Here is a 144,179-nt window from a genome sequence, read left to right as displayed (position 1 = left end):
ACCTTGCCATAGGCCAAAGAAGTTTAATTTATCAACCAATGAGAGAAACAGATATTCACAGTGTACTGAAAGACCATCCCACAGAATTTCACCCTTTCTGTCTAATGAAAAAGGCAGTTTTTTATTTTGATATAGTAAAATTTAATATAACAAAACAGTTATCAAGTAAGAATTACAGTTATAATATCTAGTCTATTTGTACTTGGCAAAATAAAAGAAAATACTCTATTATCTATCCTATCTTTATGAGTCTAAAGTTTCATTCCTAATTTATCTTTTATCATAACTAAAGAACGATATAACTATCTAGTCTTCAACTCCATCAAAGACCTCAGAAAGATATAATATTACTTGAGTAAACAAGAAGGACAAGCAAACAACTTCCAAAACTCTAGAAATGAGAGACATCTGGCTGCCTGGGCAGTCACCCAAAGTTCTTCTGTAATGTTGGGGCATCCATCTTCAGCCTACAGGCCCATAGTATACAGCAGACATTTTAGTGAAGCAATAAATTTGAAACACTGTCCTGCCTATTTCATCAATCTCTTTTCTCTGTGTCCTGCGGAATATATGGCAGTATTTTTTCCATGAAGAAGGAACCCTGAAGAACTATCCCACCTTGCTTTGACAAAGTTCAGCATTGTCTGTGGGTCCTGTGTGTCCAAGTTATACAACATACTGTCAAGCACTCCAGGTAAGAAAGGATACTTGCCGAAATGGCTAGCCTTGCCACATTGAAGGTAAACTCTATAAGGAGTTTCTTTGGTGTCCATTATCCTCTTTTCCTCTTTAAAGTAATTGGTAATTGCTGCCAGGACATGTGTTTTAATTCTTATTTAAAAAATCTTAGGTTAAAAACATTTTAAATGCCATATTCTATAGGTCTTTGAACCATTTAAAGACCATATATCTAAAATAAATCTATTTCTATGTGATCTTGAAAGCATATTTAACATATCTATAAATTTTATTATTATAATTGACTATTAATATATGTTTTCTGATTATCTTAAATAATTTATAATAATAGTTTTTAAACCTTATATTTTAAATGAACTAAATAGTTACAATACCTTAATGAAGAGTAGAAACATATATACAATATGTTGTAACAAAATAACTTTAATTTCTATCAATATACAAAAATCCTTTAAATAAGAATAGAAACATATATACAGCATAACAAAATTAACTTTAAATTTGTATCACTATACCAAAATCACTGTCAATGCAAAATATCTGAGATTAATAGTTGTCTTTTTATCCTATATCCCTATATTTCCCAAATATAACAAACATCCATAGCCCATAAAATAACCAAAGACTATCCACACACCACGAACTCTTGGGAATGTGACATCATTTTCTCAAAACTGCTTCCTGTTGTTTGTTGGTTCCTAGTAATAATTAAGGAACCCTGAGAAAATTCAGAATTATGGTCAATTCCTAACTGGGGTATTTTGTGTGGTTGATCCATCTCAGTCAGCAGCCTTGAAGTTGTTGTGGATGTTGAATCACCTGGGCCATTGAACCCATTGGAGAGCTTTCATGGTGTCCTGCTTGCACAAACCATATTAGCCTGGAAGGAATCCATAACTTCTTGTCTTCTGTGGAAACAAAAGCAGAATCTCTTTTCCAAAGCAATATATATCCTTAGAGCCAAATCTTGAAGTCAGGATACCTTTAAAATATTTATGTTGGTTTAGTTTAGCAACCCCCACATTTAAATATCTCTCAGCAGTTAGCTCATTAACAGTCAAAATTACAAAGAATGCACAATAATACACATAATTAATACTCTATTTTCCATCTTTATATGACTTAATATAATTATTACTCTATTCCTTTTAATACTCAATTTTTATCATTAAATTGCTCTTTTAATCTATGATTGTCTCTACCTTTTTTTCTCTATCTCCCAAGCCTATGTACATTTATCAAACACACTATAACCCATTTAGAAGCCTTTTTGTCTGAATTTGTCTGTAATCCTTTTCTGACCACTGCTTTAAACTGATAAGCATGCATGATTAGGACCAAAGCCTCAGCTTTGGCTGCTGGCTCTGCCCCACTAGACTTTCCAACATGGTGGAAGTACCAATGAGAGTCACGTTTACCTCCCATAGACAGCAGCTTGGAGAAGATTCTTTACAGTGGCCTGTATAAGATGCTATGGGAACTCACCATGCAGCATGCAGCTGTGCTCTCAAGCCCACAGGTAGTGGCTGAGAGAAGCCTCTGTGTACTGTGGCTCTGAGAGACCATGGGAGTCTGCCATGCTACGGCCAAGGGATGCATTTCTATGCTGAAGCCCACATGAGAAACACAACTAGGAAGCTGTTTGTGGCTCTATTATTGTGTGTTTTGAAGCCCCTTTTTATGGAAATTTGAGAGCTCCACATTGGTATGCCATTTATAACCAGAGATTTCTTTCCTGTCTGCCAGTTCCTGAATAACTTAGAGGCTTAATATTATTTATAAATGCTTGACCAATAGCTCAGGCTTATTATTAGCTACCTCTTACACTTAAATCAACCCATATTTTTCATCTGTGTTTTGCCATGTTGTTTGTGGTTTGTTATCTCAATTTTTATATATCTTGCTTTCTCAGTGTCTATCTGGTGTCTTCCAAACTCTGCCCTTCTTTTCCTGTATCTCTGCTTGGATTTTCCACCTGGTTCTACCCTGCCTTGCCATAGACCAAAGAATATTTATTCATCAACCAATGAGCACAACCCATATTCACAGCATACAGGAAGACTATCCCACAGCAAGGGACTCTTCAATCATACTCAGATCTCGCAGCTACGGCTAGTCTTGCCAGAGAGCTTTCTCTGGGGAATCCCTTGTCCCTGCTTTCCAAACTTGCAATTAAAAAGACAGGTCATGCTGGGCGGTGGTGGCGCATGCCTTTAATCCCAGCACTTGGGAAGCAGAGGCAGGAGGATCTCTGTGAGTTCGAGACCAGCCTGGTCTAAAAGAGCTAGTTCCAGGACAGGCTCCAAAAAACCACAGAGAAACCCTGTCTCTAAAATAATAATAATAAATAAATAAATAAATAAATAAATGAATAAACTGGTCACAAGGCCCATCTGACATTTTTCTGGATTTCTGGAGGTCTGAACTCCAGTTCTCACATTTATTTGTGTAGCAAACACCTTAAATTCTCCCCCCAACTATTTGTTTCCAAATTTTCCAAAAGGAACATATAATCCTTTTAAATTATAATACAAAATATAAAAACAAAAAGAAAAACAACATGCATGTTTCTTTCAAAGATTTTTGTTTTCTTTATTAGAGTAGAAAAGAGTCACTTATTAGTCAAAATATACCTAACCAAGACTTCAGATTGTTCTTGGGCATTTAGTTCTTTTTCTGACTTATTTATCTTAAAACCTACCAATTTATTTATAGGAGGAGATTATTCTTAGATCAAAGGAGGGTATAATAGTAACCCATAGAAACATACCATAAATTTAGCAGCTTAACAAAAAATCTGGTTATTTTCTTGAATTAGTAGTAAAGGCATGTAGTAAGTGTGTTTTCTGACCATTATTTTTTAATCTAAAACCTAAGAGCTCACCAGGAGCGATATCTGTCTGGGGCATTGGATTTTCCTCCAAGATTAGATGGATGTAGCAGAATCAACTGCTTTGTAACTTTCAGATACATGGCAACCTTCAAAGGCCAGCAGGAATATGCCAGCCTCTACCTGGCTTCTCTTTAAAAGACTTTCCTGATTAAACCAGACTCACCCAAGATAATCTCCCCTCTCTATTTAATTTAAAAGTAACTGGTTGGAAGCTTAACTGCTTTTGCACAAGCCTTTTTGCCATCACGTCCACTGCAATAATTACAGGTGTTGATCCTCTAAGATTCTGTTTATGGACAATGGGAGAGTTTCCGTTTTCTTCATCGGTTTATTTTTTCAAATAGGTCCCTGTAACTGACCCCACATTCTTTTTCATCACATAATTCTTGGTGTGGAGAAACTGGCTGCTTGAATACAAGAGCCTAACTGTTTATTTATATATTCAGATTGAAAGCTAAATTGCCAGAAGAAAGGAATAAAACCAGGTCTATTTTATTAAGCTGATATTTCCTCACAGGAAAAGAGCAAAGCACTTACAGCTTATAAAATTAGATGAGCACTTAGGTTTTTTTTAACGACCCTGGACCACTTCCTGTCTGACCTCTCTCATAGTCTGATGTAATACTAAATAACAATGTCATCTGAGTAATACAAATGTACACACACTTGGCATATGCAAAAAACACCAAGAATGTTTTATGCTTTGTTTATTATAAGTTTATGCAGCTGGAAATGCACATAATATGCACTCACAAATAAAATTTAATATGCTATTATTTTTTTCAGAATTGATTTGGTTAGTCAAAAGTGACTACAATGTTTCCTAGCAACAATAACATGGTGCGATTTATGAACACCAGCATTAGCCAACAGAATTAAACAACGCAGTTCTGATGAAATGTAAGCTGACAGAACACCACATTGTTGAGCATCACATTATAAGGGCCAAGTAAACAAGACTCATCAAATCATCTCTTTTTCCTAGGTGCCTTTGTTTTTTCTTTCATTAGTAGCTGACAACCTAAAACCAAGAACTGAATTAAACTTGGACTCGGTCAGTTTTGAAGGAAGTCTAGCAATGCTTGGAAAACATGTATCTAGTTCTCAGCAGCAAATATTAAGATGTTTATATGTTTAGCTCTTCATTGTTCAAAGAAAGTAACTGAAGAAACCACGAATTATACTTATAAAGCTGGACTGTAGTCCTGTGGATAGAAATGTCTATGCGTATAAATCTGAAATCATGGCCACTTGCCTGAAACACACACACATACACATCAAACCACCATTACTGTTTGGGGAAGTTTGCAGTATACAGAGAAAGCAAGTGCTTATCAACTTAATTGTCCTACAGAGCATATAATACAGACAAACAAGATGCTTTAGAAAAGCAAAGGGATAATTATGATAAAACAAAGACACAGAGAGAATCAAATTTAGAAGAAGGAGGTCTGAGATGACTGTGGGGAAACAAAATTTACTAGCAGAAAACGACGGAAGGGGTGCTTCTCCAGAGGAAAGAAGTATAGCATAATGCATGGGCATCATCTTTTATGAAATAGAAAAAAAATGCAATTCTTTTTTCACTGGCACCCCTTGAGATAGTGATAAAAGTGATGAATTTGTTTTTACTTCAGCAGGTATATAAGTTGCTACTCTATTTCTCTGTGTGTGTGTGTGTGTCTCTCTCTGTCTCTACTTCTCACTGTGTCTCTGTATCTCTGTGTGTGTGATTCCTAAGTGATTTATATTCTTTGTTTAGTTTTGTTTTTCAGAAGTGGGTTATAACTTTGCAGTCCAAGTTGGCTTTAACCTATCAGGCAATCCTCTTACATAAACCTCCCAAATATTGATATTACAAACATGGGCCATTATCCTAATTAGCTTCAACCCTCAACTTGATAAACCTTGAGTCATCTGAGAAGGGAATTTCAATTGTAGGATTGTTCATATCAGATCAGCAGATAGATTGTTTCTGTGGTGGATTATCTTGATAGTTAATTAATGGAGAAGGGACAAGTATACTTCAGGAAGCATAATTCACTGGGCAGGTAGTGCTAGGCTATATAAGAAAGGTAGCTAAACACTAGCCTGAGTAAACCAACAAGTAATATTCCTCCATGGATTCTGTCTACTCAAGTTTCTGCTTGAATTCTTACTTTGACATCCTTCAGTGATCAACTATGATCCAAGAAATCTAGCCCAATAAATTCTTTGTCGACAAACTTATCTATAGATATAGCTGCAGGTATGTAAAGAGTTAAAACAGGAAAACTCAAACTTGTTTTATTCTAATTTCTATAAGCATAAAAATTCACAAATGTATATTTACTCAAATCTGCTTATCAAAACTTGCCAGTGCAATAGGAGGTAACAGCATGTTAAAATTACCAGGGATGAAAAGGTTTTGCTTTACCAATCTTGTACTTGGTCACTGGAAGCATATGAATAAAATAAAAAGCAGATCAGCAGGAGAAAATAGCTCCTCTTTACATTACAATATACATCTATGTAGGGCTATTTGGTAATGAGTAACTCAAAGGGGATACAGCCTATATGCCTCACTCAGTAAGAAAAGAGGAAGGGGAAGGGTTTCTATGGAAATAAAAAATGAGAGTAAGGGTTTGGTTTGGTTTGGTTTGGTTTTTTAACCCAAATGATTAAAGATGGAAAAAAAAATGAGAGATTGGATGATCTGTGACTTTTGTTTATTCAGGTGTAAGTAGTCTTTCTGCCTCCTGACCACAAAACTCCCTGAGAGAGCTGATTTCTGCTAGGTTTTGTCTCTGGAGAATGGAAATCTCCTCAAAGACATAGCTTATGGCAATCCTCATTTCTCAGAAAGGTCTGGTTTTAGCCAGATGACGGAAGCTCCAAGGAGATTTCTTTCTGCATCTGTTCAATCTCAAATAGCTGAGCACAAAGCAATCTTTAAGCAGCCCTCAGGTTCTACCTGGTAACCATTTTAGAATGGAGTGTGTTCAGGTCTCAAAAGTTCACGCATCATCAATTATATATCATTAAATATACAAAATTAGATTTTTGCAGTAATTAGGCAAACAGAGCAAGCTATAGAAACAACTGGGTGTAGCATACTTTTTAACAAAAACATAACAGCATAATTGCCTCTTCCTGCATTAAGCATTTCTGAGAACAAGTGTGTTTTTGAGATGGGGTCACATGTAGAAAAGGCTGACCTTAGCCTCAAATTCCTGATCCTCCTTTGTCTACACCCACGTGATAAGCTTACAGATGTATTTCACCACACCAGAAGAATAGTTATGCTTCCCTATCTCACTTGTAAATAATACTGATATTAAGCACAGCTTCTTTTTCTTAGCCATTCTAATTAATCCTTGCTCTTGAAGAACCAATCAACTAATCAAGCTTAATTTAATTCAAGATCATCATTGCTACCATGATTATCATCCCAAAACTATTATATCATATACCCTACCCAATCTTTATCAAGTCCCAGCCTAAAAATCGCCTATGTATGTTGACTGAGGTTTTTGTCCTATCCGGTCTTGCAGTCATTCAGTCCCAAAGAAACACACAGAGGTCTACATTAATTATAAAACTGATTGGCCCATTTGCTCAGGCTTCTTATTAACTCTTACAACTTATATTAGTCCATTATTCTTGTCTATGTTAGCCACATGGCTCGGTGCCTTATTTGGCAAGGCAGTCACATCTTGCTTCCTCTGGCATCTGGGTCATGAATGCAGAATGAAACTTCCCTCTTCCCAGAATTCTCATTGCTCTGCCTCTCCTTCCTTCCTGGTCGCCCCACCTATACTTCCTGCCTGGCTAATGGCCAATCAGAATTTAATTAAAAATAACACAGTGACAAGATAAAAGACCATTGTTCCACAGCATATGTAGACTCTAACTTTTCCCCAAATGCCCTATAAACACCATACCTCAAATTTCCCAGTTTGAGCTAATCCGGTACCCTCTTGTCAGAGAATATCTAATAAACTCAGCAGTATTATAATATCTCTATTAGATATTAACAGATTATTTTAATATCTGTACAAATTATGAAATACTGAAGAGTAGACCAAAGGATACTGGGATTTTTATAAGGCATGCTAGATGTTACTAAGTAGACCTTTCAGGATTCTCTGCTTTTATAAAGATCCATACTTGTCTCTGTCTGTGGGATTTCATGTTAGTTGTTAGTAAAATCTGATATATTGCAAAATATTGTATCCATCAATTCATAGCTTTTTTCTTGGCTAAGAATCCAGTCAATTTTCCTTTATCCCCAATCATTCCGTATCCCCAAGATCCATATCTTAGTTAAGGGAGCCACCTAAGGGTTGGCAAGAGACTTGAACCTGGAGTGGCTACCAGGTGCCCAGGGCAATGTCCCCAGTTAGTTCCTTGGGCAGCTGAGGATAGGGAACCTGAAATGACCCTATCCTATAGCCATACTGATGAATATCTTGCATATCACCATAGAACCTTCATCTGGCGATGGATGGAGATAGAGACAGAGGCCCACACTGGAGCACCAGACTGAGCTCCCAAGGTCCCATTGAGGAGCAGAAGGAGGGAGAACATGAGCAAGGAAGTCAGGACCACAAGGGGTGCACCCACCCACTGAGACAGTGGGGCTGATCTATTGGGAGCTCACCAAGGCCAGCTGGACTGTGACTGAAAAAGCATGGGATAAAACCGGACTCTCTGAACATGGCAGACAATGAGAGCTGATGAGAGGCCAAGGACAATGGCACGGGGTTTTGATCTTACTTCATGTTCTGACTTTGTGGGAGCCTAGCCAGTTTGGATGTTCACCTTCCTAGACCTGGATGGAGGGGAAGGACATTGGACTTTCCACAGGGCAGGGAACCCTGACTGCTCTTTGGACTGGAGAGGGAGGAGAAGAGGAGTGGGGGGAGGGGGAGAGGGGCGGGAGGAGGGGGAGGGAAATGGGAGGCGAGGAGGAGGCGGAAAATTTTTTTTTCAAAGAAAGAAAGAAAGAAAGAAAGAAAGAAAGAAAGAAAGAAAGAAAGAATCCAGTCAATTGAAGAAAAGGTAATTCCAACATTGCATTTTATTTCCTTACAGGTATCTATCTAACAATTGAGCATCTATGAGGAAGAGGAAATTTGTTTTCTGTGTGTGGAGGGAGTGTTAGCTCAGGCTCACCTATGACTTTCTATGTAGTGGAGGGATATGTGAGATCCTGTCTTTTAAAACAATTAACTGTCATACAAAGAAACAATAGATTTTTAAAGACATAGAGATTCTAATTATCTTTGGTTTTGTTTTTAAAACAGGGTCTCTCAAAGTCAATTTATAGTTGAAGATGATCTTGACTTTCTGATCCTTCTGCTGAGATTATAGGTGCATACCACCACGCCTGGATTTGAGATGTTAACTGTATTTATCTGATTATTACATATTATGTGAATGTTTTGAAAAACACATTATAGCATAAATACAAAATAAATTATAAAAATGAAATATCCCACAGCCCAGGTATTTTCATATACATATGATTGAAAAAAATTAGTAACATTCTTGCCAGTATGTATGAGACTTTGATTTGACCCCAAGTACCACAAAAGAAAAAAAAAAGAAATAAACAAAAAAGACAGAGTTTTTAGTCAGGCATAGTAGTGCATGCTGGTAATTCCAGCAGTAGGAAGGTATAAGATTAGACTTAGACTTAGATTTTGGTTAGCCTTGAGTTGGAGGACAGCCTGTGCTACACAGTAGGTTTAATATCAGCATGGAATTTATTTTGAGGCTTGAGGGTGAACATATCCTGTCACAATGATACCAATGATACTGGTACTTGGACCATGGTATTGCACAGCAAAGGCCTAAAACAAGCACTATTGAATGATTGCCTAAGTCACAAATATGAACGTCATGAATAATTTTAGATTTTCAGCAGCTACATTAAAACTGTGAAAATATGTACAATTTATTTTAATGTTATTGAACCCAAAATACAAAAATAGTTTCTGTACAATATTGTAACTAATATAAAGATATTTTAGATTCTTTTTCCTTATAACAAGTTTTCAGAAGTTGTTGCATATTTTATACATTGCATATTTTATACATCCATCTTATCCACCTTATTTTATACTACTCACACTTTATGTATTCAGTAGGTACATTTATCTAGTAACTTTCATATTAGACAGTGAAGGCCTAACCCTTTTACAAAGGAGCCATAAAGCAATATTTGCTCAAATATTTGAAATATTGTTTTTCTCAAGGATTTTTTACATTTCCTCATCTCTATCCATCCATCCATCCATCCATCCATCCACCCACCCACCCACCCACCTACCTACCTACTGAATACATAAAATATCTGTACATTGTCATTGGTCTATCTATCTGCCCCCACACATGTTTCATGGTGCCCTTGTGGACATCAGAAAACAAGGCTCAGGAGTTAATTCTCTCCTTCTACCATATGGTGTTCAGGGATTCAAATCGGGTCATGTTTGCCAGCAAAGATCCCTACCCATTAAGTCATTTCATCTGCCCTGGTGTCTTCTTAATTCTTTTCTTTTATGACCTTTATTTTGAGATTATAATATATTATACCATTTCTACCTTTCCTTTCCCTCCTTAAACTTACTTATATAACCCTTCTTACTTGCTTTCAAATTAATGGCCTTTTTTTCATTAATTGTTGTTATATGGCAGTTTGGGTAATTAATTTAGCATTTTAGGAATATTTTTTGATTTATATGATATTTATAAGTTTTCACGCTTGCAATAGCATTAAATTAAATACTTGAGAAAACTTAGTCATTTGCAAATCCTAAAAAATTATTTTGTCCTCGTTTTTGGAAATGCTCATGTGCAGAAGAAATTAGTATCAATGGGGAAGCAGGCTATAAAATAAGGATGTTTACATCATTCTGAGATTGGAGACTACTTAAAGATTAAAGATAAATTTCTTTTTCTCCTTCCTTCCTTCCTTCCTTCCTTCCTTCCTTCCTTCCTTCCTTCCTTCCTTCCTTCCTTCCTTTTTTCCTTTGAGACAAAGTTCCTCTATGTAACAGTCCTGATTGTCCTGGAACTCACTTTGTAGACCAGACTGGCCTTTTCAAAGTCACAGAGATTGGCCTGCCTCTTTTTCCTGAGTTTTGGGATTAAAGATGTGCGCCACCACACCCAGCTGTTATGCCAGTTTACCCAAATTGAGGTATGATTTAAAAAGATAAGACTGAGCTTAGTCACTAAAGAAAAAAATCCAGATCGTCCCTTCTTCCTTCCTTCTCCCCCTCTCCCTTTCCCCCAACCTCACCCCCACCCCTGCCCCCACCCCCATGCTCACAACTTTTGCCCTGCAATCTTGTTTGCTTCCAATTTCCAGGAGGATCTATAAATGTTTTTCTTTGGGTTCACCTTGTTATTTGGCTTCTCTAGGCTTGTGAACTATAGGCTTAATGACCTTGATTTATGGCTAGAGTCCACAAATGAGTGAGTACATACCATATTCATCTTTTTGGGTCTGGGTTATCTCACTCAGGATAGTGTTTTCTATTTCCATTCATTTGCATGCAAAATTCAAGATGTCATTGTTTTTTACCGCTGAGTAGTACTCTAATGTGTATATATTCCACACTTTCTTTATCCATTCTTCCATTGAGGGGCATCTAGGTTGCTTCCAGGTTCTGGCTATTACAAATAATGCTGCTATGAACATAGTTGAACAAATGAGAAGGGAAGGTCTGGCAACAGCTTGGGGGAGTGGGAGGGTGGAGATGGAGGAAGGGCAGATATAGGAGCAGGGAAGAAGATACCTACATTAAGGGATCCATTTTAGGGTTGGCAAGAGACTTGGCTCTAGAGGGGATCCCAGGTGTCCATGGGGATGTCCCCAGCTAGGTCATTGGACAGCAGAGGAGAGGGTACCTGAATGGTCCTTGCCCCACTATCATGCTGATGATTATCTCGAATATCACCGTAGAATCTTCGTCCAGCGAAGGATGGAGATAGAGACAGAGACCCTCATCAGAGGACTGAGCTTCCAAGGTCCAGTTGAAAGGCAGAAGGAGGAAGAAGACAAAGGAGGGAGGGGTTGGTTCACCAACTGAGGCAGTGTGCCTGTTCTAATGAGAGCTCACCAAATCCAGCTGGACCGAGTCTGAATGAGCATGTGATCAAACCAGACTCTCTGATTGTGGCTGACAATGGAGGCTGACGGAGAAGCCATTGATAAAGGCACTGGGACTTGTTTTTACAGCACGTTCTGGCTTTTTAGGACCCCAGTCTATATGGATGCACAGCTCCCTAGGCCTGGATGTAGGGGGGAGGACCTTGGACTTTCCACAGGGCAGGGTTCCCTGCCCTCTCTCAAGCAGGGTGGGAGAGGGAGGAGGGGGTGTGGGGGAGCGGGAGGGGATTGGGAGGAGGGAAGGAAGTGTAAATAATTGAATGGAAAATTAAAAAATTTAAAAAAAAAGAAGAAAGAAAAAAAGAAAAGAAAAAATCCAGTTATGGGCCAGGTACCTAATTTGAGTCAGGATCTAACTGTTCATGTAACCATTTTCTTAATGTTCAAAATTTATTGTGTATTAATTTCCAAGCCTTCACATTGACTAAACTGTTGTTTCTACAAAGCCTATATATATCTGCTCCCTGATTGCATTTTAATTATTAAAAAGATGCATGGATATCTCTATAGCTAGTGAAGAATCTGAAAGTATTTTTGAGGTTTCCTTATCAACACACTAGTCAGATATTATTACATTGTATTTTTGTTTATTCATGTAATATAAAGTTTGTAACTAAACCATAACATAAACTCTTAGAACTTGGACATTTTTTATAACTTTGTAAAGGATATATAAATGTGAATTGACTAACAAGCAAGTGAACAAGCCAGTGAATGTATACAAAAGAGAAGCTGAAAATTATTTCAATTCTTCCGAAGAACTTCCATGAAAACTTTGAAGAGTCAGTAAATCTCGACTTCACATAATAAAAACAAAAATACTTAGCAGGCAAGGCTGGAAATGGCTCAGCAGTTAAAAGCCCTTGCTACTATCCTAAAGTACCAGAGTTCAGTTTTCATAACCCACATTTGGTATCTCACAACTGCCTGACACCCTCTTCTTGCCTCTGTGGACATCCACACACGTGTGTCACACACACAGAAGTAAATAAAATACTTTCAATACAACAAATAAAAAGCCCAATGCAAGGAATAGGCTACTTCTTTTAGAGTTTTTGACCAGTAAGGTACTATAGACACCCCCAACAAGACATTTTAGGCCATTGTTAATGTTCTTGTTTACTCCACAGAGCTTGACTGTAAGGCCCTATTGCTGAAGATGCCACGTACCTGAGTTCATAGTACATAGAGAAATCAAACTGGTACTGAATCAAAAACTTCATTCCCCTTGAGTAGTTTACATAGCACTAGAAGGTGCTCTGAAACTACCAGAGGAGAACAAGTCATCAGTCTTACACAATTGTGAATTCTGTGAGCTACCAGCCTGGCAAGATATCCATAGGTACATTAGTGGCATGAGTGTCGTGGAAATAACAAACCACTTTCTGATTGGATTTAAGGCACACTTGACAAGATGAACCACATACATGGCTATTTCCATCCAGACAGGACATAGATATTAGCAGAAAAGCTACTACTCGGGGGCTGGAGAGATGGCTCAGTGGTTAAGAGCATTGCCTGCTCTTCCAAAGGTCCTGAGTTTAATTCTGGGCCACCACATGGTGGCTCACAACCATCTGTAATGAGGTCTGGTGCTCTCTTCTGGCCTACAGACTTGCACACAGACAGAATATTGTATACATAATAAATAAATAAATATTTTAAAAAAAAGAAAAGCTACTACTCTTATTCCGCTAAATGTACATAGTTTTAAATGAACTCTTAATGACCGGTCATTTTACCTGTAGATAAAGGTATCTGTCAACCCTCATCAGAGAAGCTTCTATTTATAATAGGTTATGATCCATACAGAGACCCACAAACTTGCCAATGTGCAGAGAATTAGAGACTACAGAATGTCCAGCTCTAAATGGAACACATATACTGCATCTCTTCCTCCAAAGGCTCACAGATCATTGCAGAAGAGGGAGATAAAAGGAATATAAAAGCCAGAAGTGGTAGGTAACTACAAGGAAACAGTATCTTCTGGACACAGGATATGCTCTGGACACAGGGCAGTTACACATGTGAACTCACAGAGCTTGTAACAACATGCATTAATCCTGTGCAAGCTCAAACAACTCCATATCTGACACTGAGGGGGGAGTTGGGGAGGCGGTCTACTCCTAGCCAAGCAGCTATTGGCAACAGTTTGCTGCTGGGAGAGGAAAAGTCAACTTTGTCTAAGAGTGTATCCTTTGATATGCTCTAGTGGAAAGCCACACATCAAAGAATATTTGGGTAGGATAAATTGGCCTTGATGGAGAAAAAAAAATTATACAACGCTGCGTGGAAAAGGAAGGTGGTGGAAGGAAAGATGAATATGATAAAAAATGTGTACAAAATTATCAAGGAACTAATTTAAAAGTCTAAACAACAAAAAGATTTAAAAAATATATCACATGATAAAAAGTTTAGTCTATGGCATACATAAACTTACAATGATTGCTTCTTTGAATAAGTAAAATTTGCAAAGTTTGCTTTTCGAAAAATTTTTTTAATTAAATAGCATCTTCCTCAAATGAGCTTACACTGTTGATGAAACAATGCAGCATTAGCATGCAAAATTTGTGGTCATGTTTTTCCATATTGCTAGGATTTATAAGAACTTTAGATATTAATAAAACATATCTTCTACAGGTTTTCAGCCAAACTACATAACTATATCTTAACTAATTTGGTAATTTCCAATATACAATTTGTGATAATGAGAAAATTCCAATATGAAAACAATATATGACTTGAGGCATGTCTCATTTATCACAGTGTTGGCCTAGCATACACAAAGTCCTAGGTTTGATCCTCAGTACTTCATAAACTGTTTATGAGTAGATGCCTGTAATCACAGCACTAAAGCAAATGCAGGTCGTCCTTAAGTCATATAGAGAGTTCAAGTCCAGACAGGAATATTTGAGGTCCTGTCTGAAAACCCTAGAAATAAAATATAGAAAATACTGTGATTGGAACAGAGACAAAGGAAAATTAGTAATAAATGCAGACAACTTTAAGGAGACTTGTACAATGCTTTATTGACTCTGAGCTGCACATTTTTTTTTGTTTAAGTTTTTCAAGACAAGTTTTGTGTGTGTGTGTGTGTGTGTGTGTGTGTGTAGCTCTGCCTTTTCTGGAACTTGCTTTATAGAGAAGTCTGACCTTGAATTCAAAACTCAGAGACATGTCTGTGTCTGCCTCTTGAATGCTGGGATTAAAGACATGTGCAGTCACTGCCCAGCAAGCTGTGCAAATTTAAAAGATGACAATTGCTAAAAAAAAAAAAAAATGTTTATAAGTAATTCTGGTATAGGGGCCAGCATAATTGTAAAGTCTGAATATTTATAGTAACTGTGTTTAGTTACTGTTCTAGTGCTGTGATAAGACACCATGAACAAGGCAACTTATAAAAGAATGCAATTAACTAGAGGCTTGCTTACAGTTTCAGGTGAATCTATGACCATCGTGGTGGGCCAGCAGGCATGGTGCTGGAGCAGTAGCTGAGAACATCTATCTTTATCTGCAAGTAGTAGGCAAGGAGCTAATTTGGAATGGCACAAGTTTTTCGAAGCATTGAAACATATCCCCAGTGACATACCTTATCCAACAAGGTCACAACTCCTAATCCTTCCTAAACAGGCCACCAACTGGGAAACAAACATTCAAATATATGAGCCTATATGGTCATTCACATTTAAACTACCACAGTAATCATTAGATAAATCATTAGATTGTGGCTTTGCTGGTCTTTAAGCCTCATTCAATTCCCTCAGTCAGAATTTAACTGGTTAAAATGATATTCTTGGTTAAGTAAATCCCCATTTGGGTTAATATGCATGACAGTAGAATAAAATTAAGGTAAAATGAAGTCTAAATTGTTGTGGAATATTATTCTAACTGGGCAAAGATGTTTCATATTTGTTTATGCGGCAGAATATAACCTTAACTGTGTAAAGGTGTGTTACTTTTGTTTATGTTGTGCTTGTTTAATTACGTAAAGATGTGTGGCACTTGTTTCACCTTAACTTCCTAGGGCATCTGTTTGGTCTACTTAAAAGGTGAATGGCTAATAGCTAGACAGGAAAAGGATATACAGGGCTGCCAGGCCGAGAGAATAAACAGGAAGGAAAATCTAGGCTCAGGAAGAAGATCGAGAGGAGTAGGAAAAGAGAAGAGAGAACTAGGGACACACCTGGGGCAAAAAGCCAGGCAGCCACCTGCCAGTGACATGAGAAGCAATGAAAGATACAGAGAGAGAGAGAGAGAGAGAGAGAGAGAGAGAGAGAGAGAGAGAGAGAGAGAGAGAGAGAGAGAGAGAGAGAGAGGAGAGAAAGAAAAAAAGAAAAGAGAAAGAAAGGAAGAAAGAAAGAGAGAGAGAGGGAAGGAAGGAAGGAAGGAAGGAAGGAAGGAAGGAAGGAAGGAAGGAAGGAAGGAAGGAAGGAAGGAAGGAAGGAAGGAAAGTGTGGGACCCTCACCCCTTATTCTCAAAGGGGCAAGAAGAAATTTCCTAGCAGAATGTTTTCCCAGGAAGATAGTGGCCTTCCCCTCCCCCACCCAGGAGATTCCAAGCACAAGATCACTTAGCTCAGCCCAACCAGCCACCTGGTACAGGCTGATAAAGATGGCCTAACTCCTTGCTCTAAAAACAAGGAAAAAGCTGACTTAACAGAATGGGAGCGAGCAAAAGTCCTTGCAGCCATGCCAAAGCATCTTCAAAAATTCTCTTTGTAGTTATGCCTTTAAAAGCTTACCCCACAGAGGAGATACAACTACTCTCTACTTTGTTGTAACCCGGATGGAGATGAGTTGCAAACATGTTTGTATTATGCTGATTAAGCCTTGCTTATTACAGTCTGGGCCTCTCTGGTGGTCTCTTTTTGGGGGTCGTAATCTGGGCACAACATATGGTGCGTTGGCCGGGAACCAGGATGATGGAAGTCCGGACGTTTATTAGCATCTACCCGTGAGAGAGCGCTCTTTGTCTTTTGTCTGTTGTCTCTTTGTCTCTGTCATTTTGTCTTGTCTGTCTGACTATGGCTGCTTTGGCTTTGTATCAGTCGACTGATTTGGGATTTTGGTATTGACAGGTGTTCTCTGAAGTGGATGTGCTTGTACAGAGACCCTGGAGAAGCAAGGGATGCCTTGTCTTCCATTTCCAGACAGGGGACTTTCTGGCTCTGGGTCATTTCCAGACAGGGATGGGAATTCTCCCACTTCTGGGTCATTTCTAGACAGGGATGAGAATTCTCCCATTCCCGGGTCATTTCCAGACAGGGGACTTGCTGGCCCCGGGTCATTTCTAGACAGGGGCCTTTCTGACTCCGGGTCATTTTCAGATGGGTCATTTTCAGACAGGGAATTTTGCTCCCGGGTCATTAGACAGGGGTTGGCCGGCATTCTACTGGCCCTGGGTCATTTGCAGCTACCTCCACCGTGGGAGAAAATGTTACTATGTGTCTTGTCCCAGAAATTTGTCAAAGTCCTTTTATGTTATGTTATGGTAATTGTTGCGTTCTTTTCTTTCTCTCTTGACTTTTATCCTTGAGACTCCTATGGAGCCCCAGCCCCCTCCCCCCAGCCGTTAGGGATGGAGAGGAGAGAGGCAAAATCTTGGAGAGCGCCCAAAAGGGGGACTGGGGGGGGGGCTCCGAGGCCAGGGAGCAAGGACACCTGAGATGGAGCGGATGGAGAAATCATCGTGCACCCGGCTGAGGGCAGAGGGATGCCTCTTCAGAAGGCTGAGGGCAGAGGGATGCCTCTTTAGAAGGCTGAGGGCAGAGGGATGCCTCTTCAGAAGACTGAGGGCAGAGGGATGCCTCTTCAGAAGGCGGGCTGTGGAGCTAGTGACTGAGAGAGGCCGGCTACAGCAGAGCAGGGCAGCCCCCTCTCCCTTGTTCTCTCTCGGTATCCTGAGGGTTTTTGCCTTAGGCAGGAGAGAGGGACCTGTGCACAGGTGGCAGGGAATTGACCACTTACAATTAAGAAACTGTGCAAATGTAAAACAAAAAAAATCTGAGATCATGGTCAAAAAAAGTTAACAAAAACTTTAAAAAAAAAAATTGATAACCAAGGACACTATCTGTGCCCACTGCTGCTGCCCCCTCTTTTCTGAGCCAAGTTCTTCAGTATGTTAATGCTCAAGGTCTCTTGTGCTGGCCAGCAGTTTCCTGTCTTAACCCTTTCCTGTCCTGATACTGCTTATAAGATTATAATTATACCAACCTGTAACTTTAAAAAATGTTAATTTTAAAGTAAATGTCAAAAGATACATTATGTTTAAAAATGCTTTTGTTTCCACAGAAAAAAATATATGGATTACAAATACCTATCACCTTTAATTAAGATACACATTTCTGCTTTTGTTATATGCAATGCTCTGCTAAATAAATTCACAAAAAAAACTTTGATAAAAATTTACATATTGTCTAAAAAGGTTTTTAATAGAGGTTTTTATATTGTCCAAAAAACAAAAAAAGACAAAAACTAAAATAATAATAAAAATATTTGTCTAAAAAAGTCTGACTAAACCAATAAAAAAATAGAAAAAAGAGCCAGACTTAAAATTATAAAAGGCCAAAAGATGTTTGATATAATTTCTTGAACCTAAATGTTTAACAGTTAATTCTAATTTTAAAAAGCTTTGTTTGTCTTGCTAAAGGGTCATGGTTATTTCTTTAAAAATTATATATGTCTATTTTGTTAAAAAAATTAGTCTTTGGTAATTATAAGTTTTGTACTTGTAATTTTTCTCTGAGCTCTGGTCATTAGATTTGGGGTCCACAAAAATTTGGATGTCTTTTTGATATAGATAATGTTAAAAATGTTTTATGCTATTCTTTATGCAAGAATGTCAGTTACCACCGGGAATAGCTCGAATTAGACTCCCAAAGGGGAAAAAACAGCTACAAAGAAAACCACCAATGACAGGTAATAGTCACCAAAAGTGTCAACTATAATAAAGTAAGTTATAAGACATATATGTTTATAAAATGTTTCATATTGTTAATATTTAGATTTTAGCCTCATTGTCTTTGCTAAAATCATTAAAGGTTCAATCTGACAAAAATATGGTATATAGTTCTGGACTGTTAAAAATACAAGTTAATAATCAGTCATCCTCAAAGTACTGATATAAATACAGGAATAAGCCTTATTTAGTCCCCTATATATGTTTTAAAGCTTAAAACAAGTTATTTTTAATAATAAAGACTGTCTAATCAGAGATACTTGGATTAAATACTTCAGAGATCTATAGAAAATGGCATTTAAAATAATGTTTAAAAAGCTTATATCAGACAGAGACTCTGAGATCCTAACAGTGACCCAAGGTCTCCAAAGAAGACTATGAGACACCACAATGTCTCCACCTGGATAACGACGACGCTGACCACTGGGCAAAATGCCCCGATGCTACGACCTGCTGCCAGGACACAGCCCAGACTGTGGACAAACGGTAGGACCTTGGAGAATTGATTTCACGACGTTTGTCTAGACAAAATAAGGTCAATCTTTTCCATGTCCCTCTTCCAAAGAAACCAATCACCTTATGGGTCTGGTAAAGCCTTCTGTTCTGATACTTCTGCCACCAATGCTATGGAGACCTGGGTATGACTGTATATGGGATGGTCTCTGTCATTTTTCTGTTTTGTCTGTATTTAAATATAATTTATTTATCCTTCTAAGATCTCTGATTGTATTAATGGCTAGGTCAGCTATAATATCAATTTAAGAGCAAAAAGGATATCCAAATCCTTACACAAAGCTATAGTCAGCTTGTTGGCTCATTATATATAAAAGTCTAAGGGTATAAAAGTTCATAAACATTAAGGGTTTAAAAAAATAATTTAAGGTAGTACTAATAAGCAATAAAGCAATGACTACATACTGTTTGGGTTACAAGTTCAGGATTTTCTGTTTTTGCTGAAACTCAAAAGTATAAGTCTATTTTTACTGTTTTATAAGTATCTGTTATTTGCTATTTCTATAATATAAATTTTAATATGGGCCTAAAAGTTTCAAATGTATTAATTTCTGTTCCTAGTTTAAATTTGTCTCAACAGGTTTCCCCTTGGTTGGCAGACACAAACAAACATTAATTGCTGATTATAACCTGCTCCAAATGACTGTGGATCGTGGACTTGCTAAAAAAAGTGATATGGACCAGTCTAGCCGATATAAACGCTCTTCAACAAAGTCTACAAACCAAATGTTCCTAAAATTTTCTCTTTTTGACTAGCATTTCACCTTTGTTAACCCTTGACAACGGCGCCCCAAAGTCAGCCGGAAGCAGTTAAAAGAATACATCGTCCAATAAGCCCTGGTTAAAATGCTAAGTCAAAAGAAACATGAAAAGACTCTTTAATTTTAAGAGACAATTTGGCCAAAGATAGCAAAACCAGCTCATGATTGAGCTGATTCTTAGGACCAAGAGGAGTGGGGAATGTGGGACCCTCACCCCTTATTCTCAAAGGGGCAAGAAGAAATTTCCTAGCAGAATGTTTTCCCAGGAAGATAGTGGCCTTCCCCTCCCCCACCCAGGAGATTCCAAGCACAAGGTCACTTAGCTCAGCCCAGCCAACCTCCTGGTACAGGCTGATAAAGATGGCCTAACTCAAGAACAGTAGCCTTGCTCTAAAAACAAGGAAAAAGCTGACTTAACAGAATGGGAGGGAGCAAAAGTCCTTGTACCCATGCCAAAGCATCTTCAAAGATTTTCTTTGTAGTTATGCCTTTAAAAGCTTACCCCACAGAGGAGATACAACTCCTCTCTACCTTGTTGTAACCAGGATGGAGATGAGTTGCAAACATGTTTGTATTATGCTGATTAAGCCTTGCTTATTACAGTCTGGGCCTCTCTGGTGGTCTCTCTCTGGGGGTCGTAATCTAGGCGCAACAAAAGAAAGGAAGAAAACGAGACAAAAGTAGGTAAAGAGAAAAGGTTAAGTTAACTTAAAAGAGCTAGCCAGAAACATGCCTAAGCTAGACCAAGCATTCAAAATTAATAATAAGTCTCTGTGACATGATTTGGAAGCTTGTCAGTGGCCCCCAAAAAGAAAAAATCCTGGTATACCAAATCAATAATGTTACTTTCTCCTCTCCAAGCATTTACTATCAAGTTGACATCCATTAAAAGTAGAGAATATATGTTACTGCCCTACAGTTTTGGCAACTACATAATATTATTTTCAGAACAGAGAATGACTTTTACACCACAGGTTTCCAAAACAGTCACATATACCCCAGGGTGTGAACAAAATGAGCCATGGGGTACAAGAGGAGAAATAGCTGAGTTGTTCCTTAATTTTTCACTTACTATGTCTTTACTACATTTTTAAAAGCTCTGTTGAAATATAAATTTCAGTCTATAAAATACATCCCTTTAAATTTTCAATATATTGCTATTTGTATCATCTTTGTTATAATCTAATTTTAGAATATTTGTATAGTGGGACTAGAAAGATGGCTTCACAGTTAAAAGCACATGCTGCTCTTACCGAGGACCAGAGTTCAGTTCCCAGCACTCACATAGGGTAGCTCATCTGCAACTCCAGACCCAGGGAATCCAATGCCCTCTTCTCACCCCTGTAGGCTCCTACACTCATGTGCACACATCCCTCCAACATATATACACATAATTCAAAATAGAATAAAATCCATTTTTAAAAGAGAAGTTTCAACTAAAGAGAAGACTCGGTGGTTAAAAGCCCTTGCAACTCCTGCAGAGGACCCAGGTTCAGTTCCTAGTTCTGTTACGGTGATTCAAAACCATCCATAACTTCAGTTTCAGGAGTCCGATGACCTCTTCTGGCCTCCCTGGACACTTGGTACACTTGTATGAATTGAAAACACTCAAAAACATAGAACAAGAATAAATAAATATTTGAGGGGGCTGGAAAGATGACTCAGCAGTTAAAAGAACTTGTAACTTTTGCAGAGAACCAGAATTAGAATCCCAGCACCCACATGGTGGTTTACAACCATGTATAACTGCTTCCAGGAGATCCAACACCCTCTTCTGACCTCCCTGGGTACCAGATATGCTAAGGGTGCATAAGCAAAAGATATTTTCATATAAAATAAATCTTTTTTATAAAAGAACATTTTTATGATTTTGTAAGCATACTCTGTTTCTAATAGCACCCTCATTCACTCTAATCCCAAGCAATCATGATTGTTTGTCTCTATAGATTTTTCTGCTCTGGATATTCCATATAAATGAAATCATGTAATAAGAATTTTAATAGATTCACATGTCATACACTAAAGATAGGGAAACAAAGAGGGAAATCAGAGAAACATCACCTTTCACGATAGCCACAAATAGCATAAAATATCTTGGGGTAACTCTGACCAAGGAAGTGAAAGATCTATTTAACAAGAACTTTAAGTCTTTGAAGAAAGAAATCAATGAGGACACCAGAAAATGGAAAGATCTCCCTTGCTCTTGGATTGGTGTCAGGAGCCATGTCCCCCCAAATTATTATAGGAATTACCACCGTGAGGAGTTTTGCAGAGAGCTCTACTTCTCAATTGTATTGAGAATAGTCTTATTGACAAAGCCTATCCCACACCCAAATTAACTGTTAATAGAGTTAACGGAACCCGCCTCACATTCCAAACTATCTAGAGAACTAGGTGTGTCAACTTGTGACTTCCTGACCAAGGAATCGTGACCTGACTGATCGTAACCTCTTGGCCTACGTGACGGGCGTGGACCACGTGGCAAGATCCCGTGCCCCAGCCCCCCAAGCTCCTCATCCAGGGGCTATATAAGCTGCATCCATGACTCTAATAAACGGAGGCTTTCACAAATACGCTTAGCCTCATTCCTCTTATCGGCCCATGTCTTTCAGGTGGTACCTCTCCGTGACCCTGGAATAACTGACCAGCCAGGCAAGTTACAGACCCTAGACAGAGTAACCCGTCAAGGCGGTCGACAGATTGGGAGGATCAACATAGTAAAAATGGCAATTCTACCAAAAGCAATCTATAGATTCAATGCAATCCCCATCAAAATCCCATCAAAATTCTTCACAGATCTGGAAAAGACAATAATCAACTTTATATGGAAAAACAAAAAACCCAGAATAGCCAAAACAATCTTATACAATAAAGGATCGTCTGGAGGCATTACCATCCCTGACTTCAAACTCTATTACAGAGCTACAGTATTGAAAACAGCTTGGTATTGGCATAGAAACAGAGAAGTCGACCAATGAAATCGAATAGAAGACCCTGGCCTTAATCCACAAACCTATGAACACCTGATTTTTGATAAAGGAGCTAAAAGTATACAATGGAAAAAAGAGAGCATCTTCAACAAATAGTGCTGGCAAAACTGGATGTCATTCTGTAGAAGAATGAAAATAGATCCATATCTATCACCATGCACAAAACTCAAGTCCAAATGCATTAAAGACCTCAATATCAGTCCAAACACACTGAACCTGATAGAAGAGAAAGTGGGAAATACTCTACAACACATGGGCATAGGAGAACACTTCCTACATATAACCCCAGCAGCACAGACATTAAGGGCATCATTGAATAAATGGGACCTCCTGAGACTGAGAAGCTTCTGTAAAGCAAAGGACACTGTCACTAAGACAAAAACGCAACCCACTGACTGGGAGAAGATCTTCACCAACCCCGCAACAGACAAAGGTCTGATCTCCAAAATATATAAAGAACTCAAGAAACAAGACCATAAAGGGCTAATCAACCCAATTAAAAAATGGGGCACTGAGCTGAACAGAGAATTCTCAACAGGAGAAGTTTGAATGGCCAAAAGACATTTAAGGTCATGCTCAACTTTCTTAGCGATCAGGGAAATACAAATCAAGACAACTTTAAGATACCATCTTACACCTGTCAGAATGGCTAAAATAAAAAACACCAATGATAGCCTTTGCTGGAGAGGTTGTGGAGAAAGGGGTACACTCATCCATTGCTGGTGGGAATGCAAACTTGTGCAACCACTTTGGAAAACAGTGTGGTGGTTTCTCAGGACATTCACGATCAACCTACCCCTGGACCCAGCAATACCACTCTTGGGAATATACCCAAGAGATGCCCTATCATACAACAAAAGTATATGCATTGTTTGTAATAGCCAGAACCTGGAAACAACCTAGATGCCCTTCAATGGAAGAATGGATGAAGAAAGTATGGAATATATACATATTAGATAGAGTACTACTCAGCAGTAAAAAAAAACAATGACTTCCTGAATTTTGCAGGCAAATGGACGGAAAGAGAAAACACTATCCTGAGTGAGGTGAGCCAGACCCAAAAAGAGGAACAGGGGATGTACTCACTCATATTTGGTTTCTAGCCATAAATAAAGGACATTGAGCCTATAATTCGTGATCCTAGAGAAGCTAAATAAGAAGGTGAACCCAAAGAGGAACAGGGGATGTACTCACATGTCATGCTGTTTTCAAGGATCTTCCATGTCATGATACATAATCAATACTTCATTGTTTTAATGCCAAAACATATTCCTTTGTATAGGAAAAGCACATTTTTTTTTACCCATTCACCAGTTTATGAATAGTTTGGCTCTTCCCAAGTCAGGGCTGGTATAAATAATTTTGTGATAAACATCCATGAAGAAATTTTATTTGAATAGATGTTGTTAATTTATAGGAAAAAATCTGAGTCAAATGGTAGTTTGAGGTAGATTGTAGAATTACTAGAATGTTTTCCATAATGGCTATACAATTCATATTTATATAAGGGTTTTCATTTCTCCATATTGCCATCAGCCCTGCTATTTTCCATCTAGTGAATTGCATTGGTATCATGGTTTGATTTAAATTTTTCATGTACATTTAACTATTTGTTTCCTTAAAGAGCATAGTGTGGTCAGAGAACAACCCTTGGGAGTCACTTCTCTCCTTCTACTATGTGAATCCAGGGGATTGAAGTCAGGTTACTAGGATTGTTGGCAATCACCTTTATCTGATGAACCATCCCAGTAGCCCCAAGATGTGATTTTGATTGTCACTGGCTTGATGAGTAATGATATTGAGAACCCCTTTATATATGCAGTGTACATTTTCATGACTTTTTAAAAAATTGTTTGCCCCAGTACTATCTAAATTACATTTAATTTACTTGTAACAGTGCCATTAAAAGTAAAAGAGAGGACCAGGTGATGGTGGCTTACACCTTTAATCCCAGCACTCAGGAGGCAGAGGCAGGCAGATCTCTGGAAGTTTGAGGCCAGCCTGGTGTACAAAGTGGCTTCCAAGACAACCAGGGCTATACAGAGAAATCCTGTCTTGAAATAAAATAAAGTAAAATAAAATAAAATAAAATAAAAAGAGCAGAAGCCTTGTTATGTAAAGATCCTTTAGGACAAAAACTTGAGGTTTTCATGAGCAGAGACTTTCTGGGTATGGGAAACCTCACTCAGGATAATTTGCTACAGTTCTATTTGACTGCTAATTTTATTATTTCATTCTTTTTAATGACTAAGTAATATACTCCATTGTATAAATGTACCACATTTTCTTTATCCTTTCTTTGGTTTAGTAACATCTAGATTGTTTCCAATTTCTGGTTATTTTGACTAGAGCAACACTGAACGTGTTTGAACAAACTTCTCTCTGGTAAGATGAAGTGTCCTTTGGGTATGTGCCTAAGAATGGGATAGCTGGATCTTGAGGTAGATAAATTCCCATCTTTCTGAGGAACTGCCACACTGATTTCCAAAGTGGCTGTACAAGTTTGTACTCACATCAGCAGTGAATGAGTGTTCCCCTTTCTCCACATCCTTGCCAGTATGACCTGTCACTTGTTTTATTAATGCTGAACATTATGACATATGTAAGATGAATTCTCAAGGTAGTTTTTATTTGCATTTCCCTGATAGCTAGGGGTGTTGAACACTTCTTTAAATGTTTCTAGGCCATTTGAGTTTCCTCTTCTGAGAATTCTCCTTACATTTGTACTTCATGTTTTAATAGGGCCATTTGTTTTATTGATAACTAGTTTTTTAGTTCTTTATGTATTTTGGACATTAACCCTCTATAGATGTGTAATTGGTATATATATATGTATGTATCTTTCCCAATCTATAGGCTGCTGCTTTGTCCTAAATGACAATGTCTTTTGACATACAGAAGTTTCTCAGTTTCATGAGGTCCCATTTATTAATTGCTGATCTTGGTGCCTGTACTATTGGTGTTCTGTTCATAAGGTCCTTTCCTGTGCCAATGAATTCAAGACTTTCCCCTACTTTCTTCTCTATCAGGTTCAGTGTATCTGGTTTTATGTTGAAACCTTCGATCCATTTGGAGTTGCTTTGTGCAAGGTGATATGTATGGATCTATTTGCACTCTTCTACATGCAGCCATCTAGTTTGAACAGCATCACTAGTTGAAGATGCTGTCTTTTGCCCAGTGTTGGGGAGGAAAAACCATGTCAGAATATATTGCATTATATATTATTTTCAATAAAAAAGAAATATGCTTGCTAAATGACCAAGTATTTTCAGGTTATCCTAGATAATCAACACATATAATTTTGGAAACCCATAATATGAAAGATGAAGAAGGCTAACTGAAATGTATGTGTTTATTCTGTAAAACACAGTGCCTACCAAACAGTGATGGCTTTATTAAATATCATCAAAGGGAAATATCATTATTTTTATTCTACAGATCAGGAAATGAAAAGACATGCTGAGTAATGTTAAAGAATACCCCTAAGGAATGATACAGTGAAATCAGATTTCAATTTGGTCTTCAAAGCATTTTCCCTGGGTGACCATGTCTATTAGCCATATTACAGTAGATTTATGAATTGAGTCAGAAGTATAACTAAATGATCTAGTTTCCAATTCTGAGATATTATAAGGACATCTAGATATGAAGAGCCATACCGATTTGTGTCAATGGTTATTTTCCTTCCTATAAGCATTGGAGACAAGAAGCAGTTTTCTTTATAACCTTTGAATAATATTTATAGCAGCAACATACATAAATTAAACAAATAACTTTATGAGATGATAGGTTAAATGTTGACTTAATACTATAAGATGACCAGAGATACATGAATAATTTTTACATTTTTACATTGTTTGTTATTTGTTTGATATTTTAAATTTTATTACATTTTATTTATATATTTAGATCATGATTTTGTATATATTATATAATTTGTACTTATTCTTATTAAAAATAGATTTCATAAAACAAACGTATCATATTCTCAGTTAATGTGAAAAATAATCACATGCCTTGTCTAAATGAATGAGATGAATTTATCAAGATCATTTCAGTCAACTGATTTTTACAAATCACATCAGAAACAATCAAGGTATTGTCATCAGTACAAATTAAACAACCTATTAATGTCAAGTTAAATAATAACATGCTAGTTTTGACAAGAGCCTAGGAACTACAGGTTATGTTGCCATCTAAATTATATCAGGGGCACTCAAATGTTTTCATATGGACATCAAACTATTGAGAAAAATAAAAATGTATTATTCTTCATAAAATAAAGTTCATTTAATTTGCCCAGTACAAAAAAAACAGATTTTTAAATATTTCAATATTGTGCAGCAAAATCAAGACTCTGAAATTAAATGCATCACTTATTATACTCAGTGCTTTTTACTTTCTTCCAGTGTATTTTATCTCTCCCTTAGCCACTATAATTTTAATGTCCTGACTGCTGCCTTTGGCAGAGGTATTGAGAAATTTATAATAACTATTGCTACAAGATAGAAAATTTCTATTGGGAGTTGCTTCTTTATAGATGGAGGGATCTTTTTCCATTGAGGGAATTATGCCATAATTAGAAAAATGATGACCTAAACCCTAGTGGAAAGATTTTACTTTAATTGGTATACATTTGTGACAGACAAGTCCACAGAGAAAAGTAGGAGCTGATTTTTATTGAAGTTAAATTACTAACTGAGGAATGAACGAAATTGCATTCTCACTTAAATATCAGGAATGATTTGCCCATTTAATTAAGGTTTTTTTTTTTAAAAAAAATGTCATCTGACAATAAGTGAACAATTCTTTAATACAAAAATTAAAACCACTCAGATGAAAATACAGGTTCGTAAAGTCATTATGAAGCCAATCATATTGCACAATAAGTATGTTAATTTAAAAAAATTGAAAAGGAAAAATATAGATGCAGGTAAATTTGAAAAGGCTAGAGAATAATTCATGAACAGTTCAGATTAATAAATACTCTTTGTCCTGAAGTCTATTTTATCTGAAATTACATTCTTATATAAAAATGTATACATGTAATAACCATAAAACCACAGCAAACTAAAAAAAATAGAAAGAGAGAAAGAAAAATATATTCACAGTAGCCTGAATTTTTGTATTTAGGTGTTTACTCTTGTGGTAGAGCAAAAACTACATTAATAGAAAATGAATCAGACAGTTCTATATCATATAGGAAATAATTTTCTACCTGTGATTATGACTAAAAAGATTAATTATGAGTTTTATGTTCATGTATATAAATCTAATATCCATATATAATAAAGAACATATTGTAAACAAACTTGGTATGTTATACATTTGTAAAATGCTTATAGAAATATTACCTCAGAAGCATCCTTAGAGAACATTCCAAGTTAAAAGGATACCAATTATTGTAGCATACCAATAATCAGTGGATAGTCTTTAACAGATAGACCACTCCTTTTAAAAAATATATTTAGTATTACCATGTATGTGTGTGTAAGTGGGGAGGTTGTGCACATGCCATTGTGACTGGATAATTTTGTACAGACCTGCTCTCTTTGTACCTTTATGCGGCACCTGGGCATCAAACTTGGGTTGTCACACTTGCATCTTTGGGTAGCAGGTGCCTTTACCTGCCCAGACATTTCACCAGCCCAAGTTACTAGAGTTTGTGAAGTGGGATGTGGAGAAAAAAAAATGTGAAGAGTGATTTCAAATTTATATCCACTTATTCCTTCTTGTTTCGTTGCTATGGAGCATCTATGTCCTTGGCCCCGTGAATGGGGATGGTTTTTGACACTTTAAGGTGTACATTGGGACTGGGAAGAGAGATTAGTGAGTAAAGGCAGAACCCTGCCTGCTTTCTCTCTCTTCTTCCTTTTCTTCTCTCTTTTGTTCTTTCTTCATTTCTCTTCCTGCAAGGCTGTGTCTTCACCTCCTCTCTTTCCCTTCCCTACCTCCTCTTCTCTTCCTCTGACTTTCCCTTTCCCCAGCGCCTACCAGTCTCTCTCTCTCTCTTTCCACAAGGCCACTCTGTGCTCCCTGTCTCCCTTCTCTTCCTTTTCCCCTAAAAAATTCTCCATGTGAGTACTGTCTCTCTCTCACCCTCCATGGGGCCCCTTGGCTCCAACCTGCCAAGGTCGCAACCTGCCGCTTTTTAAAATTATGACACTAATGTTGTAGTTCAGCTAGTAGAACGCTTGCTCAGTATGCACAGGTCACTAAGTTCCATCCCCAGTAGCACATAAACTAGGCATGCTGGGACACACCTGTAATCTCTGCACCTGAAGGATAAAGCAAGAGGGTCTGACGTTCAACATTATCCTTGACTACACAGAGAATTTGAAACCAGCCTGGAATATGTAAGTCCCTGTCTGGGGGAAAAATGTTTTATTTAAAGTCCCTATTACTATGATGAAATATCATGAACAAAAGCAACTTGGGAAATAAATGGTTTATTTCACTCATCATCAAAAACAGTGAGGGTAGGGACTCAAGTAGGGCAGGAACCAGGAGGCATGAACTGATGTGGAGACCATGGATGGGTGCTGCTTACTGGCTTGTTTGGCATGGCTTGCTCAACCTGCTTTCTTTTTTGTTGTTGTTGTTGTTTTGGTTTTTGGTTTTTGGTTTTTTGGCTTGTTTTTATTTGCAATACTGTTTGGCAAATAGCTTAAGCACATTTCTGGTTAACTCTTATATCCTAAACTAACCCATCTCCATTAATCTGTGTATCACCACATGGCTGTGGTTTACCAGGTAAAGTTCTGTCAGGCGTCTATCTCCAGCAGGACTACATGGCTTCTCCTTGACTCCACCTTCTTTCTCCCAGAATTCAGTTTAGTTTTTCCCACCTAGCTTTGTTCTGCCTGCTATAGGCCCAAAGCAGTTTCTTTATTATTCAATGGTAATCACAGCATACAGAGGGGAATTCCACATCATCTCCCCTTGTCTGTCCAAATGAAAAGGAAGGTTTTAGTTTTTTTTTTTTTTTTTTTGGTTTTTCGAGACAGGGTTTCTCTGTGGTTTTGGAGCCTGTCCTGGAACTAGCTCTTGTAGACCAGGCTGGTCTCGAACTCACAGAGATCCGCCTGCCTCTGCCTCCCAAGTGCTGGGATTAAAGGCGTGCGCCACCACCGCCCGGCTGGAAGGTTTTAGTTTTAACATAGAAAGATTGCATACAATAAAAAAGCTACATGCAAGAATTACAGTTACAATATTTACATCTCACTGCCTGCCAATTCAACCTGCTTTCTTTTTTTTTATTTTTATTTTTTTTTTTTTTGAGACAGGGTTTCTCTGTGGTTTTGAGCCTATCCTGGAACTAGCTCTTGTGACCAGGTTGGTCTCGAACTCAGAGATCCACCTGCCTCTGCCTCCCGAGTGCTGGGATTAAAGGCGTGCGCCACCACCGCCCAGCTCAACCTGCTTTCTTACAGAACTCAGGAAAATTAACCAAGGCATGGTCCCACCAACAATGGCCTGGGCCCTCCCACATCAATCACTAATTACAAAAGTGCCCTACAGTTTTGCCTACAACCCTATCTTATGTAGACATTTTCACAACTGAGGTTCCCTCTTCCCTCATGACTCTAGTTTGTTGGCATAAAATTAGCCAGTACAGAGCCAGGTCGTGGTGGCGCACGCCTTTAATCCCAGCACTCAGGAGACAGGGCAGGATAATCTCTGTGAGTTTGAGGCCAGCCTGGTCTACAAGAGCTAGTTCCAGGACTGGTTCCAAAGCAATGCCAAAAAACACTGTCTCAAAAAAAAAAAGAAAAGAAAAAAAGAAAGAAAGAAAGAAAGAAAGAAAGAAAGAAAGAGAAAAAAAGGAAAAAAAAGAAAAGCAAAAAGAAAGAAAGCTAGCTAAATAAGAAGGTGAACCCAAAGAAAAACATATAAGCATCCCCCTGAATATTAACCTTCATCAGGCGATGAAAGAAGACAGAGACAGAGACCAACATTGGAGCACTGGACTGAAGTCTCACGATCCAAAGGAGGAGCAGAAGGAGAGAGAGCACGAGCAAGGAACTCAGGACCGCGAGGGGTGCACCCACACACTGAGGCAATGGGGATGTTCTATCGGGAACTCACCAAGGCCAGCTGGCCGGGGACTGAAAAAGCATGGGACAAAACCGGTCTCGCTGAACATAATGGACAATGAGGACTACTGAGAACTGAAGAACAATGGCAATGGGTTCTTGATCCTATTGCACGTAATGGCTTTGTGGGAGCCCAGGTAGTTTGGATGCTCACCTTAACAGACCTGGATGGAGGTGGGTGGTCCTTGGACCTCCCACAGGGCAGAGAAACCTGCTTGCTCTTTGGGCTGAGGAGGAAGGAAGACTTGATTGGGGGAGGGGGAGGGAATGGGAGGTGGTGGCGGGGAAGAGGCAGAAATCTTTAATAATTAAATTAATTAATTAATAAAAAAAATCAGCAAGAAAAAAAAGAAAGAAAGCTAGCAGTAGAAAAATCATGTCATGTTGGTAAGATTAAACAGATATTTTTCTTACTTTTTTACTGAAAATATATTTTTAATACAATTTATTCTGATCACTGTCCCACCAACCCCCTCGCTCCTCCCAGATTCTCCTTATTTCTCCATCCACCCAAATCCACATCCTTTCTTTCTTTCTCTCATTAGAAAACAAACAGGCAGCCTGCAAGGTCATTCAGTCAACAAACAAATCAGAATAGACCAAAATGAACTAACAGGGAAAAAAGAGCCAAAGAAAAAGTACAAGAAACACATACAAACATGGAGACTTACAGACACATTTGCTCATACAGAAATCCCATAAAAACATAAAATTGGAAACTATAATGCATATTTAAAATCTCCAAAGATGCCATTGGGTTCATTTTGTGGTTGTGCATTGGCTGTCTACTGCTGGGCATGGACTGTCCTTAAGTGTGGTTTGTATAGCCTATGAGACTCCATTGGAGAGACCTAATTTTTCATTTGCGACTGGTTATCAATTGGAAATAGCTTCTGAGTTAGGAATAGGGAGATGGGCGTGTGTCCACTTCTCTCAGCACTGGGACCCCATCTGGCTTAGACCTGTGCAGGTGCTATTCATGCTGCCAGAGTTTCTGTGAGTTCATATGTGTGTGAGTCCTGTTGTGTCTAGGTCTTCTTGTTTCCTTGTATTTCATCCCCTCTGGTTCTTACAATTTTTCTGCCTCCTTTTCTACATAGCTTTTTGAGCCCCAAAGGGGAAGGGTTTAATGAAAACATCCCATTTAGGACTGAGTATTCCAAATTATCTCACTCTCTGAACATTGTCTGGCTGCGGGTCTCTATTTGTTAGGCATCTACTGCAGGAAGAATTTACATTGATGATGGCTGAGCAAGATATTGATCTGTGAGTAAAGCAGAATGGCATTAGGAGTCAATGTTATTGGTTTCTTCCTTTAGCAGAGTAACAGTCTTTGGTTTTCCCCTAGGTATCCATGGTCTAGTATCAGGTTCTTGACCACCTGAACAGTGTCAGACATGGGTTCCATTGGGTATTATTTTAAAATACTCATAATTCTATCTTAGACTCCTTTTACAAGTTGTTTCTTGATTGTTTGGTTTTTATTCTTTTTCGTTTGTTTTTACATCCCAATCAAAGTTTATCTTCCCTTCCCTCTTCCCAGTTCCCCCACTTCCCCCATGACCCCCACTCTCCCTCTTGTTTTTGTCAGATCTCAAACCCCTGGCAAATGGCTAATTGAGGTGCCAATAACATATCAAAGCTGACCTGTCTGCCAGGTTCTCCCAGCATCCCTCAGTCCCTACCTGTTACAGGGTATGGCTGAGTACCCTAAACTTTTCCAACCCAGGGCCTGGACTGCTCTTCCCTCAACTGCCCTTCTCCTCACAGGTCCTGGCTCAGTCTGGTCACATTCACTCTGGACTCTCCCAGATGTCCCCGCCTCTGCCCATGTTCTCCCTTTTATCTACCATAAACTTTCTCCTTCACCATATCTAAAGCAGTCATGTCTTCTCCTTTTTACGTCTTTTTTTTTCATTTTGTTTTGTCTTACCAAGCTAGGATTCCTCAATGTAGAAAAACAGAACAAAATTCAGGATATCTTCACAGTTCATAACAACAAACATAATTATGCATATGAATGGAGAACACTATTAGTTCAATAGAGACATTTACCCATTCATAGGTCAAATTTATATAAATAGCATGGTATTTGAGCAAATACTGCACAAATTACACAATTTATGATAAGGCATCAGAAACTTGCCAATGGCTTAATTATTAGATATGTTCTCATACTTAGAGGAAACACATTGATGAAACTATAGAAAATAGCTCTTGCTGTAGCAAATACAGGATTTACTTTGTGTCACTCTAACATTGGTGAATATAATAATTTAACCATATCTTTTATTCTCATTGAATAGTTAGGTTTTTCTTCTTGGGGCATGCCTAAAGTCTCTACTACAAGGAAGGTATTGGCTACAAGTTCTGTTTACAAGGAGGATCCAAGTTGGAGATATGACTCAGTTGGCTATAAGCACTTGTTGCTCTTGCAGAGAAACCAGCATCCAGGCAGTATGACTAACAACCACCTATAACTCCAGTTTCAGGGAATCTGATGCCCTCTGCTGATCTCCATGAACACATACATACATGCAGGTAAAACAATTATACATATAAAAACTCAAGATAAAGAAATCTTTAAAAAAAGAGATACTTTACTCTGGAGCCAAATCTGTGTATTTGTGGCTTGTGGATCCAAATTAAGGTTTCTCCAAATTCTATATTCCAATGTAGTAATGGTTCATGAAGTTTTTAATTGTCATAATAGAACAAAGAAAGTCATAAATCAACACTTTTCAGAAAAAAATCATGTAATTCAATGAAATTGATGGGAACATTAGATAGGTGGGTTTCAACAAAGCAGGCAAACCTCTGCTCTAGGCCCCAGATGCTGTCTGATGACATTCTTAGCTTTGGGGTTGGTGGATGCCAGTGGTCTGTTAAGTTAATGTATCCTAAAATGTTTCAAATAATAGTCACAAGAACATCAGGTCACATATGGAGGTGTGCAATGAATGGCTATTAAGGGAGATAAAGATGACCCATGATAACTTGGTTCTGTGCTGCATCATTCCAGGTTTACCATAACACTGAAGTTGTAATCAGTCCACCATACTTTTGTAGTTGTAGACTTATTTATGTGTTTATTTATTTATTTATTCATTTATTGGGGTTTTTTTTTGAGACAAGGTTTCTCTGTATAGCCTTAGCTGTCCCAGAATTCACTTTGTAGCCCAGGCTTACTGTCCTCAAACTCACAGAAATCTGCCTGCCTCTGCCTCTGAGTTCTGGGATTAAAGGCATGAGCCACCTTGTACAGCTGGCAGTTCTAGTTTCTTTCTGGGAACTTTCATTCATATTGCAAATGACAGGATTTCATTTTTGTGGCCAAATAGAATTCCATTAAGTGTATATGCCACAGTTTCTTTAACCATTCTGTTGTTGTTGAACACCTCATTTGGTTCTATAACTTAGTTGTTGTGCATAGTGCTACCATAAACACTGATTTGTCAAGTGTGGTAGTTTGAATAAGAATATTCCCATAGGTTCATATATATGAACACTTAATCATCAGGGAGTGGCAATACTTGAGAAGGCTTAGGAGTTATGTCCTTGTTGAAGAGAGTGTGACTTTGTTGGAGGAAGTGTTTCACTTGGGATGGGCTTTGAGGTTTCAAAAGCCCATGCCAGGCAGTCTCCCTCTCCCTTTCTCTGCCTACAGACCAGAATTTAGCTATCAGCTACCTTTCCAGTTCCACATCAGCTTGAATGCTGCCATGCTCCCTACCATAATCATAATGACCTAAACTTCTGAAACTGTAAGCAAGCTCCAAATTAAATACTTTTTTCCTAAATTAGAGTTGCCTTGGTTATGGTGTCAACAGAGCAATAAAATGGTGACTAAAACAGTGTATTGATATTGCAATATATTGACTTTGAATCCATTGAGTAAATACCCAGGAATGGTACAACTGGGTCATATAGTAGACTTATTTTCAGTTTTTTGAGGATTCTCCATGTTGATTTGCGTACATACAGGAATATTTTTGCCAGCATTTGTTGTTATTTGTCTTCTTAATGATTGCTATTCTGACTGGGTTGAGATGGAATACCTACATAGACTTTCTATAACAATTGTGTGTGTGTGTGTGTGTATATACATATATATATATATATATATATATATATATATATATATATATATGATATGTATGTGAATGCAAGTGCATATTGCCACAACCCATGTTTGGAAGTCAGAAGATAGCATTACAGGAGTTAGTTTTCTCCTTCCACTTTATGCCCTGGTGGGTAAAGTCAGGTCATCAGGTGTAAACTGAGTTTCTGTCCTGCTTGGTCCCACAGCCATTCAGTCCCAAAGAAACACACAGAGGAGGCGCAGGCAGGCAGGCAAGTCCGGGCGGCGGAGGCATCCGCAGGCAGGCCCAGGCGGCGGAGGCATCCGCAGGCAGGCCCAGGCGGCGGAAGCACCAGTGTGCAGGCAGGCCGCCGGCAGGCGGGCAAGTCCGGGCGGCGGAGGCACCGGCATGCAGGCGCCACCGCCTAGGCCTGCCTGGGCAGCGGAGGCACCGGCAGGCAGGCAAGTCCGGGCGGCTGAGGCACCGGCAGGCAGGCCCAGGTGGCGGAGGCACCTGCAGGCAGGCCCAGGCGGCGGAGGCACCTGCAGGCAGGCAAGTCCGGGCGGCGGAGGCACCTGCGTGCAGGCAGGCCCGGGCGGCGGAGGCACCGGCAGGCAGGCCCGGGTGGCGGAGGCACTGGCAGGCAGGCCTAGGTGGCGGAGGCATCGGCGCGCAGGAAGGCCTGGGTGGCGGAGACACCAGCAGGCAGGCCTAGGCGGCAGAGGCACCGGCAGGCAGGCAAGTCCGGGCGGCAGAGGCACCGGCGGGCAGGCGGGCCCAGGCTGCAGAGGCACTGGATGCGGGATAGTGCTGGCAAGAAACAGTGAAGCCCGCACTGAGAGCAGATTGCCCCGCTACAATTAAATCAAACCCAATAGATAGCATCGATAAGAGGAGATGGGCAGACGCCAAGGCAAGAATTCACCCAACAATCTGAAAAACAACATGAAAACACCAGAACCCAATGATCTTACAACACAAGGACTTGAACACCCTAACACAGGAGAAGAGGAAAAAACTGACGTTTTGAAAGCAATAGAGTCCCTTAAACAACATGTGAAAAACGCCCTCAGAAATGGATGAGAAGTATAACAAAAAGTTTGAAGAAATGAGTAAATACGTAAATGATACCCTGGGAAGCCAAGAAAAAATGATCAAACAGGTAATGGAAACAGTCCAAGAATTGAAAACTGAAATGGAAGCAAGGAAGAAAACACAAACTGAGGACCAGTTGGATATGGCAAATATAGGTCAACGAGCAGAGACTACAGAAACAAGCATAATCAATAGAATACAAGAGATAGAAGAAAGAATCTCAGATTCTGAAGACACCATAGAGAAAATAAACGGACTGATCAAAGAAAACACCAAAACCAACAAATTCTCATCACAAAACATTCAGGAAATATGGGACACAATAAAAAGAACAAACCTAAGAATAATAGGGATAGAAGAAGGAGAAGAGGCACAGCTCAAAGGTCCAGAAAATATTTTTAACAAAATTATGGAATAAACTTCCCCAACATAAAGAAAGATATTCCTTCAGAACACCAAACAGATTGGATCAAAAAAAAAGTCCCCTCACCATATAATAATCAAAACACAAAATATACAGATTAAAGAAAGAATATTAAGAGCTGCAAAGGAAAAAGGCCAAGTAACTTATAAAGGTAAACCGATCAGACTTACACCTGACTTCTCTATGGAAACCATGAAAGCCAGAAGGTCCTGGGTAGAGGTACTACAGAAACTAAGAGACCATGGATGCAAACCCAAACTACTATACCCAGCCAAGCTATCGTTCACTATCAATGGAGAAAACAAGACATTCCAGGATAAGAACAAATTTAAACAATACGTTGCCACAAATCCAGCCCTACAAAAAGTAATAGAAGGAAAATCACAACCCAAGGAATCCAACATTGCCAACACTGCCTACAATAACCCAGGCATCTAGCGACCCTTCAACAGCACAACTCAAAGAAGGGAGACACACAAACTCTTCTACCAAAAGCAATAAGAATAACTGGAGTTAACAACCACTGGTCATTAATATCACTTAATATTAATGGTCTCAATTCACCAATAAAAAGGCACAGGCTAAGAGATTGGATACGAAAACAGGATCCAACAGTCTGCTGTTTGCAAGAAACTCATCTCAACCACAAAGACAGGCATCTACTCAGAGTAAAGGGTTGGGAAAAGGTTTTTCAAGCAAATGGTCCTAAGAAAAAAGCAGGTGTGGCCATACTAATTTCTAACAAAACTGACTTCAAACTAAAATCAATCAGAAGAGATCGAGATGGACACTTTATACTCATAACAGGAACAATTCAGCAGGATGAAGTCTCAATCCTGAATATCTATGCCCCTAATATAAAAGCACCCACTTATGTAAAAGAAATATTGCTAAAACTCAAGGCAGACATCAAATCACACACACTAGTAGTAGGAGACTTCAACACACCTCTCTCACCAATGGACAGGTCAATCAGACAGAAAACTAATAGAGAATTAAGAGAATTGTTGGAGGTAATGAATCAAATGGACTTAACAGACATCTATAGAACACTCCACCCAAATAGGAAAGAATACACCTTTTTCTCTGCAGCTCATGGAACCTTCTCGAAAATTGACCACATACTTGGAAACAAAGGAAACCTCCACAGATACAAAAAAAATCAGTGTCCACCTGTGTCTTATCAGATCACCACGGATTAAAGTTAGAAGGCACCAACAATGCTACCCCCAGAAAGCTGACAAACTCATGGAAACTGAACAGTCAACTACTGAACCATACCTGGGTCAAGGAAGAAATTAAGAAAGAAATTAAAGTCTTCCTTGAATTTAATGAAAACAAAGAGACAACTTACTCAAACCTATGGGACACGATGAAAGCAGTGCTAAGAGGAAAGTTCATAGCACTAAGTGCTCACTTAAAGAAAACGGAGAAAGCATACATTGGGGACTTAACAGCACACCTGAAAGCTCTAGAAAAAAAGAAGCAGACGCGCCCAGGAGGAGTAGAAGACTGGAAATAATCAAACTGAGGGCAGAAATCAACAAAATAGAAACACAGAAAACAGTCCAAAGAATCAATGAAACAAAAAGTTGGTTCTTGGAGAAAATCAACAAGATTGACAAACCACTATCCAAACTAATTAAACGACAGAGAGAGAACACGCAAATAAATAAGATCAGAAATGAAAAGGGGAACATAACCACAGACACAGAGGAAATTCAGAGAATCATTAGATCTTACTACAAAAGCCTGTATGCCACAAAACTGGAAAATGCAAAAGAAATGGACACTTTTTTAGATAAGTACCATATACCAAACCTAAACCAAGACCAGGTGAACGATCTAAATAGACCTGTTAGTCGTGAAGAATTAGAAACAGTTATCAAAAATCTCCCTTCCAAAAAAAGCCCAGGACCAGATGGTTTCAATGCAGAATTCTACCAGAACTTCCAAGAAGAGCTAATACCTATACTCCTTAATGTATTTCACAATATAGAAACAGAAGAGCCATTGCCAAATTCCTTTTATGAAGCTACAGTTACCCTGATACCAAAACCACACAAAGACCCTACCAAGAAAGAGAATTACAGGCCTATCTCACTCATAAACATCGACGCAAAAATTCTCAATAAAATACTGGCAAACTGAATCCAAGAACACATTAGAAAAGTTATCCATTATGATCAAGTAGGCTTCATTCCAGAGATGCAGGGCTGGTTCAACATACACAAATCTATCAATGTAATCAACCATATAAATAAACTGAAAGAAAAAAACCATATGATCATTTCATTAGATGCTGAAAAAGCATTCGACAAAATTCAACACCCCTTTATGATAAAGGTCTTGGAGAGATTAGGGATACAAGGGTCATACCTAAATATAATAAAAGCTATTTACAGCAAGCCGACAGCTAACATTAAATTAAACGGAGAAAAACTCAAAGCCATCCCACTAAAATCAGGAACACGACAAGGATGTCCACTCTCTCCATACCTCTTCAATATAGTGCTTGAAGTTCTAGCAATAGCAATAAGACAACATAAGGGGATCAAGGGGATCCATATTGGAAAGGAAGAAGTTAAGCTTTCATTATTTGCAGATGATATGATAGTATACATAAGCGACCCCAAAAACTCTACCAAAGAACTCCTACAGCTGATAAACACCTTTGGTAATGTGGCAGGTTACAAAATCAACTCCAAAAAATCAGTTGCCTTCCTATACACTAAGGATAAGGAAGCAGAGAGGGAAATCAGAGAAGCATCACCTTTCACGATAGCCACAAATAGCATAAAATATCTTGGGGTAACTCTGACCAAGGAAGTGAAAGATCTATTTGGCAAGAACTTTAAGTCTTTGAAGAAAGAAATTGAAGAGGACACCAGAAAATGGAAGGACCTCCCTTGCTCTTGGATTGGGAGGATCAACATAGTAAAAATGGCAATTCTACCAAAAGCAATCTATAGATTCAATGCAATCCCCATCAAAATCCCATCAAAATTCTTCACAGATCTGGAGAAGACAATAATCAACTTTATATGGAAAAACAAAAAACCCAGGATAGCCAAAACAATCTTATACAATAAAGGATCGTCTGGAGGCATTACCATCCCTGACTTTAAACTCTATTACAGAGCTACAGTATTGAAAACAGCTTGGTAATGGCATAAAAACAGAGAAGTCGACCAATGGAATCGAATAGAAGACCCTGACTTTAGCCCAGAAACCTATGAACACCTGATTTTTGATAAAGGAGCTAAAAGTATACAATGGAAAAAAGAGAGCATCTTCAACAAATTGTGCTGGCAAAACTGGATGTCATTCTGTAGAAGAATGAAAATAGATCCATATCTATCACCATGCACAAAACTCAAGTCCAAATGGATTAAAGACCTCAATATCAGTCCAAACACACTGAACCTGATAGAAGAGAAAGTGGGAAGTACTCTACAACACATGGGCACAGGAGAACACTTCCTATGTATAACCCCAGCAGCACAAACACTAAGGACATCATTGAATAAATGGGACCTCCTGAGACTGAGAAGCTTCTGTAAAGCAAAGGACACTGTCACTAAAACAGAAAGGCAACCCACTGACTGGGAGAAGATCTTCACCAACCCCGCAACAGACAAAGGTCTGATATCCAAAATATATAAAGAACTCAAGAAATTAGATCGTAAAAGGTTAATCAATCCAATTATAAAATGAGGCACTGAGCTGAACAGAGACTTTTCAACAGAAGAAGTTCAAATGGCCAAAAGACACTTAAGATTGTGCTCAACTTCCTTAGCAATCAGGGAAATGCAAATCAAGACAACATTAAGATATCATCTTACATCTGTCAGAATGGCTAAAATCAAAAACACCAATGATAGCCTCTGCTGGAGAGGTTGTGGAGAAAGGGGCACTCTCATCCATTGCTGGTGGGAATGCAAACTTGTGCAACCACTTTGGAAAGCAGTGTGGCGGTTTCTCAGGAAAGTCGGGTTCAACCTACCTCTCGACCCAGCAATACCACTATTGGGAATATACCCAAGAGATGCCCTATTATACAACAAAAGTATATGCTCAACTATGTTCATAGCAGCATTGTTTGTAATAGCCAGAACCTGGAAACAACCTAGATGCCCTTCAATGGAAGAATGGATGAAGAAAGTATGGAATATATACATATTAGAGTACTACTCAGCAGTAAAAAACAATGACTTCTTGACTTTTGCATACAAATGGACGGAAATAGAAAACACTATCCTGAGTGAGTTAAGCCAGACCCAAAAAGAGGAACATGGGATGTACTCACTCATATTTGGTTTCTAGCCATAAATAAAGGACATTGTGATTCTAGAGAAGCTAAATAAGAAGGTGAACCCAAAGAAAAACATATAAGCATCCTCCTGAATATTAACCTTCATCAGGCGATGAAAGAAGACAGAGACAGAGACCAACATTGGAGCACTGGACTGAAGTTGCACGATCCAAAGGAGGAGCAGAAGGAGAGAGAGCACGAGCAAGGAACTCAGGACCGCGAGGGGTGCACCCACACACTGAGGCAATGGGGATGTTCTATCGGGAACTCACCAAGGCCAGCTGGCCGGGGTCTGAAAAAGCATGGGACAAAACCGGTCTCGCTGAACATAACGGACAATGAGGACTACTGAGAACTGAAGAACAATGGCAATGGGTTCTTGATCCTATTGCACGTAATGGCTTTGTGGGAGCCCAGGTAGTTTGGATGCTCACCTTAATAGACCTGGATGGAGGTGGGTGGTCCTTGGACCTCCCACAGGGCAGGGAAACCTGCTTGCTCTTTGGGCTGAGGAGGGAGGAAGACTCGATTGGGGGAGGGGGGGGAAATGGGAGGTGGTGGCGGGGAAGAGGCAGAAATCTTTAATAATTAAATAAATCAATTAATCAATAAAAAAATAAACACACAGAGGATTATATTAATTATAAGCAATTTGGCCTATTATCTCAGGCTTATTATTAACTAGCTCTTACAACTTAAATTAACCCATAATTCTTGTCTATGTTAGCCACGTGGCTTGGTGAGGCATTCTCATCTTGCTTCTTCTGTGTCTGACTGGTACTGTAGACTGAGCCTTTTCTCTTCCCAGAATTCTCCTAGTCTGGTTGCTCTGCCTATATTTCTTGCCTTGCTATTGGTTCGTGTTTTATTAAAGCAATACAAGCTTTTTATAAAGCAATACAAAGACAAATCTTTGCAGGGTACAAGAGCATTATCCCACAGCAATCAGTCTTACTACACAGAAAATACTCTTACCTGTTCATCACCTAACCCTTGATGTAGTTTTCATTTGAATTTTTCTAATGGTTATTGAGGTTGCACATTTATCATGCTTTTTGGCTATTTTACTTTACCTTTAGAGAACTATTTATCCATTTTACTAGCCTATTTATTGTTATTTGATTTCTTATTAGTTTATTGAATAATTTGTGCATTTTACATATGAATCCTCTGTCCTAAGTATAATTAGCAAAAATTGTCTCTCATTCTATAGGCTAGTACTGTATTCAATTAACTGTTTCTTTTGTTATACAAAAGCATTTTAACTTCATGAACTCCCATGTATCAATTATTGACTTTATTTCCTGAATGATTTGAATCCTCATCTTAAACAAACAAACAAACAAACAAACAAGTCACATGTAACCCAAGCTAGTCTTGAACTTGCATGGCCAGCAATCACACTGAACTTCTAATCTCCTTGTCTCTACCTTCCAAGAGGAATGTTTTTAAAGAAAGGATCTCTATTTATATTATTTGTGTTTTTATAAATAAAGCTTGCCTGAAGATCAGAGGGCAAACTAGCAAGACTAGTCAGACATACAGGCCAGGAACTGGTGGCACACACCTTTAATCCCAGGGCTCGGGAGACAGAGGCAGACGGATGTCTTTTAGTTCAAGGCCAACTGGGATATACAAGATTGAATCTGTCTAAAAGTGAAACAGTGCTCACACAAAGGTGATTCCCAGCACTTGGGATCACACACCTTTAATCTCAAAACTAGGAAGGTAAACACAGGAGCAATATGGCTGGGCGGAGAGAGAAATAAAGGGGAAGAGACATGAACTTAGTGGAGTGTGAAGTATGGAGTGTGGTTTCTTCAGGATTAGTGGAGACAGGATGATGCCCATTTTCAGTCTGAGGTAGAGGTAAGAGACAATGGCTGGCGCTTTGCTTTTCTGATCTTCAGGTTGAACCCTATTATCTGTCTCTGGGTTTTTGTTATTTGTACTACAGATCTCTCTATGGAACCCTGTAGGTCTTAGAAGCCCCTAGACTTACCCAAAACTTGTGATCTCCCTGCCCTGTTTTTTTAGTGCTAGGATTATAGTCATGGGCTATCATTTTTTTTTAAGATTTATTTATTAATTATGTATACAGTATTCTGTCTTCATGTCTGCTTCAGGCCAGAAGAGGGCACCAGATCTCATTACAGATGGTTGTGAGCCACTGTGTGGTTACTGGGAATTGAACTTAGGACCTCTGGAAGATCAGCCAGTGCTCTTAACCTGTGAGCCATCTCTCCAGCCCCAAGCATGGACTATCATGCTCAGCTGGTGTTCCTCCTTTTGATGTAGTTGTGTCACCCAGGCTTGACTTCTGGCCCGTGGTAGAAGTGATAGTCCTGATGATCAAAATGTCTTTTGAGCCCTCCTCTTCCTTCTTTTATTGCATTTTATTTACTCATTTCACTTCTGTGTGTGTATGCATATGAGTGCACTGTGTGCATGCTTGCATGTATGAACAGGCCACAGCATGCAAGTAAGGGTTGGAGAACAATTCAGCAAATCAGTTTTCCCCTTCCACCAAGTGGATTTCGGGAATAGAATTCAGATCATAGGCTTGGCAGCAAGGACTCTTATCCAGTGAACCATCTTGAAAGCTCTCACTCTTTTATTGTCTTGATGAATAGCACTTGGCTTTCATTGATCAATTATAATTAATCTACTCTTCATACATGGATCATTTTTTTCTAATTACTTTGTAATTCCTTCTAATACAGTTTTTTTCTTTTTTTCTTTTCTTTCTTTCTTTTGGTTTTTTGAGACAGGGTTTCTCTGTGTAACAGCCCTGGCTGTCCTGGAACTCACTTTGTAGACCAGACTGGCCTCAAACTCAGAGATCAGTCTGCCTCTTCCTCCTAAGTGCTGAGATTAAAGGCATACACCACCACTGCCCAGCTCAAAGACATTTTTATGTACTATTAAATTGTTTCATGCAATGTCTTATGAATTTGTATCAAATTAAAATAATATTTACCATCTCTGATTACATGAGCAACATGTAATAAAGGTTAGATTTGTTAATTTTATTTGAGAAGTTAAATTTTCAACACTCAGTGTAGTGTGAGTCTGTATTCTGTCTAAATCACAAGCAAACAAAAAAATGAGAACAGTATTTTATAACAGGTACATTCGGAACCAAAAATAGATGTGCTACCAAAATTGTTCGCAACTTTATGTAATAAGTAAAAGCATGTAGGCCTTAGTATAGCATTCATTTTATTTAATGAGAAGAGAAAGAGAAATTCATTTGAGTGAGGCCTCATCATGCCCATACATATATAATTGAGGTCAAAGGGAAACTTTTAGGTGTTGGTTCTCTCCTTATGTCATGGGCTATAGGGTTTGAACTCAGATCATTGGGCTTGGTGGCATGTGCCATTACCAATTTTACCAACTTGCTAGCCTTGAAGGTATACTATTTTTTAATTTTTTTAAGAAAATTTTGTTTTGAAGCTGTACTATTTAAAAAAAATACTTAGTGAACCTAAATTCACTAAAATTCATTGAATTATAGAACATGAGAACCCATGCCTTCAAAGTTGCTCCAAAAAAGCTGAGGCAGTGCTCAACAGCTGTAGCCTTTCTCCACTCCCAGCCATGAAGAAAAAGCAAATCCTCTCTACCCTTTCTTCCCTGTTTGCTGACAGGGATAGGAGGTGGCCTGCCTGAAGTTCCATAGTCCAGGTAATTTATTAACTAAGCCTGCTTTCTTGTGCTGCAGGACCTCCCCATTCATCAGAAACCTGTAAGTGTAGATACCCCACTTTGTCAAGCAGACCGGTCTTAGTTCAGATCCCCACTACTTCCTACAGCAATATTAATAACTCTTTTCCTGAAGGACAATCAGACTCAGTGTCAAATCCCCATTTCTTGTCTCCCTCCCCCAAACCTAACAAACAGCAAGTTAATGAATTGTGATATACAATACATTTCAATGAAAGTATTGTAAAATATATAGGAAACAGGAAAAATAGATTTTTCAGTTACATGATTTTAAAGAAGATGGATACGCTTTGCTACTTATGATACATCAACTTGTGATTTTGTTTTTGAGATGGGGTCTCATTTAGAAAAATAATCTCCAACTTGCTATGTAGCTGAGGTTGACTTTGAATTTCTAATTCTCCTGTCTTCACCTCCCAATTGCTAGGATTACATATGCGCCACCACTCTCAGCTTTGGAAATGGCTTTATTAATGAAATATCAGATATCATTGAAACTATAGCTGCCGAGGAATAGATGTCAACAAACCCATTATATTTTTTTCTGAAACATTTACTGTTGCATCTACATCTAGTAATATGCAGGTCATAATTATTCCAGCAACAACTTTGGTCTTGACTACAAATCTGTTTGTGTGGAACAACACAACAGTATTTGATCAATATATGCAATATCTTCCACCTAATTAGTACCTTAGGGCAGGTTGTTTATAAACAGAAAACAAGAAGGGACACATTAAATATCCCCAGCAGTACTCTCTACATACTATCAAGCTCAGACATGAGGAAGCCAGTTTGCTCTTTAAGCAGAGAGCCAGATAACCTTCAGAATACCACTAAGTTCAGCAAGTAACTAGAATAACTGGTGACCCCTGAGGTAATACTATTGTCTACAGCCTCAAACAAGGGGAAAATTAATTTGGTTCAGTTTAGCACCAAGTCAGGGATGTACTTAGAAGGCAATAGTAAAAAAAATGAAACTGTATTTTTGCTTTTAGTATTAGTAAGAAATATTATTTCATCCTTAGTAACATGTACTAACAAATCCCTCTTCCACCTTCCAACAATCACTCCCAAGGGACTTCCAGGTAGCCATTTACTAGGATTGCTATAGAAATCAACCACTAATCAGGGAATATTTGTCTCAGGGGACCAGAAATGGGTTACTGAGGATTACATAGCATACCATGCTTCAAATGCGGGTAAGGTTGCCATCTGGTGGATTTTCTCTTAACTAAAATCAAAATAACATTTATAAACACAAACACAGCAATCTTTCTGAAGATCGGGAAAAAACTTCCTTTTACCAGTGACATAATTTTTTGAAAACATTTATTGAGTTTTTATTTTATTATTGGTACTAAATGAGTGTTTGTTGGAAGTGAAGTTCGAGAAAAATACCAGGAAAGTAAGCATACTGAAGCTTCTGGATATCTAAAAGAAAATAAATGTGATGGATGTCTGCCATGGGGACTCAGGCTTGAAGAAGTATAGGAACTATAAATGGTTCAATCCATAATCTATGGTGCATTGCTCAAATATCACCACCTACCTTGTCTTCTTCCGTTTCTCTGAACAAGAAAAACAACATATAATTCTATGTTTACATGCTGACCTCTTACTTAAACTGTGTTCCATGGTCATCTCATAACTACCATTTGTTTTTTAATCGTAAACGGCAGACAAATAAGGCTAGGGATACTACTTGCTGGTAGAGTACTTACTTACCTGGCTTGTAAAAGGGCCTGGGTTTGATTCCTGGTGACACAAAAAATTCAATAATTGAAATGAATTGAGCTATCCTTCAAATAAAAGATTATGTCTGCGGCTAGGAGAATGGCTAAGAAAGTAGCTAAAAGCAATTGCCATCCAAGCCTGAAGACTGAAGTTCAATCCCCCAGCCCATATTAAAACAACTACAACAAAGAAGTAGCTAGGAGAGAGATGGCAGTGGTTAAGAACACTGAGTACTCAACAAAAGGACTCAGTTTCAAATCCCAGCACCCATATAGCAGCTACCATCTGTAATTTCAGTCCAAGGGGATCACTGCACACATGTGGTAATAATCAACAAGGGGGACTCTGCCTCAAAAAACAAGGTGGAAAGTCAAAATGGACTTCTAAGAAGTTATTCTCTGACCTCCAAACATCCAGTGTTCATGTTCTGCACATATTAAGTAACTAAATACAAATATTATTACATACCTATATTTGGTACCTTGGGATTACTTCTTCTTAAGTAAGGATTGGGAGCCTCATTTTCTGACTTTAAGAAAAAGTGGGGGAAATGATAGTATAGGTTTGGTGCTCAGCTTACATGAGAATAACAAAACATGTTAAGTTATAGGGTTTAACCCATGTTAGTTAGATGTGAGGAATTTTCTTTGAAAATGATGGACTTTGCTTTTTTTATATAGTTGTCATATCAGTTTTTGACTTTTACAAAAATTGGAGCTCTGACTACTTCCTCACTCTAAAACTTTTGTTCATTTTTTGATACACCATCATATTTGCATAACATTACTAACATCACGTCTTGTTAACAAATAAATAAATGAGCAAATACATAAACTTTATACAACTTTATACAAGTGTAGTAAATATTCTTAGAAGGACATCATAACTGCAAATATGACGTTATGCAGACGGTTGTTTCTGACTTGTGATTAAGAGATTGCTCAGAGGTTTAGAGCACTGCCAGCTCTTCCAGAGGGCCTGAGTTCATTTCCCAGAAAATACATGGTGGCTCACAACCATCTGTAATGAGATCTGGTGCCCTCTTGAGGAAGAGGCCTAGTCAGTCATGCTCATCAACTTAGACCATGAAACCCAATATGGGTAAGTTCAACAGAACAGCCAAATATGGGCTGCCCATGTGTGCTTCAGCATCGCCAGGGCATAAACTTCAAATCTCAGTGTGTGTGTGTGTGTGTGTGTGTGTGTGTGTGTGCACCTGAGCTTGTGTTTGCATGCCATATGCATTCAGTTACGAAAGAAGGCCAGCAGAGAGATACATTCCACTGACTCTGGAGTTACAGGCTTTTGTAACTGCCTATTGTGGATACAAGAAATAGAGCATAGGTCCTCTACAAGTGCTCTTAACTGCTTGGCCATCTCTCTGACCACAAATTTGTTTTTAAAAGTTTTTATAAGTTTTTTAGAAATATGTATGTTTGTACGTGTGTGTGTAGGCTTATGTGAAAATGAGTGGGTTGTTCAAAGAGGCCCAAGAGGGTGTATATATCCTGGTGCTGCAGGTACAGGCACTTGCAGACTGTTTGAAGGGATGATAGGAACCGAACTAAGGGTACCCTGCAAGAGCAGCAAGCACTCTTGACTACTGAGCCATTTCTCTAGCGCAAGAGTAAATTTCTTTCGACAGAAAGGTGATTGAAATAGTTCTGTATGTCAAAAACCTTAGGAATGAGAACATTGAGCTTGGAATGACTGTTCGGTAACAAAAATAGAGTCTAGTGATAATGCAAGTACTTAGGCAGAAAAAAGCCAACAATGAAATGGAAATGTTTAGGAAGCGAGAAAAAGCAGTATAACGCTATAGAATTAGATAACATCTTTAAATTACTTTACTAAAGCTTTCAATATTAAAGTTAGGCATTGGAGTCATTTTTCTATATCTTGAGATCTTTAATAAACAGCTGGGTGTGGTGGCAAATGCCTTTAGTCCAGTACTTGGTAGGCCAGGGCAGACAGATCTACATGAGTTTGAGGTCAGTCTGCTCTACAGAATGAGTCCTGGGAAAGCCACGACTATATATAGAAACCCTGTATCAGAAAAAAAAAATGAAGAAGAAGAAGAAGAAGAAGAAGAAGAAGAAGAAGAAGAAGAAGAGGAGGAGGAGGAGGAGGAGGAGGAGGAGGAGGAGGAGGAGGAGGAAGAGCAGCAGCAGCAGCAACAACAACAACAACTTTAGTGAACAGAATATTTAAAATGAAAATGATAGAGGTCACTCGGTTTTGGCTAAAGTGACTTAGAAACAGGTACAACATTTTGAATATGTTTGTTATAACCTATTAAAGCTAATACTGTACTCAGTGATATATACCTATTGCAACTACATTGTATACCAAAAAAACACTAAAATAATGTTCATAAAGGCATCATTAGCCTTTGGAAACTGCAAAAGCTTCTATCAAAAATAGATTGAGAGCTAGGCATAGTGGCACTTGCCTTTAATTCCAGCCCTCTGGGGACAGAAGCCAGTCTGATCTACGTAGTGATTCCCAGGACAGCCAGAGTTACATAGTATCTTGAAAATACCAAAAATGAAAAGAAAAATAGAATGAGAATGTACATTGTAGAATACTAAAATTACAAAAGTTATACAGGCATGAAATAAGGTAGTACACTCCACAACAATGTAAGTATTGCAAATGTATTAAATGCAGCACTGTGGTGATGGCACATGCCTTTAATCCTAGCACTTGGGAGGCAGAGGCTGGCCCACTTCTGTGAGTTTGAGGCCAGTATAGTCTAGAGATAGTTCCAAGACAACCGGGACTATGCAGAGAATCCCTGTCTTGAAAAAAACAAAAATTAAAATTAAAAAATGTTATTTTTATTTTTTAAAAAAATTAATTTATTTACAGCCCAACCAGTTTCCCCTCCCTCTTCTCCTCCAAGTCCCTCCCGAACACCTTCTCCCCCTCATCCACTCCTCCTCCCTTTCTCTTCAGAAAAGGTCAGACCTCCATGGATATCAACCAAACATGGCATATCAACTTGTAGTAAGAATACGCACCTCCTCTACTATTAAGGCTGTACAATCCAACCCGGTAGGAGGAAAGGGTCCCAAAAGTCAGCAAGAGTCAGAGACAGCCCCAGATCCCACTTTTAGGAGATCCCCAAGTAGACCAAGCTACATTACTGTAATACATATGTAGAGTACCTAGGTCAATCCCATGCAGGCTCTCTGGTTGTTGGTTCAGTCTCTGTGAGCCCAGGTTAGTTGATTCTGTGGGTTTTCTTGTGGTGTCCTTGACTCCTCTGGCTCCTACAATCCTCCCTCCCCCTCTTACACAGTATTCCCCAAGCTCAGCCTAATGTTTGGTTTCTGCATCTGTTTCCAACGGTTGCTGGGTATACCCTCTCGGATGACAATTGGGCTAGAAACCAAGCAATGGGCAAAGCAGAATATCATTACCAATCATTTCATTGACTGTATTTATTTAGCCAGTCATCTTGTGTTCTATCCTAGGTCTCCAGATTATTCAGCCTCAGGGTTCTGGTCCTCCAGACAGTGTCAGCGGTGGGATCCCTCTCATAGAATGGGTCTCAGATTGGTGTAGCCACTGGTTGACCCCTCCCACAATTTCTGGTTCACCATTACCTAAGCACATCTTTCAGGCAAGACAAATTACAGATTGAAGGTTTTGTGGCTGGGTTGGTGTCCCAATCCCTCCACTGAAAGTCTTGCTGTTTAGAGGAGATGGACAATTTTGACATTGTATTCTCCATAGCTAGGAGTCTTAGCTAGGGTAACCCTCATAGATTGCTGGGAATCCATTACACTCGGTTGAATATTGCTCTTTTAAGGTCTGTAAAGAATTGTGTTGGCTCCTGCATTGCTGGTTGGAATGCAAGCTGGTATAGATGCTTTGGATGTCAGTGTGGTGATTTCTCAGGAAATTAGGAAACAGCAACCTTCCTCAAGACCCAGTAATACCACCTTTGGGTATATATCCAAAGGATGCTCAGTTGTGCCACAAGGACAAGTGTTCAGCTATGTTCATAGCATCTTTGTTTGTCATGGCCAGAACCTGGAAACAACCTAAATGCCCCTCGACCAAAGAATGGATAAGGAAAATGTGGTACACTTACACAATGGAGTACTACACAGCAGAAAAAAATAACAACAGCTTGAATGTTGCAGGTAAATGGATGGAGCTAGAAGACATCATTTTAAGTGAGGCAACCTGACCCAGAAAGACAATTATCACATGTACTCACTCATAAATGGTTTTTAAACATAAAGCAAAGAAAAACCAGCCTAGAAATCACAATCCCAGAGAACCTAGACAACAATGAGGACACTAATAGAGACATACATGGATTTAATCTACATGGGAAGTAGAAAAAGACAAGATCTCTTGAGTAAATTGGGAGCATGGGGACCTTGGGAGAGGGCTGAAGGGGAGGGGAACAGAGAAAAATGTAGAGCTCAATAAAAATCAATAAAACAAAACATAAAACACAAACTTCAACAATGTATATAATTAAAAAAGAATTATGTTAGGATTTTAATGGAGATTGCACTGAATCTGTAGATTGTTTTTGGTAAGATTGCCATTTTTTCTATGCTAATACTACTGATCCATGAGCATGGGAGATCTTTTCATCTTCTGATATCTTTATCAATTTCTTCCTTCGTGGACTTGAAGTTCTTGTCATACAGGTCTTTCACTTACTTGGTTAAAGTTACCCAAAGATATTTTATATTACTTGTGGCTATTGTGAATGGTGTTCTCTCTCATATTTCTTTCTCTGCCCATTATCTTTTGTATATAAAAGAGATATTATTTTTTTTAGGTAATGTTATATTCACCCATTTAACTAAAGGTGTTTATCAGCTGTATGAATTCCCTGGTAGATCTTTTGAGTTGCTTATGTATACTATCATCTCCTTTAGTTGTCTTATTGCTCTAGCTAGAACCTCAAGTACTATATTGAGCACATATGGAGAGAGTGGACAGCTTTGACTTGTTCCTAATTTTAGTAGAATTTCTTTGAGTTTCTCTCCATTTAATTTGATGTTTGCTTTGGCTTGCTGTAGATTGCCCTTATTTTGTTTGGGTATGTCCCTTGTATACCTTATTTCACCAAAACTTTTATCATGAAGGGGTGTTTGATTTTTCAAAGGCCTTTTCAGCATCTGATAGGATGATCATGTGTTATTTTTCTTTCATTTTGCTTATATGGTGGATTACATTGACAGATTTTCATATGTTGAACCATCCTAGCATCTCAGGAATGAAGCCTACTTGATAATTTTGATGTATTATTGGATTTGGTTTGCAAGTATTTTATTGAATTTTTTGTATCAGTGTTCATGAGGGATACTGATTTGTAATTCTTTTTGTTGAGTCTTTGTACAGTTTGTTTGTCAGGGTGACTGTGGCCTCAGAAAAGGAATTTATCAATGTTCCTTCTGTTTCTATTTTGTGGGAAAAAATGGGGAATATTGGTACTGGGTCTTCTTTGAAAGTATGATAGAAATCTGTGCTAAAAATCATCAAACCCTGAACTTTTTAGGCTTGGGAGACTTAATGACTGTTTCTTTTAAGTAGGGATTATAGGTCTATTTTAATCATTTATCTGATCTTGATTTAACTTTGGTAAGTCATATCTATCAAGAAAACTAGGCCAAAGAAAACCTGAGGCAGGAGCAAGACTGAGCCAGCAACCTAGGCCAGAGCAGGCCTGGGATGGTAAACTCCATGGGAGCAGGAGCAGATCCAGACCAGGGATATTTGCAGAAGCAGGACTGGGCCAGTGACCTAGGCCCAAAGAGGCCTGAGGTGGCAAGCTCCGTGGGAATGGGATTAAGCCAGCCACCTAGGCCAGAGGAGAGGCCTTGAGACAGCAAGCTCCATGGGAGTGGGGCCAAATCCAGACCAGAGACATTTTCCGAAGCAATACTGAGCTATGACCTGTGAAATCCACAGGAGCAGGTACAGGGAAGCAACTTCTGAGTAAGTGGGCTAGAGCCAGAGACTGCTGCAGGTCTGAGCATGAATCTGGAACCTTCCAGAGAAGACCTGAGCCCAGACCAGGACCTTCGAGGGAGTAGACCAGAGCCAGGATCCCTGCGGGTCTGGGTGTGAGTCTGGGACCTCTGAGGAACTTGGCCTGAGCCAGGAACTCTGAGGGTCTGGGTATGAGTCTGGGACCTCTTGAGGGAACAGGCCTGAGCCAGGACCTCTACGGGTCTGGGCATTGTTCTGGAACGTCTCAAGAAGTAGGCAGGAACCAGAAACTTCAGGTCTGTGTATGAGTCTCAGACCTCTGAGGGAGTAGGCCTGAGCAAGGTCCTCTATGGGGCTGGGCGTACCCAAACCTGGGAACTACTAGGGAGTAGTTCTTTGCAGGACCAACCCCATGACAGGGACTTCTGCAGGAGCAGATCCAGACCAAGGACATTTGCAGAAACAGGACTGAACAGTCAAACTAGACCAGAGCAAGCCTGAGACAGCAAACTCCATTGGAGCAGAGCAAATCCCCCAGGTGTGCTGAGTGACCTCCAGGAACAGGGAGTGACCAACAGGGTAACTAGAATCATGGCACTGACTATACCAGGAGGAACAACCATCTGAGCCTTGGATCCACTGAAACCTACAAGATTAATCACCAGAGTCATAGACAGTCTCAACCACACCAATTAGAGGAAACGATGAGTAGACAAGGTAAGAACACATGCAACACCACAAAGAACAACATGACATCAGTAAAATCTAGAGGCCCTACAACAGCAAGACTTGAATAACCAAATGTAGATGAAGCAGAAGAAATGACCTAAAAAATAACTTCAGGAGAATGTTTGAGACTCTTAAAGAAAAAAGGAGAAATTCCCTCAAAGAAATGGAGGAAAAGACAAACAAGAAATTAGAAGAAATCAGTAAATCCCTTACAGAAAACCAAGAAAAAGCAATCAAACACATGAAGGAAACTATTCAAGACTTGAAAACTGAAATAGAGACAATAAAAAAAAAAAGCCGAGGGAATCATTGAAACAGAAATCGTGAGAAAACAATCAGGAACCACAAATGCAAACAAAAACAACAGAATACAAGAGAGATGGAAGACAGAATCTCAAGTGCTGAAGATACACTATAGGAAATATTCATCAGTCGAAGAAAACATTAAACATCTAACAAAAGCTTAACACAAAATATCCAGGAAATATGGGACAGCATGAAAAGAACAAACCTAAAAATAATAGGTATAGAAGAAGGAAAAGAAGTTTAACTTAAAAGCACAGAAAATATATTTAACAAAATCATAGAAGAAAACTTTCCCAACCTAAAGAAAGACATGCCTATGAAGATACAAGAGGCTTACAGAACACCAAATAGACTGAATCAAAAAACATCCCCTCACAACATAATCAAGACATTAAACACACATAATAAAGAAAGAATATTAAGAGCTGCAAAGGAAAAAGACCAAGTAACATATAAAGGCAGACCTTTCAGAATTACACCTGACTTCTCAATGGAAACAATGAAAGCCAGAAGGTCCTGGTCAAGTGTTTGAACTAATTGAGTCCTGGCCTTCAGCTGCTCTTCCCTCCTAGAACCTTCTAATTAAAGTTACTAGAAGCTGTGACTAGCTTAGAGGATCAGAGGATGGGATTTTCACCTGTTGGCCATTGACTGCAGTACATTTAAGCCTACATGGTGTTAAAGTGGGGCTTTCTGAACCAGCATTTGGAGATCCGTGTGTAGGTCTGTCTCTGTGTCTGTATTCTCAACCTCTAGCCCCTTGCCTGAAGCTCACGAACTGGGGTCTAGTGCATAGAGCACAGACACGGGGCCGCGGTGAGTGGCAATTAGAGATACCCACCGAGATTTCAGGAACTAGGGAATGCTGAGAGATCACCCTTGGAAGCCCCACCGAGAGATCTAAACAGGCAGTGTCATTCCTGGCCAACAGAGACATTGAGGAATAAAGATGGGAGGTACCTTTTCTTGGTTCAGAAAAGAGTCGGACCATAGGGAAGATTTTGATGATTTAGAGCTAATGGAGAATAGTGAGGAGGATTCATCAGAAGAAGATGAGATTATACGTAAGGAATTAAAAAATCTCTTTAGAAAGCCGAGAAAACAGAGTAAAAAAAAGACTCACATCCAACTCCCTCGGCCCCACCAACTTATAATAATGAGGGTTGGTGGTCTCAGTTTAGTAGGGGCTCTGGCACTGAACAAAACAAGGGAGTTTGTTTTCATCCTGTAAACATGGTTGCACCGGTGATAGAGGTGCCAGACACCAACAACCCAGGGCAAATAATTCACCAACATTTTGCAATACAATTTAAAGAAATGAAACAATTAAAGGAAGCTGTGGCTGTATATGGGGCTCAAGCACCCTTCACGTTGGCCATGGTAGAATCTTTCTCTGCTATGAATTTAACACCAAGTGATTGGCAGCAATTATGTCGTGCTGTCTTATCTGGGGGAAATTGTAGTGGGAGCTGCGGGCTTTGTTCCTGCCACCCCAGCTCCTGGTCACCTGGCTAGCTTATGCCCCGAAATAATACACAAACTGTATTCTTTTAAACACTGCTTGGCCCATTATATCTAGCCTCTTCACGGCTAACTCTCGCACCTGGACTAGCCCATTTCTAATAATGTGTGTAACACCCCAAGGTGTGCTTACCGGGAAGATTCTAGCCTACGTCCATCCTGGGTCGGAGCTTCATCGCGTCTGCCCTGGGGAGCAGCTGTATGGCATCTAAGCTCACTTCCTCTTCCTCCCAGCATTCTGTTCTGTTTACTCCACCCACCTATGTTCTAACCTATGAGGGCCAAGCAGTTTCTTTATTATTTAACCAATGACCTTCCTCCATCAGGAGATTATCTCCTATGGCGAGGGGAATATCAGGACAATTTTAAGCAAACGGTCCAGTTAAATGCTCTAGTGGGTCAAGCGCAACATAATTTAGATATGTTAACTGGGGCTGGGACTTATGCAATTTGCAGCAACAAATTCTATATGATCCAGGAGTATTTGCCCAAATAGCTGCAGCTGCCACTGAAGCGTGGAAGGCCCTACCTAACAAAGCAGCTGGGGATCAATTATCAAAAGTTCTACAAGGACCATCTGAACCATTCCAAGATTATGTAGATAGACTGTTACAAGTAGCAGGTAGATTGTTTGGAGATGAGACAACAGCCATGCCTATGATAAAAACAACTTGTATTTGAAAATTCCAATAGATATTGTAAGGAAGCATTATGCCCTCACAAAACAAAGAGTTTAAATGACTATATCAGGATATGCAGAGATATAGATGGGAATTTCATTCAAGGCCAGGTTATAGTAGCAGCTATTCAACCTCAGAGAAACATAAGAGGACTGGGAGAGAGGGCCGGAGGCTGTAATTGTTTTAATTGCGGAACTCCTGGTCATTTTCTAAAGGAATGCCCACAGCTGATAATGAAGGGAAGGAGGAAACCTGGCTTGTGCCCTAAATGAAGAGGAGCATATTGGGCTAAAGATTGCTTCTCTAAAACAGATATAGATGGGAAACTTCTGCCACATACCATTAATCAACAGCAGGAAAACTAGCAGAGGGCCCTGCTCCAGGGCTCCAAAACCTCAGTGTATGGAGCAATGACTGCAGAACCAGCAGAGGCCATGTCCAGTTCCTTCTGCAGAGAAATCTTTTCGCATTGCAGACCTTGTCAGAGCCACACCAGGGAGCTCAGGATTGGACCTCTGTGCCTCTGCCAGAGCAGTCTTAACTCCACAAATGGGAGTGCAAGCACTCCCTATAGGAGTATATGGGCCCTTACCACCGGGTACCATGGGACTCATATTAGGCAGAAGCAGTACCCTTTTAAAGGGGATCCAAAAACATCCTGGGATAGTAGATGCACACTATCAAGAGGAGATTAAAGTTATGACATCTGTCCAACAGGGGGTGGTGGTAATTCCTCAAGGTGAGTGGATTCTCAACAAGGTTACCAATAATAAACAAGCCCGTGGCAATCAAGAGTTTGGATCACCTGGAACAGCTGCTTTTTGGGTTGCAGTTAAATGAACGGCCCCAACTTAAAATAACTATAGAGGGAAAAGGCTTTGATGGTATTTTAGATTCCATGGCAGATGTATCAGTTTTGTACTTAAAATACTGGCCAAAGGCATGGCCCTTGGAAGAAGGTACTGTATGGCTGCAGGGAATAGGTCAAACAACTCCTCAAAAAAGTTCAAAAATGGTCGGGCGATGGTGGCACACGTCTTTAATCCCAGCACTCGGGAGGCAGAGGCAGGCTTATCTCTGTGAGTTCGAGACCAGCCTGGTCTACAGAGCTAGTTCCAGGACAGGCTCCAAAGCCACAGAGAAACCCTGTCTCGAAAATAAAAAATTCAAAAATATTGAAATGGCATGATGAAGAAAACATGAGGGCTTTTTCCAGCCATGTGTTCTTTCCGGCCTGCCTGTCAATCTATGGGGACGTGATCTCTTAGCAGAGATGGGGCTGTCTTAACAACACAACCTACAAAGCTGCCCCCCCCCCGGAAAGCCACCTCGGTGATGAAAGCTATGAATGGCTAGCCTATTGGCTAGGGTGAGAGGAGCTGTTTGTTTTTCCCCCAGTAACGGATAAGACCATTTGGGTACCAGAGCGATATGTTCGGGCTGTGGAAAATGATGGGAAAGGATCCTGTGATGAGCCTGAGAATGACACCTGTCATTCTCTTGATGAGCCTCCTAGTGAGTCCCAATCAAGTGGAAAGCACTGTGTGAAGCCTGATAAGAAACCCCCTTGTATTGATCAGTGAGCCAAGCTAGTTCTTTGTATTCATCTTTTTATTCCTCAAACTATACTGCTGGAACTGCTTTAAGCAATATGGCGATAGAACAGGCTCCTATTAATCAGACCTTTTCCTTTGTGAATGATTTATGCTTTGTTACATTTTTTGGGCTATGAATATTACTTTAAAAGGAATCCTATACAAATTAGTGCAGTTCCTATCTTTTTTGGAATATTTCCCTGAGAGCCCAGGCACTGTTTTAGTTTTCTTTCTCTTTTCTCTTCCTTTTGCAGTCTGGAATGGCACCGTTGAGGAAAAGGATATTCTTGGTTGTTCTTTCAGAAACTGTGGCCTGAGCAACTGCTGGGATGACCACTCCAGTGCTGCCTTGTTGGTTCGGGTACCAGCCATCATACCACTGCCAATTACCAAAAAAGGCTAAGCAGACTGAGATGACCCTGTATCGAGAGAAACGAGATTCTGGAGAGATAGCTGCAGTGATTGCTGTCATCGCGGTGTCTGCTGCTGCAGCCACGGTTGCAGGACTGGCAATGGCACAAACACCGTTGGTGTTGGACACCGTGCATAAACTGGCGAGACAAATCAATGATGCTCTGCAGACTCAGAATGCCCTGAGTGTCCACATTAAATTTGGACTTTCAAATTTAAATTAATTGTAGGAGCAGGTGGATTTATGGCTAGTACAACAAATGTCTAGTTCACATCTGTTAATATTGCTAATACCTCTTATGTGGTAAAACAACTCAATGGCTACTTGAATAGCCCTTGAAATGTTACAATTAGCACACCAGATTGTAATTGTTTAGCGAAAGGGATGGTTGAATACCATAGCCCAAATGGGAGGCTGGGTCCAGTGGTAATTGGGGACTCTATTGCTGGCAATCTTAATGCCTGTTGCCATGGGCATTCATTTCTGAATTCTGTGTAAGATCAGACAATCCATGAGAATGCAGCATATGGTCATTTAGCAAGTCCTTCTGAGCCTGTTGGCCAATAACTTGAACGTACTCCAGGTTTGGTTGCAAATACTGTACCAACAATGAAGACTCCTCCATAGATGGGCAACTTCTACAGAAGACGGCCCACCTAAGACAGGGAAGGGGCCTCCCAAAGATGGGTAAGGGTTTACTCTTCTGAGATGACCTAAGACACGAGGGTCTTCTGTTTTATAAAAAATTTAGGGGGGAGATGTTGGGACTAATTGAGTCCTGGCTTTCAGCTGCTTTTCCCTCCTAGAACCTTCTAATTAAAGTTACTAGAAGCTGTGCCTAGCTTAGAGGATCAGAGGATGGGATTTTCACCTGTTGGCCATTGACTGCAGTGCATTTAAACCTACATGGTGTTAATTAAAGTGGAGCTTTCTGAACCAGCGTTTGGAGGTCCGTGTGTCAGTCTGTCTCTGTGTCTATATTCTCAACCTCCAGCCCCTTGCCTGAAGCTCACGAACTGGGGTCTAGCACATAGCGCGCAGATCGGGCGGCGGTATGTGGCAGTCAAGCATTATGCAGACATTAAGAGACCATGAATGCCAGCCCAGACTACTATACCCAGCAAAACTTTCAATCACCATAGAAGGACAAAACAATATATTCCATGACAGAACCAGATTTAATTAAGACATAGCCAAAAACCCAGCCCTACACAAAGTACTAGAAGGAAAACTCCAATACAAGGAAGTTAGCTACATCCGCAAAAATTCAGACAATAGATGTTCTCACATCAACAAATCCCAAAGGAAGGAAAACACAATAATATCACCAACGAAAACTAAAATTACAGGACCAAGCAATCATTAGTCACTAATATCCCTTAATATAAATGGACTCAATTCACCTATAAAAAGACACAGATTAACAGATTGGATACAATAACAGAATCCATCATTCTGCTGCATACAAGAAACACTTCAACCGCAAAGACATCACCTCAGAGTAAAGGGATGGGAAAAAGTATTCCAATCAAATAGACCTAAGAAACAAACTGGTGTAGATATCCTAATATCTAACAAAATAGACTTAAAACTAAAGTCAATCAAGAGACAAAGGACATTTCATAATAGTCACAGGAAAAATCCATTTAGAGGAAATCTCAATACTGAACATCTATGCCCCAAATACAAGGGCACCCTCATATATAAAAGAAACACTTCTAAAGCTTAAACCATACATTAAACCACACACACTAATAGTGGGATACTTCAACACTCCACTCTCACAACTGGACAGGTCAGTCAGACAAAAAAATGAACAGAGAACCAAGGGAACTAACAGATGTTATGACTCAAATGGACTTAACAGACATCTATAGAATATTCCATCCAAAGAGAAAAGAATATACCTTCTTATACCTTCTCAGCACCTCATGGAACTTTCTCAAAAATTGACAACATACTCCATAATAAAACAAACCTCAACAGATACAAAAAAATGAAATAACACCATGAATCTTATCAGATCACCATGGCCTAAAACTAGAATTCAACAGCAGCACTAATTCCAGAAACCCCACAAACACATGGAAATTCAACAATACTCACCTGAATCATCAATGAGTCATGGAAGACATAAAGGGGGAAATTAAAGACTTTCTAAAATTCAATGAAAATGACCACACAACATACCCAAATTTATGGGACACAATGAAAACAGTGTTAACAGGAAAGTTCATAGCACTAAATACCTACATAAAGAAGCTGGAAAAATCCCACACTGGTGAATTAACAGAACATTTGAAAACTTTAGAACAAAAAGAAACTCACCCAAAAGAACTAGATGGCAGGAAATCAAATTGAGAGCTGAAATCAACAAAATAGAAACAAAGAAAACAATACAAAGAATCAATGAGTCAAAGAGCTGGTTCTTCAAGAAAATTAACAAAATAGACAAAACTTTATCCAAACTAACCAAAGGTAGAGTTATCAAATTCAGAAATGAAAAGGGGGACATAATAGGCACGGAGGAAATTCAGAAAATCATCTGGTCATATTTTGAAAACCTGTACTCTACAAAATTGGAAAACTTAAAGGAAATGGACAACTTTCTGGATAAATATCAATTACCAAAATTAAATCAAGACCAGATAAGCAAATTAAATAGACCTATAACTGGTGAGGAAATAGAAACAGTCATCAAAAGTCTCTCAACCAAAAAAAAGCCCAGGACCAGAGAACTTAGACAACAATGAGGACACTAAGAGAGACTTACATAGATATAATCTGCTTGGGAAGTAGAAAGTAGAAAAAGACAAGCTCTCGCCGGGCGGTGGTGGCGCACGCCTTTAATCCAGCACTTGGGAGGCAGAGGCAGGCGGATCTCTGTGAGTTCGAGACCAGCCTGGTCTACAGAGCTAGTTCCAGGACAGGCTCCAAAACCACAGAGAAACCCTGTCTCGAAAAAACAAAAACAAAAACAAACAAACAAAAAAAAAAAAAAGACAAGCTCTCCTGAGTAAATCGGGAGCATGGGGACCTTGGGGAAGGATTGAAGGGGGGGAAGGAAGAGGCAGGGAGGGGAGCAGAGAAAAAAAAGAGCTCAATAAATATCAATAAAAATGTATTTAAAAAAACACAAAAAAATGGAGTACAGACCTAAACAGAGAACTCTAAACAGAGGAATCTAAAATGGCTGAAAGACACTTAAGAAAATGTTCAACATCCTTAGTCATCAGAGAAATGCAAATCAAAACAACTCTGAGATTCCATCTTATGCCTGTAAGAATGGCCAAGATCAAAAACACTGATGATAACTTATGCTGGAGAGGTTATGGGGAATGCAAGCTGTTACAGCCCCTTTGGACGTCAGTGTGGCAATTTCTCAGAAATTAGGAAACAGCAACCTTCCTCAAGACACAGTAATAGCACTTTGGGGTATATATCCAAAGGATGCTCAATCATGCCACAAGGACATGTGCTCAGCTATATTCATAGCAGCATTGTTTGTCATAGCCAGAACCTGGAAACAATGTAAATGCCCCTCAACGGAAGAATGGATAGAGAAAATATGGTACATTTACACAATGGAGTACTACACAGCAGAAAAAAAAAAGACATCTTGAATTTTTCAGGAAAATGGATGGAGCTAGAAAACATCATTTTGAGTGAGGTAACCCAGACACAGAAAGACAATGATCACATGTACTCACTCATATGTGGTTTTTAAACATAAAGAGACGAAAACCAGCCTACAAACCACAATCATTTTAAGTGAGGCAACCCAGACCCAGAAAGACAATTACCACGTGTACTCACTCATAGGTGGTTTTTAAACACAAAGCAAAGAAAACCAGTTTACAAACCATGATCCCAGAGAACTTAGACCACAATGAGGACACATTTAGAGAACTGATCTACATGGGAAAGACAAGATCTCTTGGGTAAATTGGGAGCATAGGGTCCTTGGGAGAGGGTTGAAGGGGGGAGGGGAGAGGCAGGGAGGGGGAACAGGACTACTATGAGTACATAGACCAGGAGCTGGAGAGATGGCTTAGGACTGTAGGGCACTTGCTTCTCTTCCAGTCGACCCAAGATTGGCTCTTAGCAACCATGTCAGGCAACTGATTTAGGGCACTTGCATTAAGAGGAATGTACCTCCTCATCACATAAACATAAATAAAACAATGAAAAGTTATAAAAATAAGAGGTCAAGGCCAGCAAGTTACATTCAAATATTTTTTTAAGTGACAGAGAAAAGGAAAGTGCATAGCATGGGTTAAAACTCGTCCCATTTACTCTGCATTGCCCTCCCTACTGCCATTTGGCATGTTCACATGCCTCCTACACTGAGTATTCTGGATTAAAAGCCTCTATAAATCCCCAAACCTCCTCTATAGAATATATGTGTCTGCATTGCTCACTTTAGTATAATAGGTCTGCACAAAGTCCTCTATGTAGCCCCCTGAGAAGGCAAGGACCAAAAGTAACATTCCCCTATTTACTGCAAGCAAGAACAAAGTCTGGTCTCCTGGTCCTACACACAGCACTTATAACATCTACTGCAGACATCTGTAGCAAAGGCTATCCTCTTGGGCTGCCTTATGGCCCTGAGCGTACCCATGAGCTGAGAACAAAGCTGGGAAAATCTCTCTATGGAGATGTGACTCCACTCATAGCACTCCAGAGGGGCAGGGTACTGCTCCATGGTCATCTTGCTCAAGTTGGCTGTGTGGTGAAGGTCACTAAAGACATTCAGGGAGAAGTCATTGGTGTAGAAATTGACCTTGGTAAGCTGGGAGCAGTGGGTGAGAGCAGGTAGGAGTTCACTGAGCTGATGGTCCTTCATCCCACACCCCTGCAATTCCAGAGTCTCAAGAGTGTCTGCCACATTCTCTAGGAGAGCCCTGAGAGGCATCTTCCATAAACTGGACAGTAGGACACCACTCATGTCCAGATGTCTTAGTTGATGGAGGCGCTCACACTGGGAGAAGTGACACAAGTGTGACTGTAACAAGTGGCAGTGAGTGACAGAGAAGGTTTCTTAGGGGGTTTCCAGATACCTGAGCAAGCGTTTCCTGTGGTGACTGGGAAAACACGTGCCATGCAGATAAAGATGCTGGAGATGGCTGAGTCTGGAGAACTGAACATCGAACTTTCGTATCAACTTCTTATCTAAGCACGGCGCATAGGCAACCCCAAATCTGTTCTTGTGGGTTCGCACTAGAGAAAGCATGGGAAGGTTTCTCATCTCACCGAGGTGGGTAGGAAATCATGCCAGAGCGCACCAACTCCAATCTATGGTGAGCTCTAACACCTTAATGTGCTCTGACTCAAAAACCCTCAGAGCCATCCTGACATTTTCTAGAGACAGTCACACAATTTTCATGTTCTCACAGTAGAACTGGAGGAGTCTTTCCTCTGCTGGGCCCACTGCAGGACATATTTTTTTTCTTCATAAAGTTGGGACCTCAAGTAGAGGTCAGCTATCACCTTTCCACGCTGTCTCAGCTCATGTCTGGGAGGGGGCTTTCCTGCTTGCTTCTCACAGTCTCTGCTGAGCAGTTCCCATCCTCTGTTCCAGCCTGGATGGTCCAGAACTCATGGGGCACCCTCCAAAAATCGAGTAAAGTTTCCCCCCTCCTGTTAGGCGAACAGGTGAAGTGTCATGACAAGAGAAGACCCGGCAGACATTCAGCTCCTGGCCACATGTCCCTAATGCCAGTTCTTTCTTTCTCCCATCTGGACCTTGGCAGTGTTTGTGTGATTCCCCAGTGTCCAACAAAGTCCTCATGGTACCAGGCAATGGCTCTTTCTGAGCTGCATCAGTAGCCCTCTGTCTCATTTCCCCCCATTCACTTTCTCTAGACCTGGTACTACTAGTGCCTGTGGAGAGACAGAAACAGGCTCCTTCCTCTGCACCCACATTGTCTGATGGTTCTTCCCCCACCCAACTGTCCTCTCCATCAGATCTCAACAGCAGTCAAGGCTTCTGCAGTCTTCCAATCTGATGATACCAATGGCCTCTGACCTAGCTCTGACCCCGTTCTCACAACCCAAGATATTCCTCCCCTGTACTCCAGAATCTTCCATTTGCCCCTACATGGGTCTTACTGACATGGAGTGAACTTGCTCTCTCAGCAGGACATCCATTCCATCAAGCACAGCCTAAAAGATCTCCAGGTTGAAGGTGTTCATCAGGGCCCTCGCAGGGAGGTAAGGGGAAAGGCCATTCTGCCACCATGGCCTTCACAATCCTAGTGCTTCTGCCACTGAAGGCCTCTTGGAACAGTGCTGGGAAGAGCATCTTGGGCAGGTTTTCCAGAGCAGAGATGGCCAAGGACTCATTTCGCAGCAGAGCCTGCCTTCCAAGCTCCTCTAGTGTGGGTAGGGGTTAGATACGCATCCTGTTGGGAGCTGGGGAAACTTCCAAGGAAAGATACCCATGGAAATGTGAATTCATATAAACACAAATCAGTATCCAGGAAGTATCACAAAAAAGTCACAAACTGAGGAAATTACAAGTGTTGTTGTATTACATAGTGGATTGAGAGAGAAAGGAGCCATGCCACAGAGCCCAGCTAAAGGGGTTTTTATTGGGGGAAAGTGAATGGGAAGATGGGGGAGGGGAAAAGGGAGACTGACCTTTGGGGACTAGAGCTGCAGAACAAAAGAGAGAGGGAGAGAGGGAGAGAGGGAGAGGGGGAAAAGACAGAGGCAGAGAAGCAGAGAAAGGGAAAGAAAGAAAGAGTTGGGAGGTGGACAAGGCCAACCTTTTAAAAGGGAACATAGCGAACCTGCACAGAAGGAGCTCTTACTGGCTGTAGCTGAGGATGTATCTTGTCAGGACCTCAAGGGCAGGCCAGTACAGGTGTCTGAATCCAGAGATGGATGCTGGAGATCCCGTTCCTTCTCCCAGCAGGCCAGGCAGTGGCTCTGGGCTCTCGAACTTTTTGGCACCTTCTGGCTTCTCTGAAGCTTTTCGGGCACCTTCCCTGTAGCTCCTCCCCTTTGCAGTCCTGTTATTATTTTAAAAGTTGCAAATACTGGGCATTGTTGGCACACACCTTTAATCCCAGCATCAGGGAGGCAGAGGTAGGTGGATCTCTGTGAGTTTGAGGTCAGCCTCAATACCTGTCTCAAAAAAAAAAAAAAAGAAAGAAAGAAAGAAATTAGAATGACAACAAAAATTTGCAAGTAAAAAAACCGTCACATACATACAGTAATTAATGAAAAAGAGGCTTTGAATTCGAAGGAGAGTTATGAGGAGTATTTAGGAGGGTTCAGAGGAGGAAATGGAAGGGAGAGATGTGATTGTGGTTAAACTATGAACTAAAAAATAAACAACAAACGAATGAATGATTAAATAAAACCATCACACACCTTAACTAAGCAAACTCAAAGACTATACAACTCAATGAACTTCTATTCAGTTATAGTATCAGTAGGATACTATACTATATTGTGGAGCTTTACACTGGATTTTATACTTCCACTATTGAATACATTTTAACCACTTCTTCACCAAAATTGAAAAGTCATGACATGAGTTAGATAAGAAAAACAATTAGCCTTATATCATGGCTCCTGGTTTCTTATTTATTTTTTATTTTTAACCTTGACTTTCATTGGATCCTCTTTTTAGCCCCCCCCCCATCCTATTCCTTAGTTACTCAGAGCCTCTAAGAGCAGAAATGTCACCATGACTTAAATTTTTTAACATTTTCCAGGGTTTTCTTTTTGAGAAAAGTTTTTACTATGTATCTCTGGCTAGCCTGGTACTTGCTTATGAAAACCAGGCTGACCTTGCACTTATGAAAACTAGGCTGACCTTGAAATCATAGAAATCTGCCTGCCTCTGTCTCCCAAGTGCTAGGATTAAAGACGTGCCTCACCACATCTGGCTCAGTCTTCAGTTTTTGTTGATGTCAGTTGTTTGTAATTTCTTCTCTCTTGTTATTTTTGTTCTTCTGTATTTATGTGAAAAATAAATGGAAAGAAAAAGAATGTTCCTTCTCCCATGATCTAAACACACGTTCTGAGGGAAAGTAATTTCTAACTGTGCCATAATGCATGGACCTGTGAACATATTGCTTTACACGGTATAACCCAATTTACAGGTGCCATCAAATTAAGGGTATCAAAGTGGGAAGATTATCCTGAACTATGTGAGTAGGTCTAATGTAATAATAGGAGTATTTATGGAAGGCAAATAGGAAAGACAAGGTAAAATTTAAGCCAGAAGCCAAGGCTGAAGCAGAAATTGGCATAGAAGATGAAGGGCCCCTGAATCAAGAAGCTTGGGAATATAAACATAATCATTTATCAGAAATTCCTTTACGAAACACTCTTTTCAACATCTTGATTATAACACATTGAAACCACCAGCAAGGGCTAGAGATATAATAGTTCAGGGTAGCAGTTGCCCAACAAGCACAAGGCCTATGGTGGGCTCAGTTCTCAGCATTGCCAAAGAAAAATACTGAAAGTTATCTCAGATTTGTAAAATAGAACAAATACATTTATATTTTGTTTTGTCTCACAGAACAGTTCAGGACACTGAATCCAATCATATATGCTAAGTAAGTTCTTCTATAACTACATTCTCAGATCATTCGTGATTGTGTTGACCCCTGAATTTGTGTTAATTAGTTATCGCAACAACACAAGACTAGTATAAAAGGTAGAATTCTGTGTCTGCCGAACTAATAGATGGGAATTTCAAATGAGGTGTTTTCACACATGTAAGACTTTGTTATCATATTTTTTCACAAATTTACTGAAGAATCTTTGTTCACTACAATGAGGAAGTTAAACAAAAGTGAGGGAGACATGGATCAAGAAAATAGAGTTCAATAATAGGCAGGTAAAAAAGATTTTCAGCATATAAGGAATGTAAAATTTCAGGAGTGTTAGCCAGGGTATGGTGGTTTGAATGAAAATGATCCCTATATGCCCATAGGAAGTGGTACTACTATTAAAAGCTGTGGCGTTGTTGGAAGAAGTGTGTCACTGGGGGTGGGGTTTGAGGGTTTGAGAAGCTCAAGTCAGGCCTCTTTCTCGCTCTTCTGATGCTTGCCAATCCAGACAAGGTGCTACTTCTAGCACCATGTCTGCCTGCTTGCTACCATGCAACCCACATGACGGCAATGGATTAAACCTCTGAACAGTATTCCAGCTCCAACTGTCTTCCTTATAAGAGTTGCTGTGGTCATAGTTGTCACTTTATAGCAATAGAAACCCTAGCTAAGATACAAGGCTATGCTATTTTTTAAATGCCCCAATTTTGGTTGAACTGTGATAATTCTAGTAACTACATTAGTTTGGTTTCTAAAAGGTAAACTAACTTGTTTCCTTAGGTTCTGATCTGCCCTGCTCCATGAACCAAAATAATGGCCTGGCAGGAAAGATGTTTACCTATGACCTAACATTCTGTGACTCCTCACTAGTTATCTTTAGCAACGGTCAACTGTGGGCCCCCCCCAAAACTTTACAATTTCCTTCCCCAACCCTTCTTCTGCTCTATAACTACCCTAGCTTGTAAGCCAATCACAGGATGCTTCTTACAGAGACCCACCACCACCACCAAAGGTTTTTCTCCCAAATAAGGCTTGTATTGTCTTCAGTCACTAATTCCCTTGACTATCTTTCCTTCTCGTAGACCTTCCAAGGACCAGTATTCATAAGGACTAAACCAATTCAGATGTTTGTGCAACGAGAAAAATTTCCACTTCAGTCTTAATTTTTTAAATTATAGATAGGGTCTTGCTGTGGCCCAGGGTGGCCTAGAGTTCACAATTCTCATGCCTCAGTTTCCCAAGGGCTGGAATTATAATGCCAGTGCCACTACACCAAGGCACAGCCATTTTGATGAAGATAAAAATAAAGTTATAAATAATATGAAGTAAAAAAAAATAATATGAAGTACTAGAACATGCAGAGATGTACAAACTATTTTTGGTGAGGGAATCCGAGGCTGCATAAGTGGTATATTCATGAAGAAAATACTGAGAAAAGTTCCAAATGTGGCAAAACAAAAATCTTATAGAGGCCGGGCGGTAGTGGCACACGCCTTTAATCCCAGCACTCGGGAGGCAGAGGCAGGCGGATCTCTGTGAGTTCGAGACCAGCCTGGTCTACAAGAGCTAGTTCCAGGACAGGCTCCAAAACCACAGAGAAACCCTGTCTCGAAAAAAACCAAAAAAAAAAAAAAAAAAACTTATAGAAAAAGAAATTTAACAACACACTCAGTACATGGTTCAACTCTGAATGATGATTATGAAATCATGGTAATATAATCATCAAATTTGATTTTTATAATGAACAGTGATCTAAGTCGGGTGTAGTACCACATACCTGTAATCTGCTACTCCTCTGGAAACTAAAGCAGGAAGATTACAAATTCAAGGCCAGCCTTAGCAATTTAGCCAAATGCTGTCTTTTTACTTATATATTTAGTTTTACATATTCACTTATTTGTTTTTGGGTACTGTACACATGACATGAAGGCCACAGGACAAACTTTCGAAGGACATACTTAACATGTATGTCCTGGTGATAGAACACAGGCTCAGACTTAGTGGAAGGCACCTTTACCTAGTCACCCATCTTCCAAGATCTAAATGCTGTATTAAAATAAAAACAAATAAGTAAACAAACAAATTGAACGAAAAGTCCTAGGGGATGTATCTTAGGACTTGACTAGTGTGAACCTGAGATCAACCCCTAGTACCATGAAACAAAAAACTGTGACCCATATTTTGGGAGGTAGGCCACTAAGCAGAACACTCTCAAAATATTCTATGAGGAAGCGTAATGGATGTTTATGGGCACATAAATGAGTGAAACTCACTTTTTGAAATAGGAAACTTACAGATCCTAATGGGCTGAATAATCAAATGATTGCCATATTTCTATTTTATGTAGAAACATAAGCAGCTATAATTTTTAGGTTATTATCCTGCAGCTGTAATTTTTTAAGATTGTCCTTCAGAAGTATGAATCAGAAATGGAGAGGGATGGAGCACAGGCTTGTTTTTCACTATACTGCCAGTATAATATTAAAATTGAAAATTAAATATTAAGATGAATTATTCCTACAAATAGCCCATTTTGAGATTTGTCCTAATTCTGAGATGTGCTGCATAGCCCTGGCTGTCCTCAACCTTATGGCAATTCCCCGTTAGGTTCCTAAGGTGTGAGCCATTTTTTGCAGCAAGAATCACACATTTTAAGAAGCAAAACAATCCTCTTAAATACACTGACACACTTGGCATAAACTCAGTTCTTGAAGAAAAGAAAAAGAAAAAAAACTTCCAGGGGAATACAAAAAAACAATCAAAATCAAAACAAAACAAAATAAAAACCCCACTGGGGCTGGTAAGTCTTATTGAACTTTCCAATACCATCACATCACTGGCCATTTTTCTTGTGCGGATAGAGTCCTTTATCATCCTGTTTGTTAAGCACTCCATCCTTGATGACCTCGGCTTGAAGTGTTAGTCCTGGTTGGTCCCTCATCACAAGCAGCTTTCCAGGACTCCACAACATCTCTTATTCTCTTGTGTCTGCCAGTGCTCTATCTTGTATGTTATCACAATTTGGAAACCACACACAAAGTATGAATGACATATACTGTATTTCTGAACGGATTTTTCCTGTCTCAGGGTTTCTACTGCTGAGAAGAGACAGCATGACCATGGCAACACTTATAAAGAAAAACATCTAATTGGGCAGCTTACAGTTTCAGAGGTTTAGTCCATTATCATCAGGGCAGGATATGGCAGTGTGCAGGCAGACATGGTGCAGAGAACTATCTGAGAGTTCTACATCTTGCAGGCAAGAGGAAGTGAACTGAGACACTGGGTATTGCTTAGGCATATATGAGACCTTAAAGCCCACCCCCACAGTGATGCACTTCCTCCAAAAAGGTCATACCTACTCTAACAAAGCCACACCTCCTAATAGTGCCACTCCCTATGAGCTTATGGGCACTAATTACATTCAAACTACCACATTTAAGTGACAAGTCATGTTGCCAACAATGATAAATAATGGTATAAGCTGTAAGTTTTTCTTTTTGACAGGGTCACCCACAGATCAATCTGGCCTCTAACTCCCTATGAAGCTAAGGATGAAGGTGAACTCCTGCCCCCCTTTTATCTAACTATTGGGATTTGTAACCATTCTGGTAGGAATGAAAATATTCTAAAGAGATTCTTACATCCCTCCATCTAATCGACAGTTAAAACATTGGTCCCCAAGGAATTAGAATTCCCTCCAAGAAATCTCACCCTGAGAGGAGAAAGCTAACATCTGATGCAAGCCAGAGATGGGACTTGTCTCTCAGAAAAGGATTTCATACAGTTCTAACTTGTCAGACCAACTTGAAGGACAGACTGGAGTCTAGACAATGAGGGGTCAATGACAGCAAGATCACACCTCCACCAGGACTGCTTAGTTATATATGCCTCCTCCCATCTACTTAAACCTAAACCTCATATCAGGATCTGGAAAGATGGACTTTCTGGGGAAGGAGACTCACTGGACCTCGTTTCTCTAATGTGCTTTCTCTGCCACCTGCTTTGATCTACCCTCCCCCAAATACACTCCAGGATCCAGAACCAGGCAAGTCAGCCTTCCAAAGATATAAACTCCTTCAGGGTCAGCCTTTGCATCCCTGTCCAAGGGCAATGCTGTGCCCATAGGGCTTCAGGCATCAGGGAGCCAGGCCTGATAGCTAGGACCCTAAGGACCCAATCCCTGAGATGGTTGAGAGGAGGAAGGGGAATAAATTCTGGTTAGTGGGAGTGGAGGGAGAGGCTTCCCAAGTATTCAGGTTCTAAGAACAGAAAGTGTCTATGATGTGGGATTGCCACACTTTGCACAGCTTATAACTGACCTAATTAGGACAGGGAGGGAATGAAGACAAACACATAGACACACAGGAAATCTGCAATCAGACAATTGGGGCTCTCTAGCACCATGGAAGCTCAGTGTGTTTATTATATACAGTTTAACAGGGAGGCAAGGTTATTAGATAGAGAAACAAGGAGGCAGGTTTAGCTAATCTCTATAGGGGAGGGCAGGTTTAGCTTATCTCTGTAGGGGAGCAGCCTTCAGGCATTAAATATCTGGGGGAGGAAAGCTACAGTGGACATTTTCTGTACTCACTATCAACAGTGACGCTTGTACCAAAGGAAGACTTTGTCATCCCTCTGAGCCTCAAGGGCAGAGACACTTTCCCACAGGTTTGAGGTTTTGGCCCTTGACACAGCCAGCTCACATCAACAACACCCCCCCCCCCACACACACACACATATACACACAGATACACACACACACACACACTCAGAACTCCAGTCACTCAGAGCTTCCTCTTTTCCCCTGGGGGAACAGGGTGGAGCACTAAACTGGCTGCTGCTGGGGCTGCTTATGTCCTGCTTTTGTTAGTTAAAGGACAAAGCCAGTAGTACTGACATCCAGAGAAACAGAGGCCCTCCTCTCCCTCTTGATTTTGAAGTAGCCAGCGAAAGAGGGAAATTGAGGTTCAGCGGCAAGGGAGCAGAAGGGTTTGGGATTACAGCCCCTGAGACATTGGCAAAGTCAGTCACTACCCAAGACGCAGCTGGTTATGAGAAAACGACAAAGACAGGCAAGGATCAGACTTCTCTCCTGTAACAGGAGCAGCAGACAGTTTGAAATTCTGAAAGAAGAAAAGAGGGGGGCTCAGGTATCACTCCTACTGGCTTTGGGGTTTGCTGCAAGCTAGAGCACACTCAACTCCCTGTGTCCCTAGGGCAAAACCTCAGGAGGAAACCAACATTAAGGGCATGCAGATCAGGGACGCCAGGAGAGGGGTCACCAGTCATTCTAAGGGCTTCTTGCCATCTGTCGTCATGTTTCACAAGCTCACCTAGACCAGGCAAATGGGCTTGAAGGTTTTCAGGCTGGGGTTGGCGACCTTCTCCATTCATGTCTGATGTCTGTAAAGGTCTCACTCCACAACTTGGTAGGCTTTGTATGTGACACCTCCTTCTCCTCTTGAGTGGGCATGAAGGTCTCACTGCCATTGGCGGGAAAGCAGGGACTGCTTCTCCTCTTGCCCTTGTAGACAGCTCTGAAGAAAGTGGAGCTGGTCAGCACTGGAGATGCGCAGTCATAGTCCTGGCCACCAGCTTCCGCAGCAGCCTTTGGTTCCAGTCTAATTGGCTTTGTAACTGACTTGTCGGCTACAGGTGGCCTGGCTTAGTTGTTCTGGTAACTGGACCTGGCCTCTTACCCTACCTTGGGTAACATGATTTCAGGTGTGTTACCTTGCTGAACTGATGAGCAATTTCTAACAAATGCATTGCATTTACTTACTTATTTGGGTCTGTATGGGGGTGGGGGTGCGTGTGCATGTTTCACAAGCTTGGAAGACAACTTTCAGAAGTTGGTTCCTTACCCTTATCATGTGGGCCCTGGGGATCGAACTCAAGTCATGAGGCTTGGAGGCTGGTGTTTTTCCCCCTGACTCACAAAGTAGAATCTCTGTTGCGTGCTAGCAAAATTTGATGCAGACAGAATAAAACAAAAATAACATAACTTAAATATTCCTGAAATCTTGAGGTATTGTAAAACATCAAAGTTATGACACCAAGTTCATCTAAGCACTTCAAAACTGTCAAAACAAAGTTTGGTAAAATGAGGTCAGATTTATCTGCCATAAAGCTTTGCCTATTAGAAGTCTTAAGTAAAAGATCATTTCTCCCAGTCTTTGATGCCTCAAGTAGTGATACAGCTAGTACAGGTTCCAAAGCTACAGAGAAACCCTGTCTCAACCCCCCCTCAAAGAAAAAAGAAAAAAAAGAAAATAGTCATTTTGCCATTCCTAAAAGCAAGAGAAGAAGAAGAAGAAGAAGAAGAAGAAGAAGAAGAAGAAGAAGAAGAAGAAGAAGAAGAAGAGCAGCCATTTACAACATTTGGAGTAGGAGGAGTAAGAGAAATAGTCCAGTTGTGGCAAGTTGACAAGAACACAAAGATCCATAAAGCACAGTTGAATAGCAAATGTGTTATAATTTCAACTTTTCATCTTTAATAATACATTTACTGTAGTAATACAGAAAAGATACACTGAAAGTTTTTAAATATTTTTTTAATTTTATTTTATGTACATTGGTACTGTAAGGGTGTCAGATCCCCTGGAATTGGAGTTGTGAAAGTTGTGATTCACCGTGTGGTTGCTGGGAATTGAACCAGCGTCATCTGAAAGAGAAGCCAGTGCTCTTAACCTCTGAGCCATCTCTTCAGTCTCTGAAAGTCTTGATGAGAAATAGAAAATGAAAAAAATCTAAAGGCACCTCATTGATTCTGTTATGAGCTGTGTTAAAAAGACTAAGACGACACATTTCTGGTTTATCATTGTTTAAAGCTTATTTGCTGATACTGCTTTATATTATAATCTAGGATCGCACGCAAGTGCTTTTCTACTGAGCTATATACCGTTAGCTCTTCCTAATTTTCAACTCAGTGAAGATGTATTGAGCATGAGCTGCATATATACTAGGATTGTATACATATTCAATTCAGAGATGGTTTGCTTATACTTTCTAGCTTTGAAGATTTTATAGTCCAAAGGAGAAGAAAGCATACAGGTGAATTAAATACAGAGAATTATGACAAAAGAGCAACTGATTTTAGGGACCCCGCCTTGATGTTATTCTACTTTTCAATAAAACTTTACTTAGGCCAGGCAGTGGTGGCACACACCTTTAATCCCAGCCCTCAGGAGGCAGAGGCAGGTAGATCTCTGTGAGTTCAAGGTCAGCCTGGTCTACAAGAGCTAGTTCCAGGACAGGCTCCAAAGCTACAGAGAAACCCTCTCTCAAAAAAAAACAAAACAAAACAAACAAACAAACAGAAAAAACAAAAAACAAAACTGTTGGGTACTGCGGACCACCAGACCCTGAATTTCTCGTAAACAACTTGTTTTCCTCTGCTGCAGCTGCTCTGAGCAGGAGACCCTGATGGCTGGGGAGTGAGTTCAGATGATTTAGCAGCTGTAAGATCCCGAGAGCTGGGGCGTGGCCAGAACCCTAAGTAAGCTGCCCCTGAGCACAGTAAAGTGGGCATTCTTGGAATTCTTGTATCAAGGATGACCCCTGTCCCCGTGTTTCTGTGTGTGTTGTTTTTAAATCTTCTGCCCAGTTCCTGTAGCATGTAGCGAGTTAAGTGCAGAGCGAGCCATTGTAGTTTTACAAGTGGAAGCCCTCAGAGAGATCAGCCTCAGGAATGGTCTAGTTTTATACAAAACAAAAAACAAAGCAAACACCCCCCCCAAAAAAAAAAACCCAACCTCTTACTTGGTAAGACTTTGAATAAGAAAAGGTTACAGAAATAAAAAAACTACCAACAACCTAAAATATTGATGTTTTAAAAATTTCTAGAATTTGGTGGCTGGAGAGATGGTTCAAGGTGTAAGAACGTTTGCTGCACAAGCGTAAAGACTTGAAATGGATCCCAAGTACCTGAGTTAAATTATTCACGGCCTCTAGCACTTGTAAAACCAGTACTTTAGGGAACAGAGACTTGAAGATCACTGGTGCTTGCTGGACAGTCAGCCTAGCTCCAGGTTCAGCAAGAGACCCTGTCTCAAGGGAGTATGGCAGAGCGATAAGGACAGATACCTGATAGCATCCTCTGGCCTCCACACTGGCACTTGCACATATGTCTTCGTGAACATATACCACACTCACATACACCACAAACATTTCTCTTAATATCCTTGAATTTCTTTTCTTCCTCCTTTCAACAAGTTTTTGATATAGCATTGATAAATCCCAAAAGATTTGTTTACCGTTGGAGTAAACTGAAAACCAAACCAAAATAATAGAGGAAAACAGATTCTCTGTGCCTTGTGCTGTCATTGTTGCTATTAACTTTGCTTGGGGGGAAAAGTCTTGTTTGGAAGTTATTTTATTATTATTATTTTAGTGTTTCTCGAGATAGTTTTTTTTTTTTTCTGTGTAGCTCTGGCTGTCCTGAAACTAGCTCTGTAGACCAGGCTGGCCTCAAATTCATAAGAGACTGACCTGCCTCTGTCTCCTGAGTGCTGGGATTAAAAGTGTGGGCCATTATGCAGGTCTAAAAAAAATTTTTTTTTTTTGTTTTTTTTGAGACAAGGTTTCTGTGTGTAGCTTGGCTGTCCTGGAACTCACTTTGTAGACCAGGCTCGTCTCAAACTCAAGAGATCCACCAGCTGCTTTCAGAGTGCTGGGATTAAAGGCACGTGCCACCAACCGCCTACCCAGTCTCAAAAATTTGTACTTGCCGGCACATGCCTTTAATCCCTACACTCGGAGAGGTAGAGGCAGGCGGACCTCTGTGAGTGCAAGACCAGTTTGGTCTACAGAGCTAGTTCCAGGACAGCCAGAGATACACGGAGAAACACTGTTTCGAAAAAAAAAATTAATCAACTTGATTAAACAGGAAATCCACTCACTCAAAGCTGGTTAAAACGTTTTCTTTTTTGAAACAATGTTTCTCTGTGTAGCCCTGCCTGTTCTAGAAACTTGCTCTGTAGACCAGACTGGCTTCAATTAAAGGTGTTTACCAGTACCGCCCACCCTGTTTCAAACTTTTAATGTTTCTTTTTTTTTTTTTTTTTTGAAACAAACTTTAAAATGTTCTGAACTAGGCCTGGAGCCATAAGTAATTAGGACAGCAAATGACTCACCTCACTACTATAGAAACTTCAAAATAAGACAAAACCTTAAACTAGAAAAATATTGGTTATTCTTTCACAAAAGTCATAGCCCTTCATAGCAAATACGTATTTTAATTTTCATGTATACTTGGTGATTTGTGATGGGTCTGTTTACTTGCTTTTGGAATCAGGGCCTCATGTTGCCCAGGCTGACCTGGAAATCTGATCCTTCAGCCTCAGCTTCCCAAGAGCTGGGATAATGGGGATGAGCCACCACCTGATGTTTATTACAATCTTTAAGAAAAGTCGGCTTTTTATTTTTATTTTTTTATTTAGAGGTAGTATCTCACTATTTAACCCATGCTGACCTTGAGCTCCCAACTATCCGGTTGCCTCTGCGAGCCAGGACTGAGAGTGCACTTCAAAGATTTGGTAAGATTTGCCTGAGAAAAGCTGTTCTTTCCTAAAGGCAAAGGGCACGCCAGAACAAAGAGCGGTGGACGTTTACGACGTCACGCGAAAAATCTCAATCCTATCAGGGAAAGATTTGTACTATTCAAACAATGCCTTTTGCACAAGGTCTAAGTAGGTGTTGGGGGTTTTTCTTTTTCTCAGTAGACAACAATTAGACTCGGCAAGCTCCAACCTACCCCGTTGTCCGGCGGTCCGACTTTTTGGACAGAGCCAAAGGGTGTTTATATGCAAATGTGTAGGGCGCTCAGGATGTGTGCCAGACGCGCGGCAGAACTCCGGGGGGGGGGGGGGGGCGGGGACGGAACCCCTCCCAGCCCAGCAGAGGTCCCCGCCCCTCACCCCTCAGCCGGTAGTCACGGGACCCAAGGCCGTGACGGCTTACTCCTCCCACTCTCACTCCCTTGCTCAAGCCGACGTCGGCGTAATTTGCCGACGTCACGTCCGCTTTAGGAATTCCGAATCTGGAACCCGCGCGATGAAGAGAGCATTCGTGACTGTTGGGACCACCAGTTTCGACGACCTCGTCGCTAGTGTGGCCGCTCCGGACAGCGTCGAGGTAAGTCCGGCCCAGGGCTCGGCTGTCTCAGCTCCACTGCCCTTCTCTGGCCGCCGCGGTCAGAAGGAAGCGTGGCAGCTGTTCCCCCGGTATCCAGCTCCCTGCCCCAAACCTCTTTAGTCCCCCTCGGGTTTCCTTCTCCGTCCCTCCGCGACCTCAGTGTCCCGTCCCTCACAGCCAGCTCTCTACCACCGCCAGGCCTCTCTTCGCTCTTTCCTGTCTCCTCACAGCCGTTCTCCACTCGACAGGCCCCATCTCAGCCTCTCTCCACCACCGCCGTGCCCCACCCCCTGCGCTGTCTACCGCTGCCCTGTCCCACCGCGGCGCAGTATTCCCTCTTCCCCCACCGGGCACCCTACCCCGTTCGCAGTCTCCCTCACCCCCAACCCTGTACCCCTCGGCCGGGCCTTGTCCCCTCCACTTTAGAGTCTCTACTACCCACGCCCCGTGGCTCCTGTGGCTGGGTCGCTCCCCGAAGCCCTGTCGGGCCCCTCCGGACACCTTGGTCCGCGACCCTTCACCTCTCTGGCCACTAATGGCTCATTCCTTGTTGCCTCGACCCGCGGACCCCACCCACAGCCCCTCAGACTGGACACCGGTTGCCCTGAGGCGCCGGCCTGCGGACCCCACCCCTGTCAGGCTGGCTACGGTTTTCCCCTTGGTGTCTGTCCCAGCTTCTCCATCTTAAGCCGTATATATCGTTCCCCCCCACCCCCAGCGCCTCATTTCGAGACCCCCCCCCACGGCCGGTAATGGTTTCCCCGCAGCGTCTTTGTGACACACCTCCAGGTTGATAATGGTTTCCCTGCCACGTCTATGTCTGCGACCCCCCCCCCCCAGCCAGTAATGGTTTGCCCGCAGGGTCTCTGTGGAACCGCCGCCCCCCCCCCCCGCCAGTAATGGTTTGCCCGCAGCGTCTCTGTCTGTGGAACCCCCCCTGCCAGTAATGGTTTGCCCGCAGCGTTTCTGTCTGCGGACCACCCCCCACCCCCCGCCGGTAATGGTTTGCCCGCAGCCATCTCTGTCTATGGATCCCCCCCCACCCAGTAATGGTTTGCCCAAAGTGTTTCTGTCTGCTGACCCCCACCCCCCCACCCCCGCCGGTAATGGTTTGCCCGCAGCCATCTCTGTTCCCCCCCACCCAGTAATGGTTTGCCCAAAAGTGTTTCTGTCTGCTGACCCCCCACCCTCATCCCCCACCCCCGCCAGTAATGGTTTGCCCGCAGCCATCTCTGTCTATGGATCCCCCCCCCCCCCCCCCCGCCAGTAATGGTTTGCCCAAAGCGTCTCTGTTTGCGGACCCTGCCCCACCAGTAATCTCTGTTTGCGACCCCCTACTCCAGCCAGTAATGGTTTGTCCACAGCACCCCTAGTCTTCTCTCGGCCCCCAAACGAATTGCCCCGACTCTTTGAGCAGGTAAAGACGGTCTTGCCCTTGGGGTGGCGCCCTCTGCCTAGTGGGTCCTGTCCTACCCTACTAGTTTGCCCTGTCCCTGCTCAACTTGTGAGACAAACAGGCTCTTCCCAGCCGGGCTGTGGTGGTGCAGGCCTTTAATCCCAGGACTCGGGAGGCAGAGGCAGGCTGATCTGCAAGAGTTAGTTCCAGGACAGGATCCAAAGCTACAGAGAAACCCTGTCTTGAAAAACAAACAACAATAAATGAAACAGGCTCTTCCCTTGATTCCTGCCTGGTTTCCGACTCCTCATTCAAGATATATTGTTTTTTCTGCCCTCTGTGAGCTGGCTGGCAGTGAGATTCCCTGGTGGTACCTGGACAGGGGCGGGCAGGGAAAGGACTAATTTTGTTTCTATTTTTTTTTTTTTTTTTTTTGGGGACAGGGTTTCTCTGTGGTTTTGGAGCCTGTCCTGGAACTAGCTCTTGTAGACCAGGCTGGTCTCGAACTCACAGAGATCCACCTGCCTCTGCCTCCCAAGTGCTGGGATTAAAGGCGTGCGCCACCACCGCCCGGCGAAAGGACTAATTTTGAAAGCTAACTGGTCAGCCACAGTTAGGTTTTGTATAGTTGCGCCCTTCACTTGAGCAGCAATTTGGAGGTTGTTTAACTGCTGTTCATGAAGGATTGATCTCATTTAAAAGGACTGCATTTTCTTATTTCCTGTTCTAGATCCTCAAGAGTCTCGGTTACAACCAACTTGTCCTCCAAATTGGGAGAGGCACAGTGGTTCCTGAACCATTCCGTACTGAGTCATTCACTCTGGATGTTTACAGGTATAAGGATTCTTTGAAAGAAGACCTTCAGCAAGCAGATCTTGTCATCAGCCACGCAGGTAAAATTTCTGAGCATCTTGTTTTTTTTTTTAAGATTTATTTATTTATTTTCTGTATATGAGTGTTCTATTTGCATGCACACGCACACCTTTATTCCAGGAGTGGGCATCAAATTCCACTAGAGATGGTCGTGCGCCACCATGTGGTTGCTGGGAATCCAACTCAGGACATCTGGAAGAGCAGTCAGTGCTCTTAACTGCTGAGCCATCTTTCCAGCCCCAGAATCTTTGGTTTTTATCTTTGATTAAAAAACAGACACTTTAATCTTTTCAGACTGAATTTACAAGGACTAGAGATCTAATTCAGGGTACATGCTTAGCATGTGGAAAGACCTGGTTCCAGTTCTTACCACCACAATTAGGAAAGCCAGGCCCCATGGCTATAATTCTAGCCCTTGAGAGGAAGTGGTGAAGGCCAGCCTGGGCTACTTGAGACCCTTTCTTAAAAATCTGTAAGTTAGGCCGGGCGTTGGTGGCACACGCCTTTAATCCCAGCACTCGGGAGGCAGAGGCAGGCGGATCTCTGTGAGTTCGAGGCCAGCCTGGTCTACAAAGGGAGTTCCGGGACAGGTTCCAAAGCTACAGAGAAACCCTGTCTCGAAAAAACCAAAAAAAAAAAAAAAAAAAAAATCTGTAAGTTAATTACACAGAATAATTCATAGCAGCTTCATTTTAATATAATTATTTGACTTGAATGTATCCATTGATAACTTTAGTGGAGAGGATATTTCTAGACAAGAGTGGATAAAGCTATTTTTGCTCACTTTTATAGTACAAAACTCTAAACAGAGGGGAAAGATAATATATTCAATGATCATAACAAATTGTGAAATTGTTTTTTTGGTTTTACCCGAGACAAGGTTTCTCTGTAGCTTTGGAGCCTGGAACTAGCTCTTGTAGACCAGACTGGCCTCAAACTCAGAGAGATCTACCTGCCTCTGCCTCCCAAGTGCTGGGATTAAAGGTGCATGCCACCACCGCCTGGCCAGATTGTGAATTTGAAATTAGTATTTAGGCTTAGATTCTAAAGGACATTAAGCCTTTTCAGTGGTAGGTGTGGGTTGTAGTAATAACAATTTAAGGATTGTCTTTTTAGCACTTCTGTTGAATATATGTAAAATAGATGCAGTAAAATATTATTTATTTTTGAATAGCATATGGTAAGAAAATTAAAAATTTTAGATTTATAAATTGTGTATTCAGAGACATAAGCTAATAGATTTAGAAAGTATATTGTAGCCTAACCTTAAGAGATCAAACTAACGGAGTTCCTGAGATTTCCAGTACTTTTAGAAAAGCTGTTTTGGGGGTACAGTGCAGTTTTGTCTGCTATGGGTATTTGTGGTGACATGCTGGTTTTTCTAAAGACTTGATTTGAAGAGAGAAAACTCCTTAGAGATAGACAGTACTGCTGGGCAGTGGTGATTTAATCCCAGCACTGGCAGAAACAGGAGTTCAAGGTCAGCCTGGTCTTCGGAATGAGTTCCAGGCTAGCCAGGGCTACTGGAGAAACCTGTCTCCAAAACCAGAAAAACAAGAAAAGTCATTATTAGCATCCACATTTTGTTAGGTGTGAGGTAACTGAGACACATGGATGTTCAGTAATTCGTAGTTGTAGAATATAACAATTTAGCAGCAGAGTCTGTCTTAATTACTACCCTAACACTTACAAAAAGGGCTTATTTACTCTAAATAGTCTCTTAATAGTCCTCCTAAATGTCATATACTTGTGTGTATGGTTGCAAGTGTACCATGGCATGTTATGTGAAGGTCAGAAGGCAACTTGTGGGAATTGATTCTCTTTACTCTGGGTTTCCATGGTGGGAGCTCAGGTTTTCAGGCTTTGTGACATGTGTCTGCTCAGCCTTCTCCCTAGCCCTCTAAGGAATTTTAAATCTCAAAATTGAAGTGATCATAAAATTTGCACATTCGTGGTGATCTGGTCATGACTATCTTGGGAATAGCCTTCAAGGGTAAAAGCATAAGGACTGTTTTCTGTATTAGTACTTGTCACTATTATAGGCTAGCCTTTAAAAATGTAAGAAAAATTTAGTGCATTTATTTGTTTTCTCCCTCTACCTACCTCTCTTCCTCTCCCCTATCCTTTCCTGTGTGTGTGTATATATGTGTGTGTGTGTGTGTGTGTGTGTCTGTTGTCTTCTACCATGTGGGCTCTGGAGCTATCTTAAAACTCAATAATTTTTAAAAATCACCTTTATTTTTTTTATTTTTTGTATCTGGTATGTGTGTGTCTGATGTCAGTCCGTGCGTGTGTATCTGTGTGATTGTGTGTGTGTATGTGTGAGTAATACATCTGTGTGTTGAGGCTAGAGGTAGGAAATGGGTGTCTTACTGGGTTGTTTGTTCTCCATGTTTAGTTTATATATATAGTCTCACTATGTAGTCCTGGCTTGCCTAGAATTCAATATGTAGACCAGGCTGGCTTTGAGCTCACAACAATCTGTCAGCTTCTGCCTCCTGAGTGCTGGGATTAAAGGTGTGCTCCCTCTGTTTTTTAATATGTATTTTTTAGTTGTGTGTATTTGTACACCCTGGATGGAGCTGGAGTTACAGGTAGCTATGAGTGACCCAATCAAACTTTGGTTTTCTAAAAGAGAACAGAACAGTATATGCTCTTGGTTTCTGAGCCATCTCTAACCTTTCCATGTTATTTTTTGAAACAGGGTCTCACTGAACCTGGAGTTATCAGTTCAGGTCACCTGATAGGTTAATGAACTCCAGGGATTTCCTGTCTCTTTCCTCCCCTAATTGGTGTTACAGATTGAACTCAGCTTTTAATGTGGGTGTCTTCAGGGCATAAACCTGCCTTTTCTGTTTGTATTTGGATAGAAGTGAAGTTGTTCAATGATAGCAGCTAGGGATTTGGTAATCTCAGAGCTCTGGAGGTTGTAACAGGACAGTATGGTAATGGTGAGTTAAATGTCAGCCTGGACTTTGTAGCAAGTTTCAGGCAAGATTAGGCAGTAGACTTTCTATTCCCCTCCCCTCAAAAAACATTAGAGAAAAATTAGTTGGTACGTTTTCTTTTTGTTGTTGATAGAGTCTGCCTGTGTGACCCATGATGCTCCTGCTTTAATCTCCCACATGCTGCAATTTGGGGCATGTGCCACTAAACTTAATGTTTGTCATTTTTAAGAAATAAGTAAAAGGTTTGGTTTTATAATTTTACTGACTAATTTTAGAAATAAAACTATGATGATAGTGTACCATAAGTTAAAAAATTGGTTTAATTATTATTTTTGTAGGTGCAGGAAGTTGCTTGGAGAGTCTGGAAAAAGGCAAGCCACTTGTGGTAGTTGTAAATGAAAAGTTAATGAACAATCATCAGTTCGAATTGGCAAAGCAGTTGCACAAAGAAGGACATCTCTTCTATTGTACCTGCAGGTATACTAGAGACTGATCAATTGAACTCTTTCTTGCCTTAAATTCCTTCCCAGCTGTTACCCACCTGTCTAACCTTTTGACTTTTACACTTTTCACACACTATAACCTCTTATTTGTCTTAGCTTTGACTTGGTTCTGTGTTGTCTTTTTCTGTATTCATGGCCAACTCTGTGTATGTGAATTTGAATGTCTGAAAGTGTATATGGGTGTGCAGATTTCCAAGAATCAAAGTTTTATAGTTCACTATTCAGGTTTTCAGTGTTCAAAGAAGGTATGCTTATATTAAGGACTAATTAATTCAGTTATTTGGACAGTTTCATATATCTGAGTTTTAGTTGTTAACGTTTGACTTTTAGTAAGTAAAGCCCATATATTCATTCACATATTCTCTTCTACTTAATAAAAAGTTGGTACTGTTTTAAGTGCTTGGGTTACAGTGGCAAACATAGTATTTACATTATGGTTTCACATGATGAACTATGCTAGAAATAAAAAGATAGGACAATGTTGTAGCTGGGATAAGGAAGAATTAGGTAGACTTCAGGAGAGGCTTGACAAATGACCTGATTGAGGTTAGTCCTGAATTAGAAGGAAGAACCAGTTATATGAAATTTAAAGACAAGGGAGCTTGAGTTACAAAACCTTTAATTTAGGAATGAACTTGGAGTTTGGAATGCTTGAGGACCAGGGAAGGTTGGTGTGGTAAAAGCATAGTGACCAGGGAAGAATGAATATGAAGCTGGGAGGGCATAAGCTCATTTAAGAGTTCTAATTTTATTTTATGTTTAATGAGAAGCCACGGAGCACTTTAAGCAAGGGGATCTTTGGTAAGGAGTATTGTCTTTTATCAGCATCACAGTAGAAGCTTGAAGAAAAATGCTGTTTTTCTGTTAGTTCTTCTTTGGGACACTAGAAGCTTGCCAAAGGGCCAGGTCAGTAATTCCCAGTTGCTTAATTTTAAAAACTTTTCTAACTTGATATTTTAAAAAAGTAATCTCATAAGGAAATTAATTGTATGTCTATATCTATGTCTTATATTAAAGTTAGAACATGGTAAGTGTGTCTTTGGATTTTATTTTTGTTTCTTTCAGATATTTGGTGTATACCTGTGAATTCATTAAGTATGAAACACTTGTTATGGCATGCTTTTTTAGACATTTGGTATATACATATATATATCAGTGAACTAAGCTTGATGTTCCCAATGGGAGAAGACAGATTGAGTCAGTGATTACTATTCAAACAGTAAAACTGGTGGTGTGCTTAACTCTATAATGATGAAAGAAAGGAAATGTTGTCTTGGTAAAATGACTCAGAAGAAAAGCTAGAAATTAGGGACAGTTCAGATAATTGGTGTATCTGCCTTTAGGTACTTGATACTGTTAAAAGTTGACAACTTCACAGGAACAGATCTTATCTTCCTAAAGAATGTATCAAAGTTAATAATTCTAGGGGCTGTTGAAAAGAAATTTCATTCAAAATGTGTTCACTTCTATTTTTTTTTTTTTTTTTTTTTTGGAGATGATCTTTGTATAGCACAGGCTAACCTTGAGTTCCTGATCCTTCTGAGCTTTAGAGATAATAGATAGTTATGGGCTACTGTCCCCAGCTAGTTAGCTCTGAATTTTTTTTTTGTTAGTATATTATAAAATACAAAAAATAGATTTTTTAAAAAAAAAATATATAAAGACATCCTAACTTTTTCTGCAGGATGAAATGACCTGCATGCCTCTTTTTTTTTTTTTGAAAAAAAATATGTATGTATGTATGTGTGCTGTATTGTGGGCCTTAAAGACAGAGGACAACTTTGAATTGTTCTCTCCTTCTACCATGTGTGTTCTGGGGATTGATTTCACCGTTTTCAGGCTTGGTGATAATCACTTTTACCCTCAGAGCAATTTCTTTACCCTCCCCCTATCTTTTTTTTTTTTAATATTTCTTTATTATGTACACAATATTATTTCTGCGTGTATTGCCTGCAGGCCAGAAGAGGGCACCAGACCTCATTCCAGATGGTTGTGAGCCACCATGTGGTTGCCGGGAATTGAACTCAGGACCTTTGGAAGAGCAGACAGTGATCTTAACCGCTGAGCCATCTCTCCAGCCCTCCCCCTATCTTTTAAACAGTTTTAGAAACTATTAATTTCAGAAAAGTCATTTCTGATAGTATCAAGAAGCATTGATTATATTTTACCCAAACCTAGGTTGGATGGTGGTATGTCTGTTCAAATTTAGTTTACTTGTTTAAGTTTCCGAAGTACGTTTTGTGCTGTTGTTTAGAACCTTATTTCCAACATACATGATGACTACATATTGATTAGTTATGAATTCATGGTAATTTTCAGTAAAATAGTTTTCTCACAGTCGATATGCATGTTATTTAGTATAGTAACCCTAGCTTTCTTTTCTGATACCTATTGTTTTGGTTTCATTTATTCTCTTTTCATAAATTAACTTTGCTTTATTTTATGTTTGTGTGGTTTTGGAGAGTATTAAAAAGCAGTATAATTAAAATTTCCTTGAAACGACATTTCTGAAACACTTCATTTGACTGAACTAAAAATATCTATTCAATTTATCCAACATTTTATGGTACTCTTCGTGTTGGCAATAATAGTGTGTATATCCCCATAATATTAAAATTATAAAAATTCACAGTTCATTCATCAAATGGGCAGCAGATAAGCTATGGAACTTTCTCTCATGCTACCTGATATTTTTCTTCTTTTGTTTTAGCACGCTTCCTGGGCTGTTACAGTCAATGGATTTATCAACACTGAAATGTTATCCTCCTGGCCAGCCAGAAAAATTTTCTGCATTTTTGGATAAAGTTGTTGGATTACAAAAATAAACTCTCAACACTTTAAAATACCCCTAAATCCAGTTCATGAAATGTGATAAAATCAAAATAAGTTTATGGCATGCATTTGTAGAATAATACAACTTAATATATTTACTATAAAAATAGAATATATAGAGAATTTTGTGGCATAAATATTGCAGTTGGGTCCAAATCCTAATCTCAGTAAATTTATGAAGCTTCTCTATCATTGAGTATGTAGTGATGTAGTGAGTTCCTAACTTTGAAAATGTAGTCTTCACAGTTTTGTCCTAGAATCTTAAATGGATATCTGATTGCTTAAGCAAAAACAACAACAAAACACAGCAAAAACAACCTGGGCACACCTTTGATGAGGCTTAGGCAGGTGGATTTCTGAGTTCAAGGCCAGTCTGGTCTACAGATTAAGTTTCAGGACAGCCAGGGGTACACAGAGTAACTCTTGTTTCCAAAAACTGAAACAAACAAAAGCACAAAACTGAAAAAATTGAAAAATGTTAATAAAAATCAGATATTAGTAACATGTTACTTTGAAGAAAAGAATAAAATGCTAACAATGTAACATTTGGTGAGAAAATCAGCATCTGTTGGTTTATAATCTTGAGACAGCTTCTTTTGTATTATGCAGAGAAAATGGGTTTACTTTGTGGGAGCTAATAGTTATCTGAAAAAGATGATAAAAGTAATTGATCTACTGTACTGCAAGTAAGTTTTATTCTGAAGAATGAAGTAGATAAGTTCACCTTTTGAACTTCTGATCCTTCAAGTGTTGAGATTACAGGCACACACTACCACACCTGGTAATATTTGTTCCTCTGAGAAGGACTGGGGAGATGGCTCAGTGAATAAAGTGTGCTTGGTTCACAAGTGTGAGGACCTGAGTTTGCATCCTCATAATCAACATTAGTTAGGGATGGTAGTGTGTATCTAGAATCCCTTTGCCTATGATGAGATGGTAGATGGAGACAGAATCCCTTGAAGACATTGGGCTAGCCAGCCTGGTGTTCACAACAGTGAGTGGCAAAAAGAGACCCTGTATCAAACAAGGTGGAAATTAACCATTGAGCCTGAGGTTTTCCTCTTATTTCCACCAGCTGACCATGGCACACATCCCTACAACATCCCTACATTCACATGAATGAATGCATACACACATACATGTAAGTAGAATGTGATAATCTTATCAGTGCTTTAAAGAATAGACAATCCAAAGATATAACAGTATGACTTGGTTGTTTATTTACATTTTTAATTCTGTGTGTGTATGGATATGTTCATGTGTAAGTCAGAAGACAACTGGGATATTTCTGTCCTTCAGCCATGTTAGTCCCTAGGATCAAATGTGGGTGTCTAGGCTTGGCATCAGGACATTTGCTGGTGATCCATGTCATTGGTCTATTCATTTGGATAGACATAGTAGGGTTTGAACCTATGACCTCACACATGCTGGGTAATAGGCTCTACCACTGAGCTACTATAATTCACATCTGGCGGCTGAAGCGAGCTCAGTAGTTGAGTTGTATTTCAGAGGACATAAGTTTGGTTCTTAAAATATAAGTTAACTTAGAGGGCACAGGTTCTATTATCAATATCCACATGGCGGGGTATCCTACCCCCTCTGGCCTTTGTGGACACCAGGCGTGTGTGTGGTGCACAGATATACAGAAAAATAACTATATGAAAACCCAAAATTAAATAATGCCTTCTACAGTGATGAAACGTATAACAGAATTTGGCAATTTATGTTTTATAAAAATTATTTTACAATCGTGTGATATGTATAATTGCTTAAATACATAGTTTTTAAATTACAAGAACTCAATATATAAAATTTCTGAGTTTGATCTCAGAACTTTTAAGATAATATATTTAAGCCTAATAGTTCATTGGTAGAAATTTTAGATACAATTTATCCGTAAAAATAGAAATTTGAGAGTTTGGCATGATGGTGCTGTAATCCCTGCACTCTGGAATTCAGCTGTGCTACATAGTGAGTTTCAGGTTCTTCTGAGCCTATGCAGTAAGAAATTAAATCAGGTGAATAGATGGGATCGTGACTGTTAAAGGCATAACTTTTGTTTCAAACATTTTACTTGGCAATGTATTTGCATATATTAGATTTATTTTCTTGATTGTCCCTTACTTAGGTTAATACTAAATTTTTACTGACGGTAAAAGTAGGTTCCTGAGAAAATACTCTGAATTAAAATTTTGGTGAGAATTAGATATTTAAGTGTAAATAGTTCACATCTTCATAGGTGAGAATTAAGAGTAATTATGCCTTTATTATATATAGTTATCATTTTTTAAGAAAATGTGCCTATTTGCATGCCTGTGCTTGAGGAGGCCCGAGAACAAACTCGGGGTTTATCCCCAAATAACATCCACTTCTAAGATGATTGCTCCCTGGCCAGGTCACTTACTAGACTAGATGGACTGGCCAGTGAGCACCTTGTTTCCACCTCAGTTTTGAGCTTATAATCCCATTGTATCATTTATTGCATTTTTATGTCCTTGGTGGGGCACTTGCTGAAGTTCTTGCAAGGCACACACTACTAAGTCACATTCTTAGCTTTTCACCAGCTCTATACTGATTTTTTTAATAAATTTATTTTATTTATTATATATACAATATCCTGTCTGTATGTATTCTGGCAGGGCAGAAGAGGGCACCAGACCTCACTACAGATGGTTGTGAGCCACCATGTGGTTGCTGGGAATTGAACTCAGGTCCTTTGGAAGAGCAGGGCATGCTCTTAACCGCTGAGCCATTTCTCCAGCCCCCTATACTAATTTTACAAAAGGTTTTATTTACATCCTAGACCACATAATGTAGTTTTAGTTACTCAACAGTCCTTTGTTGTATGTGGTAATATTTCTGACTATACCTTTGTGGTATTTTATATTATGAGATTTTAAGTCAAGATAATTTGAATTTTGTTTGACAAAATTTCTCAACATTTTAAGTTGTGTAGTTTCTCAATTGAGGAAAAATACTAGAGGTGAAAATTTGCTTAAGAAAACAGCCTTTTGCCAGAAATACCATGAGAAACAACTTGATTGAGTCCTGTTTTTTTCTTACCATGGCATAATATTTGTTTTAAGCTTTTATTTGTTTTGTTTCATAGCTAACCCAGGGATTTTTTTTTTATTGAAAAAAAAAAATTTCTGCCTCCTCCCAGCCTCCCATTTCCCTCTCCCTCCTCCCACTCCTCTCCCCCTCCCCCCACTCCTTTCCCCCCCCCCTCTCCAGTCCGAAGAGCAGTCAGGGTTCCCTGTCCTTTTTTTCAGTAGTAGTAATTCTATACCAGGAGTTTCCTTGGTGCATGACAACCCTACTTAGAACTAAAACTTGGGATTTGCATTTTGAAATTTATAAAAGTGCTGAGGATTAAGGGCAGACGATTGTCTTTATTTATTTTGGTATTTCAAGGCAGGGTTTCTTTGTGTTACAGCCCTGGCTCTAGCTTGAACTAGCCTTTCTAGAAATGGCTGACCTTGACTCAGTGCTGGGATTAAAGCCCTGAGCCACCACTGCCCAGTTTAGAGAACTGTCTTAATTGACTTAATTCACTTTAAGACAATTATATAGACTATTAGAGATAAAAGATATTTGAAAATAGTACCGGTGTGTAAAAAAGGCTATGAGGTTTATATGTTACTATTTCTTATAAAAAAAAATTTACTTGAAATATTTTTGAATAAAGTTAATTTTAAAGTCACTGGATAAGTGGAATGCTGTTTAATACTTTTTATTAGTGTTATTTAGATTTCGAGATATAAGGAGGCAAAAAAATGATTTTTGGGAAATTGATGCCATGGACAGATTCAGAAGTGACTTTTCTGGTCCTACAAAATTGAGTATATGAGAGGTTGATGTTATGAGATGATCTTGGAAACTGGGAATTTTAGATTTGATGGCTTATAGTTGGGAGTGAATGAGTTGGAATGGTTGGGAGGTCTAACCAATGAACTTGTTACAAGGTTCTGCAGCATAAGGTAGTCAGGTGTTCGTTGATTTCAGATACAAAGTTAAGTCAAAGGGCAATATTAAAAAAAAAGGGAAGACTAAAGTCAGGAATGACTAAAGGTACTGTAGGCATTTTTCTTTTGCTGTTAGTGAGATAATAGCACTCAATTCATGTTCATGTAACAATTTGCAGAGATGACTAAATCTGCATATGCTCTGGTAAATGATGTATGGGCAGATTATTTGAAATTGGCTTTTGGAGAATATTTGGGAACATATAATAATGATAAACGTGGTGAGCCAATTTTGTGCTGTACAAAATGATATATTTTTCTGGGGAGGTGAGGGGAGAAAGAACAGTAGTTGTTAAGTGCTTATATATTGGTACTTATTCAGTTTACTTTACATATGAATTTATTTAACCTCTAGTAATCCTAAGAAATAGTTTCATTTTGTTCCATTTTGTAGATGAAGGGATCCAAGCAATGGGTGATAATCTGGGAATGGTAATTGAAGCACTGAATTCTTAGTGCATGTTCATCATTTATTGGTATAATAAGATAGTGTTTTAAATTATATCAATATCCCCAAAATTGCACATTTATGTTATAGACACAGGGCCTGTTTGGGTTTTTTACATTGCTATTTTAAAGTGTACTGTTATTCATAGACTCCATGGGGAAAAATTCTCCCAATTGGTTTGCCCAATTACAAGTAAGTTATATGCTGTTGTTTTCTTTAAATATTTGTGTTTTGAAGTTATTTTATGGTACTATTTCCTTCATGTTTTTCTTGGTATTTTCATCATTCTCAAAGTCTTTATTACTATATCTTCTGATAGCTCAACAAGAACCTTTAATAATGCTTAAATAGGGATTGTGAATTTTAAAGATGGCAGTGTTTATTAAAGTTTTGGATTTGCCCTAAAATAATGCTTCAAAGAATTAGTAATAACTTGTAGAACACCTTGTTTTAGAATGGTGGTTCTTTTTTAGTTTTTCGAGACAGGGTTTCTCTGTGGTTTTGGAGCCTGTCCTGGAACTAGTTCTTGTAGACCAGGCTGGTCTCGAACTCACAGAGATCCGCCTGCCTCTACCTCCTAAGTGCTGGGATTAAAGATGTGCGCCACCACCACCCAGCCTAGAATGGTGGTTCTTAAAATGAAATCTGTGCTAAGTGTAACAAGTGAGGACCATATAAAAATGTATGGTTACATTTATTAGAAATGTTCAGAATAGTTAAATCTAAAGATGGGCAGGCAACTACTAAGTTGGTGAGATAGGGTAATTAGAGGATAATAGCTGTAAGATAATAGGGTTTCATTTTCAAGTGACGGTTTTCTCAAATTGTGATGGATGTGTAACTCTGAATATATGAAAAATTATTTTAATTCTACACTTATGATGAATATTAGATATTAACCAGGTCCTCTCCCCAGTGTTTGTGTAGCACTGGTTGTCCTAGAACTAGCTTTGCTGACCTCGAAATTACAGAGGTACACCTGCCTCTACCTCCTGAGTGCTGGGATTAAAGACACGTGCCACCACTTCCTGGCAAAGTTAACCAGTTTTTTAAAGAGTATAATTCCGTAATTTTTAGTGAAACCGTTGGGAAAGATTTTCAGATTTTTATCTTTCTAAATGCTTGTTTGTTGCGAATGCCTGTTCCACCACAGCCCCAGGTAATTACTAATCTGATTTTTATCTAGATTTGCCTTTTGGCATATTTCATATCACACCTTTTGTATCTGGCTTTTTAGGGCTGGTTTTTCCACACTCTTGTTCACTGTTATTTTATAGCATTCCCAGTATGTGTGTAATTGTCTCATTGTGGTTTTAATTTGCATTTTTTATGGCTAATTATGCTGAACATCTTCTAACTACTTATTAGCCATTTTTACTCACTTCGCTTTTTAGACAGAGACTCTAGCCCAGATGGGCCTCAAACTCTTGTTTAGTGGAAAATAACCTTAAAATCCTGGTCTTACAGCTAGCTCCTAAGGCTGGGATATTATACACAAGACAAGCATTCTGCCACCTTAACTATATTGTAACTTCCCTTTCATTTACCTTTAGTAAAACACTAAGATGTTTTGCCCATTGAAAAATTGAAAAAAAAACTAGATTGTTCTTTGCTAACTCTATATGTGTAGTAGAGACCAGCCTCAAACTATGTAGCAGCAGGTGGTTGTAAATGTCTGAAATCCTGACTCTACTACTGGAGAGCTGAGGTTAAAGCCTTGTGCCTCCATGTCACTTTTATGTTTTCCTGAGGATTGAACTTGGGGTTGCTAGCGTGCTAAGCAAGCAGTGTATCAGCTAAGCTACATCCCTAGTCGTTTTTTTATAATAATAATATATATATTCAATACAAGTATATATATATATATATTTTTCAGTACAAATATTTCTTTGATAAATAAATGATATGCATGTATTTTACCCTAGTTTGTAACTTCGGTTGTCACCTGTCTGACAATTTCATTTGTAGAGCAAAAGTTATTTTGTGAAAGTACAATCTGTATGCTTTTCAACAACTTTACCTAACCCAAGGTATTGAATGTTTTTTCTTAAAATATTTTTAAGAACTTTGATTTTATGTATTGATTTCCAAATATTTGTAGGTCAGAAGCTAAAATATATAATACAAAAGGGCACAGAGGGGCTCCCTTGCAGCTTTTCTCTTACGGTCTTAACCCTCCCTTGGGAAGCAGCTATCAGGATAAACACAGAAACTTTATAGATCTAGTTTGCTTTGCATTAACAAAACAAAGCCTGAGATTTAGGTCTAGGGTTAATTTTTGTATTACAAATGGCCAATTCTTGCACCACTTGATATAAATATTGTATTATCTATTGTATTGCCTTTGTTCCTTTGTCAAAAATAAATTTTGTCTGTTGCTTGGTTTCCTAGTACGTACTTTTCTTTCTCTTGTTGTCTTTTTGTTGAGGATTTTTCTGGTCTTTGTTTCTTGGTTTCCTCTATATTTTGATTGTCTTTCTGACCCCTTCCCCTCCATTCTTTTTTCAAATGGACGTTTATGAATAGGATTTGTTGAGGTTTTGTGTACCCATGTTTAAAGTTCAGAAGATGTAAAGAATTTGTATTTTGTCTTTACTTGTAAAATATGACAAAATGAATCAACTTTTTAATTGTAATCCTAAATATGTCTTTCTTACTGAGTTAGTGATCTTAAAAAGATGGTTTCCCTATAACCAAACAGTATAGTTCAGAACTTGTACAAAGTTCCTGTATATTATGGTTTCTTTAGAAAAGAAACAAGGTAATATGAAATTGGTATGGTAAGGGAAGTCAAGATTTTATTCCTTATCATGATTTTATTTCATTCTTAAATTATAAGTGATGGTCCCTGTTTCTTCTATAGACAGCAGTCTTAATTACTGCTGACTCACATAGAAGAATGTGGCAACGTCTTTAAAGTCAACTTTTTTCTTTCATTTAGAGTATACTTTTTTTTGTCGAACCCATGTAGCTAGGACCTTACATATTTAATTTAGTGTGTTATCACTGTACAAATAGGAAAAGTACAAGTTTAACATTTCTAGATCAATAGGAAAGACAAGCTTTTGACTTATTTATTTATTTGGGATGCTGGTATTGAATCTAGTGTACAAGAACCTAGTATGCAAGCTTTATTACTGAGCTGTATGCCCCTAAAACTTACTTTTTAACACTTTAAGTATGAGGGTTGTATTTTGGCATTTAAGTAAAAATAATACTTGATGTCAAAACAAAATAATAAAGATGGAGCCCCCCCCATGATTCAGAGAATTTTTTTCTGCAAAGTACAATGTTAGTGTGCCGTCAAATCTTAAATGTACATTTTTATAAGTTTCTGTTTAAGGTATTTCATTTCATGCTGCTTTCATTGTTCCCACTTTTTGAAGATTTATTTTTTAAATACATATATTTGTGTGGGTATATGTGCACTGTATATGAGTGCAGATGCTCATGGGTACCAGAGGAAGTACAGGTGGTTGTGACCCACTTGGTGTGGGTGCTGGGAACTGAACTCTAGTCTTTTGCAGCACATGCTTTTAGCTGCTGAGCCATCTCTAGCTCTCATTGTTTTCAGTTAAAAACTCCGTTTTTCTTAGTACTCTGCAGCAACTTGACATTCTTCAAGAATTATATCGGGATTTCCTAGTAGTATGAGTGGATTTATTTTCAGTGGTCCTTGTAGACAATTTTTTAATCTAGAATTGACTGAGTTGATTTTATTCTTATACCTGAAACGGTTGGCATTTTTACTTTTCTTTAAGTGATCTTTGTCCCAGCAGATGGAGGTCCTTCCCCTTTTCTTTGTCTTTTAAAAAAGATGTTCTTAGTACTAAAGAGAATTAGTTAAATACCCCACCCCTACTTCCTTTAAACTCTGGAGGGCTTCTGAAGGACAGAAATTATTTGGAAATTCTGAGAGTGCTCTCAGTACTTTTCGTGGAGTAAGCTGTTTTACACACGTGAGGCTTTTTTATAATCTTAGCAGCCTCATGAAGTAACTTCCCCAAGCTTTTCTTCAGATCCCCAGAGTTCAGCTGCTTAGTCACTTTTTATGCCTTTAGCTGATTTTGATAGTCCTACCTTTCTGTAACTGTTTAATTTTTTTCTTCCCTTGTTTCTCAAGTTTCTTATTCTTTGGAGCATCTGCTCTTCGTTTTGTTTTTCCACAGGGTCCTGTCTTGTCCTGCGCCAGTCAGCCTCTTGCTTCTGCTTCTGGAAATTGCCAAGATTCTTCAGCCCTGCCGCACCTGCCTTCTGCCTAGACCTTGAGCTGTTTCGGATACCTGCCTACACAACTTGCCGCCATTGCCTAGTCCTCCCTGCATTCTGTGTTTTCTTCTTTTTCACCCCTCTGTTCCTTTCTCCTCATCCCATGCACAATGAATAAAGGATGGAAAAACTGCGGCCAGAAGTCTTTGAGTGAGGCATCAATGGATGAATATTTAGGCAGTTTAGGGCTGTTTCGGAAGGTGATTGCCAAGGATGCCTCTTGCCTTTTTCGGGCTATTTCCGAGCAGGTAAATATAAATATGACAACTGGATAATGTCTTGTTTGTAAGGTTTCAGAGTGAGATGTGCCATGTTTGAGTAGCTCCATCTGTAGCATACTGAAAGAAACAAAAGCGTTACTTTTTCTGTTTTTTTTTTTCAGTGATAATATCCAGGCCTGCCTGAAAAGTACAGTGAAATACTGTGCTATTGCTGATTAGAGCAAATACTGTTTTCCTGTGCCTACTTTTCTGCTTTTCATTTTCAGTTTGTAATGGGGGAGGGGTAAATTAATGTGGGGTTAAAGAAAACTTCGAAATGAATCTCAGTTGTTTGTAAGCGTGTCCTCCCTTTTGTTTTATGCATAAGAAAAAGATTAATAGATTGTGCCATTATGGAGTTGAAAGTCTAGGAGAGAATTATTAGCCTTCAATCTTACTAGAGATGATCATTCGTAAGATGAGGCATGGCTTCTTCGCCTTTGGTGAAGACCAGGTGTAGTAACAGATGGACTTAATTTTCTGTTTCCAACATGTGTTCTAGATTAGGAAACTAAATGTCTACGTTCATTGTGTTAATTGAGAAGCTTCTATTTCAAATGACATGACAGTGAGCTAGTCTTATCTTTTATAGCTGTTTTACAGCCAGATCCATCATTTACAAATCAGGAGAGCTTGCGTCTCATATATGAAGGAAAATCAAGAAACTTTTGAGTCTGTAAGTAGAATATATGCACTGAACAGAGTTTTTGGTAATGTGTATAGTAACTGGGCAATTTTTTTTTGCATATTTGCCTCCTGCTTTTGGAGGTTTTTTTTTTTTTTTTGGTTTTTCGAGACAGGGTTTCTCTGGTTTTGGAGCCTGTCCTGGAACTAGCTCTTGTAGACCAGGCTGGTCTCGAACTCACAGAGATCCGCCTGCCTCTGCCTCCCGAGTGCTGGGAGGAGGTTTGTTTTCAATTTTCTCAACAGGTTTCAGTGAACTGTAAAATAATGTAAAGGCTTCTTTAAATCTTGTTGATCAGTTTTATCCACACCTGGGAGAAATACTGTTCCTGACATTGAGATGGAAGACATGTTTTAATGCAGCATATCTCAAGTATTTTGTGCATGCACATAACACTGGGGCTTTTGTTAAACTGTACATTCTGATGCAGTAGGTTTGAGCAGAGGCTTCGGATTTCTGCATTTTAATCAAACTTGTAAATTAAGGGTGCTGTTACTTCCTAGACCACAGTTTGCTTAACAAAAGTTGTGTTAAACATACTTTTCAAAGCTTGATCTTCCTCTCCCATCCCCCTAGAAAAGTTTATGCTGTATTTAAGTGTCTTTTCAGTAAAAATTAGAAAAAAATACCAGCCAATCTAAAGGGCACAAGGACACCTATGAGTGCGATAAATTCATTATCTTAAATCTCTGTTATACATTACAGTGTATAATAATATGTATTATAATAATAACAATAATATCTGAAATACATTACAGTTCATGGTCAATTTGTGCTATTTAAATTACTCTATTTAGTTCATGCTAGGTATATATCAGAACTATAGAGAACGTGAGTTTTAATTCAGTTTTTTATGGAGGCATATTTTACTTACAATAAGATCATTCATTTTAAGAATAACAGTTTTAGTTCTGAACCATTTTAAAAGTCATTGCAGCTGCCATCAAAAGCAAGGTAGATCATATCCACCACCAGCAAAAGTTTGTTGTGCCCAGGACTTTTTTTTTTTGATACCAGTGAAATTCTCTTTATATTATTTTAACTTTGCATACATGTCTCTTATCAGGATTTTATGATTGTTGGTCTTGCTTAATTGATTAAAATTGTAAAGTTATGTGAAGTTGACATTTTTAAAAGAAACTGGAAGGTAAAGCATTTAATGAAATCTACTAATATGTAGACAGCTTCCTAGATACCTTTTTTCACTCAAGACTTTTGTGTATATGTTGATCTGGAGGTGCTGTGAACTAGTCATTTAATCCCATGTACAGACTGCAGATTATATTTAAGACTATATATGTCTACATACATATACATATGAATGTGATAAAAAGAAGCCATAAATTTGATAGAGTGGGAAGGGGTATATGAGAGGGCTTCGAAAGGGAAGGGAGAAATAACAGAAATATAATCTCAAATAAAAGTCATTAGAAACTGATATCTGTAGAATATAATCAGATTGCAGTAAAATCATTTATTTGGTTAAGTCAAGTTTTTTTTTTTTTTTGAAGTATGTGGAGGGATCTTTTGAGAAATATCTTGAACGGTTGGGAGATCCCATGGTAAGTTCAAATATGAGACTATCATCTTCTCATGGTTGTTTGAAATAGTAACCCAAACATACTTTTATATCTATAATGCCTCAAAGTATTTAAATATTTAACTGTTGAATAACAATTATTGGATAAGAAGCGATGGCCTGTTTGTGTTGATTATTGAGAATTGTATTGACAGTTTCTGTAGCCTGCTGAGTGTACACAGTGCTTGGGAGAAGGACAATGTTGGGAAACACTTAAAGCCATTTTCGCTGTAATGGGAAAGAAGGATGGTAATGTTTACTAATTTTTAAAAATTAAAATTTTCCTGATTGGTAGTTCTCTTTTGCAGAAGGCAGATTCATAATAATTTAGAAGTACTTTTATTTGATGATAGTAATCAATTTTTAGTTAAATGACATTTAGTAAATACTCTGCCACCTTTTTTAAAATAGTAGTTATACTTTTTATACTTTTAAAATCATGTAGTTATTACCTTATGGCTAAGTAGAATTTTGGGTCCATTTGAGTTTATATTATAGAGTTGCTAGCTATCTTAATTTTCTCATTCAGAACAAATTACAGTGTGTTATACAAATACTTTACTTGAAATATCAAATAGCTGAAAAATGTTGTAAACACTACTTAATAGTTCTGAAAGTTTATCAAAATTCTGTATTTATATTTAGGAGAGTGCTGGCCAGCTGGAATTAAGAGCTCTTTCTCTAATTTATAAGTAAGTTGTACCAGAGGGAAAATGAAAGAGGGAAAATATGAATATGAGTGAGAATGACTGTATATAATTAAGATTTCTGTCAGAGTCCCTTTAGGACAGGTTAAATTTAAAATCCATTTGATAGAGTTCTCGGGTGAAGAACCTTATTACTGGTTCTGTCCTAGAGTTTGTGTCTCTTTGAAAGGAAGATTAAATGTAAGCCAGGTGTCCTGGGACTTATAATACTAGAACTGAGCAAGGGAGGCTGAGGCAAGATGATGCTGAGTTTAAGACCACCTTGGGGTATGCAACAAGATGTTATCTCAAGACATACTAAGAGGCTGAAAATGCTATACTGGTAATATTTCCAGTAGGAAACCAGGATAGCTGTCTTTTAAAACTTATGAATGCTTGACTTTTTAAAAAATATGTTGTCACTAGGGTAGTGTCATTTCTATTGTAAAGTTAGAACAAAAAATTTTAGATACTTCAATAATTGAATGATCCTTCAAATGTTCACATTTGGTTTTGATAATAAAATTTCATGGGGAAATTAAGAAAAGTCTTACAAGGTCTTACACTTATAGGTATCTTATGTATATACTAAGTAATCTCTTCCCACCTACCTTTGTTTTCTACCTGTAGTCGAGATTTCATTCTTTACCGGTATCCTGGAAAGCCACCAATACATGTCACAGATAATGGCTTTGAAAAAAAGGTAAGAAAATGAATGTTGACTGAAATATAGTTGAATGATGCTGCTGGTTTACCACAATACTAAGAAATAAGCCTTCTGACCTAATTAGTGAAACAGTAAACCTAATCTTGAAGCCCAATGTAGTACCATTGTGCTATTGAGTCACCTAATAAACATTGTCTAACTGGTAATAATGTATGCTAGCAGCCTTTTCCTCTTTAGTTTGTCATTCTCATTGGTATTAGCTACCTTTTAAACAGATTGTTCTTATCACCCACAAAACTACATAAAACCCTAGTTGGCTCTTCGTTGACCAGAGGAAGTTAGGTGTTCAGTGTCATTTCATTATCTTTTATCCTTAGTCTACATGACATGTTTTCTGCTAGTTTAACTTTCCCACAGTCCATTGTTTCATCCTTTAATTGTTAATTTCTTGGAAACATTCCCAACTTCCCTGAAGCTCTTCTGTTTATTCCCTGGTTGGTTTCCAAGTCATGTAGTTTTATCTCCTCATCTTTACATTTCTATTTTCCTCACCTGCAAAGTATCTTGAGGGTTTTACAGTGTTGTAAAGTGCTTAGAAAATAGCCCAAAGTGTTTCAAAATGCTCAGCTGGTAACTGTGTTCCGCCACCCGGCCGCCTGCAAGGCTTATGCCCCAAAATAATTACACGGAAACTGTATTTTTTTAATCACTGTCTGGCCCATTAGTTCCAGCCTCTTATTGGCTAGCTCTTACATATTGATCTAACCCATTTTTAATATTCTGTGTAGTACCATGAGCTGGCTTACCAGAAAAGATCTTAACCTGTGTCTGTCTGGAGTGGGAGAATCATGGCGACTCACTCACTCGGCTTTTTTCTCCCAGCATTCTGTCTGTTTACTCCACCCACCTAAGGGCTGGCCTATAAATGGGCCAAGGCAGTTTCTTTATTAAATAAAAGTAACTCCTCCATCAATCGACTTTCTTTTCCAACAGAGTATCCCAAAAGGTTTTTAAGAAAAGGGTTTTAAGTACTCAGTCAGTAAATATGGGACTGCAGTTTTGAAATCTTATTTCAGACCATGGAACATAATTCTGGCAATAGTTTACGATGACAAGAATAGACATGAGAACTTTGATGTTATAGTAATTTAGGCAAAAGATCTAAACTAAGGAAGTGGTATTAGGATTAGAGATAACTGACTGGAGATGGAGATGCCTTAGAAAAATATAAATGGGGCCGGGCGGTGGTGGTGCATGCCTTTAATCCCAGCACTTGGGAGGCAGAGGCAGGCGGATCTCTGTGAGTTCAAGACCAGCCTGGTCTACAAGAGCTAGTTCCAGGACAGGCTCCAAAACCACAGAGAAACCCTGTCTCAAAAAAGCAAAAAAAAAAAAAAAAAAAAAATATATATATATATATATATATATATATATATATATATATAAATAAATGGGGTCACTTATTTTACCAGTGACGATCATCTAATTCATTCAGCAAGCATGGTGCCCCTATAGTATTAACAAATGTTTTTCTGGACTTTGAGGATACCGATACCAGTACTTGATTAAAGAAATCTTTTTCCTAGGAGCTTTAGGGGTATAAAGACTTTCATGAAATAGTTAATTACAATTAAATGATTAATTTCATACTACAAGTAATGCATAAAATGGACATAGAAGGAAGATACCCACTTAAGCAAGTTAGAATGCTTCATTATGGTAGTGATGCATTAAAAAACTAAGTTCAAACATGAAGGTCTATCTTTTCATGGGGAACCTAATATGCAAAGGCATGGAAGCAAGATACCCTTTGGGGATTTAATTAATTGAATGTGGGGGGTAGTGCACAGAAATATAGGCTAGAGCTGAATAATGAGGGGTAGAATAGGCCTTGTTGAAAATTAGTCTTTTCATTGTACGGAATATTTAACCAAACGAAGCTTTTCTCGTTATTATGAAAATTTTCAAACTTAGACAAAGGAATTAAGAAGCATTCATGTGCCTGCCACCACTAGTCTCTTGTTTTTGTTTTTTTTTTTTTTTGCTTGTTTTTTTAGACAGGGTTTCTCTGTAGCTTTGGTGCCTGTTCCAGAACTAGCTCTTGTAGATCCTATTCAGGGATCTTCAAACTTTCTATTTCTTTCCCTATGCTTGATTCTAAATTTTTTCTTAGAGCGTTATTCATAGGATAATATTGTGAATATCTGTATATTCACCATCTAGTAGTTCTTATCATTGTACAGTTCCATTTTTAAATGAATCTTGTTCATTTTGTGGATATTGACATAGTGGGAACTGTTGTCTGTTAGAATCGTAAGAATATAGAAATAATGAGAATGTTGTATGTACATGCTAAAATAGCATATTTGAGACATGCATACTGTTAGTTTATAATTAGGAAAATGATATAATATCTAATTTCCATTGCTGTATTGCATTGCTTTTCATTTTTTAATGTATGTAGATAAAATCTTTCTAATTATGCAATGTACAGAGCTGGCATAATTTTTATTTTATGTATGTGTTTTGCCTGAATGTATAATCTGTACCACATGTATGTGTGCCTGGTTCCTGAGGAAGCCAGAAGGAGATAGCAGATTCTCTGGAACTGCAGTTATGTGGGTGTTGAGAATTGAGCTTGGGCTCTCTGGAAGAGCAGCTAGTGCTTTTCACCTCTAATCCATTTCTGGAGTCCCTTAAATTCACAGTGTGTAAATAATCAAAATGTTTGATAATAAGAGGAAACATTGCCCATGGAAATGCAGTATACTTAATACAGGAAATAAACGAGTGTTAAATAAACAGTAAAATAAATTTGAGATCTATTTCAGAGCCTACAAAATTAACATAAATAAATGAAATTAAGAAAACTTGTCTGGTTGAACTCTAAAGAACTTTTCATTGAATTTTTTGTTAGCATCCAAAATGTGTGATTTCATTATGGTATTTTTTTTTTTTTTTGGAGCCTGTCCTGGAACTAGCTCTTGTAGACCAGGCTGGTCTCGAACTCACAAAGATCCGCCTGCCTCCCGAGTGCTGGGATTAAAGGCGTGCGCCACCACCGCCCGGCTCATTATGGTATTTTCATGTGTGCGTTTCTTGATAGCTTTTTTTCTAATTTATTCCCATTCCCTGCTACCTTCTTTCACTTCTTCTTTTTTTTTTTTTTTTTTTTTTTTTATTTTTTATTTTTTATTCTTTTTTAATTAAAATTTCCACCTGCTCCCCGTTTCCCATTTCCCTCCCCTCCTCCCAAATATTGCCCCCTCCCCCCACTCCCCTCCCCCTATCCCCACTCCTCTTCTCCTCCCCCCACACCATTCCCCCTCCCTCTCGATACTGAAGAGCAGTCCAAATTCTCTGCCCTGCGGGAAGACGAAGGTCTTCTATCTACGTCCAGGAAGGTGAGCTTCTAAACAGGCTAAGCTCCCACAAAGCCAGTTCATGTATTAGGATTGAAACCTAGTGCCATTGTCCTTGGCTTCTCATCAGTCTTCGTTGACCGCCATGCTCAGAGAGTCCGGAATCAACCCATGCTTATTCAGTCCCAGACCAGCTGGCCTTGGTGGGCTCCTAATAAATCAGTTCCACTGTCACAGTGGGTGGGTGCATCCCTCGTGGTCCTGATTTTTTGCTCTTGTTCTCCCTCCTTCTGCTCCTCATTTGGACCTTAAGAGCTCAGACCGTTGCTCCAAATTGAGACTCTGTCTCTACCTTGATCCATCGCCAGATGAAGGTTCTAAGGTGATATGCAAGATATTCATCAGTATAGGATAGGGTCATTTCAGGTTCCCTCTCCTTAGTTGCCCAAGGTACCAGCTGGGGACATATTCCTGGACACCTGCGAACCCCTCTAGAGTCAAGTCTCTTGCCAACCCTAAGATGGCTCCCTTAGATAGGATATATACTTCGCTGCTCCCGTATCCATCCTTCCTATATCCCAACCATCCCAATCCCCCGAGCTCCTCCCATCCTCCCCTTCTCATATTTCTCATCCCATTTCCCCTTTGCCCCATGCCACCTCACCCGCAAGTTCCCATTTTTTGCCCTGCAATCTTGTCTACTTCCCCCTCTCCATGCGGATGACTATATGATTTTCTTTGGGTTCACTTTCTTATTTAACTTCTATAGGATCGCACATTATATGCTTAATGTCTTTTACTTATGGCTAGAAACCGATTATGAGTGAGTACATCCCATGTTCCTCTTTTTGGGTCTGGGATACCTCACTCAGGATAGTGTTTTCTATTTCCATCCATTTGCACGCAAAATTCGAGAAGTCATTGTTTTTTACTGCTGAGTAGTACTCTAATATGTATATATTCCACACTTTCTTCATCCATTCCTCCATTGAAGGGCATCTAGGTTGTTTCCAGGTTTTGGCTATTACAAACAATGCTGCTATGAACATAGTTGAACAGATACTTTTGTCATTTGATGTGGCATCTCTTGGGTATATTCCCAATAGTGGTATTACTGGATCTTGGGGTAGGTTGATCCCTAATTTCCTGAGAAATCGCCACACTGATTTCCAAAGTGGTTGCACAAGTTTGCATTCCCACCAGCAATGAATGAGTGTGCCTCTTTCTCCACAACCTCTCCAGCAAAGGCTATCATTGGTGTTTTTGATTTTAGCCATTCTGACAGGTGTAAGATGGTATCTCAAAGTTGTTTTAATTTGCATTTCCCTTATCGCTAAGGAGGTTGAGCATGACCTTAGGTGTCTTTTGGCCATTTGAATTTCTTCTGTTGAGAATTCTCTGTTCAGATCAGTGCCCCATTTTTTTATTGGGTTCATTAGCATTTTAAAGTTTAGTTTCTTGAGTTCTTTATATATTTTGGTGATCAGACCTTTGTCTGTTGCAGGGTTGGTGAAGATCTTCTCCCAGTCAGTGGGTTGCCTTTTTGTCTTAGTGACAGTGTCCTTTGCTTTACAGAAGCTACTCAGTTTCAGGAGGTCCCATTTATTCAATGTTGCCCTTAATGTCTGTGCTGCTGGGGATAAACGTAGGAAGTGATCTCCTGTACCCATATGTTGTAGAGTACTTCCAACTTTTTCTTCTATCAGGTTCAGTGTGTTCAGACTAATATTGAGGTCTTTAATCCATTTGGACTTGAGTTTTGTGCATGGTGATAGATATGGATCTATTTTCATTCTTCTACACGTTGACAACCAGTTCTGCCAGCACCATTTGTTGAAGATGCTCTCTTTTTTCCATTGAATACTTTTAGCTCCTTTATCAAAAATTAGGTGTTCATAAGTTTGTGGGTTGAAATCAGGGTCTTCTACTCGGTTCCATTGATCGACTTCTCTGTTTTTATGCCAATACCAAGCTGTTTTCAATACTGAGGCTCTGTAATAGAGTTTGAGGTCAGGGATGGTAATGCCTCCAGACGATCCTTTATTATATAAGATTGTTTTGGCTATCCTGGGTTTTTTGTTTCTCCATATAAAGTTGATTATTGTCCTCTCAAGATCTGTGAAGAATTTTGATGGGATTTTAATGGGGATTGCATTGAATCTATAAATTGCCCTTGGTAGAATTGCCATTTTTACTATGTTGATCCTCCCTATCCAAGAGCAAGGGAGATCCTTCCATTTTCTGGTATCCTCCTCAATTTCTTTCTTCATTGACTTAAAGTTCTTGTCAAATAGATCCTTTACTTCCTTGGTTAGGGTTACCCCAAGATATTTTATGCTATTTGTGGCTATAGTGAAGGGTGATGCTTCTCTGATTTCCATCTCTGCTTCCTTATCCTTTGTGTATAGGAGGGCAACTGATTTTTTGGAATTGATCTTGTATCCTGCAACGCTACTAAAGGTGTTTATCAGCTGAAGGAGTTCTTTGCTGGAGTTTTTGGGGTCGCTTATGTACACTATCATATCGTCTGCAAATAATGAAAGTTTAACTTCTTCCTTTCCGATTTGAATCCCTTTGATCCCCTTATGTTGTCTTATTGCTATTGCTAGAATTTCAAGCACTATATTAAAGAGGTATGGAGAGAGTGGACAACCTTGTCGTGTTCCTGATTTTAGTGGAATAGCTTTGAGTTTCTCTCCATTTAATTTGATGTTAGCTGACGGCTTGCTATAAATAGCTTTTATTATATTTAGGAACGACCCTTGTATTCCTAATCTCTCTAAGACCTTTATCATAAAGGGATGTTGAATTTTGTCAAATGCTTTTTCCGCATCTAATGAAATGATCATATGGTTTTTTTCTTTCAGATTATTTATATGATGGATTACATTGATAGATTTTCGTATGTTGAACCAGCCCTGCATCTCTGGGATGAAGCCTACTTGATCATAATGGATAATTTTTCTAATGTGTTCTTGGATTCGGTTTGCCAGTATTTTATTGAGTATTTTTGCGTCGATGTTCATGAGTGAGATTGGCCTGTAGTTCTCTTTCTTGGTTGTGTCTTTGTGTGGTTTTGGTATCAGAGTAACTTCAGCTTCATAAAAGGAATTTGGCAATGACTTCTCTGTTTCAATATTGTGAAATACATTAAGGAGTATAGGTATTAGGTCTTCTTGGAAGTTCTGGTAGAATTCTGCATTAAAGCCGTCTGGACCTGGGCTTTTTTTGGTGGGAAGGTTTTTTATAACAACTTCTAATTCTTCGCGACTAACGGGTCTATTTAGATTGTTCACCTGGTCCTGGTTTAACTTTGGTATATGGTACTTATCTAAAAAAGTGTCCATTTCTTTTACATTTTCCAATTTTGTGGCATACAGGTTTTTGTAGTAAGATCTAATGATTCTCTGAATTTCGTCTGTGTCTGTGGTTATGTCTCCCTTTTCGTTTCTGATTTTGTTAATTTGCGTATTCTCTCTCCGCCGTTTGATTAGTTTGGATAGGGGTTTATCAATCTTATTGATTTTCTCCAAGAACCAGCTTTTTGTTTCATTGATTCTTTGGATTGTTTTCTGTGTTTCTATTTTGTTGATTTCAGCCCTCAATTTGATTATTTCCAGTCTTCTACTTCTCCTAGGTGAGTCTGCTTCTTTTCTTTCTAAAGCTTTAAGGTGGGCTATTAGGTCTCCAATGTGTGCTTTCTCCGTTTTCTTTATGTGGGCACTTAATGCTATGAACTTTCCTCTTAGCACTGCTTTCATAGTGTCCCATAGGTTTGAGTATGATGAGTCTTCGTTTTCATTGAATTCAAGAAAGACTTTAATTTCTTTCTTTATTTCTTCCTTGATCCAGGTGTGGTTCAGTAGTTGACTGTCCAATTTCCATGAGTTCATAGGCTTTCTGGGGATAGCATTGTTGTTGAATTCTAACTTTAATCCATGGTGATCTGATAAGACACAGGTGGTTACCGATATTTTTTTGTAACTGTGTAAGTTTGCTTTGTTACCGAGTATGTGGTCTATTTTCGAGAAGGTTCCATGAGCTGCAGAGAAGAAGGTATATTCTTTCTTATTTGAGTGGAATGTTCTATAGATGTCTGTTAAGTCCATTTGATTCATTACCTCCCTTAATCCTCTTATTTCTCTGTTAGGTTTCTGTCTGATTGACCTGTCCATTGGTGAGAGAGGAGTGTTGAAATCTCCTACTATTAGTGTGTGTGGTTTGATGACTGCCTTGAGTTTTAGTAACGTTTCTTTTACATAAGTGGGTGCTTTTATATTAGGGGCATAGATATTCAGGATTGAGACTTCATCCTGGTGAATTGTTCCTGTTATGAGTAAAAAATGTCCATCTCCATCTCTTTTGATTGATTTTAGTTTGAAGTCAACTTTCTTAGAAATTAGTATGGCCACACCTGCTTGTTTCTTAGGTCCGTTTGCTTGATAAACCTTTTCCCAGCCCTTTACTCTGAGTAGATGTCTGTCTTTGTGGTTGAGGTGTGTTTCTTGTAAGCAGCAGAATGTTGGATCCTGTTTTCGTATCCAATCTCTTAGCCTGTGCCTCTTTATAGGTGAGTTGAGTCCATTGATATTAAGTGATATTAATGACCAGTGGTTGTTAACTCCAGTCATTTTTCCTTTCTTTCCTTCTTTCCTTTGGTAGTAGAGTTTGTGTGTTTCCCTTCTTCAAGTTGTGCTGGTGAAGGGTCATTAGATGTCTGAGTTATTGTGGGCATTGTTGGACTCCTTGGTTTGTGATTTTCCTTCAATTACTTTCTGAAGGGCTGGATTTGTGGCTACGTATTGTTTAAATTTGTTTTTATCCTGGAAAATTTTGTTTTCTCCATTTATAGTGAACGAAAGCTTGGCTGGGTATAGAAGTCTGGGCTTGCATCCATGGTCTCGTAGTTTCTGCAGTATATCTATCCAGGACCTTCTGGCTTTCATGGTTTCCATAGAGAAATCAGGTGTAAGTCTGATAGGTTTACCTTTATAGGTAACTTGACCTTTTTCCTTTGCAGCTCTTAATATTCTTTCTTTATTCTGTATGTTTTGTGTTTTGATTATTATATGACGAGGAGATGTTTTTTTTTGATCCAGTCGATTTGGTGTTCTGTATGCTTCTTGGACCTTCAAAGGAATATCTTTCTTAAGGTTGGGAAAGTTTTCTTCTATAATTTTATTAAATATATTTTCTGGACCATTGAGCTGTAGATCTTCTCCTTCTTCTATCCCTATTATTCTTAGGTTTGGTCTTTTTATTGTGTCCCAGATTTCCTGAATGTTTTGTGATGAGAATTTGTTGGTTATGCTGTTTTCTTTGATGAGAGTGTTTATTTTCTCTATGGTATCTTCAGTGTCTGAGATTCTTTCTTCTATCTCTTGTAATCTGTTGGTGGTACTTGTCTCTGTAGTTCCTGTTCGTTTATTCAAATTTTCCATCTCCATCCTTCCCTCGGTTTGTGTTTTCTTTATTACTTCCACTTCATTCTTCAAGTCTTGAACCGTTTCCCTTACCTGTTTGATTACTTTTTCTTGTTTCTCTTGGTTTTCTTGGGTATCTTTGAGAGATTTATTCATTTCCTCTACCTTTTTGTTTGTAATCTCTAATTGGTTGTGGCAGTTTTTCACCTCCTGTTTAAGGTCCTCTATTATTTTCATAAAATTCACTTTTGAGTCGAATTCTTCTAATTCTTCTGGATTAGGGTGTACACTTCTCATTTCGGGATTCCTGGATCCTGGTGATGTCACGTTGCCTTTCAAGTTGTTGGGGGAATTCTTGCATTGGCGCCTGCCCATCTTTTCCTTCAAATGGAGCCAGGAGAGGCCTGATGTCTTGGACCAGTCTTTGCTGTGACTAACTCTCTAGGTGTATCTCCTCAGTGTAGGGGCAGGAACCGTTCTCTTCCAGGTGAACTCCTCAACACCAAAACATGGATGCGTGGTATTCCAATGACCCGCGTAAAGAAGGCCGAATGCAAGGGGTCGGGCGGGGTCAAGTAGAACACAGGCGACACTGCAGTACAAGCTGGAGGTGCCTGCGCTCCCTTTCGGGGGTTGCTGAGGCCTGCCCGCTAGGCAGGCACTCACTGCTCTGGTTGGGTATCCTTAGTGTAGGGGCGTTTGTGCTCTCTACCGGGACCGTCCGCCCCAGGATAGTACACACTCACCCGTCCCGATGAAACTTCTGGCACCTACACAGGAACTCCTGGATGCCCCAATGAGCCAGGGACTAAGGGAAGTAGGGCGCAGGCAGAGCAGGTCCAGGAGATCACAGCAGAGACTGCAGCCCCAGCAGCAGGGGCCCGCTTTCCCTGGCGGGGACCTTGAGGCCTGCCCTCTAGTCAGGCACTCACTGGTCTGGGCTGGTAGCCTTAGTGAAAGGGCAGGAAACTGTTCCACAGCTAAGGACCTTGCAGACAAGGCAGGCTTGGGGGTGGGGGTGGGGGCGGGTGTGTAGGAGAGAAAGCCTTGCAGCAGGAGCTGGGGGAGGGGTGTTTGTGCTCTCTACCGGGACCGTCTGCCCCAGGATAGCACACACTCACCCGTCCCGATGAAACTTCTCGGCACCTACACAGGAACTCCTGGATGCCCCAATGAGCCAGGGACAAAGGGAAGTAGGGCGCAGGCAGAGCAGGTCCAGGAGATCACAGCAGAGACTGCAGCCCCAGCAGCGGGGGCCCGCTTTCCCTGGCGGGGACCTTGAGGCCTGCCCTCTAGTCAGGCCCTCACTACTCTGGGTTGGTAGCCTCAGTGAAAGGGCAGGAAACTGTTCCACAGTAAAGGACCTTGCAGACAAGGCAGGCTTGGGGGTGGGGGTGGGGGGCGGGTGTGTAGGAAAGAAAGCCTTGCAGCAGGAGCTGGGGGGGGGGGGGGCGTTTGTGCTCTCTACCGGGACAGTGCGCCCCAGGATAGCACACACTCACCCATCCAGATGGGACTTCTCAGCACCTATGCAGGGATTCCTGGTGGCCCCAATGAGCCAGGGACCAAGGGAAATAGGGGGCAGGGAGAGCAGGTCCAGGAGATCACAAGCAGAGACTGCAACCCCAGCAGCAGGGGCCTGCTTCCCCTGGCGGGGACCTTGAGGCCTGCCCTCTAGTCAGGCACTCACTGGTCTGGGCTGGTAGCCTTAGTGAAAGGGCAGGAAACTGTTCCACAGCTAAGGACCTTGCAGACAAGGCAGGCTTGGGGGTGGGGGTGGGGGCGGGTGTGTAGGAGAGAAAGCTTTGCAGCAGGAGCTGGGGGAGGGGCGTTTGTGCTCTCTACCGGGACCGTCTGCCCCAGGATAGCACACACTCACCCGTCCCGATGAAACTTCTCGGCACCTACACAGGAACTCCTGGATGCCCCAATGAGCCAGGGACAAAGGGAAGTAGGGCGCAGGCAGAGCAGGTCCAGGAGATCACAGCAGAGACTGCAGCCCCAGCAGCAGGGGCCCGCTTTCCCTGGCGGGGACCTTGAGGCCTGCCCTCTAGTCAGGCCCTCACTACTCTGGGTTGGTAGCCTCAGTGAAAGGGCAGGAAACTGTTCCACAGCTAAGGACCTTGCAGACAAGGCAGGCTTGGGGGTGGGGGTGGGGGCGGGTGTGTAGGAGAGAAAGCTTTGCAGCAGGAGCTGGGGGAGGGGCGTTTGTGCTCTCTACCGGGACCGTCTGCCCCAGGATAGCACACACTCACCCGTCCCGATGAAACTTCTCGGCACCTACACAGGAACTCCTGGATGCCCCAATGAGCCAGGGACAAAGGGAAGTAGGGCGCAGGCAGAGCAGGTCCAGGAGATCACAGCAGAGACTGCAGCCCCAGCAGCAGGGGCCCGCTTTCCCTGGCGGGGACCTTGAGGCCTGCCCTCTAGTCAGGCCCTCACTACTCTGGGTTGGTAGCCTCAGTGCCTTTCACTTCTTCTATACTGTAATAGTGTGCTTCCTCATGCAGAGTGTCTCCTGATTTTATTTCATATGAATTTTAGCCTCATTCTCCCCCCACTCTTTTAAGCTTTCTTTCTCCTGCTCATGATCTCCTTTCTATTTTCATGACACACACATACAAATCGAAATCTAGATTCTGCATATGGGAATAAATATATTTTTCTTTCTGAGTCTTGCTTATTGTGCCTAATGTAACAACTTCAGTTATACCCATTTTCCTAGAAATTCTATGATTTCATTATGACTGACTAAAACTTTGTGGTATACATGTACCATATTTTCTTTGTCTGTTTTCATCTATTGGTAGATGTCTAGGCTGGGTCAATTTCTTAATTTTGTGAGTAGTGCAGAGTAAATATGGATGTACAACTATCTGTAATATATTTACTTAGAGTCCTTTAAGTATATGCCCAGGAGTGATGTGATATAGCTGATTCATATAGTAGTTTAGTTTTAGTTTTTTGAGGATCTGCAATACTGATTTCCATAGTATTTTGTACTGGATTACATTCCCACTAGTATAATGTATGTGGGTTCCTTTCTTCCAACGTCTTTGCCAGTGTATTTTGTTGTTTTCTTTTTAAGTTTTAAAATATTATCATGTGTATGTGTGTGTATGCATGTGTTCATGTTTGTGGGTACATTTGCCAATGTACTTGCGATGGCCAAAAGATGATCTTAGGAATCTTCCTGTTTCCATGCTATTTTTAAAAGAGACTTAAATTGTGTTTATGTGTGTACATCTTTGTGGCTTGTGGGCAGAAGAGTGCCAGTGCCTGCAGAGGCCCGGATCTCCTGGAGCTGGAGTTAATAGGTAGTTAGTTGTAGGTAGCCTGATGTGCATGCTGGAAACTGAATTCAGGTTCCTTTGCAACAGTGATAAATGCTCTTTACAACTGAACCATTTTTTTTTTAGCCCACTCTACCTCATTTTTGAGAGACAGAGTTTCTTACTGAACCTGACGGTTGTCTTTTCAGCTAGTTGATGACCACTGAGCTTCTGGATCCTACCTGTTTCTGTCCCCCTTGAAAACTGGAAACTTGAGCTATTGTGCCAGGTTTTATGTAAACATAGGGCATCTGAACTCGGGTATACATGTGTGTCGAACAAACACTTTACTCATGGAATCATTTATGCATTCCTTGTTTTCTTGATGATAGCCATTCTGCTTGATGTAAGATGGAGCCTCAAACCCATTGTAATTTGCATTTATCACATGGCAATGGATGTTTAACATGTTTTAAAATATTTTATTGGACACCTGTGTTTCTTCTCTTGAAGAATCTGTTCAGTTCATTAGTCCATTTATTAATGGGAAATTTTTAATCCATATAGTCTATATATTCTGTTTGATAGGTAGTTGGCCACAATTTTTCCTGTTTTAGAGGTTTTTTTTTTAAAGATTTTTTATTTATTATGTATACAACATTCTGCCTCGATGTATGCCCGCACGCCAGAGGAGGGCACCAGATCTCAGTACAGATGGTTGTGACCCACCATGTGGTTGCTGGGAATTGAACTCGGGACCTCTGGAAGAGCAGTCAGTGCTTTTTTTTTTTATTAATTAATTTATTTAATTATTAAAGATTTCTGCCTCTTCCCCGCCACCACCTCCCATTCCCTCCCCCTCCCCCAATCAAGTCTTCCTTCCTCCTCAGCCCAAAGAGCAAGCAGGTTTCTCTGCCCTGTGGGAGGTCCAAGGACCACCCACCTCCATCCAGGTCTATTAAGGTGAGCATCCAAACTACCTGGGCTCCCACAAAGCCATTACGTGCAATAGGATCAAGAACCCATTGCCATTGTTCTTCAGTTCTCAGTAGTCTTCATTGTCCATTATGTTCAACGAGACCGGTTTTGTCCTATGCTTTTTCAGACCCCGGCCAGCTGGCCTTGGTGAGTTCCCGATAGAACATCTCCTTTGCCTCAGTGTGTGGGTGCACCCCTCGCGGTCCTGAGTTCCTTGCTCGTGCTCACTCTCCTTCTGCTCCTCCTTTGGATCGTGAGACTTCAGTCCAGTGCTCCAATGTTGGTCTCTGTCTCTGTCTTCTTTCATCGCCTGATGAAGGTTAATATTCAGGAGGATGCTTATATGTTTTTCTTTGGATTCACCTTCTTATTTAGCTTCTCTAGAATCACGAATTATAGTCTCAATGTCCTTTATGGCTAGAAACCAAATATGAGTGAGTACATCCCATGTTCCTCTTTTTGGGACTGGCTTACCTCACTCAGGATAGTGTTTTCTATTTCCGTCCATTTGTATGCAAATTTGTAATAGCCAGAACCTGGAAACAACCTAGATGTCCTTCAATGGAAGAATGGATGAAGAAAGTATGGAATATATACATATTAGAGTACTACTCAGCAGTAAAAAACAATGACTTCTTGAATTTAGCAGTCAGTGCTTTTAACTACTGAGCCATCTCTCCAGCCTCAAGAGCATGGTAGGCAAGTACTGTGCATTTAAGCAACACCTTTAGCCCCAGAATCTGTAAGATTTATATTTGATCTTGTGAGTTTGAGACCAGTCTGGTCTACAGAGTGAGTTCCAGGACAGCCCGGGCTACACAGAGAAACCTTGTCCCTTGTTTCAAAAAAAAATAAAAAATAAATAAACTCTGCATTCCTACATGAGATTTTTTTTGAGTTTTCAGTTGGAATTGCTCTTTCACTAGTGCTTGATTCAAAACAGATTTTTGAGCAAAAATTTTAAAAGTGTTTACAGCTATTACATGAACAAATTTTGTAATAGGAAACATTTACTTAAAAGTTTTAGTTTAATAAGCACAGCCCTGGAATTGTTTTGTAAAGGCCTGGGAATTTAAGGAATCAGCTAAGAAGTTAATGCTTTATTTTTGTAGCCATATCAGTAACTTAAAATTTCTCTGGAAATGTCCTTTCTCCATAGTATATTCTTCATATTCTATTCTGCAGTGATTTTTCTTTTACCCTTTTTTTTATTAAAAATTTCTACCTTCTCCCCTCTTCCCATTTCCCTTCCCCTCCCCCACACCCCCTTCCCCTCCCTCTCCAGTCCAAAGAGCAGTCAGGGTTCCCTGCCCTGTGGGAAGTCTAAGGTCCTCCCCCCTCCATCCAGGTCTAGGAAGGTGAGCATCCAAACAAGCTAGGCTCCCACAAAGCCAGTACATGCAGTAGGATCAAAACCCCATGCCATTGTCCTTGGCTTCTCAGTCAGCCCTTATTGTCAGCCACATTCAGAGAGTCCGGTTTGATCACATGCTCCATCAGTCCCAGTCCAGCTGGCCTTGGTGAGCTCCCATTAGATCAGTCCCATTGTCTCAGTGGGTGGACGCACCCCTCGCGGTCCTGACTTCCTTGCTCCTGTTCTCCCTCATTTGGACCTTCTTTTACCCTTTTGAACAAATTGTTTGATGTTTGTCATTTTCATTCTGTCTAGATTTTGGATAGTGGGATATTTTACATAATTTTCCAGTTATTCCGAGAAATTAAGATTGGACTTCCGACATCTATTAGGCTTTCTGTTTTGTTCAGCAATTGAATTTGTGAAAAATTCTATCTTAATGCAAATCCATCAGTCAGGACTTGTTTAGTGAATTTCAGGAATGTGATTGAGGCTGGTGTTTTCAATCTTGTTGCATAAAAGTCAGTTTCTTTTTGAAGTGTAGATTGTATTTTCTTATTTCTACATTTGCTAAATGTCTTTTAAGAATAAAATTCAATTTAGTTTATTAACTGCTGATTTCCATCTTAATTTTATGGTTACAAAAGATATGTTAACAATAACAATTATTCTGTATGTTTTTCTTTAGATTCTTCTCTGTTATTCAAATAATGGCCACTATGATTCTGTGTACTCAAAAGAATTTCAATCAACTGCAGGAATTTGCCAAGGTATAATAAATAAATGTATGGGTGTGATTTCAGATGATTTGTTACCAGTCTTTAAACTGAAAGACTTTTAAAACATTGTTGCCACCTATAGAACCTAAATGTTGACTTATGAATGTTTTAACATTGTTATGATAATTCTGATTTTGGTTCTTTTTCTTCCTTCAGCTATATTATATGAAATGCTTTATAAAGATGTATTTGCTGTGGATGAAGAACTATTGAAAACTGCAGTTGATTTGTTTCGAAGTGGTTCCAGGAGAAACAAAAACCATGCTTTGACTGGAAATGTAGAAGCCAGTACTGATCAGAAAAGCTCAACCCAGGATAGGTACTAAAAGAAAAAGGTTGTCAACTCTGATTAAGGGTTGTCAACTCTATGATTTCATACTTCTTTGAGTTAGCATCTGAAAGTAGAAATAGCCTGATTACATATGAGCACATATATGTATGCTAGGTATAAATGTTTTTAATTCGAAGACAAAAGTTTACCAAATTGTATTGTAAGAAATGCTTAGACTTAGAGTTCAGTTAAAGTTAGAATCATCTTTTTTCTAGAAGAGACTTTAGAGTTAGTATTCTCCAAATTTAGTTATATATAAGTTATTTGTTGATTAGACAGGTTTCTGTACCTTTTGTCATAACATATGAGGTCAGGTTGGGTTTAAGAATCTGCTTTAAGAAGACAATATAACATCCAGGTCAGTTATCTGGCTTAGCAGCCAGTACCTGTACCCACTGAACCATCAGAAGATTTTTTTAAAGCTTATTTGTGAGCATGAGGAGTGGCAACAGTTTTGTCCAAGTGAAGATTTCTTCATTCTTTGCTAATTTTTAAGGGCTTTGGATTTATGGAAGCTATAGTAGTTAAGAGGCAATATTACTACAAAGTTGCCAGCTTTAAACAGCTCATGTGGTTTAGAAATAATTCCATGGCTTAGCTTATACTTCTGTTAATCATGTCACAAGACTGTAATGAAAAAGCTGTCCAGGACTTCTGTTAATCATGTCCCAAGACTGTAATGAAAAAGCTGTCCAGGACTGAGTTCTTAACTGGATTTGGGAAATACACACTCAAGGTGCCTGGTAGCATTTTATTCTTTCTAGTTAATTGATAGCTTTAGTTTTTTGTTGTTGACTGATAGGAAGAGTGACCTACTCTGAATTTTATGAACATGGCTACTTATTTTTGTACTGGCAACAGGTGAAAGAGATACCATCAAAATGGGTGGGCAATATGGGGTGTTTGTGTATGTGTCTATTTGTAATGTGATTACATAAGTTCTCTATGATTAGAAGCAGCTTGATGGCAGAGGAATCAGAAGCTGTGAACATTTAAAAGTGAGGATCACAGGACCATCTTAATAGAAAGTAATCTGCTAAGTATTTTTTAATACACACTTAACATAGAAACCTAATGAGGGTGTGTTGAAAACTTGCTTCATTTTTTAGAATTACCACTGAGTGGTGTGACGTAGTTGAGACATAGAGAAACAATTGCAGCATTTATATAATATTTTCTCTGAATCTTTTCAATTAGAATCAAAGAGATTGGTGCCAGTTCCAGTATCGAAAATACACCAGAAGACAGTAAGCAAGGAACAGAAGAACAGAAGGTTTGATATTTTCTCAGGCAGAGAATGTTCATACACTTGTCTTAGAGCACCATATCTTAAAATAATTAAAACAAGATAGTCCATTCTAATTATCTAGAGCCAAGAAGTATATTTTTTTCTTTGTGGAAATCCTACTTTTCTAAATATGTAAAATATGTACTTTGTGATAATTTTTATTCTTTTTTTTAAAAGGATTTTATTTATCTATTATGTATACAGTATTTTGCCTGCAAGTCTCCCTGCAGGCCAGAAGAGGGCACCAGATCTCATTATGGATGGCTGCTAGCCACCATATGGTTGCTGGGAATTAAACTCAGAACCTCTAGAAAGGCAACCAGTGCTCTTAACCACTAAGCCATCTTTCCAGCTCGATGATTTTTATTCTTAAGTAGTAGAATTTTCAAAACTAACTCTGAACACTTAAAGTATTTTAGAAACTTTTATTTTGAAATTAAAGTAATAATACAAATTTAATACTTAGTTTGTAGTCAATATTCTGATGATATTGCTTCATTTTATCAAGTGACCTATAATTATAAAATTACATGCTAATCATCTTAAAAGTTGAAGAGAAGAAATATTTCTATATGTAAAACCTACTTGATTTTAGACACATTTTGCTCTTTTAGTCTCTTGTTTTTAAATACATGGTAAATTTTTGTGCTTTTTTTGTTTTAACAACAATGGAAAGGGGAATTATGTACACTTTAAAAAAGAAGAGATGAACTTTGATTCATTTTTCATAAAAGGATGACTTTAAAGATGATGAGTTTATAGCATTACTAATTTTATTTCAGTCTCCAGAAACTCCATCGAAGATTCCCTTTCCTTATAAAGTGCTGAAAGGTCTAGCTCCAGAAATCTATCGCAATATAGAATTTGATGCTTGGTTGGACAGTAGAAAAGGTAATAAAGTATCAGCAGGGTAACTCTTAATCCCAAGAGATCATATTTTAAGTTATTTCTTAGAAGACATGCTTTCATCAAACAGTTTGTCTTAGTTGGGGTTTCAGTTGCTGTGAAGAGACATGACCACAGCAACCCTTATAAAGGAAAACATTTAATTTGGGCAGCTTGATTATAGTTCAGAGGTTTAGTCCATTATGGTCATGGTGGGGAGCATAGTGGCATATAAGCAGACATGGTGTGGGAGAAGGAGCTGGTACATCTTGATCCAACGGACAACAGGAAGTGATCTGTCTCATTGGTCGTGCTTCAAGCATATATGAGACCTTAGACCCGCCTCCAAGGTGACACACTTGCCCCCAAAAAACCACACTTCCTAACAATGCCACTCCCTATGAGATTATGGGGGACAAATTAAATTTCAAACTACCACACTGTTTAAATAAAAAAGATCAAAGGAACCTAGTACTACCTGTATGTGGTTTAAATCTATGAAAAGTAGGTTTATAAATGGAGCTATATGTTTACCTGGGACTAAAACTGTGATGATGTACAGAGAAAGCCTGTAGGTAACTTCAAGAGTACAATGGATGTTTAGTGAATGGAAAAAAAAACTTATCCAAAATTTAAGTATTGTGATTATGTTGATTGATAAATAAGGACAGTGAATGAGTTCTGACCTCACACATTTTTGTTTGGTCCATGAGCTGAGAATAATATTTGCCTTTTTATTTTTTATTATTTACTTTTTTTGAGACATGAAAATTATATAACAAACCTCAGTGTTTATTAAATATTTTAAGAATGGAATATTTTTATTTTATTTTCACGTACATATCTATGTATACTCAGTACTAAAGGTGCATTGCGTGGGAAGACAAATTTTGTACCCCTGTTATTTGATTTTTCAAGACAGAATTTCTCTGTGTAGCCTGGCTCTCCTGGAACTTGCTTTGTAGATCAGGCTGGCTGTGAACTCAAGATCTTCTGCCTCTACCTCAAGAGTGCTGGAACTAAAGATTTTTGTCACCATCATCCAGTCTAGAGGACAAATTTTAAATGTTCAATAACAAGTGCCCTCACCCACAGAGAACTGATTAATTTTGAAAGTTTAGTGACGGAAAATATCTAAAATTGGCTGTCTGGCTCTTTATAGAACATTTATGAAAATAACTTTTAATAAAAGTAACTCTTAATGTAAATTGTTTTCTGTAGATTATATAATTGAATTCATCAAACTAGTTGTTAATATACTGCTTGCACGGGATAATATCTCACATTCAACTTCTTGAAGTTTGATTAATTCAGTGTGGTTATTTAGAATGAAAGTTAAGACCTTGTATAACATAAAGTAAAAGAAATACTTATAAGTACTTACACACATGTGCTTGAAGCTTCTTGGTATTACTTTCAAATTGTGACTTTTGTGTTTAACCAAATCTGAAATTACAAATTTTTACTTAAGTGTGCTTTAAATTTAAATTTCGGAACTGATTTTGCAGGTCTGTTTAATAAATTGACCATAGCAATAACCCATCAAGGGTGTTAGAATGATCCTTTGGGACATTTCTTCTACTAACAGCATCATTAAATACATTGTGTTAAAGTAAATAAGGTAATTAAATAATGTGCAGTTAGAAAGAATTCAATTAAATTGAACTTTTAATCTTTTTCTTTAATAGAACTTCAAAAACCTGATTGCATAGAATATGCTGGAAGACTTTACCATTTAGGGGACAAGTGTCAGGTCAGTTCCTTCTTTAAAGATAATGATTTGTACCTTTAACCATTAACATGAGTTGATTATCCTGGGCATAGTGATGCACGTCTGTTATCCTATCTCTCAGGAAGCATAGAAAGGAGAATCATACATTCAAGGCCAGGTTGAACTTTTTCAGACATTGTCTGAAAAAACAAGGGTTGAGGGTATAGCTCTCAGTCGTAGAATACTTGGCCAGCCTGTCTAAGGCTCTCGATTGTATGCCCAGCTCAACAACAAAAACGTTGATGAAGACTTCTTTACAAAATGTTAGAAGAAGCCGGGCGGTGGTGGCGCACGCCTTTAATCCCAGCACTTGGGAGGCAGAGGCAGGCGGATCTCTGTGAGTTCGAGACCAGCCTGGTCTACAAGAGCTAGTTCCAGGACAGGCTCCAAAACCACAGAGAAACCCTGTCTCGAAAAACCAAAAAAAAAAAAAAAAAAAAAAAAAAAAAAAAAAATGTTAGAAGAAAGATTTCCTTGTATTGTGTTAAATTTTAATTATTGATTTGGTGATAATTTGATGTAAATTGATATATGTCTCATATACTGGCTATGATCTCAGTTACTTTAAAAAAGCAGACATTGGGGCTAGAGATGGCATCGCAGTTAAGAACACTGCTCTTCCAAAGGTTCTGAGTTCAATTCCCAGCAACCATGCAGTGGCTCACAATCATCTATAATGAGATCTGGTTCCATCTTCTGGTATGCATGCATAATAAATAAATAAATAAGTAAATAAATAAATCTGAAAAAGTAGACATTGAATTACATTTAGAGAAAAATGGTTATTTGACTAAACACAGATTTGTCAGTGGACAAGACCAGATGAATTACTATATAACTATTTCCTATCTTTCAGGTTTGCTTGGAACCAGATGGAAAATATTATAATGCTCATATTCAAGAAATTGAAAGTGACAAAAACTCACTAATAGTTTTCATTGAGGAACTGGCAGAAAAGTAAGCCTGTATAGTAATTAAATTTGATAGGTGTTTGCTCATTAGATTTAGAATTATCAGGATTCTAGTAAAGAAACTCAATTCTATCTGCTAAACTAATTATTTTGCTTAATAAAAGTCAATGTTAAGAAGTAAAATATAAAAATATGTTTCATATAAAAATTCTCCATTCTAGACATTGGACAGTTTGATATATCAAGTCCAACAGAATTTTGATGTAATGTTCATAATTTGAAAAGTGAGTTGTTGAGTTTCTGCCTGTGTTTCTTAGTTAGGCTTTCTATTGCTATGAAGAGACACCATGACCAGTCTTGGAAAGCATTTAATTGAGGTGGCAGCTTACATTTCAGTTTAGTCCATTATCATCATGGGGGTGTCAGGGATGACCATGGCTGTGTACAGGCAACTATATTGCTGGAGAACTATATTGCTGGATTCATCAGGCAACAGGAAGTAATCTGTCTCACTACTCGAGCATATATGAGACCTCAAAGCCTACCTCTACAGTGACACACATCCTCCAACAGTGTGTATTAACCTGGGACCTTATACTTACTAGACAAGCAGTTTAACTGACTATTTCCCAGCCCTTACTATTTTTAATTTTTTTGAGACAAGAGTTTAATTACATCATTTCTCACTTTTCTCACTCTAAACCCGCCCATGTACTTTCTCTTCTTTTTTTTTATTAATTGTTACATGCACATGTATGTATATATTCTTAAATAATATTACCTTTTCAGTATTTGTATGTACATTACTACTATTTTTTTTTTTTTTTGGTTTTTCGAGACAGGGTTTATCTGTGGCTTTGGAGCCTGTCCCGGAACTAGCTCTGTAGACCAGGCTGGTCTCGAACTCACAGAGATCCGCCTGCCTCTGCCTCCCAAGTGCTGGGATTAAAGGCGTGCGCCACCATCGCCCGGCCACATTACTACTTTTTATTTTGAGACAGTAACTAGTTTTCCATTCTGGTCTTGAGCTTGAAGTCAGATTCTGGCTAAAGGTTTTGTTTTGAAACACGCTTTCATGATCACAGATATAGAAAATAAGACCATGACATGGCAATTTGATACTCTAAAAACATTTCACTTTTTAATTGGTCAAAGTAAGTGTAATTTATATACCCAAATCCAATAGGAGTCTGGTTAGTAAATAATGATCTTCTTTCATGGAAAGAAAGCAAATTTTTGTGAGTTAATACAATCTATCATCATATTCTGGATGTGATAGACACTAAATGGCTGTAAAATTATATAAACCAACAAGTGTATAGGAAAGCTAGTGTAACAAAAGAAAGAAAATGCACTTGAGTCAGGGGTCGAGGCACGTGCCTTATTTCTCACACTCAGGAGACTGAAGTGGCAAATATCTTAGCTTGAGGCAGTGGGTTCCAGGCAAGCCAAGGAAAACAGAAAAAAGAAATGTGCTTAAAACTGAAGCAGGAAGGCTACATTTGTTTACTTGGATGAGAGCTAGGTGTGTTATAATGGCTTCATGATATCTTTCACTTCAAGGCATGCAGTTCCGATGACTAATGTAAAACCAGTCAACCAAGTGGCACTTCTTCCTTCCTGGATTACTATTCCAACCCGTAAAGGAAGAGGTTACCAGGCTATAACTGGAGGCTATTTCCCACAAATAGGTTTGTATCCCAACTGGTTTTTTCTTTTTTTTTTTATTTTATATTTCAGTTTACTTACATTATAATTTCTAAAGGTATGTCATATGTTCTGTTGTTGTAGAGTAGCATTTCTTCCACACTGCTGTGCTGGAATAGCTAATGCTTTGGTGGAGAGAAGAGTGGTATCCTGTATATTCTAGATTGATCCCTGATGCCTATGCCATTGGTACCAATAGGCTATTTTGCTTAGTCATAACAATAAAATTGTCTCTGGACATTAATAGATATACTCTTGTAGGAGGCAGGTGACAGCATTGTCCTTGCTTGAGAAACCGCTTTCTAGATTACCTCATAAACAGAGTTTAACTATTTTCAAAGAGTTAGGAAGACATCTCATAAAAGCAACCAGATGTATTCAACGTATTTTCTTTAGAGAAAAATAATTCGGGTGACTAGATGATTATTTTCTGATGACCAAATCTGCCAGTATTAAAGAGAGGGTTGAAATACTATTTCAAACACCCATCAACACTAAAGTGAACTGTTTCTTTGGCTCTTCCAATTGGTATATATCTTTGAAAAACTGCATCAATTTCTACTTTATACTTCCCATACTTATTTTGTTTCTAAGAAAAGTATCTATGTGACAGTTTTAAGGTATGATAAGGATAGAGGAACATAACCGTTTATTTACTTTGGATATAATGCTTATTTACTATTTGTTTTTTGAAAGTTATGACAGAGATGAACATGAAGCAACGGAAGAAGATGTCCAAGAAAGTTCGAGGAAAAGAAGTTTTTATGACCATGGCTTATAGCAGGGGAGACCCATTTGTTCCACCCAGAATTCAGCATAGTATGCATTTTGGGCACGACCCACTATTGTACTATTCACAGACAGCTGGCCAAATTTTGTCTAGTGAACATTTCTACTCTCAACATTCATCTCAAAGACAAGGTCGGGGATATGGGATGCCCAGGTAAGAATTAATTGATTTTCATGATAATTTATGCCATTGTTTTGGTTTTTAGAAATAACTCCCATACTGTATAATTGACAAATATAGCTTCTATAGTTTGTGCCAAAAGATAGCATAGAGCTGACACATAGTTATCCTTGTCATCCTTTGGCATAACTATATATTCATTGTCTACAAAAATGTGAACACTTAGATGCTTAAGGATAGAATGCCATCAGAAACAAGTGTCTATATGAAATATGCCTCTGTCTCTATTAGTGTATTTGATAGGCCCAATACCATTACAAAAGTCTTTCTAGTTGAATGTTTTCAGAAACTATGCTAATTTTACTTAACTATTGAGACTTGCAAGAGTTAGGTATTTCTTTTTTTTTTTCTTTTTAGGGATTCGTCTCACTTAGTAAACAGGCAAAACATGCCAAATCCTAAAGTTGGATTTTACCCTGGCCAAGGTAGAAGGTGCTGCCAGAGCTATGATAATGTCTCCTATAGGTCTCGGTAAGAATTTGAAGTATTAAAAGTTGAGAAAAAATTGGTGTGGGTAGTTTTTTTGCTAAGCAATGATAATGTGTACCATCTTTCTAAAACCTTTGGGGGCTAGAGAGGATGGCTTAAGGAATAAAAACATTAGTTGTTCTTCTGGAGAACAGGATTCAAATCCTAGGGGATCCTCTGATCTCTTCTATAGACACCATATTCATAGTGTACAGACATACAAGTGAGCAAAATACTCATACCCATACACATAAATTAAACCCAAAAGCATCTGTTATCAGATACTTGTCTTCACTGAAAAATTAGAAGCAAATGACTGCCATATTTTAACTTTATTTCCCCATTTTGATTTCCAAACTTAAGTTCTTTTAGGCGTGGCCACCGTCAGATGGAATGCATGAATAAGGAATGCCAGTATGGTTTTGTTCCTAAGAATGGCGTGGAAGAAAATGTTACATTTTATGCACTTGAAGGGAATGAGAGTGCTTATTCAACTTTACCTGTAAGTGGGTGATAACTTTACTGAAAAAGATTTTTCTTTTTTTTTTTTAAATGCTATACGGTGAAATGTGGTTTTTTTTGTGTGTGTGTGCATGTGTGTGTGTATGTGTGTTATATATCATATATGATTTCTACCCTTACCCCACCCCTAGGATCAAAACCAGGCTTTGCATATGTAAAGTATTCTACCTCTATACTACATTCACAGCTCTAATTTTAACATTTTTCATATGAACAACTTAATCTTCAGAAACTATGAAGCCATTGCCTTAGCAATTTATAGTTAAGAAAACATGTTTTGGAGCTGCTACTGAGAAGATAGTGGTTTAGACCGTCTGGTGTATAAGGAAACTAACATTTTCTCTTTTATTGCTTCACCTCTTTTGGACTCTAGAGTATTAAAGTAGCGATATTAATCGTACGGTATTAACTCAAAATTTAGCGTCTTTAACTGACGTTTAGAATACCCTTCCAAACTCTTCTCTGACAAATACATGTGCATATGTCTTTCTTTGGTACAGAGCAGTGGTGATTCCACTTCAATGGTTCCTGTTACTTCAGGATACTGTGTTGCAAGTCAGGGCTATAACTCATGCAAAACAACTTTGAATTCAGAAAACAACACTGACCAGTGTGACAACGGTGAGTGAATTAGTGCTTAGTAATTTTTGAAAAGTTGATTGTTGCATTTGTATATCAGAACTTGGAAATATTATTTTGGGAGTTTCATACCTTTCTGATAACTTGAAAGAAGTATTAGGAATGGTGAGATGCTTCAACGGATAAAGTGCTTGCCAGGCAAACTCGAGGACCGGAGTTCAAATCCCAGGGCCCATGTGACCCCAAAAGTTCTTAAACTGAAAACATTTAACATTTATTGAATGCTATCTACCATCCATTCTAGTAAATGATTATAATTTATTCACAGTCTTTGTGATAATTATGGGAAATACAGCATCCCTTTATTATATGTGAGGAAATTGAGGTTCAAAAGTCGACAAAATGGTAAAGGCTATACTCTTGATAATGGCACTGACACATATTTAACTTGAGATAAAAATTTACATACCAAAACAATTTACTTACTCAGTGTACAGTTCAGTGTGTGTGTGTGCATGTGTGCATGCATGCATTCATATAATCTGCTCTACAATCTCATCCTTGCCCAAAGACCATTCCTCATTTGTACCCAAGCTATGATTTGTATTTGTCACTATGTATACTTAAAATAGCTACTTTTCTTTGTTTGGCATTTGTTTATTTTTACTATTTACCAGTCAATGATACATTATTATTGAACAATTCTGGAGAATTATGTACTGTAAGGGTGTGTGAGACATTTTGAGTGACTTTATTAATAAGATACTTCTAAAATTGTCTCTGCTACTTATCTCAGGGAATTTTGAGCAGAGATTTGTACTGTTGACAGCTTACTTTGTCTTTTGTTGACTAATAAGAAGGCTCAAATGACTTTAAGTCATATATTTTAGTTTTGAAAATATGCCCAAACTGGACATTTTACTCTGCCAATTTAAAAAGATCTGTGTACACACACTTCTGTTTTCTAGGAGGATATCATGGAGATTATCTTTATTCTTCAGGTCAGTGAAATCTAGATTTAATTTGATATTCTTCATTGTTTATTTATGTTAAAGTAAAATAATGCTCTTTTTTTTTGCTTTGGCTATATCCTCTAGAACAAGGCTATGAAACTTCTAGTGTATATACCACAACTGTATCTACAGCAAACCTGGTAGGTATTTAATAATAATGTATATGAATAGCTTATATACTGTATAGTTAGGGCACAGTGGAGGTCTGTAGGAGAGCTTGCTTAGGGACTCAGATGTGGCCTTCATTCATGATTGCAAGGCAGAAACTATATGGTGTCCTGGCACTGGAGAGAACAATTAACCATTTTCCTTACCACAGCAAATCCCACTAGAGCCTTTCAGTGTCTAGAAAACAGAAAGTTGGAAATACTTTGATAGGACTAAGAAAAAGAACTGTGTTCAATGTTATCTCCTTCCCAAAGTCAAACTACTAGCATTAGCTTTTACTCCAAAAGAGGTAACTGCAAAGCCCGATATTTCTGGGTAATATGTAGATACTGAATCCATATACATACATGTGTGTGTATGTATGCATATATATGTGTGTATGTATATGTATGTGTATATATATATATATATGTATACACACATATATAATCTTGGAGGTCTAAAACTAAAAATAAAGTCTTCATACCATGCCTGCAGCTCAGTTTAGTCATGGAGTAGATGAAAAATAATAATAAGGGGACTGGAGAGAGATGGCTCAGCGGTTTACGAGCATTGACTGCTCTTCCAGAGGACCTGGGTTCAATTTCCAGCACCCACATGGCAGCTCACAGCTGTCTATAATTAATAGTTCTAGGGGATCTGACACCCTCACACAGAGTATATGCAGGCGAAACATTAAGTAAATAAATAAATCTTAAAAAAAAAGAAAAGTAATAATAAAATTCCTGCTTAGAATATAGGAATATAGAAGAAAAAAATTACTGATATGTAGCATTTCTGAGATCTTGAGGTCATACATTCTGTTGTTGGCCTCTTAGCTATTTATGGGAACTATCTCGGGACTCTTAGCCAATGATTCTAAAGCTTTCTTTTCCTTGGCCATATTTGTAGTTGGAATTGATGAATAGTGAGTGACTTTTTGTCCTGCATTGTTTTTGGTTTTCTTATTTGTTTTGGTGTTTTGAGATAGGGTGTTACTATATAGCTTTGATTGACCTGAAACTCACCATGTAAATGGGCTGGTCTTAACTCACAAGAGATCTGTTGCCTTTGCCTCCTGGGTTCTGGGATAAAAGGCAAATTGACACCACACCTGGTATACATTCTAAAGAAAACTGGAGAGCCAGGAATAATTATTATTTTTTATTTTTTGTAGTTCTTTAGTATTTCAAGACAGGGTTTCTCCGTGTACTCACTATGTAGACCAAACTGGCCTTGAACTCAGAGATCCACCTGCTTTACTTCCCAAGCACTGGGATTAAAGGCATATGCTACCATTGCTTGGCCCTCAAAATTATTTTATTAACTTGCACAGATTTAGTTTTTGGCTTATGATTTTTTAGCTTGATTAATTTATTTAGATTTTGATTATCAGTAGCCATATTGCTAATTCTTTTTGTAGATTAGATGCACTGCTTATATTTGCCTTGCTTTATTCTTCCACTTGATTCCAAGTAGATTTAGTACATCAAGTGCTGGTGAAGGATCCATAAATTTTCCAGGAAATAATTACATGTGTTGAATCCATTCAAGTCTTATTTTGAGTCATTCATCATAATGTACACAGAGATCTTAATTATTTTTATAGAAAAGTTAATGAAATAATAAAAATTAAAGATATCTATATTGATGCCTACTATGGAACTGAGTTTTAACTTGTTTTTGTCATTCAAAGCCTTTAGTCACTTCTGTTGCTGAAGTTTACAATAAGTGTTTCTTAACCTTATGATTCCTATATGCAAGAGATTTTATTCCCTTTCATTCCAGTCTACACACTACTAATGGTGTCCTGTATACTTCTGTTAAAAAAAGTCAAAACATTATTGACGTTCATTTTTTTAAACAACTGCCACAAATCATAATCTCCTTCCCACTTAGTTTTCTTTTGCTGCAGCATCCTGTTTCTAGTTACCAGTTTGTGTTGAGCTAAATTATGCTTTTGGATTCCTCCCCCACATCTTAGTGAACACTTAACTTTATTTTTCTTTTTATTTTCTTATGATTGTTAATGTTATTTTTACACATTGAGTTTTTCTATTCCATTTCTGTGCATGGAAGTATCATTCATTACTTATGTCCATTATTTCCCCCTTTTTTACTTCTGGCCCCTTTTTAGTTCCCAATCATCTGTCTTCCACTTTCAGGTACTTTTTATTTAAAATTTTATTTCTTAAGTTTCCATATATGAGAGAGAGAGAACAGAAATTTTCTTTCTGCATATGGCTTAAGTTGTATAATGTGATATTGAAACAAAAAGAGCATTCCTATCATGTATCTTGGAGAAGTTGATATTTGAAGAACTTGTATAGTGACTATATTTTTGAATTATTAACTAGTAGTTTCATGAACTAAATGTTTGCTTTTACATTTTATGAAATAACATCATAGGAAGCAAGTAAAAAATTCTGATTTAATTTTTTATTTTTTGGTTTTCCTTTCTTCCTTTTAATTAAAAGCTTTTTCCACCCAAACTATTCTTATAAGCTTTTAAAAATGTGATCTCTTGAAATAGCTGAAATGAAAAGGGAAATAAAATCCCAGCCTTGGGGCTGGAGAGATGGCTCAAGGTTAAGAGCATGGCCTGTTCTTCCAAAGGTCCTGAGTTCAATTCCCAACAACCACATGGTGGCTCACAACTATCTTTAGTGGGGTCTGGTGCCTTTTTCTGGCCTGCAGGCATACACACAGACAGAATATTGTATACATAATAAATAAATATTTTATTTTATTTTGGTTTTTTGAGACAGAGTTTCTCTGTGGCTTTGGAGCCTGTCCTGGAACTAGCTCTTGTAGACCAGGCTGGTCTCGAACTCACAGAGATTCACCTGCCTCTGCCTCCCGAGTGCTGTGATTAAAGGCGTGTGCTACCACCGCCCGGCCATAAATAAATATTTTTTTAAAAAATCCCAGCCTTAAAGATGACAAGAATGAACACTTTGTTTTCTGTCATTTTAAATTCGCTTTTCATGTTCCTTTTTGTTCAGAGTTGACTTTATCACATACCCCATAGCAGTCAGTGCCTCTATGTTATGTTCCATTCTGCCTTTCTTCTTTTTTTTTTCTTCGACACAGGGTTTCTCTGTGTAGTTTTAGAGCCTGTTCTGGAAGTAGCTCTTGTAGAACAGGCTGACCTCAAACTCACAGAAATCCACTGCCTCTGCCTTCTGAGTGCTGGGATTAAAGGCGTGGGCTACCACTGCCAGACGCCACTCTACTTTTCAATCACCTTGTTTCATATATGAGACATAGCCTTTCTGAATTATATCTTACAAAGTCAGAATCTTATACCAGAGGGCAGGACTGTTTGGATCTTATTCAATCTGTTACATCCTTCCTAGCTACAATTCTTTAAAGTTACTGTTTGTTCATAGTATGTTTGAAGGTGTATTTTTATTTTTTGTTCAGAAAGGTCACCTTAAGTGCTTACATTTTGATCTTCATTTGCATTTTAGTACTTAATTGTTCTACAGGAGGAGGTAGTGACTATAGATGAAGAGATGAGCACCTAAATCAGGAATTAGTATGATCACTTTTGTATTATTTATATTAGTTATTTCCAAACTTAAATGATTTTAGGAAGATCACTTTTATTTAGTTTTTGACATTAAAGCAAATTAAAATATTTCACTTATTTTCTATTTATTTTTTATAGAAAATAACTTTTTTCATGCCATATATTCTGATCACTATACCCCCTTCCTCATTTCTCAGATCTCCCATACCTTTCCAGCCACCCACATCCATGTCTTCTCGCTACCTCTTTTTAGAAAAGAAATGGGCAAATAAAAACAGAATAAAAAAGAAAGTATGGGCAACACAAAGTCACATACTCACACCTCATAAAAACACAAAATTAGAAACTAATAACACAAGCAAAAGCCCAGTAAAGTAAATAATTACCAACTACAGCAATGTGAGACACCTTCCCCTCCTCTAAAAATACCAATGAATTTGTTTTGTGTTGACCATCTACTGCTGGGCATGGGGCCTTACCTTAAGTGTGCTTTGTGTACTAAGTGAAACTCCATTAGAGGAAAGAAATTTTTCTTTGTAAGTTGTTGTCAATTGGAAATAGCTTCTGAGTTATGAATGGGAACTTCTGTCTACTTCCTCACTCAGCATTGGGATCCCATCTGGCTTTGAATCTGTGTAGGCCATGTGCATGCTGCCACTGTCTCTGTGGTTATAAGGATTGTAGCATGCCTATCAAAGGCTTAAAGGTTGTCATCCAAATATACAAGAATACATAACATACTTTTGGAGTTTTAGATACCTTTTATTCAGGATAAGTTTTTAGCTCCATCCATGTTTACTTGCAAATTCCATGTTTCTTTTAAACAGCTGAGTAATAAGTCATTTTTTGAATATACCATATTTTTATTGTCCATCTATCTGTTGGTAGAGATTTAATCTACAACCATTTTGAGTTGTATAAGATGAAATCTCAAAGTAGTTTTTCCCTGATGGCTAAGGATTTTGAACATTTCTTTATGTGATTCTCAGTCATTTGAAACTTTCATCTTTTGAAACTTTGTTTGGTTCTGAACCTTATAATGGTGTTATTTGAAACTTTTATCTTTTGAAACTTTGTTTGGTTCTGAACCTTATAATGGTGTTATTTGATGTTCAGTTTTTATAATTCTTTATACCTTTTAGATATTAGCCCTGTCACATGGTAGTTGGTAAATATCTTTTCCCATTCTGCTTCTTGCTGCTTTGTCTGAATGATGGTGTCCTTTACCATTTAGAGGCTTCTAGATTTCATGAGGTCCCATTTGTTATTCTTAGTGTCTGCTAACAGTGTTCTCTTCAGAAAGTCTTTCTCTGTACTAATGAGCTCAAGACTTTTTCATAATAGCTGTTTTGAAGTCCTTCCTTGTCTTGTGCTTCAGCTATATTGCATTTCTTGGTTCCTACTATACTATAGGGCTACTGGGTTCTGATGGAGGCATATTGTCATGGCTGTTGATGTTTGTGCTTTTGTACTAGTGTTTAGATATCCGGCATTAGTATAATTGAGGTGGTAATATCAGGTCTTGTATTTGTTGAGTATTTATTACATTCTTTGGGTTTTTTTTTTTTTTGTCTTTTTTGGGTATTAGGAAAGTGTTGTATCTGTGGGTTGCTTGCTATTGAGTGCTTCTGCAGGTTGATGGATTGCTGAGAGGAATGGAGGGTTGACTGGGACTAAAGGTTGAGAGGGAGGGGCTTCAGGAAAAAGGCAAGGGTATCCTGTTCACATCAAGAGGTGGGGGTACTAGGGAGTTGATTGGAGGTGTGGAGGAGGTAGGTTGATGTAAGGCAAGGAATAATCTGGAGAGACAGGAATGAAAAGCTTAGGGGGAACCTTGGTTCAGAGTTGGAGTCTTTAGTTAATGGAATTGGAAGTGGCAGGAGGGGCATCTGTAAGCAATCTGTATGAGAGTGAGAATGGAATATGGAAATTTTAATGGAGGGGAAGGATAGTGTAAATTACATACCTCAGTCACTGCCAAGTATACCCATTGGGGGAACTAGGTACAAAGTGTTTTTCAGGTTGAGACTGTCAGAAAAGAATGGGAATTGGCTGGGGCTGGGAGAGAGGGCCCAGAAAAAGGAGGAAAGCTGGATCCACATAGTGTTTCTGTAGTCCCCCAGACATGGGGTAGTGTGGGAAAAGTGTCACCTGCAGGCAGGCCACTACAGGGCTGGGGATGAGCCTGGAGAGGCTATAATGGAGGGTAGAAAGAAGATTGAAAATTGTCTTTTGTTTCTTGGTTTCCCTTTATTCAATTATATTTCTGTATTTATTAAAGTCTCTTCAGGACAGTGGACCATGTTCTGTGCCTCAAGACACAATTACCTCATACAACTACTCCCAGAAGGTAATCTTCATAGTATTACCACTCATTTACAGTGAACTAAATAAAAAAAATGATTTATTTTCTTTGCCTTCATCAAAATTCTGAGCAGCTGCTTATATTCCATTAAGTATTATTTTGTCTTCTGTTCAACCTGGCACAGTGATTAATATTTATTTTAACAAGTCACTTAAGTGCCTACTATATAAGATACTGTTGTGAGCTTTACTGTGAGCTTCTTATGAATCAGTCAATAATAAATTACTTTTCAAGTCTCTTAATTACTGAGATATGAATTGGAAGTTGGCATTTCCAAAGGTAGCTGAATTTGTAGTGCTGGAAAAGGAAAGACCAGCATTTAGAACACAGGCAAAATTTTGAAGATGAGTAGATAAGGAATAGTTGAGAACAGGGCAAAAGTAGAAGAACATATTGAAACCCTGAAATGAGAACATTTCCAGGAGGAGTAAATATGACTCTTTACTAAGAGGTCAAACAATGTAAAGATTAACTAGACTCTAGTAGGATTTGATGGATGTCTTTGACGTTTTAGATGATCTGACTGGGTAAGAGCCATATTGTGGTACTCAGAAGAGAAATGGAGGCTGCCAGTAAAGACACTGTTTAAGAGTCTGTTATTTGATTTATTTATTTTGCTGTTTGTTGTTGCTGTTTGTTTGATTTGGGGTTTTTTATTTGTTTCTTTTCTTTTCTCTGAGTAGCCCTGGCTGTCCTGCCTGGCACTTGCTCTATAGACCAGGCTGGCCTCGAACTTAGAGATCCACCTGCCTCTGCCTCTCAACATCTAGGATTAAAAGCATGCACCTTCACAGTCCAGACTGTTATTATATTTATACACGATACTGTGTACCATATGCCCTGGGGAAGTAGTATGTTCTCTTAAATTGGCACCCAAATCAGGAAAAAAATTAGTTTCGTTAAGTCATTCAGTTACACTTAAATACAAAGCAGTTTTTCTACTTAAATATTTATGTGGATACACGCACACATGTATACATATATATGTCTTATATATAGACATAAGTGAGAATGAATATATATTACAAATCTGTGGGGGTCAAGAAGTTAGCATTTTAGAAAGATGACACCTAGGCTTATAGAGAATAGGAGTTGGAGGGAAACTTTCCACCATGCCCAACTTTTGGCTTTATTGTTTTAATATTAATGTGTTATCTTTACAGAAAGAATGATAGCTCTCAATATAATCAGATATCCTGCAAAAGAAGTAACTTTATATATGCTTTGCATACAGATTCAGAGAAGAAACAAATATGATTTGAGAAACCAAACTTAAGAATTTTAACCTTTCTTCCACTTAATAGGTGTTAGAAAATTCTACAGCAATTACAGGTTCCTGGGCCGATCATGTTCCTGTTCCAGTTTTACCTAACTATACAAGAAATAACCAAACTATAAGTACCTCTGATGTTTCCTCACAGGATACCATACAGCCTGTTTTTGTACCTCCTCCTGCACAAGATAGTCAAGGTAGGTTATTAGTGTTTATTTGCTTTAGAAACCTCTTTTTCTACTCATGGATATGTACGTACTGTTATTCTAATTATTAGATGGCATTATAGTTTCAAGAAATAATTATGTTAATTATTCTTAAGGTTGTTTTATCGCCAAGGAATCTATAAGATATGAGTCAGGAGTCTAAATTCTGGTGTTTTTTTGTTTTTGTTTTTCGTAGTAGGGCTCTATAAGATTTTTTACCTGCCATTTGCTATTCAGTGAATAAATAGAGCTCTTGCATTATTTCAACAATTTTGAGTTTTGTAAAATTTTCATTTTCTTTATGTGTATATGAGGGACAGGGATGAACATTCTGAGACTAGAGGGAATTAATGAGATAATTCTTTCACTTTTATGTGAATTTCAGGAATCAAACTGGTCACTAGCAATTTCTTGTATCCACTGAGCCATCCATCATGCTAGCCCCATGAGCTATGTTTTTATTACTTGAGGATTGACATAGAGATGTTATTTTATGCAATAAATTTCCTTAAAAAGTTTATTATAAAACCCATACTCACGTAATAACTCCTTGTCTTGTGAATGTCATAATAAATACCAAGCTCTAGAATTTAAGAAATCTGAGATTATAATCCTGGTTTTACTACTCACTGGCTGTGCAATTTTAGACACGTTATGGACACAAATTACTGTGAGCTTGGGAATGCCAACAGCACCTGTTTATGGAGTAGTTACTGAATTTTAAAGAAGTACTATAATTTAAATTTTCAGAGTTTTAGAAAAGTGGTAGCCAACAGCATAGCTTTTCCATCAGAATCACCATATAAAAATGGAAAAATAAAATCCAGAGCCATAGACAGCATCTGCAACAAAACTAGGTGACTTGGTTTTCTTAAAAATCCTAAAAGAGCTAATATGAATTCACTTAGCTTGGTGGTGGTAGATCATGTTTTTAATCCAAGCTCTTGGGAGGCAGAGACAGGTGGATCTCTGAGTTCAAGGCCAACCTAGTCTACTGAGAGGGATAGACTTCCAGAATAGCCAGTGGCTACACAGAGAAACCTCGTCTTAAAAAAAATAGTCCTAAAGACTTACTTAAGTTGTTAAAATTTCCTGTTTAGGTTTAATAAAATTTACTTCCTGGTGTCCAGTTCTGTAAATTTTTCACAAATGCATTGTTAATGAAAGCAACACTTCAGTCGAAAGACAATTGTTTCTTCATCTCCTCAAATTGCTTAAGAGTTCATTTTTGCTTTGGTGTCATCTGTAGACACATCCTTCTATTACTATTAGCATATAACTGTATTTAAAGGATAAATGTATTATTAGCATTGCCAGTGAATGAAGACAAAAATAGATCCTTTCTTTCTAAATTTCCAGAGTAACAAATTCAGCTTGTGGATTGTTTTTAAGCTAAACTCCATGTGTTAGGACTCTTTAACTCTTTATTATCTATTGTTAAAAATATCATGTATCTAGCACAGCTTTGAAGTTTGATACTTTAATTTATAAATTGACTAAAATTGTTCAATTAAATTTGAAGGATTGTTCATTTAGCATTTGTCAAAGTATCAGTTTTAACCTGGTATATTACATGTAGATATTTTTACTGTGTTGGAAACATACTGTTTATTATCATAGAGGTTTAATACGCAACATAATTACATTTCAATTTTGTATTAAAATTGAAACTGCTAGATGAATCTTTTAAAGCTGTTGTAATAGATACAGGATATTACAAGGATACAATATTGTATCTATCTCATTTTAAGTTCTTTGTCTTTTTAGAACTGAATCTTGATAATTTAAAGTTCCCTACATTCTTTGGAGGCTGTCAGGAGAATTTGTAAGGTTGCTAAAATCTCTCTGTGTGTAATTCTGTGACAGGTTGCTGGAAACATCTTTAAATTTGCATTCGGTGATATCCAAGTGTATGTTTTTTAAGTCAACCCATGAGAATTCAGAGTTCTGTGATTATACAGGGTGGGGGTAAAAAAAGCAAGTCAGCTATTGCTTTATAAAGGGTAACAGTTGTGCATTACTATTCCATGTTTTATTTCTTTGTTATTGCCATCCTGTCCCTAATAATTCTCCCATTTCTTCTACTGCAGCCTATCTTCAGCCTTCAGCAGCAACAGCATTGGCAATACCACTACCACCACCTCCTCCTCCACTTCCTTCTCTAACTTCTCTTGAAGCAGGAGATGCTTCAGGCTTACCTCTACCACCACCGCCGCCACCGCCACCCTTTTCCTGTGATCCAAGTGGAAGTGATCTGCCACAAGGTAGTGTATTTTGAGATTTGGTACAGGATATTTAGGTTTGAGGTGGTTTTTGAATCTAGAATATTTTCTGGATAATTGATGGGTACAGAACTAAATGGGAGTGATTTGAGCATATAATTCTAAGTGACAAACAAGGAGCGATTGTGAGAATCTTGTAGATAGCTGGATTGAATCTTGACTATTCCTCTGCACCCCTCTTGTAACTCGATGTCTTTCATGACAAACGAATACCTTGTTTTTTTCTCAAGTATTTTATTTTAAATTGGGATTTAGTGTTAAAAGCTTTCTTCTATTTCTTAAAGTCTTTCCCCAAGTGTATGAAATTGTTAGCTTTTTGATACTTGGTATACCAACTGAATTTTGAGGATGTGGAGAAAACTTCTATTCATCTGATCTGTTTGAATAGCAACCACATATTTCTGCTTCCTTAAACAACCAGCAGTGATTTTTCCATTGGAGGTTCTTTGTTGTCCTGAGTTTGGTAGTATTACTCAAAGAGAATTGTAGTTGAAAGTTGTTAGCAGCTTACTTATATTTTCTTGCTTATAACATTTTCCTGATTTTTTTTTCTAGCTGCTGCTTTTCCCCCCAAGATCTTTCCATTCCCTGAACTAGTTAACAAGATTTTCTCCAACTCTGTTCTGTTCTTTTTCCATACAGTATGTCTTTGTAGTCTATTCTAAATCTAGGCTAGCCTTTGCTCAGAAATTTTGGTTCTTACTAGACATTTTCACTTAGCTTTTTGACTTTCAGACTTAAATGATCTCTAATGAAATTCCTCATCTTTTTCCTCTTGTCTTTCACCAGTCAACACAAAACATTTATTCCTCTTCTTGGTTTCATATTTTGTAAGTATTATTGCTGTTTCTACCTAATTTAACCCAATATCTAAATCCTGACTCCTTTATTCTGTCCACCTTTGGCACCCAAGTAGTATTCCATCACCACATAATATTGATTTTCTATTTTTCTAGCATATTATTGTGAAGATAGCCAGATAAACATTGTTGATTTTTTTAATTGATAGTATAATTGCTAGCAAGATTATGTTGTTGATGTTTGTATTGTTTTATCATGTATTTGCTCATTGTTCCTTTTGTCCATGTGACTGGAAATTAACCCATCTTATTTTTGATAGCTTTAAAGGTAAATTGTATTTATCAGTAGACCTCCCAAACCATAAAGGATAATGAAAATGGGTATATATACACAAAGGAATATTTCTCATATATATATAAAAGACAAAATCCTCTCATTTGTGTATTAATCTAGAAGGCATATACAGTATTCGGTAAAATAAGCCAGGTAAAAAATAACAAATATTACATGTCTCAACTTATTTGAGAAGCTTGAAAACATGCTTTTATCTCATAGAAATACAAAATAGGATATTAATCCCTAGATGTTGAGAAGAATATATGAGGGTAAATTAAGAAAGATTGGTTATTAGGTACAGAATTACATGAGGACTATGTTTTGGTGCTGTATTATCACAGTAGGATGTATGTATATATATATATATAATATATATATATATATACATATAATATATATATTATATTTCAAAATAAGTAAAAAAGATTTTAAATGTTTTTATCACAAGGGAATGGTGAATATTTGTAATTAAGACTATGTTTATTTACTTGGGGGGTGGGGGGTGGCACACATTTTTAATTCTAGCACTTAGCACCCCTTTAGTCCCAGCACTCAGGAGGCAGAGGCAGGCGGATGTGGATCTCTGTGACTTTGAAGCCAGTCTGGTTTACAGAGTGAGTTCCACACAGCCTCCAAAACAAAGCAGAAACCCTCTTTTGAAAAACAAAACAAAATAGAATGTTTAATTAAACATATTATATCACTGTACAATAATTTAATTATTGTACAATGTATTCATGTCTTGAAAGATTCTGTAATTTAATATTTGTACTCATGTATTCATTACAACACAAAATCATAAGTTATCTATGTAGCTCATTACCAACTGAGTTGTAAAATATTGTCATTGTCTCAACACTTTGTTTTTTTTATTAAATTTTTTGGTTAAACCAATTTTTTTTCTGATTGTGCATATTCGTGTATGTGCATGCCAGAGAACAGCCTCTGTGGTTCCTCAGACATTCCTTTTGTTTCTCTTTAGGTTGTATATGATCACCCAAGAACTTAGCAAGTAGGTTAGACTATCCAGCCAGCCAACCCAGTTCCTGCCCCAGTTTTCCAGTTCTGAGGTGACAACTGTGCATCATCATGCTTAGTATTTTGTACATGAGTTCTGGGGTTTGGATTTATGCCTTTATGCCTGCATGGCAGATACTACCTTCCTTGTACTGTCCCACAATTTACTTATGTTACTTCCCTGTCTTTCCCTTGGTCATTTTCACTTTTTCCTAGATATCATCATTGCTCGGCTATTTTGTTTTCTATCATAGATTAGTTTTACATATAAATGTAATCAGTACAGTGTGTAACTTGTACGGTACTTCTTAAACTGTGCATAAGTGTTTGAGTTCATCTATGTTCTTTAGTGATTCACTTGGTTTTTCTTCTATGATTAGTATTTAATTGAATATTCCAGTACTCTTTTAAAACATATTTTTTTATAAATTCTTTGAAAATTTCATAAAATGTCTTTTGAACATATTCATGCCCCTCAAGTTCTTTCCTTAGCACCTCTCAACCTTCCATCCCTTTCCACACAATCTTGAGATTTCTTTTTTCTTCTTTGCTCATAGAATCCAGTTTGTGTTGGTTACCCAAGCTGCTATTTATGATTAGAGCCTGCTCTGTAGTGTGGTAGCCTACCAGGGTTCACACTACTAAAGAAAACTGACTAGAAGCTATTAGCACTATTATCCCTTAAACTAGTGGTGGAATTATGTATCTATTTTCTCCTTTCTGTGCTGGGATTTTGTAAGGCTGGAACTATGAGGTTTTGTATCACCATAACATAATATAATGAATTTCATTGTGACATTTTTGTACTGTATATTATTATATTTTGACCATATTCACATTCCCACTATCATCCCCCATACTTGGTGCCTCCACTGGATCTTTTTTTCTAGATAGTTCCCTTCTGCTTTCATGTCTTTTTATACATTTATATGTAGTTAAGTCTAGATTCACATGAGACAATATGTGGTGATATATTATTCCCAACCCATTAGTCTTTATTGTTTTCCTCTCATCCTCATTTTAGAGCCTTCCTGTCATAATCACTTCTCTGGTACTTTGATATTTCATTTTCTAATTTTGTTCTTTTAGTGCATCAAATACACTTGGTAGTAGGGTGTTAACCTTGGCATGAATAAATAAAGATAAGGAGTTCTAGGCTAGGTGTGGTGGCACGGCACATGCTTTTAATTCCAGGGAGGCAGAATCAGGTAGATCTCTTGCTTTTGAGGCCAGTTTGATCTACAAGGGAGAGCTGCAGGAGAACCAGGGCTACACAGAAAATGTTGTCTTGAAATCCCCTCCCCCATAAAGAAAAAATAGGGTTCTAAAAGATAACCTTTAAAACTAGATTTTCCATATGAGAGCAAACATTTTCTGAGTCTGGCTTATTTCACATACTATCTGTAGTGCCATCTAGTTTTCAATAGATGTAATGACCTTGTTATTGTTTATGGCTGAATTAGACTTGTGTGTATATACCACCTTTTCTTTATCCATTCAGTTATCAATAGGTATTTAGGCTAGTTCCAGAATTTGGCCTTTGTGAATAATAGCATGTTTGTAAGGTTCATCCTTCTTGCATATAGGTGCCAGTACTTCACACTATGTATTGTTGAATAACACTCATTGTATGGTTGTGCCACATTTGTTATCTATTAGTTGATGGGGATTTGGGTTGTTTTTGCTTTTGGCTATTAATGATACTGCCATAAACATTGGTATGGTTTTTGTGTTCATGTTTATGTGTGCTGGAAAATTTACTTCCTATTATTCTCATATTCTTTAACTTGAGCATCTGGCTTTATACCCCTATATATTATTAGTCAAAATCTAAACTGATTCTTTCAAAATAGCAATAAATGAATGCATTTCCATAGGAAGGCTATGGCTTATGAAAGAGACATTTTCCACAAATTCATCTTGTTAGTGGAATTTGGGCTATATTTATAATGGACCTAGGTTAGTCAAGTTAAATACACTTACAGATACTATTAAAATACTCAGAATAGTGATGAAGATGTTGCTCAGTGGTAGAATTTCTATTTAGTATTTCCACGGCCTTGGGGTCCATTCCACACATTAAAATAATACAAAAAAAAACCAAAAATGTTGCAAATTTTCCTTCTGCTGTACATCTGGTTTTGGTTAATTTATGAACTATTTGAGTTATATTCTTGGAGAAGTTTTATCATTTTTAGGCTTTACTTCATTTTCACCTGCCTTGGTTACTGTCCCCTCTTTGGAGTTCTGGTGGTAGTGTGTTATGATAAACCAAAATAAGGTGAGTATGCCAAGTTTCTTTAGTGGGCATCACTCCTCAGCATTAGTAGAGCAGCAGTTTGTGCTGTGTAGTAGTGCTAGCAACTGAGGTGTAGTTGTAGTAAAAATTTTCATTTCAAGACAAGCAAGAAAATGCCTTTTCTAGCTATATTCTTAGTAACAGAATGGCATTTTAGTAGCATCAGTCTAATACTAAGAACAGAAATGAAATTTGTGTTGAGTGATTAAATCTTGTGTCACAAAATGATCATAGCTATGCCAAGTGAAAAAATAGTCCTTTAAAACAGAATTGAGAGTGGTGGTAGTGCGTGAGATGGCTATGTCTATATCTACTTTAGTAATGTGCAGGGAAATGCTTTTAAGTGATAATTTAAATTGTTTGTGTCAATCTAATAAAAGTTTTGTTTTGTTTTAGATACAAAAGTTTTGCAGTACTATTTCAATCTTGGATTGCAGGTAGGAATAACATATCAAATAATCTTTTTTGAGAAATCAGATTTTTGAACTTTATAAGCCATACTCTGAATGTCTAAAAAGGTCTTATTCCTTTCAGGAAATCTCTGAAGATGATGTTGGTCAGTTTTCTTTAGCATGTCTCAATTTGTCTTACTATGAAATAGTGTTCAGTTGAAGAGAGTGGGGACTAGGTTCTAAGCAACACAACTTCATATGTATTAGGTTATGCTTCATATTTAGCCAGCCCTTTAGTGGTATATGCCCAGAATGAATGAGTGATTCTTTGTTTACTTAATATTTTGTGGTTATTTCTATATTCTGTGTGAAAATCAGACTTAGTTCAAAGACATTTAAATAACCTTTTAAAGCACTAACTTTAGATCTTGCTAAACACCTCCCTGAGTTTGAGAGGTATAGGTACTTGTGGAGCCAGGGATCATTTTTCTCCTTTAAATACACTTCACTTCTAACTAACGTAACCTATAACCAGGTAGCATATTTCCTGATAATTATGCAGATGAATATTTAGCAAATGACATTAAACTAATAGTCTCTTCAAGATGTTTCAGTTAATTCATAGCCCATTGCTATAATTTCCCTGAGAAAACCTTCCTCCTTTAACATACACCTAAATTAAGAATAGTAGGGTAAGTATTTGTTCTTTGATACTATCTTTTCAAATGTAGTTTAAGACTTGATAATTACTTGGCCCTTTAGTTATTACACACATATGGAAACTTTTATATATAATTCACAAGACTGAGGTATTTAAGAATAATTCTCCTAGCCAGGCATTATGATATGTGCCTCAAGAAGCTGAGGTGGAAGCATCACTTCAGCTCAGGAGGGCAAAGGTAGATTGAATAACATATAGAAACTCTTCTCAAAAAACAAACTACAACAACAAACAAAACCATCAACCAAGCCAGGTGGTTGTAGTATATTCCTTTCTGGGAGATGAATGATAGATAACAATACTTTTTTTCACTTTCTTATATTAAAAGTGATAGTGTATAGTTTATTACAGTATATTTGGAAACTTGTAAGGTACTAAGAAAAGGAGAATTAGTAATTTTGCCCAATCTTATAGATTTTGAATTTTTATTAAAAATCTGCATCATATTCTATAATTTTCTAATCTTTTATCTTAATTTGAGTACCTTTTTGTCTTTTTAAAACAATTTATATGTATTTCATGTATTTGAGTGCTCTGTATGTTATGTCTGCACACCAGAGGAGGGCATTGAATCCCATTATAGATGATTGTGAGCCACCGTCTTGTTGCTGGCTATTAAACTAAGGACCTATGTAGTCAGTGATTTCAACTGCTGAGCCATCTCTCTAGCATGGTTTTTTGTCTTTATATGTTTGATAGCATGACTTTTTGCCTGTGTAGTATTCTGCCATGGATACATAATAATTATCTCAACTCCATTGAGTACTTAAGTTTTTCAGTAGTTTTTACTAAAAATAAGGTTACAAGTGATATCATCTGTTTATATGTTTGGTTTCCATGATATGATTACCTAAATTTAACCCTAGGCGTAAATATGAACTATAGGTGGTATAAATATGAGCTACAGGTGGTGTAAATAATAGCTATAGTTGGTATAAATGAGCTATATAGCTGGTGTAAATAATAGCTATAGTTGGTATAAATGTGAGCTATAGGTGGTGTAAAAGATCCATATCCGATGTTACAACACCTGAGAATTGAGACCTGATTTTTTTTTTTTTTCTGAGACAAGGTTTCTCTGTAGCTTTGGTGTCTGTCCCAGAACTAGCTCTTGTAGACCAGGCTGGCCTCGAACTCCCAGAGATCAGCCTGCCTCTGCCTCCCAAGTTCTGGGATTAAAGGCGTGCGCCACCACCGCCTGGCAAGACCTGATTTCTTTAAGCTAGGAATTTTCCTACTTTAGAGAACAATAAGGGCTTTCAAGTTTTCAGTTGTACCTTTTCCTTCTCCAGTGCTATCATCATAACTACTGGCACTCCATGGTCTACGTGCCACATGTGCAGCAGCAGCAGCTTCATGTAGAGAGTTATCCGGAGTATACTGAGCAACCTCTTGTAGACCAAAGCGTACCTCATTTGTACAGTGATGTAGAGAGGGCAGATGACACACAGGCGGGAGTATCAACAAATGGTGAGTATATAATGAGATTGCTAGCAAGAAAGTCAGTTGGATTTTATTGTGTATAATTAGTTCATCTTCAGATATTTCATTAAATCCATATGCTTTTAGACTATCAGTTCTGAAAATATAATATGTAGATGCCTTGTGATCCTTGAGGCTCTTTGAAAGAATACATGCATGAAGCCAGTAGTCTTTACAAATGATACTAAGATTTTATGTGTTCTTTCTCTTTGTGGTACTGCAGATTGAACACAGTCATTCATGCATGGTACTGAAGCAGTAGCTAAGCGCTTACATCTGATCCCCGCCATCGTGAGGCTGTGTGTGTGTGCCTGAGAGCGGGGGGGGGGGGGGGGGGGGGGGGGGGTTCACTCCAAGGAGGTCACACCTCCTAATCCCAACTACTCAAATGTATAACCAACCCTATGGGGGCCATTCTCATTCAAACGTCCATATTGACTTGTAACATTTACATTCATGGTACTAAAGTCAATGATGAATAAAACTTCTGGTACCATATCATGGCACTGGCAACAAGCTATGCTAATAAGTCAGTATGTTTATAACTACTATAGTTGGTATAAAATGTGGATTTTTTGTTTCTTCAGAGAGGTTCATTTATAAAAATCAGCTTCATTCTTTCTTGCTAATAGTATTTAGTTTTCTTCATGATATATATAGAAACTAGTCATGAAACATTTCCATAAATTGAATGAAGTTTGATTTTATTTTTTAAGATTTGTTTATGTATTTCCTGTAGATGATTGTTTTGTCTGCATGTATGTCTGCCTGTACACAAGAAGATGGCATTGGATTTCATAGAAAGTTGTAAGCCAATATGTGCTTGCAAGGGATAAAACTCATGACCTCTAGAGGAGCAAGTAGAGCAGCTAGTGATCTTTACTGCTAAGCCACCACTCTCTTTTAAAATGTGTAGCCCAGGACATTTATTTTTGTTTTTGACATAGGGTTTCACTGTGTAGCTCTAGCTGTCCTGGAACTCACTCTGTACACCAAGCTTGGCTTGAACTCACAGAGATCCGCTTTCCTATGCCTCCTGAGTTCAGTGATTCAGTGATTAAAGAAGGCATGTGCCATCACTATTTGGTACCTAGGACTTTAAGTGTGGTCTTAAACTCATGATCCTTCTGCTTCCTTCTATTTTGGCAAATCCTTCCTGTATGTGTCACCACAATTGGCAAGTTAGGAAAAGTACTGTGGACTGTTAACATGTAACTTTTTTTTTTTTTTTTTTTTTTTTTTTTTTTTTTACCTTGAGAGAATGATAGACAAACATGGTTGGCCTGACCAACATTTTCTCAAATGAAAATATGGGCCTGTCATTTTAGGGGAAAAAAAGCAGCTTGCTGAATTTACAGCAAAAGAAAATTCTGTTTGATATAAAAATTAGAGGTTTTGCAAACTTGAACTTGTTATTATGAGTTTAACAGCTTTCTAGTAATCTAAAACTCTTAGTAAGCCAGTAGGAGCTATCAGTGAGTCTAGTTTCTTCTGAAGATTTGTTTCTATATTTTCAAGATCTTTGTAACTTAAATAAGTACTGAATTCCCCAGTTATGAACAGATAATGTTACCCATCCTGATTTATTTGCATGTATAAGCTCATGTACATGCAACTTTTTAATTTGGAAGATTTCAAACACCTTGTAGAAACTATTATTCATATCTAAAATGATCCTGCCAGGTGTGGTACTCTCCTTTAATTCCAGAACTCAGGAGGCAGAGGCAGGTGGATCCCTGAGTTCTTGTCTAGCCTGTTCTACGTAGCAAGTTCAGGACAAGCAGACTGCGTAGAGACCTTGTCTCAAAAGAACAACAAAAACCAAAACCAAGAATAAAGCATTACTCTTTGTAGTTGCTGTGATCTTTTCATGTAGGGGCATTTTTTCTGAAGAGTTCAGAAGAGGGTGTTGTGGATTATCTTTCTAGAACCGGAGTTACAGGTGGTTATGAGCTACCATGGTGGGTGTTGGGTATTGGACCCCAAGCCCTTTGGAAGAGCAACAAATGCTCTTAAGCACTGAGCCATCTCTCTGGCCTCTGTGATCTTTAAAAAATATTTGAATTACATTTATTTATTTAATTTGTGTGAGTATGAATGTATGTCTGCCTTTGTGTATGTGTGCTTGCCATGATTCACATGCAGCGCTCAGGGGACAGCCCAAGAAAGGAGTCAGCTTCCTCCCATGTTGCGCACTAGACCGTCAGACTTTTCAGCAAGCATCTCCACCCATTGAGCAGCATTGCTGACAGGTCTTGTGTTCTTTCTTATAATTAATAATATATTTAATTTTTCTTGTATGAGTATTCATTTATATTTAGTGAGTTTTTACGATTGTGTGTGTGTGTGTGTGTGTGTGTGTGTGTGTAAAAAAAAAATAAAACCTTTTTCATTTCAGATACTTTTCCCGTTGCTGATGCCGTACCTGTCCCTCATGGAGCAGTCTATTATCCAGTAATGGCAGATCCCTATGGGTCAACTTTGCCAGGTTTTGATCCTTGCATTCCCGTGGCATCAGATTATCCCAGTGTTGCCATGTGGCATCCAGTTGGTGCAGCATATGGTGGTTCTGCCCAAATGCATGGTGCTATAAATTCTGGACCAGTTAACTATATGCTTCTACCTAACACACCTCATTATACACCTCAGAATTAAAATTTGGCAATATAAAATATTCTTTGCTGCCATTTTTACTTTTATGGTTGATAAATGTCTTATTAGTTCTTAAGTGGTGTAGGTGGTAAAAATGTTGAGTATTGTATCTCTTTAAAATTATTTTACTTTTGAAGTAAAATATTTCTTTAAAACAAGGGAATATCAATATGTTATGAATAAGAAAATTGAAATGAATGTACTTCTAGTGCCTATAATGAGCAATTTCATTGTAGGCAGTTTTCTGTTAGCCAGCTTGTGAACATTGTATTAACTGATGGTGCCAATTGCTTAAAGAAAGAAAACATACAACTTGTTTTCTTAAGATATGGTGCATCTTAATCAGCTATTTGAAATTGATAATGATTTCCACTTTTCGAGAAATTTAAGAAACAGAAAAAAAACAAGAACTTATGCTCCTAAGGATTTGTTTATATTAAATGAGATTTCTTTAAGAATTGTCAGAACCGAATTGTAGTCTGATATTAATAAGTTTTGAAAGCACATGGTGTTCTGCTTTACATTTGCCACATATGGTATTCTTTAATACTGGATTTACATAACTGTCCTACTGCACAGTATTATAGTGTCCTTTGCACAATTTGCAGTAAATAAAACTAGCATTTAAAATTGCCAAAATGAGTGGAGTTTTCTTTTTGCAACAAAGAGGATACCAGATGTTTGATTGTTTCAACATATTTCTGCAGACATTGTGGTTACAAAGAATGAATTTATAGCTTGAATTGGTGAGGAATAGTTGTAAGGCCACTTAAAATATTATTTAATTTCAGCCCCATAGCAGTAAATACTAGCATATCTTTCTTTTCTGCTGATAATGTTCTATTCAGATTTTTTTTCCAATTGAAATTATTTAGTTAGCCAAGAAAGTATTAGATTTCCTTATGACATTTAAAAACATAATTTGTTTTTGTTGGACCTCCTATTCCCATCTTCTCTGCTGTCCTCTCCTGTCTCCCTGGCCCCTCATACATTCCCACCCCCAATTGTCTGCTTTTTGCTTTCACAGCACATACATTCTTTTATCTATCTTTTCTTCCTCAACACTACTAATATTTTTAAGGCACAGTCAAGGTTTATTAAAAATATTTTAAAACAGATTTTTAAGCATATGGTCTAAGAAAGGGATGATGGACACACTAGAGCATGAATATGAGTTAGCATATTTCTGTTAGCCTCCTTAAGAAACTTTGGTTTCGGGCTGGAGAGATGGCTCAGCGGTTAAGAGCATTGCCTGCTCTTCCAAAGGTCCTGAGTTCAATTCCCAGCAACCACATGGTGGCTCACAACCATCTGTAATGAGGTCTGGTGCCCTCTTCTGGCCTGTAGGCATACACACAGACAGAACATTGTATACATAATAAATAAATAAATATTTTAAAAAAAAAAAGAAACTTTGGTTTCTTCTTTTATTTTCTGTAAGTCAGCATTTGTTATGCCTTGGCATTTTGTGTTTCAAGGTATGCACTCTCTCTCAAAGCATACTTGTCTAT

General features: G+C 38.7%; 1 protein-coding gene and 1 pseudogene across 5 annotated transcripts; one reads left to right on the top strand and one right to left on the bottom strand.

Annotated features, from left to right (window-relative positions):
- Positions 1-62,161: 62,161 nt before the first annotated feature.
- On the bottom strand, positions 62,162-64,045 carry LOC130868518 (oogenesin-1-like; annotated as a pseudogene).
- Positions 64,046-76,268: 12,223 nt separating this feature from the next.
- Positions 76,269-143,284, top strand: Alg13 (ALG13 UDP-N-acetylglucosaminyltransferase subunit). Of its 5 annotated transcripts, XM_057759315.1 has the most exons (24): positions 93,646-93,918; positions 94,523-94,606; positions 96,127-96,177; positions 96,840-96,886; positions 97,511-97,583; positions 112,625-112,706; positions 112,872-113,034; positions 114,244-114,319; positions 115,117-115,225; positions 116,908-116,972; positions 117,847-117,947; positions 119,465-119,592; positions 120,305-120,551; positions 120,936-121,049; positions 121,410-121,548; positions 122,069-122,189; positions 123,116-123,148; positions 123,245-123,300; positions 129,124-129,192; positions 130,512-130,677; positions 132,777-132,950; positions 137,818-137,858; positions 139,827-140,004; positions 142,415-143,284. In XM_057759315.1, the coding sequence occupies exons 1-24, from the start codon at positions 93,781-93,783 to the stop codon at positions 142,669-142,671; spliced, it is 2,712 nt and encodes a 903-aa protein (XP_057615298.1). In that variant the 5' UTR covers positions 93,646-93,780; the 3' UTR covers positions 142,672-143,284. The 5 variants fall into 5 exon arrangements, 4 of the variants coding, with proteins under 4 accessions (XP_057615301.1, XP_057615300.1, XP_057615298.1 ...); XM_057759316.1 differs by lacking the exons at positions 93,646-93,918; positions 94,523-94,606; positions 96,127-96,177; positions 96,840-96,886 and adding an exon at positions 110,710-110,901 and having other exon boundaries at positions 97,516-97,583; XR_009056465.1 differs by lacking the exons at positions 94,523-94,606; positions 96,127-96,177; positions 96,840-96,886; ... (18 more) ...; positions 139,827-140,004; positions 142,415-143,284 and adding exons at positions 76,269-76,376; positions 78,503-78,665; positions 81,932-82,070; positions 84,807-86,069 and having other exon boundaries at positions 93,571-93,652.
- Positions 143,285-144,179: the final 895 nt, after the last annotated feature.

This window comes from Chionomys nivalis, chromosome X, assembly GCF_950005125.1.
Source record: "Chionomys nivalis chromosome X, mChiNiv1.1, whole genome shotgun sequence".
NCBI classification, from domain to species: Eukaryota; Metazoa; Chordata; class Mammalia; order Rodentia; family Cricetidae; genus Chionomys; species Chionomys nivalis.
This window is presented reverse-complemented; position numbering and strand designations above follow the sequence as displayed.

Coding starts and splice junctions, on each gene's coding strand:
- Alg13 (XM_057759315.1), top strand. CDS start 93,781: ATGAATAAAGGATGGAAAAACTGCGGCCAGAAGTCTTTGAGTGAGGCA. Junction 94,607..96,126: donor ATCAAGAAACTTTTGAGTCT/GTAAGTAGAATA, acceptor TTTTTTTTGAAG/TATGTGGAGGGATCTTTTGA. Junction 130,678..132,776: donor TCCTGCACAAGATAGTCAAG/GTAGGTTATTAG, acceptor CTTCTACTGCAG/CCTATCTTCAGCCTTCAGCA.